The 134,110-nt window shown below is 61.6% G+C and overlaps 9 protein-coding genes across 31 annotated transcripts; 3 read left to right on the top strand and 6 right to left on the bottom strand.

The window, feature by feature from the left end:
* Positions 1-18,963: 18,963 nt before the first annotated feature.
* On the bottom strand, positions 18,964-42,183 carry NPHP4 (nephrocystin 4). Of its 5 annotated transcripts, none has more exons than XM_052792110.1 (29): positions 41,995-42,180; positions 41,099-41,289; positions 40,423-40,554; positions 37,944-38,116; positions 37,560-37,624; positions 37,123-37,278; positions 35,977-36,113; positions 35,248-35,414; positions 35,039-35,165; positions 32,843-33,025; positions 31,981-32,110; positions 29,580-29,626; positions 28,661-28,872; positions 28,365-28,556; positions 27,549-27,727; positions 26,764-26,924; positions 26,227-26,407; positions 24,958-25,086; positions 24,539-24,741; positions 24,240-24,466; positions 23,947-24,136; positions 23,710-23,793; positions 23,453-23,597; positions 23,048-23,133; positions 22,015-22,100; positions 21,491-21,662; positions 20,763-20,942; positions 19,774-19,917; positions 18,964-19,571 (listed from the first exon to the last, which is right to left on the bottom strand). In XM_052792110.1, the coding sequence occupies exons 2-29, from the start codon at positions 41,231-41,233 to the stop codon at positions 19,431-19,433; spliced, it is 4,164 nt and encodes a 1,387-aa protein (XP_052648070.1). In that variant the 5' UTR covers positions 41,234-41,289; positions 41,995-42,180; the 3' UTR covers positions 18,964-19,430. The 5 variants fall into 5 exon arrangements, 4 of the variants coding, with proteins under 4 accessions (XP_052648070.1, XP_052648068.1, XP_052648071.1 ...); XM_052792108.1 differs by having other exon boundaries at positions 23,453-23,609; positions 41,995-42,179; XM_052792111.1 differs by having other exon boundaries at positions 23,453-23,609; positions 28,661-28,857; positions 41,995-42,179.
* Positions 42,184-51,569: 9,386 nt separating this feature from the next.
* KCNAB2 (potassium voltage-gated channel subfamily A regulatory beta subunit 2) lies at positions 51,570-61,069 on the top strand. Its single transcript, XM_052792112.1, is given in 16 exon segments — positions 51,570-52,215; positions 56,428-56,471; positions 56,846-56,883; positions 57,083-57,162; positions 57,608-57,652; positions 57,796-57,840; positions 57,913-57,956; positions 58,063-58,124; positions 58,126-58,150; positions 59,355-59,440; positions 59,650-59,770; positions 59,894-59,952; positions 59,954-59,989; positions 60,158-60,278; positions 60,368-60,456; positions 60,869-61,069. Coding segments are annotated over 16 exon segments (1,206 nt in total). The 5' UTR covers positions 51,570-51,994; the 3' UTR covers positions 60,959-61,069.
* A 2,011-nt stretch (positions 61,070-63,080) lies between these two features.
* Positions 63,081-95,102, bottom strand: CHD5 (chromodomain helicase DNA binding protein 5). Of its 13 annotated transcripts, none has more exons than XM_052791851.1 (42): positions 94,953-95,101; positions 93,609-93,739; positions 89,589-89,768; positions 88,613-88,731; positions 87,813-88,051; positions 86,346-86,470; positions 84,414-84,537; positions 82,304-82,470; positions 82,001-82,219; positions 80,952-81,161; positions 80,641-80,852; positions 79,029-79,160; positions 78,346-78,454; positions 77,836-78,027; positions 77,550-77,750; positions 77,010-77,147; positions 76,321-76,442; positions 75,572-75,745; positions 74,663-74,804; positions 74,317-74,448; positions 73,698-73,815; positions 73,134-73,258; positions 72,082-72,313; positions 71,866-71,991; positions 71,568-71,740; positions 70,662-70,836; positions 70,076-70,168; positions 69,520-69,608; positions 69,187-69,320; positions 68,656-68,800; positions 68,069-68,228; positions 67,842-67,921; positions 67,590-67,719; positions 66,901-66,990; positions 66,361-66,501; positions 66,010-66,118; positions 65,673-65,805; positions 64,948-65,143; positions 64,466-64,629; positions 64,258-64,372; positions 64,086-64,136; positions 63,081-63,883 (listed from the first exon to the last, which is right to left on the bottom strand). In XM_052791851.1, the coding sequence occupies exons 1-41, from the start codon at positions 95,017-95,019 to the stop codon at positions 64,129-64,131; spliced, it is 5,871 nt and encodes a 1,956-aa protein (XP_052647811.1). In that variant the 5' UTR covers positions 95,020-95,101; the 3' UTR covers positions 63,081-63,883; positions 64,086-64,128. The 13 variants fall into 13 exon arrangements, 10 of the variants coding, with proteins under 10 accessions (XP_052647811.1, XP_052647812.1, XP_052647815.1 ...); XM_052791852.1 differs by having other exon boundaries at positions 66,361-66,498; XM_052791855.1 differs by having other exon boundaries at positions 70,082-70,168.
* A 131-nt stretch (positions 95,103-95,233) lies between these two features.
* RPL22 (ribosomal protein L22) lies at positions 95,234-97,962 on the bottom strand. The gene is made up of 4 exons (XM_052791861.1): positions 97,817-97,962; positions 97,331-97,435; positions 96,420-96,544; positions 95,234-95,445 (listed from the first exon to the last, which is right to left on the bottom strand). Exons 1-4 carry the CDS (start codon positions 97,826-97,828, stop codon positions 95,301-95,303), a joined length of 387 nt encoding a protein of 128 aa, XP_052647821.1. The 5' UTR covers positions 97,829-97,962; the 3' UTR covers positions 95,234-95,300.
* A 697-nt stretch (positions 97,963-98,659) lies between these two features.
* RNF207 (ring finger protein 207) lies at positions 98,660-104,041 on the top strand. 6 transcript variants are annotated; one of them, XM_052793392.1, is made up of 17 exons: positions 98,660-98,775; positions 99,258-99,448; positions 99,615-99,970; positions 100,044-100,125; positions 100,196-100,271; positions 100,360-100,485; positions 100,614-100,660; positions 100,787-100,859; positions 100,940-101,008; positions 101,211-101,279; positions 101,395-101,516; positions 102,573-102,762; positions 102,853-103,038; positions 103,121-103,172; positions 103,265-103,382; positions 103,467-103,547; positions 103,617-104,041. In XM_052793392.1, exons 2-17 carry the CDS (start codon positions 99,258-99,260, stop codon positions 103,795-103,797), a joined length of 2,019 nt encoding a protein of 672 aa, XP_052649352.1. In that variant the 5' UTR covers positions 98,660-98,775; the 3' UTR covers positions 103,798-104,041. The 6 variants fall into 6 exon arrangements, with proteins under 6 accessions (XP_052649352.1, XP_052649351.1, XP_052649346.1 ...); XM_052793389.1 differs by lacking the exon at positions 98,660-98,775 and having other exon boundaries at positions 98,842-99,448; positions 99,615-99,747; positions 99,826-99,970; XM_052793390.1 differs by lacking the exon at positions 98,660-98,775 and having other exon boundaries at positions 98,849-99,448; positions 99,615-99,747; positions 99,826-99,970; positions 103,635-104,041.
* A 1,182-nt stretch (positions 104,042-105,223) lies between these two features.
* On the bottom strand, positions 105,224-109,377 carry ICMT (isoprenylcysteine carboxyl methyltransferase). The gene is made up of 5 exons (XM_052793141.1): positions 109,112-109,377; positions 108,812-108,900; positions 108,560-108,729; positions 107,546-107,763; positions 105,224-106,679 (listed from the first exon to the last, which is right to left on the bottom strand). Exons 1-5 carry the CDS (start codon positions 109,349-109,351, stop codon positions 106,497-106,499), a joined length of 900 nt encoding a protein of 299 aa, XP_052649101.1. The 5' UTR covers positions 109,352-109,377; the 3' UTR covers positions 105,224-106,496.
* Positions 109,378-110,094: 717 nt separating this feature from the next.
* Positions 110,095-116,766, bottom strand: ACOT7 (acyl-CoA thioesterase 7). 2 transcript variants are annotated; one of them, XM_052792636.1, is made up of 10 exons: positions 116,638-116,766; positions 115,711-115,828; positions 115,090-115,246; positions 114,461-114,552; positions 114,211-114,325; positions 113,510-113,524; positions 112,762-112,848; positions 111,850-111,966; positions 111,431-111,615; positions 110,095-110,762 (listed from the first exon to the last, which is right to left on the bottom strand). In XM_052792636.1, exons 1-10 carry the CDS (start codon positions 116,688-116,690, stop codon positions 110,658-110,660), a joined length of 1,044 nt encoding a protein of 347 aa, XP_052648596.1. In that variant the 5' UTR covers positions 116,691-116,766; the 3' UTR covers positions 110,095-110,657. The 2 variants fall into 2 exon arrangements, with proteins under 2 accessions (XP_052648596.1, XP_052648597.1); XM_052792637.1 differs by lacking the exon at positions 113,510-113,524.
* Positions 116,767-118,160: 1,394 nt separating this feature from the next.
* ESPN (espin) lies at positions 118,161-129,516 on the top strand. Its single transcript, XM_052792638.1, is given in 18 exon segments — positions 118,161-118,485; positions 119,202-119,395; positions 121,101-121,287; positions 121,387-121,569; positions 121,647-121,778; positions 121,870-122,039; positions 122,117-122,246; positions 122,249-122,285; positions 122,288-122,367; positions 122,369-122,443; positions 124,069-124,230; positions 124,315-124,489; positions 124,777-124,803; positions 126,091-126,236; positions 126,329-126,610; positions 128,656-128,735; positions 128,817-128,828; positions 128,931-129,516. Coding segments are annotated over 18 exon segments (2,514 nt in total). The 5' UTR covers positions 118,161-118,191; the 3' UTR covers positions 129,079-129,516.
* A 557-nt stretch (positions 129,517-130,073) lies between these two features.
* On the bottom strand, positions 130,074-133,689 carry TNFRSF25 (TNF receptor superfamily member 25). Its single transcript, XM_052792635.1, is given in 7 exon segments — positions 130,074-130,713; positions 130,799-130,814; positions 130,816-130,861; positions 130,960-131,041; positions 131,132-131,284; positions 131,360-131,789; positions 133,419-133,689. Coding segments are annotated over 7 exon segments (1,386 nt in total). The 5' UTR covers positions 133,449-133,689; the 3' UTR covers positions 130,074-130,084.
* Positions 133,690-134,110: the final 421 nt, after the last annotated feature.

Genomic DNA, 134,110 nt, shown 5'->3' with positions numbered 1-134,110 from the left:
TGGCAGTACAAAAGGGCACGAGCCCTAAAAGCCTTGTACTTAGAAACAGTGACACGCAGCTAAATTAGAAGAGTATTTGCTCAGTGTGCTCAGCGCCAGCCCCCTAATTACTGGTGGTGAACCAGTGATTTTATGCCAGCAGATTCATTATATTGGGTTTGACCTTTCCCTTATTGGACAATAAAAATGAAAGCGCAGGTGAAAGGAGGAGTGCGTGGGGAGGGCAAAGGTAACGCATCTGGCCAGACTGAGTGCCCTTGTGATGAAGGACAAAGGAGTCTTCAGAGGCGAGATGGGGGTCAGTAATCCAAAATTACATTGTGAAGTTTTATTACAAAATCTGCAAAAATTTCTCCAGTTGTATGAATACATTTGCACATTTTGGAAGTGGCGCTTTTTGAACAGTGAGGGAAGCATGGAGCACAAGGCACCATACCATTAGCTGTGACCACAAACGAATGACTTTTTGATCTAACTAGGGTGCAGAGGGGCCTCCCCAAAGGCAGACCCTGGCGTCCCAAAACCTGGGGTGCAGGTAGGGCTGGCTGCTCCCCCACGGCCACCGCAGCCCTGCCTGCAAGAGCGCTTGTTGGGAGGATCGAGCGCAGGGTGGACATGCTGTGTCAGACCAGTCTTCCTTTCATTTAAAAATACGGCATGAAAGCTGTTGGGATCTTACTGCTCCCAATTAAACTGATCCTGGGGGAGGGACAGCCTGCAGCAAGTCCATGCCGAACAGCGTGTCTGAGCTCCTGAAACAGGAGGTTTCTTGCCGTGACCCAGAGAGACGTAGAAGGGAATCATTTATCTGTCTGCGCAGGTTTTGCGTTTGCAGAATGAGCACCCAGAGGCTCCTTTTCAGGTCACTTTCGCATCCTTGCTGCTGCGAGTTGAGGCCAGAGCTGGTTCGGGGGGGTTTGGTGAGGGCAACCCGCTGACACGGGGCAAGACCGGTGACAGAGGAGGGGACCGGGCTGTTGCAGCTGGCCCCACGGCTGCAAACTTTCTGAAGGGTGCCTGAACTGCTGCCGGCTGAGACTAAATTACCAGCTCCCATTTAATCAACTGCTCTCCTTGTTTCCCATTGAGTGAATTAAAAAGCTTTCAGCGGCACATACAAATTGCAGTCCAAACTCATGACTGATGAATGGTCCTTTTGAACTTTAGCACGGTAGGGGAGCCGATTAAACTTTTAACGTTTTTAATCATATAATTTATTTAAAATGTGTTAGCTGAAAGAAAAGAAAGCGGAAGATTTTTTTCTTTGTTATTTTCTTAAGAGGAGTTGATGTTAGAGATAGATAACGTAGTCCAGTAAATTTGCCAAATTTGACGTTACCATTCAAACCGAGTCCCACCACTCGGGCTGAAATTGCTGATGTCCAGTGAAATCTGGGACTTGGCCAGGGGCAGGAATTTCCCCAGCCCAGTTTGGCAGCGTTCCCACCCGGCAGGTCCCACGGCGGAGTGGGCAGCAGGACCAGAGCCGGTGGCTCTGTGATTGCAGATTTGCATGGCTCCTCTTTAATCCCGGCTCCTCAGATCCTCCATCGGAGTTCAAAGTTAACATCACCCCTGAGCGACAGAGACCTGCGGGGCAGATCTCAGGGCAGGGCCCTGACAGCAAGGCTGCGCCTCGCAAGGCAGAACGAAAGCGACGGCTTCCCTGTCTCTGTCAATTAAGGAATTCAAGTTGTTTCCCTGATAAACCATTCAAAAAGAGAAATAATCAATCTAAAGCAATTTCATAAATACAGACACCATCGTCTTTTTCTTTTCAATAAAACGTAACTTGTCTTCTTGCAATCCAGTTCTGCGTTTTAACTCAGCTCATGCTGGGATGAGTAAGCCACAGTCACCCTTGAAGTCTGACAGCATAACTAATATTTGCAATTTAAATAGGGTAACCGCTTGCGGAGCATGAAACAAACATTACACAGCTAACCACCACCCAGCTCCACTCCCGGCACTGCTGCGGTGCCACCGCTGTGCCGCCGCTCTGCCCGTGACCTGCAAACCCGCCGGCCCGGCACTCACCATCCCCCAGGACTTTCCCAGCCCTCCAGACAGGTCCTGTTAACCACCGCACATCCCAAGCTGAATTTGCATGGAACGGCACAGCACATACACACATTACAGCCCAATGAGCTTTCCCTGGTTATTGTTATTGCCGTAATTACCAAAGGAATTAGCAATGATAAACGGTCGAGAGTCAAAGCACTGGAGGCTAAAGAGCTGTCTGACAAATTGAAATGCTGGCAAGTGTTTTCCTAGTTAAGAGCCATGCAATATTTACCCGGGACGGCGAATGCGAGAGGGCGATGGGTACGTAAGGCGCTTGGCACGGGAAATAGGCACGGGATGCTCTGGGCTGCCAGCATGCCCATGGGCATAAGGGACGTTCTAGTTCACAAGACTGAAAATCAGTGCAAGAGGAAGGAAAAAGGCCAAGTGTTCCCACTTCCAGGCAGAGCTGAATCCGGCTGCCACGGACCGATAGCAGGGCTGTGGCCGTAATTCCCTCCTTAGCTGGCTGCTGCGGAGCAAATCCCCGCTCCGGCTTGGCACCGGCCCTCACCCACGGGACTTGCCAGGCAGCCGTGCTTGGGTTTGCTTTTTTCCAGCCACATTGCTGCCACGCAGCACAGAGCTGTTGGGATTGCTTTTACACTCTGGCTCCGGCCAAACCAGGGGCATGTTTTTCCTCCAGAAGTTCACCCTCTCCATTAAACAGGGTGCCAGCGCGGCCAGCACTCGGTGCTCCGGCGGTTCTCGTCACCGCATGGCTCCTACCTTGGGCAGCAGCCTTAAACCCGGCCTCTCGATCTTTTTGACAACTTAATCTTTATTTGCTACTGACAACAATATATGTAATTGCAGCCCCTGACAGAACAGAGAGAAAGACCATTCCAGACACTGCAAGGAATAAATGGTAACATGTGGTTCAAGCCCAGTCCGTCTTCACCTTTTCTTCAGATAGCCACGAACTCTGCTCCGACGTCAGCAGCAGCGAGAGGGCGATGCTCCTGCCACGATGTGCCACAGGCTGTCCCCGAACCGGCTGAGCTTTCACAGCCACAGGAAATTCGCATTAAATCCAGTGGTCGCACTGGATCCCCACACGTCCCGTTAGTTCCAACAGACACAGATGCTCCCGGGGGTTTTGCACATGTTTTCGGGGATGAGGAGTGGGTATGCAGTGGGATGCCGAGCAATCGCCATCTCCTGCAAGCCTTAGTGCCGCCTCATAATCGATCCCCCTGCCAACGACGATGCCAATAACTTTAACTCTTGATAAATGGCGGGCATAAAACTGAGCTATTGTGTTGCTAAAAGAAATTTAATTAAGGGTGAACAGAAGGGATTCATCACTTGGCAGCGTAGCTGTTAAAGTCGACTGGTCATTCAAACTCCATCAACAGCCTTTTGGCTCCTGCCGCAGCTCGTGCCGGTAATGGAGGGTCCCTGGGCACTCGCTGCGTCGGTCCCCGCTCCCTAAAACCAGCCCATTCCCATCACGCAGCTCAATGCCTCTCTGCTGGTCAGCCAAGCAGGTCTCCAGCCCCCTCAGCCCCCCCTCAGCGTCTCTCCTCGCCCCCCCGCGTCAGGGCACGTCCCGGCACTGGAGACGGGGGTCTGACCCACGGACACTCGTGGCCACCTCCAGTCCCCCCTGCGGCTGCAGGTCCGTCGGCCTCTCCCCTGGACGTGCCCAGAAGGCATGTTTGTCCTTGCTAAGTTTTTAGTTGCGGGCAGCCTTTTCTTTGGGATGGACACTTCTTTAGGTCTGCTTATTTTTCTTAATGCATCTGTGACATAATCAGGGTTTCCTCTGCACACACAGGAAGACTTTCTTCCTTTAGTTATTAGCTTTCAGCCCCCGAAGAGCAAATTAGGGGACATGAATATGCAAATCTAATGCTTCTAGACTGAGAGCACCAGAGCTTCCTCCGGAGGGGATCAAAGCTGCGGTGACATTTGGCTTCCAACTCTTTGCATTTTGGGGGTGGGGTTTTACACTTTCCTTAACTGGTTTTTTGCACTGGAGGGAGCTAATAATAAAGCCGCCGCAAAAGTTGTTCTTCTTGCCTGCTTGGTTGTGTTTGGTTTGCCTTTTTTTAAATAATATTTGCTCCCTGTTGACAAAGCTGCCCAGCTTTCAGCCAGAGGGGGCTGAGGCTTTTCCAGCCCCTGCTCAGGTGCCATCCTAGTGATGCCCTGCCTGGTCCCCGTTTGAGGCCAGAGTGGGCAGAGGGCGGTGACGCCAGCGCGGCTGCCATGGCGAGAGGATTTAGCACGAGGGACAGCTTGGGGATGTGCTGGATGGCAGAAACTGCGCGGCATCACAGATGGCTTCAATTTGGGCTGTAACTTCCCCGACAAGCCATTCTCCCCCTTTAAGCTTTTCCAATCCCACCCCTGGGAATCCCGTGGCAGAGCAAGAGAAGTCAATTAAATCGCTGCCAGCTTCGCTCCCTGGCCGGAGTGTGCTTTGCAAATGAACCCTCTGCAGCCCACGCGGGGTCAGGCTCGCTGTGAGATGCCAGCAGCTAATATGGGAGGGTTAGCTTTAAATCCCAAGTAATTTTGCAGACTCGGGCTCCCAGACCCAGATTTTTTAAAGCAATGTAGGTCAGCGGTGGTTTCTTCCCACCTGCCGGTGCTGGCACAAACACCCGGTGTCGGGGTCCGGGACAGACCCCCAAGCAAGGGGCAGGGTCTCTCCCGCGGCGCTGCCGCATGCCAGTGTGGCACCGGCTGCGGCAATTAACACAAGGACCTCTAGAGGGTAACAAACGAGGGCACAATGTCAGGAGGGGAAGGTGGGAAAAAAGAGGAGGAATGTTAAATTCTGCACTTCAGGAAAGAGGGATGTTTTTAACAAATACTCCACTAACTGCCAGCAGGATTTCATATTTTTTGTCTTAGCGTGCAAAATGCTCAGGGAGCTTCGAATGGTGCTTGGTGGCAGCTTGGCTGCTCCGCTCCCATCTGTGCAATGCTGCGTTCAAATTAACAGCTACGCCAGAGCAGCCCCCACCCCGATTAGCTCCCCCCAGACCTCCCGCATCCTCCCTTCTGCCGGGGCTTTGGGTTCGGTGGCTGGTTTTATAGGTCCAGCTGGGGAGCTGGATCCCTCTGCGGCTGCCTTGCGCGGGAGCACGCAGGGACGGCGAGGAGGCAATCATCCTCGCTGCGACATTATTTCTTTGTAAAAGAAAAACACCCTCTTTGCATCTTTGTAAGAGAAAACCACCCTCTCTGCATCCCGGCCTGGCTAGAAACGAGGTCAGTGCCACCGGGACAGTCATCAGCACAATTACCGTGAGCAATCAGAATTTCTGTCTCCTGACAAGGGGACTCAAAAGGGAGCACAAGAAGTGAAACGAGTCCCACTGCAATTAATGACTATGCCGGGCAGGCAGGGGAGAAGTCAGTGGATGCGGGGGAGCGAAGGTGGGGTGGGCTGCACCGTGTACCTCGCCCTCCGCGCTCGGATGCAGAAAGGGAAACAATGACAGACCAAGACCTGGGTTTGGGGGAATTTCTGAACACCAGAAAAAGAGGCAAAAATTTACCAAACCTCTTTTATCTAAATTATGTGGCACTGCAGAAGATTAAAGATTCCACAGAAGCCGGCAGCCCCCAAGTTATCAGTCTCTAGGAAGAAATAGGAGCTCGCAGGAGCTGCGCCACAGACGTTCGCAGAGTGTCGGTGGTAATGGATTTCATCACTCTTTGCTGCGGATTGGAATAAAACAGCCTTTCCACGCAGAAGGAGAGCCCATATTTCACAGGAAACGGGTATTTGCGAAATCGTCAGGCAAACCAGCCGAAAACCTCCGGACGAGGTGTTGCAAACCTCTGGAGGAGCATTGCAAACCCGCAACGCTGTTGCACATGTTCAGAGTTAACACCCTGGAGACGCCGAAGCGCTCGTAGGATCCAGACCCGCTCCTGGCATTGATGCATCCCGCGCTCCGTCGCACGGTAATTTCTGCCAACAGATGCGTGGGCCCGAGCGTCTTTTCCCTGCCTTGTAGTGATTTTTATCGTGAGACGCATCGCTTCGCATAGAGTTCATCCTGGCTTTCGAGCTACCCACTGCCGACATGCTGTCCCAGCGGATCTTTGGCGACATGCGTGCACACCAGAGGATTCCCTGCGCTTCCCAGGAAGGGCTGCACGCCGTGCACCTCACCTCTGCCGAAGCATCCCTCCCAGCCCCTGGACCACCCCAGCCCCACGCCCGTCCCCAGCATCGCTGTTGCAGGCAGCTGCCTGCGGAAGGTGCCTTCCCCTCCCTCCCCTGCCTGTGCTCATTAATAATGTACTGCAAATGAGAGCTAGCACGGCACACTCTTTTTTATATCTAATGGTGGCAGGGAGAATTATAGCTGCGCCAAAACAAATCTTTATGCTTTCTCTGTGTGGCTTTCGGGGGTCCTCACAGTCAGCGGCTGCGGAGGCGAGGCAGCAAGGCGGGCTGACGCTTATTTGGATAGAAGATGACATGTCGCCGGCCTGAAGGTGACCACGTGCCGATCCATCTTCCTCGCCTGATACAATTAAATGCACGAAGGCCTGTGTATTGCAGGGGGATCAATAAAACCACAGTGCCAAGAAGAGATGTGTTCCCGCTTGCCTCACGTGAGCCAGGCTCCGGCCGACAAAACCCTCAGCCCCTCGGTTTCTGGTAACGCGTGAGCCCGATGGGTTTTCATCCTTGCCGCTGACCACAAAGCCCCCAGAAGTGCATCCCGCCATCACAACCAGCAGCCAAATGTGCCAGGCTCAAGAAAGCACCAGTGCCGGGGTTTGAGAGGGCTCTGCACCGTCGCATCCCCACGGGCACCTCCATCCTGGGCGACTGCCGAGGTAGATATTGGGAATCGGGGGCAGATAATAAGGAACTCCAATAAAGTCCCCACCAGAAGCAGCTGTTAGTTCATGTACGGCCGCCCAGGGCTATGAATGCCCTTGGCTGGCTTTCGCCCTGATCTGTGCCAGCCCAGCCACTGCTAATAAGTAATTAGGAGATAATTAACATTTGTAGCATACAGTGGGAAACATCTGGGCCTGATAACGTATGAGGAGTCTTCGAGGGTGATTAATGGGGTCCAGAGGAAGGAGAGCTGCGGGTGGCTCGGCAGAGCATCATGCTGGAGGGGATGGGCTGGGGACCAGCAGGGATGGGCTGGGGACCAGAGGGGACGGGCTGGGACAGCCCAGGGGGGAACTCTGGGGATGGCGACGCAGTTTCCCACCCTCGTCCCGAGCAAGGGTGGGAAAGCAGCATCATCCCCCCGGGAAGGGGGTTTCTCAGTCGGGAGCCGATCACTCAGCAGCGACCCGGGCTCGGAGGGAAAACAGAGGGCGTTTGGTGGAGCTGGAATTTATTTCGTATGACTCCTACTTAATTAAGTACTTCATTTGCATAACCTTGTGCAGTTACTCACTTCTGTCGTCATGAAATTCAGCCATGTGCAAACAGTTAGCAAAAATAACACACATAACTCAAACTTATGTTTGTGGTAAAAATGGTTTTACACGATGTGGTTAAACGGGCCTGACGTACAGCCCAGAACCATCTTTCCTTCCCCTTTAAAGACAGGAATAAATCTCTGCATTGATTTCCAGGGAAATTATTTTAGATTTTGCTCAGCTCTATCAGCTCCTCTTCAGCAGATTTCCCTTTCCGATTGCTCCGCTGCGAAGCTCTGCAGAGCCATTGGACTCCCCACAACCACTCACCCCTTTATTTCCCTGTAAATTAGCGAAAGGCCAAGCCGAGGGGTCCTTAAGGCCTAATGTGACCTTATTAAACCTTTCCCTTGCTCTTAAAGGTTACCTGTGTTCAGTTCTCTCCAGCCTTTCTTTTAACTAGCAGCATGTGTGTCAAATAATGAAGAAGCCAAAAATACATACACGCGCATACAGGTACATATTTTTAGGGCTGCGCTGACCTTCTGCAGCTTGCCGCTGTCCTCCCCGTGTGACACCAGGAGAAATATCCCCGGTGACACTCGGCGGCCGCTCACAAGTGGCCTGCGAGCAAGCAGCGCCGCGCTGCGCGGGCTCATCGGCTTTCGGGCGGACGGTGCAGCCGGGAGGGTTTAGCACTGCGGGATGCTTGGCAAACCCAGCTGACATTTCCCAGCGTGACATTAATAAAGGTGGGCTTGAGCGACGAAGGGAGCTCCGGAGGCATTCGGGGAGAAGCCAGAGCATCCCTGAGGAGGGGGACTCCGCGATCTGTCGGATCCTGCTCTGCTTTTTTCTTTTCTCGCCCGCGACGGAGCGATGCTTAAAACTGCGGCAGCCTGTCCCGGGGCTGCAGCGTGTGGCTCTGCGCCCTCCCTGCCGGTCCCCGGGCTCCCCGCTGCCCACCAGCGTGTGGGCGAGCAGCTTTGCTCCAGCCTGGCATTTCTAGGGCACCCGTGGCCACGGCAGCTTGAGCAGCGGCTGCCAAAGGACTCAGCATCTCATGGACAGATGCTGCAGCCGAGCCCTCCCGCGGCCTCAGAAGGGCCCGACACAGGGCACAGCATCCTCGCAGGCAGAAGCTTCTTCACCTGCATCTGCAAGTTTCAGAGGTGTTTGCAAAGTTTTAACTTGTTAAGGATGAACGGGTCTGGTTTGCTGGCCTCTCTGCCAGCCCTGGGTGGCTGCAGCATTGCTGCTGAGCCCGGAGGGCGGGGGATTATTTCCAGACAGCCAAATGCCAGCTGCCGGTGGTCCCCGGGACAGCTCACCCTCGGATGTACTCAGCTTGGAAAGCTTGTTTGACTGTGCTCTGAGAGGCTCCAGTAAGCAGCCCAGCCTGGGATACCCCACGGGACACACAGACGGGGCTGCACGCTGCGCAGGGGAGCCGCTGCTCTGAATCCTCTCATTAGCAATATTAGCAAAGAGCAACAAGCCCCCCCGTGCCCTCGTCTCCTCTTCTGCTCGCGGAGCCGCGCAGCTGCACGGTCCTGCCACCGCATTGCCAGGAACACGCATGCTTGTTTCTTACGGCAGAGGAAGAACAATTCCAAGTGCCTACCCGGGAAGGTAAATGCATTAACCTTATCTTGATCCCAGAGTGTAATTACATAAAGCCTGGCTCCCAAGTAAATTAGTACATTAATAACAATTTCGTTCCTGTAATTACTATCATTTCTTAGATCTCACAGCTATTTGCTAATTCAGCTGCACACGCGAGGGCATTCCCACCGCCGCTGCCACCTGCCATGGCCCAGCCTTGGCCAAACAGCTCTGTGCAACACTCAGGAAACCTGTTTTCAGACTACAAAGACTATTCTTAGTTTAAATAAAGATGCTACAAACAAATCAACCTGATTCTCGCCCAGTGAAAGGGCTGGTCCTCACCTGAAGATAAGCGTTTCCGCGGGCCAAGCTCTGCGGGGAGCCGGGCGGCATCAGCTCCAATGCACGAGAGTAACTTAAACCGAAAGCCTGTTCCAGGTGCAGGTGCCCAAAGGAGCTGCACAAGGTGGCACGTACTGGCGTGGTGCGAGGCACTGAGAAAGGGACATCGGCAGTGACAAGGAAACATATAGCTGGGGAAGGAGATGACATTTTTCACAAGGTGCAGACCCTGGTGGCAAGGAGAGGTCCTGGGAACTCCTCCAGGACTGCCCAGGGAGAAACCCGCATTCACCAAGCTATTCCTAACCTCCCTCCCGCTCACATTTGGCTCCCGGTGGCGGTGGGGATGGGTGCCAAGCCCAGCTCGTTACCGGCAAAGCAGAGGAGCCGCGGCAGCGCCGGCACAGTGGGACTGAAGATGCCGGATCCGCCAGCAGCAGCGCATGGCAAATGCAGCTACGGAGCCCCGGGATACTTGGCGACCCACAGGCCCCCCCATGGGCCATTCCCAGGAGGGTGCCTCTCCATTGGCTCCAGAGGAGGAAGGAGCATCCGCTTGGATCTCCATGGAAACCCGTGTTGAGCGGCAGGGAAGGCTTTAATTTGAAGTGTTGATTTGGCTGAGACCCTGGGAGCAATCGGCAGGAGATGAGCTGCATTAAGAAGCAGCAGGGGTGGGATGCTTCTTCGAAAATGGGTGCCAAAAGAGCGTCTGATACCATTAGGCTTGAAAACCTGCTTCCGACAGGCAGGGAGCCGAGCTGGGCGAGCCCATTGCAGCAAAGAATTTATTTAATTCATTTGGCCCCTTTTTTCCATGCACAAATTATCCATGAAAAGACTTTGATTATTTTTTTTCTTTCTGAATTTGTCTATTAATTTGAAGCAAGGGGGCAGATGGTCTGCACAGGCAGAGCTCAGAGCGTCCTTTGGCATGCACTGAGGGCAAAGGCAGACCCTGCTGCTGTCCCCACGCTGCGGGGACCTCAGCCACTGGTCCGCCAGCCCAGTGAAACACCGCAGGTTTGCAAAACCTGTTCTTGAGAAACATGCAGCCCTCTGGTTTTGGGGTAGGTATTCCCAGGGCCAAAATGCCAGTGCTGGCTGCACCGCATTCTTGCACCATCAACAGCTGGTGGGGCTCACCCAGGAAGAGGTGAGACGCCAGATTAATTATTTCCAGTTTGTCAGTGTTGGAGTTAATCACCAATACTTAACTGGGATGGGATGGGATGGGATGGGATGGGATGGGATGGGATGGGATGCCGCACACAGAGCTGGAGCCCAGGGCCATTGGCGATGCTCAAGCACCCACCATCCGACGGGCTCCAGCCGAAAACCCCGAGGCCGAGCAGAGGCTTCCCTGCTGCAGATCTCTGGGGCCGGCACTGGGCCACTGGTGCCGCCGTATCAGCAGAGGCAGGGGGAGCCCGGGGCAGAGACCCCCCGCCGGCAGCTGACGCCTGTGCAGCCGGGCTTGTGCCGGGCGAGGGCTGGCAGCGGGTAATCCTGGAATTATCCCTCAGCAGCAGATGTAATGTTAGCCTCCGTCCCAAGGGGAGTCTAAACCCGTGCCGAAGGCAGAGGACGGCTTTTACGATCAATTCTTTTACAGCTTTTCTCCAGCAAAGTGGGTGTAACGGCAGGGCACAGCTGTTCCCGAAACACTGGGTGACACCCCGTCAGATGCCAAGAGGTGACTCACCAGAAATTTTAAGAGATTTCCAGCCATAAAAGCAAAGCCCGGCCCATCCAGCGCGTGGTGGATAACCATGTGTGCCATAACTCTGGGTCGGAAGGGCAGCCCCTGCCCCTCCGGCTGCTCCGGCAGCCCCGCAGCAGGTTTTCTCCCAGGCTGGCACCGTTGGAGATGCCAGTAACAGCCCCCAGGTGATTTGCACAGGGCTGGTTTTCAGCAAACTTGCAGGTCTGGCCTTTCTCTAGAAAGGACACACCTTTAGGGAGAAAATACAAAGCGCAGAAGTACAAGACGCCCCATGATACCTGGAGCTGCACGGTAAAACTAGCAGAGAGCTGACCTAGCCCTCTGGCATCTCCCATTCCCATCTCCCGTTCCCATCTCCCACTCCGTATGTATTTTGGAGGTGAACAGAAGGCCATAGCCTCCGAGGCTTTTATTCCAGGACTTTTCATTTAATTTGACGATTGAAGTACGTCCCCCCCGAGATAAAATCTGCATGACATTTGGTAAGCCGTACCTCCTGGCAGAGTCCACTCTCCTCACGCAGCAGCTACCAGCTGAACAGATTCACAGAAGCTAATAAACGGGTCTTGTTGCAAGAGGCAAACACAATATCCCTGGGAGGAGTCTTGGGGCAGCTCTGTCAAACGTCTCATGGATGAGCAGGATGGGTGGCAAGCTGAAGGAAAGCAGGGCGCAAATCAAATGTTAATTTGGGCTGGGAAGCGACGAATGGCTGTCAGCGCTCGGCTCGTTGTGTCCCTAAAACCAAGCGCTCTCTAAGTGTGAATTCAGGGGCACACTCTGCTGTACCTGCTCGGGAGGACTCCACACCGGACTCCCGCCGACGAGCCAAGTGATCCAGTCTTGCTCCCACGAACACCGCGTCACCATCCGATGGGAGCTGCTGCAGGAGCAGCCTCGCCAGAGGTGCTTTCGTTGCCTACGGCACCCACACGGTTTATTTAGAAGGCTTAATAGTATTTGGAAATAACAGGTAAACATGCAATGCTGTTGACCTTCACTGAGGTGGACGCTGCTTCCCACCTCTGTACAATAAATTAATTGGTAAATGAAGACAAAGCCTGAATTCTTCATCAAATGTCAAGCCTGGGACAGAAAGAAGGGAAATTATTTAAAAGCAACTGGCAGTTTACAAATGCTACAAATTTCTCATTATGAAACTGCAAATTATTATTAAAAACCAATCTGTATTTCAGCGTCAGCCTACGTGCACAACGCAGCCTGTGGTAGAGAGGCCCCCAACCTTCACCCGATAGCTGCAGAAAGTCCCATCAAAGACCCCAAGAACCCTCGGAGCATTGCAAACTCGGAAGCCCTGCTCGACTTTAAACCCAGGCAGGAGACGAGCTCCACAGGGAAGCAGCCAGCATTCCTCACGCCAGATTTTGATGTGTATTTCTGAGCATCAGCCCCAGCTGAGCAGCCCCTCACCACGGGTCCGGCTGTTGCAGCCCCGGCTGCGGAGGTTGCCGCCCGAGAGCAGCCGCTTCCCTCCCAGCAAAGGCCCCCGTTGTGTTATTTTGCCTCAGAGCCCAAAGGGATGGCTCCCATCACCCTCTTCCCAACAGGACATGATTAGATAGCAAGGACATGTTTTGAAAATGCCCTTCACATCTCATCCATCCCGGCTGAATGGGAGTGCAGCAGCCGCAGCTCAGAGGCTTTTCATCTCTTCTGCCAGCCCTCCTTTCTGCTGGAGATGCTAATAAAATGCATTTCCTACAGCCATTGTTTCACTTACAGAACCTCAGCCTGGTTTTGATTGAGTGCACTTAAAATAGTGGCTCTTGCTGTAGAAAGGATTTTGAGCCTGGTATTTGACAGCCTTGATCATAAAGAAATCCATTAAGAGCAGCTTTATCTGCGGGTTTTGTAACCATTAAATCGTTTTTTTATCAGGTCGGTGGTACACTTTCAGGAAGACGCGTGGGAGAAATGGGGAATAAACCCCCCAAATGCCAGCACTGGGACTGCTGTGCCATATTTGGGCTACATATTACTAACCAAAAGGGGATTTTTTTTCTGCAGAAGATCATCTTACACCTCACTTTGGAGCAGTACAGGGCCTGAACTGCCAGAGGACAAGAGCGAATTGTAATTGGCCTAATAAATACTCCTTAGCGTATTCCCTCTGGAAGGCAAGCACCAGGAATCGTGTCTGGCTTCAGACACCGGACATCCACTGGTCCCAGTACTGGCAGCCACAGGGACTACAGGTTCACGACCTGTTGGAAAAACCATTTCTTCTTTCTCGGATAGGAAAATTAATGACCCTTGCAGATAACGAAAGCTTTTTCTAAAAGACAAGGTGCTGGGACCCTCCCTGGGGCGAGGTGGAGCCGGGCACGGCCCCGGCTGTGCCGTGGGAAAGCTGGGATGCTGTCTCTACACCTCAGCCAACAGATGTCCATTTTTCCAATTTTCCTCTGGAAAACCATCCCAAGGAAAGGGGAGGGCAGAGCCTGGGCTTGGTTTGCCTGACCCTGCCAATAAGCCCAGAGGAATCCGCACCGCCCCAGCAGGAGGCCACTGCCCATCTCCACGACATGCTGTCACCTCTGGAGTAATTTGCTTGTCTTAAAGCTAATATACAATTGCCACCAGCAACTGTTTCTTCGCCGTGAAGCCCAACGGCTCTCTGGAGTAAACTTCTACAGGTTTTCTGAAACACTTTCTCTAATAAGGAACAAAATATTTCAAGTCGTGCGGAAGGAAGGGCTGCAAGCGCTCGCCAGCACCCCCAGCGCGCAGCCGCTCGGCATGGGAGCAGGAGCAGGAGCAGACAGGGGTGAAAAAGTCACTTGTCCCACTAACGGCACGAGAACGTTGAGATGATCTTTGGCAATGCTGGCCAGCGGCTCCCACACATTCTCCTTGCCTTCCAGTAAGTTTTTGCTCTCCCCATGCAGTCAAAGTCACTGTCCCCAATGAGGGCGATGGAGAGAGCCGGCAGCCCCGGGGATGCTCTGCCTTCGCCCAAGCCATGGATTCGGGGAGTTCCTCTGCCTGTATCACCGCCGGGGCATCCGACGAGCTTCTCCTCCGAGGGCAGCTGGGGCCACGGGGCCCAGGGAGGGCATTTAGCTTCCCGCAGGGGAAAGGTACTGTCAAACTAAGAAAGGAAGAGATGCGCAGTGCTTGGAACCTGAGAGAGCAACTACTGAGCCTGCAGCCAGAGATGGTTTGTGCAACCTCCTTAAAGGTGGCCTGAGAAAAAACACAGTCACCGCACCTGCACTTAACATATATATACCTGATGCATCGCATGCGTCAAAGTGAGCATAGCAGCACCCTGAAAAGTAGAAAAGTTACCCGGAGCTGACGACCCACCGCATGGCTCCCGCACAGCAGCCCGGCGGTGGCCACGGCAGCACCCACGGTGTGCCGCAGCCCGTGCCCACTCGAGTCCACTGCCCGAGCGCGGCATGCCACCGGCACGTTGAGTTACCGTGTGCCTGCCAAAGACAAAAACTAATAAATTCATCTCAGGTGAGTTAAAGTCTTTCATTTAGATTTTGACCTTTCAAAAGAAAATGAATAATGCATTTCAAAATAAAAGCTCATTTTAGACTTGAGAATCAAAACACTTCCTGCTGGAAATGCCAGGGCAACGCATTGTAACACTGAAGTTTTCTGATTCCTTAGGCGGAAAGACTGCTGGGAGCAGCCCCTTTCCCTAAGGAGAGCAGATTTGCCCGCCAGCCCCGGCGTCGCGGAGCTGTCAGCAGCTCTCAGTGGGGCCATGGCTCGGAGGGCACCCGGGCTCCAAAGGGCTGCGGCTGCGCAATTGCAGCAACACGCCAAGGGAAAATAAATTTAAAAAAATTTTTAAAAGATTGTTTTGAGGCTTGTTCTCACAGATTTCCATGGCTGTTAAAGTCAGCACGCTGCTCCCTTAAATGTCGGCGCCAGCAGCCGCCCCGTGGGCAGCTGCCCTGGACCGCTGGGTTTTCTCTGCCCTCCTCCTCCAGCCTCACCGGGCTCCTTGGGGCATTCCCGGGAGTTTTGACAGAATGGCAGCTTTCGCCGGTGTCACCGTTGCAAGGCACGGCATCAGCCTGCCAGTCACCCCGGGCTCCGGCAGCACCACCAGCCGCGCTCGGCACCCAGAGCAGAGACCGTACACCAGTAAATGCATAGCGTAACAGTCCCTCGGTGTGTTGTTGGTTAATTGATAATGAAATTATGATCCGGGATATAATTGCCCAGAGGAGTGCCGGGCCATGCGGCAGGCTGGCACGGTTGGCACAGGCTTTTTGCCAGCCTCCCGGCTGCGATCGTCCCCCCCCGTGGGAAGAGAAGGTGCCCCGCCGCTTGGCCAACGCCAGCCAAAAGGCGATGCATGGCTCCATCAGCACGACATCGTGTCTGCCGTAAGAAGGTGCCGTGCCGGGGGGGCCGACACCGGGGCAGCTTCCCGGCCCCCTCCCACCACGCAGGGCGACGGCAGCCGACCTCCACCGCGGCCAAGCCTCAGCGGCAGGTTGCAGAAGTGTTTGCTTGGTGCTGCAGTGCCACTTTCAAATGCATCTATCAGCTTTCAATTTGGCAGAGACTCCAAATACTCATTTCAGCTAATAAAGATACCCGGTAATGTCATATTACAAGGCTGGCAAGCTCCCAGCAAATATTATGGTGAGCCTTTGTTTAATTAGAGGTTTATCAGGCAGGAGCAATTTCCTCCTCATAATGGGAAAAATAAGCTGGGTTTAAAAGTTTGAGCCCGAGGAGTACCCTGCTGAAGCCCAGGCATCTCAGGAGCCCATTTCCCAGCCTGAAAGGGCATTTTGCTGCTGCAGGAGCTTTTGCACCCAACTCCCCCTTTTTTTTTTTTTTAATTTATTTTCTTGTTTTTATTTTCTTGCTTGCCAGTTTTTAGTGGCCCTTCCCTGCCCCAGGCATGGGTAGGGCTGGCCGGGCGTACGGCCAGGAGCTGGGGGCAGATTTACTCACTCTTCTTATTCCTCCGCTGCTCTTCTTGCAGTACCTCCCGCCTGAAGACCTGGCGTAAGCCCCAGTGCCAAGGGCTGGGGACCCGGCGGTGCCAGCACAGCTCCTGCGGGAAGGCAGCGCAGGCAGCTGTGTGCAAGCATCAGGCAGGGCTTTCTGCCCGCTCCTGCCTCCCCTGGGTTCCAAACACAGCCCCCGAAGGGTTGTTTATTCTGAGGATCAGTAAAGTTCATCCGCCGCAGCAGCGCACCAATGACAACTCCTGTCGGGGTAAGCAAATGAATTTTGAGGGGTTTTCCATCCACCCAGCTCAGGATGGGAAATGCCAGAGCTGGTTGGCAAAGCTCACGGAGAGCACGGAGGCAGCGGGAGCCAAGCGGGAGCTGTTCCAGCACAGCCACCCGTCACCTCCCCGCAGCGCATCCGCAGCCGGGGAGAGCAGAGAAGGTGCCGGAGCAGCAGCGCAGCGGCACGTGTGCCAGCATCTCTTGAGGTTCCCAGCATCGCTCCGAGGCGAGGGGAGCCCACATCCCGCAGGGATGGGCAGGCAGTCCCGTTGTGGGATGGCCCCAGGCAATGGCTACAAACTCCCCTGGGACACAGGCACCTGGAGAGGCAAAGCAGAATTAGAATCAACCCAAGCTGTGGAAAGCCTTCAAAGCACCCGGCAGCGATGCAGAGCTTTCCTGCCTTCACCTCCAGTCAATTCAGTGCTGGACCTCCACCAAATGAGCTCAATTAAAGAGCCGCTGCGGAGCATTTGACCTCCCTTCCTTGGGAAATGCCAGAGCCACGCGGCCACGCAGCAGCAGAGAATGGCAGCGCCTCGCCAGGTCCCTCTGAGGGTCCATCGGCATCGGCACCCATCAGCCACCCCGGAGCCTGCAGAGGCAGATTTAAGAGACCTGAAGCTGTCCAGCTGAGAGCATCGGCGAGGCGAAGGCAGCGATGCTCAGGTCCCCAAAGGGTTCCGCCTGCTCTGAGAGGACAGAGCAGTCCCAAGAGTTATTGAAAACCATGGCAAGTGCTTCCCAATCTTTTCTTCCCTGTGCGCTTCAGTGATGAGATGTGAGCCGAGATTTTTTTTAGGGTGAATTAATTCTATCATCGCTGGAATCCAATTTGCTTCCTGACATGAATGAAATGGGAAGAGAACAACAAGCTGCATGCTAGGCACGCGGTGCTACGAGTTTATTGTCATTAGGGGAGACGACTTCATTAACAAGTGTGAACCCAAGAAGCGGCTCCAGCCCAGCAGAGCTGGGCAGCAGATGATGCTCCTGTGTTTGCCCCATGCTTGAGCAGCAGCAGCATTTCCAAGGGCCATGGTTTTAATGCCCAGCAGCGCCATGCACAGCCACAGCCCTGTCTCTGCCGGGCTCTGGAGCACTCCCTGCATGCTTCATGCCTCTGCGGAGGCTCTTTGCTCTCCGGCAGGACGGGGTCTCACCCCCCCAGCCCCCTGCCCGCAGGGCTGCACCTCCGCAGCCCCTGCCGCACTGCACCGACAAAGCCGCTCGGATCAACCGCCATGGATTTGCTTACGTTCAAAGGAAGGAAATGGTTTAATTAAAGCTAATGTAATGAAAACAAACTACCAGGTGCCAGCAGGGCAGATGAATGCCCTGCAAAGATTTCTGGGACTGTCTGTGCCATAGGGAAGGTATTCCGGGCTGGAGCAGGTAGCGTGGCTCCCACCTGCGATCCCTGCCTGGAAACGCAGGGGAGAAGGGAAAACCGCCTCGCCCCAGCCGGCTCCTAGTTTCCTGCACCCCACTTTTAAACTCCGCAGCTAAATATAGGCGTGTGTCTAAATAATCCAGCCACCTCGTTACACCTTCACCATCCGCAACAAAGCCACGAGCATTAATCTAGGCTGGCTGGCCGGCAGCTCAGACCAGCTCCATCACGGGGGGACACAGGGCTCTGCGGAGCATTTTCCCACATAGCCTTGCACCACTAAGAAGTGACAAATTCTCACTCCGGTTTCTTAAACTAGTGCTGCTGGACATTTTATTTACCAGCCCTTCCTCCTGGCCATAGGCAGCGCCACAAAGGAGGAGCAGCCGTGGGTATCCAGGTCCCTCCTGAAGGAGCTGGGACACAAGACACCTTCGTTTCCTAACAGGAAAGTCTTTTTCAACTTTTCGTACTGGCCTCGCCAATTCTGCAGATTTCAGGTCGAGCGCACGGCTGTGCCACAGCTTCCAGGGGAGCAGGCAGCACCCTGTCCGCAAGGCTGCTGCCCACCGTGCTGCTCGCCAGGCATGCTGTACATGCATCTGCGAGAGCCGTGCACTGCAGCGGCCGGTCGCATTTAATGGCAGCGCGGCTGCCGAGCCGCCAGCTCAGCTCAAGTCCCCGCGTCTGCATCCCCTGCCCACCGGCACATCATTTACCGGCGGCTGTGAACGCCTGGCACTCAAGCTGCCTCTTCTGCCACGGCTGAGGATACAGCACCAGCTCATTCATAAGCCTCAAGAAATATCGTTGTATGAAAATGTAATGAAAGTTATTCAGCTAATCTACTTTAATAACCCAACTTCGGGGCCTCTCTGTGCTGCAGACAGCATAATCATTTTTAAAATATTAGCTGTCATTTCCGATCAGTCCTAGAGAGGCAGAGGAACTCGGCACACGACTTCATCAGGGCTACTAATTCACCAGCCTCAGCCCCGTAAAGAGAAGTGACACGGTGCTCACGGGGGCACAAGTCTCCTGCCAGGGCTCTGCCCCGACCCCCACGACGCTCCAGGGAATTGGGGGTGAGACAGGGCACCCCCGGCACTCCCCACCGCAGGATGGATGGCACCGTGGCCGCAGGCAGGGCAAGCTCAGCACTTGCCTCCACAGGATGGGGATCCCCAGGGTTGCCACCTCCCACGGAAGGAAACGCCGCCAGATTCTGCCAGTTCTGTGCAGCAAGTTTAATTGATCAAGAACGAGTAAAAAGTAACGAAAATGCCAGAAAACTGCTTCAGTGTGTACAAAACTCATTGTAGAATATAAAATACTTTAAAAATATTCTGCAGAATCAGATCTGCAAATTTTTCAGTTAAAAAAAGATTCCAATGTGCCTAAAACATAGTAACGCTTAACAAAAATAAAGACATCCTGCGGTCACCACGCACGGCAACAAATACATTCGCTCTCCCCGATTCGTGCAGATGGAGCCGCGTGGCACCACCGACGCTGACGGCAATGCCCGGGCATCCCGGCGGACAGCGAGACCTCCCGGCTTGGTGAGGTGCTGACTGCGAGGGGACGGGGCTCACGACCCCCCGTCGGGGAGACGGGGGCATCCCCGAGGCGGCACTGCCGGGGGAGCGGCGGTGGCCGGCACAGAGACCAGCCGCTTTGCCGCGGCGGGCGCGCAGCCTCACTGGTAGACGACCTTCACGCAGAAGGTTTCCTCGTTCTTGTCCTCGTGGTCGTTGATGTGAATCAGGATCTCCTCCTCGCCCGCACCCTGGCTCGGGGCAAAGCGCAAGCCGATGGTGTACACCTCCCCGCCGGCGACCTGCGGGAGAACGGGTGGGAGGAGAGGCGGCGGGACCCGGCAAGGACCCCTCGACCTGCCCAACCTCCCCAGGCTAGCTCCCGCGGCAGCACAGCCTGCATCCCTACACCCGCCGAGCATCGCTCCGCGCATCATGGTGTCCAGCTGGATGAGGGCAGGGGTCTGGCAAGGGCAGGGGGGGACCGCCGGCAGGAGGACGTACCTCGAAGGAGTCCTCCTTGAACTGCAGGAGGTCGGGCCGGTTGGTGCACAAGAAGTAGAGCCTGGGCGAGGGGTAGGGGTTGGTGTAGGTGATGCGCTTGTTGCAGCCTCTCCCGCCCCCCGCGGGCAGCGAGATCTCGAACGCCTGCGGGTTGAGCACAAGCCGTGGCAGAGGCGGCACGGACCGTGGGACGGGCAGAGGGAACGACGGGCGCTCCCCCAAACCGTCTGCGGAGAAATGCCTCCTGCACCCACACACCGTGGGAGGCATTTCAGGGGCACGTTGCCTTATGTCCCCTCCTCTCCCCTTCTACGCCTTATGCTTGATCTCTGCCAGCAGATATAAAGAAGGCACCTTTGAGCAAAAGCATCCTCCTCGTGCCGCCGCTGGCACCGGCGCGGCAGCAGAAGTAATTATGAGCCCGAACGACCGAGGGCCAGGGGAGCAGCGGGGACCGGCCAGCTCGTCCTCCAGCTAATTAATGGACGTCCACAGGGAGAGCCATGGCGCTCGCTCAGGTAACGCCCCGTGGCACCGAAGGCGGGCTGGCATTTGGCAGGATGCCGAGGCATCGGTTTAAACGCCGATCTGAACTTCCCCCGGCACCGAGGGTTTTGGGAAAACGTTTTTAAAAGGAACACATTAGCCGGAAAATCTAATTTTCTATCTTTCAGGCAAGGCCTCTGCCAGCACAGTGCTAATAGAAAGCAGCATGCTGTAGCTTTAATTTCACAACCGGGGATACTTCAGAGTTGACGCTCCTCAGCATGGGACTGCCTTCGAAACCGCCTGAAAGACGTTTTACCGCAGTCTGCAGCGAGATTATTTGAGCACCCGAGGATGAAACGTGCGCTCAGGGTGGCAAGCACCAAAACCCCCATAGATGTAAAGAGAGGAAGAAGCAGGAGACGGCCCCAGGTTATTGGCCAGACCGCAACCGCCGGTCCGGTGCCGTCACCGCGTTTTTCTGGTTGCAAGAGCCGCCATACCTTGGAGATGAGGGGCTGCCTGCAGGACAGGCAGAGCAGCCAGGAGGACACCAGCTGGTGGGACTCCACGTCCACCAGGTTGAGGTAGATGAACCTGCTGCCGGCGCGCCGGGGCCTCACGCCGAGGTACAGGTCCTGGATGCCGTTGGCGGGGAGAAGGAAGGTGCCGTCCGGATCCACCTGCGGAAACCAACACCGGGAGCTGCGGCCACCTGCGGCAGCCTGTCGCACCTCCGCGACGTCCAGCTTGGAGTACAAACTAGACCCGATTGCTCTTAAAGACCTGTGCACCTACACCACCACTACTGAATCCCACCCACGTGAACACGCCGGGACCGGCTTCGTGTCGGGAAGGATAAGAGCCGCTCGGGGAGAGCCAGCTCCCCCCAGCCCCGGGACTCCTTCCCCTCGCAGGCTTCGCCCGGGGAGACTTTTGCTTTTGTTTACGGGACAGCGATGGAGTTTTTGTGCCTTTCATTATTGACATTCGCAATTACGGCCAAACGAATTCTAAAGAAATTGTTAGTCTTCAGATGGTCTCATTAACGCAGATAATTTGCCCTCTGGGGTTTCGTGCCGATGATCCTACACATGACAGCTCTAATCAAAAGATAATTATCGCAAACACTTTAGGGCTGCCTTTCCCGTTCCGGGGGGGATTTCACCAGGCTGGTCCAGGCCAGCCCCTCGCTTGCCGCAGCCCCGAGCCCACCCGCGGCGGGGGTTACCTCCAGCTCCTGGGGGTGGGAGGTGAACGCCTGCACCCTCCGCGGGGCCGGGGTGCCCCGCAGCAGCAGGGAGAGGCGGGAGAGCTGCCCGGCCGTGCAGCTGACGTCCAGGCGCTGCAGCGAGTGCAGGTAGAACTGCCAGATCTGGACGGGTGCTGCCAGCCAGGCGTCCCTGCAGCACAGACAGACGGACGGGGCTCGCTGACAGCTTCTGCTAAGGAGCCCGTATCAGTCCCACCCGTTCCTAGAGCATCGTCCGACGCAGAGATAGCCCGGCTGGCTCAAAATGCATTAGCTTGCACAGCGGGGATGCTCTGACCAGGGGTTATTTAGAAGAAAAGAAAACGATGTAAAACCCTAAGCTGCAAAAGTTTTGGGAAGCCTCCTGCCCAGCTTTCTGCTGCTCAGCGAAGGCGGCTGGGCTCGGGAAGCCGCAAGCAAGGAAAGGGCAGCGTGAGCTCCCCTCCTGCCCTGCCACGCGCTCGGGGCTAGAGTTTCTCACTTTTTGGGGTCCTGCTACTTACGTATAAATAGCAACAAAGAACTTTTTGATCTGCGGGCTTGGTCCTCCGGCTACTTTTAAGAAGATGTCCTGTGGCTCCCCGGGCCCCTGCGTGCAGAAATCAGAGCATCGTTCCAACGGTTAACCTCGCGATCAAACCAGCTAATGAGGACTCCAGGGTTTCCTTCCCATTAACGGAAAAACCCGCCACCGACCCACTTACGAAAGCAGATGCTTTCAGCATCTAGTTAAACTATGTTATTAAGTTATTATACAGCTTGGCTGAGCTCTTCCAGTATTTTTAATTACAAAAGAGGACACAAATGACTATCGCATTCCAGGTCTGCATCTGTAATCAAATTTTGGCAAATTTTCCCCAAGTTTTCTAACAAGCCGTAATCCAATTACCATACTAACGCGTTTCTGCAACGGCAATTAGCAACGACCCCTCGTCGCCATCTGCACGTATGGGCTCAAGTTTATTTTTCCTTTCTACCTCCCCCAGCTGCAAAGCAAGCCCAGGAAACTCGTGCCGGGCATTGCAAAGCAAGGGCTGCGCTTGGGGAGGGACGCAGAGCGACGGCTAAGCTTAGCCTAAGGAGCACCTCAGTCTGGCACGGTCCTCCCCACCGCCCCAGCATCACCCAGCGGAGAGATGCTCTGCCGCGCATTCAGAGGATGCACCGTCCCCCCGCCGCACGACTCCAGCGGCTGCGGAGACCCCGAGCAGCGGGGAAGGTCTATCCCACGCCCGACAAAAGGCTGCTTTTCCCCAGCATCTTAATCATCCGGTATTTGCTCAAAAGAACAAGCGAGTACAGGCTGCTGCAGGATGTGGTAAGGGGCAATATTCAGCTTCCACCACAAAAGCCACGTGGCTCCTTTTAATTGGAGCAATAATAAAGGGCAATTCCGGCTTCACCACTGCCAGCGTTTCGCTACCGCGGGCTGATACACAGGGATGCTCCGTGGGTGCGAGGCATTTCGCCACCGCCGAAAACAACCCCCAGCAGAAGGACACAAAGGACAGACCGATGCCAAAGCGTAACAGGTACCATGTTTTTGGTTTCGCAGATGATGTCAGGGTCACTGCAGCGAACAAACATCTCGGGCTCCCCCCCCGGCATCCCCACTGGCGCACCTGCAGAGGAGAGAGACCAAGGTGAAACCGTATTCAGCGTTTTCTGCGCTTGTGCTTGCTACCCTGCACCCCACACAGCCGCAGACCAGAATCCCTTATGCAGGGCTACCAGCAAACTCCATGGGCATACTGGTGCAGGGAATTAAACATAAAATTAATGCAGGCAAGCGGATGAAGAGCGAGCAGGGAGCCCAGGGCTGTGAAAGGGCGAGGAAGCAGAGACGAGCTCTCTGGATGCCACCCGCACCTCCAGGGAGGCCCCAACGAACCCTGGACGCTGACTAACGAGGAAGAGCCCGAGCCCCAACCGCGGGCTCACCGGGGAGCGTGTGCCAGGGAGGCAGCCGAATGGTCTTCTTTAGGAAGGTGAGCTCCGGGTGGTAGAATCGGAAGGTCTGGTCCACCACGTGGGGCTGCGGCTCCACCTTCACCCGCAGGAGCGCGATGGGCTTCCCCCCGCTCACCTGGAAGGAGACCTGTCCCGGGCGACCAGCGGGAGAGGGACGGAGTTTTGCAAGAGTGATGCTTCTCCTCCCGCGCAGCCCCTCGAGCGGCGTTTTCGCCCGCTTCCCTCACCTGGATGTGCTTTGTCCGCCCGGCCCCGCTCTTCCCCAGGGAGCGGTTGGCTGCGTCGGCGCCGGCACCCAGCCCTGCCGGCCCCTGTGGGGTCCAAGAGCCGGTTGCCTGGGGATGCAGCACCGCTATGGCTGCGCGGTGCTCCCCGTGGCGGTACCACCCTGCCCTGCATAGGCAAACACAGCCGAGGAAAATGCTTCCTACCGGGAACAGCTCAAAACCGGGGCTCGCACCTACCTGTGCCACAACGACGGCGGGGTCCGCGGAGAAGGTCTGGTATTTGAAGGGGATGCGGACGGTCTCCTTGGGGCGCAGGTAGACCTGAGGCCGGAGGTCGTCACGGAGGTGGAACATCTCCTCCTCCACCGGCGTAACGCTCTTGGTCAGCTCCTTGAAGTGGCGCCACTCCCTCGGGTCCAGTATGACGCTGGGGGAGCGAGCGGCAGAGGTGCTGGTGAGCGCTGGTCGGGAGCCGGTGCCACCCTGGCATCTCCCCAGGCACACAGGGGAGACCCCGCTTCGGCCCCTACCTGAGCTCGGGGTGGTCGACCTCGATGGTCACGGTGTGCTGGACGCCGTAGGGGTTCTTCAGGGCGAACTCGAAGAACTCGGCCGTCCCCAGCACGGCGTGCACGGTGTGGGTGGCAGTGATGGCCTGGCTGAGCATCCGGGAGATGCTCTCGCCCTTGACGCGCTCCCGGTAGGCATCGATGATCTGCAGGTCCCGCAGGTGCCGGGCACGCTGCTCCTGCCAGCCCTGCCGCGAGGGAGGGGACCGTAAGCCCAGAGCCACCGCCGCATCCCTGTCCCCCGTCCCCCCTCTCCTCACCGAGAGCTGGGGCATCCTCCCGCCACCGGCGTCCTCCCGCTGCCGCACCAGCGCCATGCGCCGCAGCTTGCGCCGGCGGGCGGCCGTGGCCTCGCCGGGGACAGCCGGGGGGGCCAGCCTTGCCTCCGGCCGGCGGCCACACAGCGCGGCCGCCAGCTCGCCGTCCACCTCCACCAGCCTCCGCGCCCGCGACACCCGCCCGCCTGTGGGGAGAGAACACCGTGGCGCCGACAAGGGACCCCCCGATTAGCGTGGCCCCGAGGGACCCCCCCATGATGCCGCCGGGCCAGCAAGGGGAGCGCCGGAGGGGGCAGCAACCCCGCGGCCAAGGGCACGGCACCAGCGCCGCAGCGGCAGAGACACCGCCAACCCAAACGCACACCGGGGGACGGGCCGAGCCCCAGCCCGGCAGGACTCACCGACGGCGGCGTTCAGGGAGATCCAGCTGCCGGCTGGGATGCTGCCAGCGCCGTCTGGTGCAGGCAAGACGCGGGAGCGGGACGGCAGTAGGGACGGCGGCTGCCCTGGGGTCTCCTCGCACGGGTGACCTGCCACGAGCAGAGACGAGAGTGAGCGGAAACCATCTGTTTTTCATCGTTAAAAAATCTACTACAAATTTTTATCCTCGCGGCAGCTCTTTATAGACAATTTTTAAAAAAGCAGGAGCAACTATCTGGTTGCTAACAATGCTCTGCGAGCCCTACGGCACTCCCTCCAGAGCCTAGTGCTGCTACCACCATACAGCCGTCTGCCCGGAGACGGAGCAGCATCAAAAGCACAGTGCCATACTGAGTGAGTCACCACCAAGTCCCTCACCAGCTCCGGTTTTCCTTTCCGTGTTCCCCATCCACAGGCTGCAGCGCTGCCGCTGGCACGGCCACGTGCCACCGCGTCTCCCCGCTCCTGCTGCCATCCGCGCTCCCGCAAAGGTTATGCCAAGCGGAGCTGGATGAGGCTTTAAACCCGCTGGGTATTTACCCGGCCTACAAATCCCGTCCCCATCCTTCAGGCAGGCGCACCAAGCTTTTCAATACTGTTTTTAACAACAGTATTTTGAAATTCAAACAAAGAGGACAAGGAAAAAAACAATCAAAGGGCGGCTGTTGTCCTGGTGCAGCATCTCTCCCTCTTTTGCGAGGTGTGAGTTAAACCTCTCCCTGGGTTGTGAATCTCAGATTCTCCTTCCCAGGAGCTTATCGTCCCTTTGCAGGCAAAGTATGGAAATGACGATTTGAGATATCTTATAATGGAGCTAATCTTCCTTCTGAAGATAAGATTTTAAAACCTGGAGTCACTGCACATTTCTGGGACGGGGAATTAAATATATAAAATAAAAGCAGCCAGCGGGTTCTGGGAAGAATAACATTCTTACAAGCGTGGTTTTCGTTGAGGTACAGCCCTGTGCATCTCTCCCACAGCCCCGTGCTGCTTGCTAGCACCTAACTGCACGGCGCTGCCGTCGCCGCACCGCCGGCCTCCCCACTGCCTTCTGCCGGCGTTTGCAGCCAAGGAGGAACCACAAGCACAACCAGGAGCCACGTGCCTCCGCTCGCAGCCCAGCGGCACCCGGAGCCGAGCAGCGCTGGTGCCAGGACAGGGGCTCTGACCGGCACCGAGGGTACCCGGCGAGGCGTGCGTGCCGCAAGGGTGCCGGTGCCGGCACCCAAGGCTGTCGGCCGCGCTCTTACCGATGTTGGCTAGGCAGAGGTGGAGGCGGCCCCTCACCGCCACGCGGACGCCGAGGGGCCGCAGGGCGCCGTGCCGCAGTGCCTCCCGGCCCATCACCGTCACGTCTGGCTCGTACTCGGTCGTGGCCACCTCCAGCTCGTGGTGGGTCCTGACGGCCGCCCGGCCCTGGCGCAGCAGGGGCTGGGGACAAGGCAAGGACCGGTGAGGGGTAAGGATGTCTCTGGATGTCCTAGGTCTGGGGGGTTTAGCCCTAGAATACTGCAGCGTTTCTAGGGCAGTGGAAGAAAGTTAACGCTTTGCCACCACTTTTGAGGAAAAGATGACAAATCCCGCAATTAGGGGCTTATCGGGCTGGCATTGGTCTCGGTTACACAGAGGGGCTGACAGCAACTCGATTACTAAAGATGCAATCTCAACGCGGGACCAAAGGAAAAGTCAGGCTCTTCCTTAACACTCCTGCCCGCTAAGCAGGGGGTCTCCTGCATCGTTAGCAGTCCTGAGGGCTTAAGGGGAAAGACCTTCAATTTAACCGATACCTCCAGTTTAACAGCAGCAGACCCAACAAGGAGCAGGGAGTCTCCGTCCCAGACGTCAATCTGGAGGCTGTGCTCGGCCAGGTACCGCACAAACCAGCGCTGCTCCCCGGGTCGCAGGAAAGTGGGATCCACCATGTACTTCAGCTGCAAGCCCGGCGGTCCTGCGAGACACGCGGCATCGTCATGGAAATGGAGCTTCTGCCGACAGCAGCACATCAGCCAGGACGGGGACACTCTTCTGCTCCGGAGAAGCCTGCCTGCTCGCATGCCTGCTCTCCTCCACTTAATGAACCCATCGGTCAACTAGTAAGGTCCAAGGTCCCCCGGGACTCCACCTGCCCCCCAGAAACACTCAGTCTGTACAGACCCCCCTCCATTTCCATTAACAGCTCCATGTGGAAAAGGAGCTTCCCCAGGCACAAGTGCTTGGTGTCTCTCAGGACCAGAACTTAATAAGGCACAGAAAGAAACAAAGAAGAGCATTCAGCTAGGAGGATCAGAGCCGCTCACTCTGGGCGCTGTGCTCTCACGTGCTGCCTTTCTTTTCAAAGGCGCTTAGGTGCAGCGGCAGCTGGCAGTCTCGACATGCAAATCGTGCCACCAACACTTCCCGGCGTTCTACTTCCAATGTTGGACATTTTGAACGTTTTTCATGATGTGCCACGCAAACTAGTGGAGGCTGGCTATCAAAGCAGACACTGGCCTGTTCCTCAGCCTACAGGCAAGCCCAAAACTGACTGATGGGAGAGGAGCGGCCGCACGAGGATGCTAAAACCGGAGCTCACCGGTGCCAAGGGTCCCGTCCTTGTTCATCCGGACAAGGAGCTGCGCCGGCACAGCCGCCAGCCCCCCATCCGTGCTGACCAGCTGCAGCCGCGGCGTGGTGACCGGTGGAAAACGGTAGAACTGGAAGGTGAGGAAGATGGTCCTCGGCCACGTCCCCTCCACGCCATCCTGGGCATCCCTTCAGGGAGAGAGAGGGGTTTGGGTTAGCTCATGGCGCGGCGCTGCCTCGCCATCACGAGCTCCTCGTGCGTTTGGCACGCACTGAGAGGCAGAAGAACAAGAGAAGATCGGCAGCATCACAAGTATTTGGACTTCTCTGAAGACAGCGGGCATATGGTTTGCCTTGGCTTTCCAAAAAGCTTCACAATTCCAGCTGTCCTCCGCCATATGCTGTGACAGAGGAGCCCAGCAAAGGCAGCGTTTTACCTTCACAGAGCAGACTGCCGTCCACAGAAAAAACAGAAGTGGGGCCTTATCCAGCCAAAGCCACCCCCCACGGGTGCCAACTTTCTCAACTCCATATGCATGTATGGAGAAACCCTGCATTAACTAGCTTTTACATCACATTGTGGCTAATGGATACAATAAAAAAAATTGGAATGTGATTTAAGAGTGCCCGGAAAGGACAAGAGCATCATCGTAAAACCCTCCGGGGCTTTGCCTCCACGGCAGGTGCTGGGGGAAGCAGCGCCTTTGCAAGGACTTCTCCCTCTCAAGCAGGGAAGCGGGCTGGGGGGGATTTTGGTAAGGGACTCTCCCCCAGGAGGCCCCCGGGATCTGCCCGCAGAAGGTACCATGAAGAGCTGCCATCCCACCTGCCGAAAGCCAGGAACTGCAGGATTATTTCATTGCCTTGCAGAGGGTCGGCTTCCTCCAGCCGCGGGCTGAAACTCGCCGGGTCCACCGGCTCCGAGATTTCCACCGGTTCCTGGTTGTGGTCCAGGATCTCCGGGAAGCCGGCGGCGTGCAGGCGCGCCAGGGAGGCACGGGAGAGCAGGGTGCGGGAACTGACGGAGAAACGGGGGTGAACCGCGCAGAATCGGCCACGGGGCACCCCGGCGGGCCTGGCGATGGGGGCACAGGAGCCCGGGGAAGGGCGGCCGAGCATCACCTGCCTGCCTGCAGCCCCATAGCAGCGATGGGCACCTGCAGCGGGGCGAAGGGCAGCGCCCGCAGCTGGTCGCCGGCGCAGGGCTCTGGGTCCGGTGAGCCGAGGTCAGCCTCCAGGTGAGTGATCCCCCCCTCCTGCCAAGAGCCACGGCCGCGCCGCGCCGGGGGCTGGCCCCTGCCCCACGCCGGGGCCGACAGCTGGGATGCCGACAGCTGGTGGGAGAGCGGCGAGCGTCAGCGCCCGCAGCCCCACGCCGGGGGAGCAGCCCCCCGAGGCGGGCTGCCCTGCGGGAACCCCGGCGGCGAGGCGGGCCAGCGGCCCTTCCTTGCTAAAGCGGCTCAGATGCCACGTGCTCCGGCATCGCCGCTCTGCCGAGAAGCGGCGCGGCACCTCTGCTTCTTATTTAGCTGCCGCGCTTTCCCTGGCAAGGGGAGGGATGAGAAAATGCAGCAGGAAGATCAAACCGCTTAATGCGGTCTTATGAAGCATTTTATTTCATCAAAAATATTTGTGTGCCTTGATCCTCGAATCAAGATATAAAAAAAGCATAAAGAGGGATCTCGGTATTCATAGCTCTCCTTAAATCCCAGTAGCTCTGCACGAAGAAACCGTGCGTCACTGTCAGCATGTACCGGGGACAACAGTACTCAGCAAACCTGGGCTGTCAAAAAACAGAACTGCCCTTACAAATACATTTGGGGTGTGAAAAGAGCTGAGGGAATCTCGCCCAGCACGTTATAGGCAGGGTCCCTTTTGCTGCCTCGGAGGAGGTGGGTTTGAGCAGGACGCTCGGCGCCTCTTGGCCGCAGCAGCCAGGAAAACCGGCAGAGGACGCGACCGGGAGCACAACCTCAGCGCGTGGGTCGTCCCCCGGGAACGCCGCTGCCCGCTGCCCGCCACCCGCGTCTGCGGCACTTACCCCCGGTCCCCGCGGGGAGGCCGCCATTCGCAGCGGGGCCTGCGGACCTGCGGAGAGGGACGGGAGAGATGCTGTAGCGGAGCCGTCGCCCCAGGCCCCGCCGCCGCGGCTGTGACCTCCGCCAGCAAGCCCCCTCCAACCTCCCGCCAGCCCTTTTAAATTTGGGGGGTGAAACCAGCTCAGTGAGGTGGCTTACCATCTCTCAACCACTTATTTGACTTATTTTTCCAATACGATTGCTGCCTCGCGGGGGGGAACATAGCACGTCTCCAGATCCAACCGTTATTTTGCTGGAATTAGGCTAACTCTGCTGCAAAAGGCAGCTCCTCCATCCCCAGACAGTGCCGCGGTTCCCTACGGCCATCCGGCGCTGCCTAAGTGGGATGCTTAATGAGACGTGAAAGTTTTAGGATACTTAAGGTTTTCGTCGCTCCTCTGTTATTTCTTGTCACTCCCTTCATCTATTCGTGCATTCGTGCCCTGAAACGGTACGAGCTTTATCATGTTTATATTTGGCTGCTCGGCTCGCGTGCTGGCACAGCTGAGCTCGCTGTGCCGCTGAGCCGCGGGTCCTTCAGAGCGGAGCAGACCAGGGGCACAGATGTTCTATCTCTGCATCCACGTGATGCTGAGACCTTATTTTGCTTTCACTACCACACATATTCTGGCTATTTCATGCTGACTGCTGTGCAAAGGAAACCACCCTGTTTCCCTTACGTCTACAACATTGTTTTCTTTCAGTTAGGATGGCTTTGGCCAGTGTTAAGAAGACGATGGACGGATCCATCAGCACCACCGGCAGCTGAGCCGACAGAAGATGCGCTTGGCCTCCGCTGGCCAAAAGCGCCAGGTGGTGGCATGTTTTCCAACGGAGCTCTACAAGAAGTTAACCAAACACTCTTTTCAGCAGCTCGGAGCGCAGGCTGGCTCTCACGCGTGGCCGCTCACCTCACAGCACGGCTCCAGGACCACCGCTGCACTTCCCAAGCTCTCCCCGGCGCCACCAGGCCCCCGGAGCCACGGACAGGCCACGCAGCTCATCTCCTAAAATCGCCCTGTTGGGGCATCTCCCCTCGCCGGGCACCCTGCCCGCACTCCAGCACGCTCCCTACAAGCCGGAGCGCGCCAGCCCAGTGCCGGGCTGGAAGCTCACTGTCGGCGCGCGCTGGCTTTTCCCTTCACCGCACTGCAACTCCCTCAACGTCCCGGCCGTCGCCAGCTGAAAGGCATCCAGGAGAACCTTTCAAGCAGCGCCAGGAAGGTACCAGCAGTGAGGCGGCCACGTCGCAGAGAGCCTAACCCAGCGCAGCGCCAGCATCGCCAGAGCCCTTCATTTCACCCGTGAAGCTTTCCTGCTCTAAAGCCCCTTACACCAGCAAACCCGGCTCCTCGACGGCAGAAAGCCAGGACTTGCTGCGGCAGAGCCATGGTGCCACTGCCATCTCGTGGAAGGCACAGCAGCTCCAGAGCCAGAGCAGGAACAGGCATCCACCGCGCCAGGCATTGCCCGGTCCGGCAGCTACCGGCTCACCAGAGGAGCTGGATAAGCTCGTAAAATGTATTTAAACGCTGTCAGGTATCTGGAGCATTGCACCGAGACCTGCGTGGGAACCGGAGCGGGAGCAGAAGTGACGCTGCAGAGGAAAGGGAAGTTTTGTTTCCCTTCGATCACGAAAGGGGGGATTAGACAGAAACAAGCCACAGAGGATTTCCAGGAGCCCGGGGCATTGACTCAACTCCGTGCCCAAACCCAAGCCAATGGCAGTTTTCTTTCTGCCTCCAACACACACAGCACTGAAACCCCGACCACCTGGCACCCCTGCACTATAGACACACAGACAGACAGACAGATAAATGCGTATGTGCACACACGCATACACAGCCTGGTTTTTCCTGGCTAGGCACTGGCACAGCCTGTGCAGGACGATCGAACGTGTGCTGCTGTCACGCTCCTTGAGCAGCAGCACAACAAGGTTATTATTTTTTTTCCTCAGCCTATAATTGCCATCTCTCCTGTCCTCACGTATGGAGGGATTCAGAGTCCAGAGAGATGAGCAGCAGCACTGGCAGAGAGCAATGCGCTGCTGGTGCAGCCGCTGTGCCCATCCAGCTGCTCTGGGTGTTGAGCACCGGAGCCCAAACGCCATCAGCGCGACCCGAAACAGGAGCGGGCTGGTGCCATGCTGGAAATCCCTGGGGATTTTGCACGTGGCTGAGCGCTACTGTCACAGGGGAATTTTGCAAGTTCAAAAGTGAGAGCTGAATTCAACTCGATGGAAACTTGGTTCACTCTGGTAATTCATAAACTAGCTCACTCGGTGAAGTCGTGTTTTTTTTCTCCTGAGCAGACACCAGTGCCACACTCTGTACTTTAAATGTCAGCGATCTGGAAAACACTCACTCAGCGATGGCGTAGGAGGCTTCTCCGACTCGTCCTTGTCTTTACGTAGGATCTCCGCAGCCGTTACAAGATGTTCTTCCGAATCAGTGGAAACATAGAATTGGACAGTCCCAGACTCCACGTGCTTCCCCTGAAATTAGAAACGAAATACTTCTAGACAGCATGCTACACGCAGCCTCCCCCGTACCTCCGAGAGACGACTCCCTTGCCCTGCAGTCGGAGAAACGGTGGTGCAAGCCAGAGGCAGAGCTAGCAAGGGGCTGTACTTTAATTTCTGACCAAATACCTCTGTCTTTGCAGAGACACACACACACAGCCCCCTGCTAACTCCACCCACCACCACCCAGTATAAGATTTTTACTGAGCAAGTTCTGCAGACACTCATCCGTCCTGGCCCGCAGCAGAGAGCAACCCGTGCAGCTTAGCACCACAGCCGTATTTTGGCCACCCCGCCATGACTCCTTCGCCCCAGCCCTAAGCTGCTTTTGCTGCTAAACACCTGGGAACGAGGTCTTTCTTTCGTGCATGCGCATCTCGGAATAAACCGGCTCAGGTCACAGTGGCCTCCAAGAAGTATCGCAGTAACTGTGCCGACCAGCTACGTGGCAGCTCAGTCTGCCCGTTTGCAGTCACTGAAGTCAAGCAGCACCAGACACCGAGCGCGCTATCTATCGCCGTAGACGCTCACTGGCAGGGGCTGGGGGGCTGCCGCCCTCCTCTTCATCCACTCACAGATTTGCAGAGAGCTCCTCCGTCGCCGGGGCACTTACAAAAGTTTTGGCAAAGAGCCTCTCTAACGGCAAGCCCGTCCAAGCGCCGGCAGCGTCCCCGTGTATTTTGCAGCGCAGAAGCAAGCCCTTACCTGTCGGGAGCTCCTGCCGCTCGTCGGGGTCCGGTAGACCAACGTTTGGCAGGGGCCGCGGCAGGCGCCGCCGCGCAGGGGCAGGACCACCTCCGCCTCGCCGGCACCCAGGACGGGGCTCCAGATGGCCCAGCGCACCGAGCGTATGTCGGCCGTCTCGCCGTGGGCGCTGCCGGGCAGGGCCTGGGTGGGAGAGAGGGGGGAGCGCGGTGAGTGCCGGGCACCCCGCCTCGCCGTGGGATGGAGGAGCGGGTGCTGCCAGATAGATGCGGGCTCTCATCTCCCACTGCGCCTTCCCGCACCCGGCTCCGGCATCGCAGAAACCGCTCCCCCTCCACCTGTTCTGGAGACATTCCACTTTCCAGCACCTTATTTCTCTTTCTGCACCCATTTTCTGCCCCCCGCCACCAACTGCACCTTTCTGCTCCCATCCCTTTGCAGGCTCTGAGGAGCACCAGGAATGCTTCTCTGATGGAGAGGGACACATCGATCCCGGGGAGGGGACGCAGGATCGCGAGACCTCTCAGTGAAAGAGCACTGAGCTGGCCTGCACGGTTTTGAGGTTTGCTTCTCTTCCCTCTGCCAGCAGTGCCGCAGGCAGAATCAGCACCTTCCTACATGATTTCACCTCCTCAAGGCTGACCACAAACTCACAGCCACAGCTGCCCACAGGCACAAATCCCACTTTCTCCCTGTAAACCCCGTACCACCCTTCCCCACACGGGCACACTGCTTTTTCTTGCATATATCCCATTTACCCAGCCCGTCGCTGACGTTATTCCCCTGTCCGCAGCCTGCAGCTGCAGTACGGCAGGCACCTGCGCTCCAGGTAATTGCACCTCATCCCTTCACCACTTATGCAAGCAACTACACCTCTGTATTATGGATCAGCATAATATAATGCTGATATAATGTAAAAGCATGATATAATGCTTTTCAAACGTAACAGGGTTTTCATCCCTTGTATGTATTTAGCAGATGGGAAAGGCAGCGTAAAGGCTTCCACTTACCCAGGCGCGTCCACAGCCTCCCCTTAAACTGAAGGACAGGTGCAGAAGCAAACCAAGAGGTCTCTATCTGCACCCGCAATCGCCCTCGCAGCCTGCTAATTATGGCACGGAGGACAAGGCGATCAGCTCGGCAAGCGGCTTTGGGATTAACTGCTTTGCCCAAGGGCTGCACCACGGGAACCAGATCCACCGCCACCCCAGCCAGCGTTCCCAGCACCCAACACAGCCAAACAAATAGATCTGCGTCTGGAGCCCCAGATGTCCATGGGTCCTCGGGTTTCAGCTTTTTAAAGGAGTTGAACCCCACATATAATCTCTGACAGCAAGGGTCAGCTTCTCCTCCCCCCCTCAATAGAAATCCCTCTGGCCTGGCACCTGTGTCCCACTTTATAAATACCCATTTTCCCTCCCAAGTTTTGCTCTGGACAGCTCTAACAAGAGAAGACACTTGAGCATTTTCAACGAGCACGATTAGGGCCTCCTAACAAACTGATGGCCATTGATTCAGCCACACTATGAGCTAATGGCTCCAATAGCAAAGGGGCTCTGGAGGGGACCACCGAAGGGCTCGCTAAGCTGGGTTTAACCTGGGGAAAGGTTAAACTGAAATACGTGTAAATGATCGGTAAGTAGGCGTTAGCGAGCGTGGTCTCTGCAGTCAATACAGAGACTTCTGGCTTTAAGATCCGGAGAACATCAGGCTGAAGCTCCCAGAAAAACGCAGCATTCAGAAAAGAAAAAAGAGCGGGAGGGGTTAACTTCTTTTTGGCATAAATGCTAAATTCTAAAGAAAAGCCTTTTTTAAATTAAAAAAGGCTGAAATTTTCCAAATTAGCTTGCCAGAACACTATGGGACTGCTGCAGGCTACACTTTTGCATATACATATACACAGTGGAGAAATGTAACCGCATGTAATTAAAAGGACTCAATAAGCCCATTTACAGGATATTTTGCGCAGCGCCGCGGAAAGCACCTGGACACTTTGTGGGGCCATTCGCTGGAGACTTTGCAGGGCCATTCGTTAGGCGGCAGGGCCCTGAAACGAGGAGCCCTTGCGTCTTGGAGGCACGGGATGGTGAAACGGGAGCAGAGGACAGAGTTACTCAGCCGGGCTCGCTCGCCCAGCGTCAGATCTCCGCTCTTTAATAAGGGACGGAGACGAGGTGCACGCACGCTCAGCCCTACCTTCCCGCCGGCTCTCCCCGAGCTGCAGAAGACATACTCCAGCTGGAAGCAGACCCCAAACGCTGGGTGAGGGACCATTTCGCTCAGGTGGATGCGGCTCCTGAGGACCAGGGCTTGACCTGCACCCCTGCACCGGGATGGAGAAGCGGCTGTCAGCAGCACCCGAGGCAGGACGGAAGCGGCACCGGCAGCGGAGGGTCCCCCCTTACCTGGCTCCGGAGCCGGGCACCCCCGGGCAGCCGCCCCGCACCACCTCCGCCTCCGGCACCAGCACGGCCACCTGCGGCGCCTGGACGAAGCGCAGGCCGTTGTGGACGCCGACGTGCAGCCGCCGCTCCCGAACTGCCACCCCGTCGCCGTCCGGCGCAGCGTTAGCCTGCGACAGGTAAGTTTTTCAGCTCGGGCAGCGAGGTGGCACGGGGTGGCACAGCATCCCTCCCTGCACCGCCCGCGGCCAGGAAAATTCAGGCAATCTGTCGGAAGCTCAAAAAACAGGACCCACCCCCCCAGCGGCTGATGGATATTAACATCGTTCGTCTTTATGGCAGAGTTGGCGCAAATCTGGCAAATAAAGAAGGACTCGGCCAGCAGTCCTTACTGCACACTGAGCACTGCCGTTCCTAAAGAGACATACTCAATGCACTGCACTTTATCTTTGCATTTTCCATAGCAGAGCAAACCCAAATGCTGCTCATTAGCATCTGGATGTTCAAAACAAAGCCTACACGGAGCACCTGCACGCTAATCCAGCCACAAAGCATGCAAGAGGCTTGCACAGCAAAAAAGAAAAAAAAGCCAAAACAAAAAATCGGAGACTCCAAGCAAAACAAATACACAAGTGCCATTTATCTGAACCTTTCCACTCTGCCCGTAAACGAAGCGCCGGCATTACTGCTTGTGCACTGTGCTTTCCCCTGCTGTAACTGCATCGGCAGTACCTGAAGTAAACGATCGCTGTTCAGTAAGTCCAGCAGTTCTTCCTCAAATTCCTCCAAGGAAGGGTACAGCCGGACGGATAGCCTCTCCAGATAGCAGGTGACCGGCTTCATCAGCCGGGGTTTCTGCAAGCAGTCACCTGAAGAGACAAGGTGGTGGCCACAGGTCACGCTGCGGCCGGGGGGGACGATGCTGGGAACGCAGGGGCACCCGCAGCCAGACCCGAGCCGAAAGCAGCACCGGGGAGAGGTCGTGGCCGTGCAGAGGCTCTCTGGCCACGGGGCCACCGCCTTTATGTGGACATGGGGTGTTTGCAGAGACGCACAGTGAAACGTTCCTGCTTCACCCGGCTTCCCTGGCACATACACGCCTTGACGCCCGGGCGAGAGCCAGAAATACCTAATGCCTTCGGTGTCAATGGATGCAATCTGTTTACTTAATAAAGCCACCGCCGCTGCAGTGCTGAGGTGCCCTGCAGTGCAAGACGCTGGCTCTCCCCTCCTTCTCAGCAGCACCGGGGACTCGGCTGCTTTGGAGACCTTGCTCAGCTTTAACGTTAACAGTTACAACCCCCAAAATGGTCAGCAGTGGGGTTTTTCAGGCAGTAAGCTGAAGAATAATTCCGCTCCAGAATTGAGAGTACTTTTTACCCCCTGAATCTTCAGATCACACAATTTTAATCACAGCAGCTCAAACGGCAAGGCTGCTACCCACAGGGGAAGATTAACGAGGGCTGAGCATGCAAGGGCTCGTCCCCCAAGCCTGCCAGACCCCCAGTGATCCTGAGCCCCGCCACCAAGGAGGACGACTTTAAACAAGTTGCAAGGGCTTCTCCTAAGACGCCGCTGAACAACTGTGATTAAACCAACCATCACTTATCCCTAGCAACTTCCCAGGAGCGAAGCAATTAATGGAAGAACAGACCGAAGCCATTTTGACATCTTTCAGGATAAGCTACGAACGCAAGGGCTGCAGCCCTGCCAGCGGAGCGGAGATGCTCTCGCCAAGGGGCAGCGCTGCAGAGAACCCGTCGGTGCTCCCAGAATCCCCATGCCAGCACCCTGCCTGCCCTGCCCGCAGCCTCCCCAGGGACCTGCTGCCTTCAGCAGGAGTGGCACAGGGAGCAGGGAAAGGGAAGGAGCCCTTACTCGCATCTCCATGCGCTGGCAGCAACCCGGGAATGGTCTGCAGCCCAGACACCAGCAGGTTTTCGGGAAGGAGGTGAAATATCATCTCCAGGGGCTGGTGGGTCTTCAGGGCATACTGCAGGTGGCTCTTCTCCATCACCGTCAGGTATTTGTTCTCTGAAGAAGAGAAAACATCCCAAAATGACCAAAACAGGGTGGGGGAGACAGCTTCATGGCGCCACTGTCGAAGAAATCATTATCCACGAACGCACGTGTTGGGAGCAAAGGAAAACCTGGGTTTGCCCAGCCAGGCTTTTCCCGGCTGGCAGTAAGGCGCGTCCGCTTAGCACTACCAGGGCACGGACCACGTATCGCATCGACCGGACACACACGATACTCATTTGGATAAGAGAGGCCGCCAAGAAAGGAGCGAGACGCAACGTCTTGCCGCTGCTTACTTTCCACGGGGTCCTGGAAGCGCGGGTGCAGTAAGGCGCGCGGCGTCCCATGGTACAGCTTCAGTCTGAAAGCAAAGAGCACAGGCGCAGTGGTCAGTAAATCCACCCTGAAGCGCATCTTCATCTTCCGCAATGCCTCTGCTCAACAGTAAGAAACCACCTTCCTGCTCTGCACCCGTGGTAAAAATCCTGTCCTTTATGGAAAGGACAGGCATCACTTACAAACCCACTGCTGCTTCCCCAGCCATGAAGAATTCCAGGTTTCTAAACACTGGCTTTGTTTCTGCAGCCCCAGGACCACCCTTTCTCCCCCCCCGAAGCAGCCGTGCACATTGCCACCCCAATTCCCGGCGTGCCCCATCACACGGCGGTGGGGGGACCTACGCTCTGTCCTCAGCGGCCGGATCTGTCGCCTCCGACCCGCTGCCAAAGAGGGGGATGAGTCCAAAGCCACAGGAGAGATGCCGAGAGCCCCCGTCCCCTTTCCTGGCCGTCGCCACCACTTCCACGACAGCGGCGATGCCGGGGTGGTTCAAGGAGGTGTGGAAGTAAACGGTCTGGGACAGGAAAAGGAGAGAGAAAGGGTATTTCAGAGGTGGTGGCGGCAGCTGCGGGCAGAGCAATAGCCGTTGCATTTGGACAGCCAGCAGCCCAACCAGACCATCCATCAAAACTTCCAGGCAGCAGCTCACAGCAAATGGCCTCCAGCACCGCTCGGAAATCTCAACCTCCTTAAATCTCAAACATCATTAACTTTTTTTTTTTCTTTTTTTTTTTTTTGTTGCTAACACCCATTTTCCAGAGTAACTCGCAGGCTGCGGACCCCATAAGAGCGGGGCTTTGATGCGCCCCTGACCTACAGCATCATAGCAAGGCCCACACTGGGAAAGCCAAAGGAGCTGGAAGCCCTCCTGCCGCAGGGAGGGGAGATGGGGGTGGCCCGGACGTGAGGGCAGGAGGGGACGGGACACAGGTCACCTCCCCGGGACAGGATTTAAAGCTAGGTTAATCTTTCTGTTAAAAACTCATTACCGCAGTGTCCCAGGGAAAACGTTTACTGTAATCACAGGCTGTCAGGAAGGGATAACGGAGAGAGACATTACCGTGTCAACCCAGGGAAATAAATCGTTATTCTATTATCTTTTATTGCAAAACGTTGAAGTAATGACCGCTGGCTGCAGACCGATGCCTTGCCTTGCAAAGACACAGACAGCCCTTAAAGCGGATCCCTTGTAAAACCAGGCTTGCTGTTCCTTTTACAAACGCTAACACCACTTTACGACAGCTCGCTCCTCTCCCCTAAACCCTACGAGGACGATGCAGCGCAGGGGTCACCTTAACCCACCACACGTGCGGACCCCGTCCCCTGCCCACTCCTCCGGTGAAGCTGGCGAGAGTGCAGGCAGCAGCACGTGCAGGCAGAAGCTCAGCACGTGGCCTGCGCAGGCAGAGGATGCAATGCCCCCGCACGCTGCCAGGTCTCGCGAGGCGGCTCTCTAGCAGCCAGCAGCTTCTCCTGCATGAGGAGCAGCGCCTTTCCCCCTTCCCTCACCTTCCACACATCGATTGCCTCTGCACCCGAACTCTTTGCGATGCTAAACTGCTGAGTATCATGAAGTTAAAAGATCCCAGTGCTCAGCTGCAACACAGGCTGCAAGACCCCGAGCGCTGCGGCTGCACCGTGAGTGTGCAGGGAGGGCTGCAGGGGATGGGCAATGCAATTCAGCGACTGCAGAGAGGCTGTGAGATGCAGTCCCCTAACACCCCAATGCTCCTGCCAACTGCTCCCAACCGCACGCCACACACCCAGGAAGCCTGCGGACATAGGGATGGTGCTTGGAAAGGCGTCTGGCGAGGTGGGGAGCGGCACCACATCGCTCTCTCCGCAGCGCGCTCTGCCATAGTTTTTCTGCATCCCCCTTCAAAAAAGCAGGGGTGGCCCGTAATTAAAATACTCGGGGGAGAAATGCACACATCAGCGCCCCTCAGATACCGCTACCTATTTAAATGAATGAAGGAGCGCGGTGCTAATCTGTGCCACACTTCATCTGCAGCACCGGAGGAGGTGGAAATAAAAGGTATGAATTAGAAAACGTGACATCTCGGCTGTCGTCCCCACTACAGGGCAGCAGGATCTCCCCAGTAAGGGGGCACCCTGGTTTGCGGGTATCAGCAGCAGGTGGAAGCATGGCTTTGGGTGAGTTAAGTTCCCAGGTAAGGGAAGAAGGCGAGAAGGTGAGAAAAGTGCTGTCTCCTTCCCTTCCTTCCCACTCGTGAAGAAACACTGCTCTCTGCCGCCGGCTCTGAACACAGCAGGCAGCACACGGTGGCATGCCGCTGCTCCCACGCCATCACCCAGCCCCGGAGGTAACCCAAGAGCCCAATTTCCCCATTCCAATAAACCGTGCATAAAACCTTAAGAAGTGGGCAGCATCTGGGGTGCACCCTGGGCAAAGGATCGGGAAGGGAAAAGGGTTTGCTGCTGCTGTCTGCCTGCGTGCAGGAGAACGAAGCCCCGCAGATGAGGCTCAGCAGCAGACAGACCGACCACGGGCCAGAGCCTGGGCACGCTTTGGACTTGCCGCTTTAAAAGGCTCACGGCTACGGCGTGCTGATCGCAGGCTCCCAGAGCTCTCCGAGCTCCGCTTCCACAGACAGACGGAGCCAAACCAGCACCAAAGGAGGGCGGCTCCGGGCTGAACTCAAGCAAAGACGGCTTTTCCCTTCACGTATTAAAAACCTCCCTCCTCCAACTCGGCTCCTGCAGCTCCAGCCGCCTCCCCGCGGGATCGCCGCCCCTTCCCGGGGGGCTGCCGGCGTTTTCCCAGACCCAGCCGGCACGGCCGCTCCCCCAGCACCCTACCTCATTGAAAGCCGCCCTGGCCGGGCGCAGCGGGGCGGCACGGGCAGCTCGCCGGCTGCTCCTCCACGTCCTCCCGAAGAAGTGGTGGTAGGTGGCATCGAAAAGGGAGAGGCGCAGCTGGTACTCGGCTCCCTGCAAGGCACGACAGGATGGGGACACGCCAGCTCAGCGGCCCCCAACGCTGCAGAAAACACACTTCAGTAAGAGGGGACAAACAATTCCCGTTTTGGAATCAATGCCCAAATCAGGCCAGCGGCCGGGGACAGCTTCGTGCATTGCTGGAGAACCTGTCGGAACAGCAGAGGTTGAACAAGCAAAGCAGAAGTGGGAAAACTGAACGTTAAGCATCTAATAAAGGGGTAGCAGACTTTTAGAGTGCTCCCTGGCGATTTTTTTTTAAAAATGCTCACCTAGATTAAAAACTAACAAAAATGAAAGTGTTTTTAATTAAACACTAACCCAGATTTGCAGGTAAAAACCCCTGGGATTGAGACACGGCTCCGATTTGTGTTTCCGGGAGATTTACAGTTAGTTCCCCCCAAAACAAGTAACCTTGTCTTGAAAACCTCCGCCTTCGTGAGCTCTGGCCAGCAAACACAGCAAATCCTGGCCGGCGGTGGGCAGAAAGCAAGGGCTCAGCGAGAAGACACTGCTGGGCTCTCCAAGTCCCCCCTACCTGGGTGAGGGCAGCCCCTTCCAGGTACTTCAGGATGCAGCGGAAAGCTGTGGAGCCCGGCTGGCGAGTCCGTCTCCGCTGGCAGTGTGGAGGAAGGATGACGTTCCGCAGAAACACCCTTTCCCACTCGCTCATCTTGCTGCCCCAAAGGTCGCCTCTCCCTCCCGGCGTCGGCTAGGGCGAGCGCTCGGCTGGAAAACGGAGCCAGGAAACGCACGCTCCGGCCAACGTGCTCCAAGGCCGTGACGCCACGTGCGCGGACGGCCGCGACGGGACATGCCGTAAAGGGGCTCTGGGGTCCCGCAGGACGCACCGGCCTTCCCCGGGAGCGGGCGGCTCAATGGGGCACAGCCGGAGGGGCCAGCGCAGGTCACCCCAGGGTGCGGCGAGCCACCCGCGCCGGCGGCCGGGCAGCCACCGCTGCTCCCGTACGAGTCGACCCGCAGACGTACGTGCGCGCGTGCCTGCAGAGACCCGTACGGGGACGCGCTTCTGCGCACAGACGCACGGGCACGGGAAGCCCACGGACACGCGGGCACGTGCCCGCAGACACCCACGCACGCGCACCGACACCCAAACACATATGAGCGTGTGCCCGCGCAGCGGCCCCCGTGTGCGAGCGTACGGTGCCGTAGGGGGCCGGCGGCGGAGCGCGAGGCCAGGCGCACCGCGGCGGCCGCCCGTACACCCACCCCTCCCGCGGGTGGGTGCCCACGCAGGCAGGGACGGGGCTGCTGCCCGCGGCAAAACCGCGGACACGCGTGGCGGACGGCACGGCCTCTACGCGCCCGCGCACCCGCACGGATCGCCCGCGCGCGGCTATAGGTGCCCGCGCGCGGCTACAGGCGCCCACGCGCCACCCGCCGGCTCGAACCCGCGTCGCCCCGCGTACTCACCGCGCCCCAACGCCATCTTCACGGGCGCGACCAACCTCGCGCCGGGGGGGGAGGGCGGGGGATACGGAGGCTCCGCCGCAGCTCCCTGCCCCGCCGCCCGCGCTCCCACGCCCCACCCTGCCGGCGGGCAAAGGAGAGAAACGTCGGCGGGACGATCCCGGAGCCGGGCCGGGCGCGGCGGCGGCCGCGGAAGCGGCGGCGGCGGCGGCGGCCGTTTCCCAACCCCCCTCCTCGGGCGGGTGGTCGCGCCCGGCTCGGCATCGGGTTACTAGGGCGATGGTGCCGCACCGCGGGGGGCGGTGCCTCGCCGCCGGGTCCAATCGGCTCTACAGCCAATGGGGGCGGGTGCGGGGCCGCCGTCATTTATATGCGGCGGGAGAGGCGGGCGGCGTGGCCAATCGGCGGCGGGCGGGGCGGGGCTTGCCCCCCACGAGGGCGCCGCGGCGGAGCGGTGGGGAGCGGCGGCCGCAGGCAGGTGCGGGACCGGGACCCACGGTGGGGATGTCGGGGCCGGGCACGGCCGCGGGCAGGGCTACGGTCCGGCCACGCCGCCCGTCCCCGGCGGCGGGCTGGCGCTCCGGCGGCGGCTGGCTCGTAGCCCGAGAGCGGCGGGAGGGGGGCTGCGGAGGGCGGCCGGCGCCCCTTCCCGCGGCGGAGGGACGGTCTGCGCCCCGGGCATCCTCCCGGCGTTGCCGGGCGTTACCGGGGGGGGGGCGGCCGGCGCAGGCGCAGACTCGGTGGGAACGGAGGGAGACGCTCGGGGCGCGGCCCCGGCGGCCGCCGGCCTCTCCCGGGAGGGGGGGTCCGGGCCCGGCTGCTTCCCGAAGAGCCGCCGCTTTGTGCTCCCGGCGGGTGCCCTCCGCCCTGGCTTTTCCCCAGCGAGGCGAGGGAACGCGGCGGCGGAGGTCGACGCTCTGGTGGCCCGTCGACGCCGCGCCGGGAGAGGCAGGTGGCGGAACGCCGACGGGAGAGGTGCGAAGGATTCCCCGTCCTCCCACAGCCCAGCCGCTGCTGGAGCTCCCCGTGGGCTCTCCTGCAGCCGTGCCTGCAACTCGAGGGTTTCTTTGGCTCCCGAGCCCCGCTTCGGCCTCCGCTCTTTCAGGCTGTTTCCTCGCTGGGGGGGAGCCTCGTCGGTCTCGCGCCCGCTCAGCCGGCAGCCGGGACGCCGTGCCGTTGTGGTTAACGCAATCATCCTGGGACTGTTTGCGTGGGTGCCATGGGTGCTCTCATCCCGGTGAGAGGTTCTCAGTAGAAGAGCGGAGCCACGCTCCACACTGGCGGGAGGCAAGGCCGGGTTGCTGCTGGCTTTGCGCGGCTAGGGCTGCCCGCCAGCTGCCCAAAAAGCGCAGGTTTCTCCCTAAAGCGTCGCTGGACCCGCGGTGCAGCGTCGTGGGGGAGCACCGGAGCAGGCAGGCTGGGCAATATATCCAGTATATACTGCATATATATGTATACATATTGCATATAAGCAGTGATTTGCAGGCTGGTTAACAAGAAACGCCTCTGCTCGCAGCTGCTAATGGAAGATATGCAAGAGCCCCCTTTTTTATTATTTATTACTCTTATTTTTATGAGGAGGGCAGCGGGGCCGGCCGTCGCCTCCCCGCTGTCGACACGCGGGTCTGTGGGTCGGATGTGCGTCGGAGCGAAAGCAGAGCGACTTGGTGCGTGGTTTCCACCGTCTGCTGGGGAAGCAAAGCCACTGCTGTGCTGGCGCTGGGGCGCGCTCCCTGAACGGGACGGGCTTTACGGCCTTCCCCGCCTGTCGCACGCTGCCATGGCATGGGAAGTGGGCAACCCACTGGGATCACCCGCCCAGGTGGTGCTGAGCGGGTCCCCATCAGTGCCGGCATGGTTCAGAGTGGGCACTGTTCTTGCTGGCCCCATTGCTGGCAAGACTGTGCCCGGAGGGCAGAGGAAGCAGCAGGATGCAGTGGTGAAACTGACTGGGACTTGGTGGATGGAGAGGGACCAGGTTTTCCTAATTTATAAGTGAAAAAGCACAGCTGTGCGCTTCCAAAACCCTGACCCCTTTTTGCTGGCTTGGCTGCTAGTTTTTATGTTAAATCCAGCCACCGGCCACATCGGTGCCATTACTGCTCCAGGATTACGGTGCTGGGGACCAGTGTGCTCCAGTTACTGGGGCGCCTCTGAACTGCGTATTCTGGGGTGCTTTTTTTGCCCAAGAGGGCCAAAAAGCAAAAGCTGCTGAGAAGGCGTGACCGGGGAGCAGGACGCGTGGCCGGCCGGCGGGACGTGGTGGCTGGGCGAGCCCCGGTGCTGGGAGGCAGCCCCGCAGCATTGCCTGCGGCCGCCCTTATTTCATTCTTTAAGAAAAACACCCAGCACGGTGTGATTTGAAGGTGTCCGATGATGGAAACGTCCGGTTCCATGCTCCCCACGGCCTCTGGATGAGCATCCTCTCGCCTGAGCTGCGCAGGGGTTGCCGGCGCCGGGTGGCAGCCGCTCACTCGCCCACGCATGTTGCCGGTGCTGGGCTGTGGCGCCGACACGGTTAAGGCACTGGTGGAATTGGGGAGCCGGGCTGCACGCCACGCCACCAGCGGAGCCAAACTTGCCGAGTCAGGATGTGAGAGCAGCAGGGCCGGCTCTGCAGCATCCCTGGGTGCTGCCGCATCCCGGGGTACGGGGGGCTCGGCTTCCTCTCTGCTGCCGGATGCCTTTTCCCAGGGACGGAGAGGGAATGGGGTAGGAACTGGCACCTGCTGCCTTCGCCTCCGGCTGTCACGGCTGCGCTGCACCGGCACTGCTTCCCGAAACCTGCAGAGCCTCCAGCTCTGCTGGCAGCTGGGGCTGTTTCTCATTTTTTTTTTTTTTGCCTCCTGACTGCACATCTCTGTTGGAGCACCGGTGCCAGGTAGGTGCAGCGCTGGGGTTGTTGGTGGCTCGGCCGTGCCGGGCTGGCAGCTGCGGCAAGTTGGGGAGCCTGCCAGCCGGCTCCCTGGGGAAGGGGTGCGTGCTGGCGGTGCTGCGCATCGGGGACCCGGGGGTGCTTGGTGGCCTGACGGACCCCGTTACTTTTGTGCTGGTGTATGTCACAGCAAAGGAGCAATAAGCCCCTCTGACGTGTCGCGTGTGGTTTTGGGCTGTGTCATCGACTTGGGGAGCCGAGCAGCGCCGGGTGCCTGCGCTTCGGTGCACACAGCGCGATCACGGGCAACCTCACGTGTCGCAGCTAAATTTCCCAATGCCTGCCTTGTTCATTGTCTTTTATGACCGGCTTGTAAACATGCCCAAGCCCACGGGCCGCGGTCGGAGGGAGCCCGTGCCGCGATGGCGGGCCAGGGGAGCGAACGCTGCTCTGCAGCAGAGGCTTCCCCGGGCAGAGGGAAGGGGCAGGGCTGCTGCTCTGCGGATCCCTGCAGCGCCGGTGCTGCGGGTGGGGGGTGCACGGACCCCGAGCGGGGCACAACCAGAGAGGTGACGGCGGCGGCAGGAGGTGCCGGGTCGAAAGCCATTTGCAAGGCAGAGCAGCGCAGCGTGAGTAATTGTGCTAAAGTCACCTTTCCCGTGGCAGGGGGGGTGTTTGCTGAGGGTGGTGTTTGCAAACCTGGTAAAAAAGGGGTAGAAATACGGGGACGGATGCCCGGAGTGGGGAGATGCTTGGCACCATCTCCCCTGCATCCCCCACCTGAGCAGCTGGGAATGATGCTGGGCTGCCCGAGGTGGGGGTCCCGCAGCTCCCCCCACCCCAAAGGGGGCTCGGGCCCAGCCATAGGTGAGGAGCTTCGCCCCTGTATTCAAATTAGTTCTGTGTGCGGTTTCACCTCCTCTTGCTCTGACAGCGGTGCGTTTGGGAGGCTGTGGTCTGCAAGGCATCCCCCAGGCTGGCCCAGCAGAGCTTTGGCTCCCCAGGGCTTCCCGGCCATAAATTCTTTCAGAATCCCAGCGCCCACAATCTCCTGCCCTGTCGTGCTGGCCAGGGATGGGGACAGGGATGGAGCCTGGCGAGAGCACGAGCTTTCGGGGCACCCTTGCACCCAGGTCCCAGGCACATTCCGCAGAACAAAACATTTTTCTTCCCTTTCCATGCAATCGCCCTGCAGAAACTCCTGCGGTTGCGGACTCGTGGCCGAGTTTTCCCGTGAGGAAGCTGAAGGTGCAGGAGTGGTCTCGGGCAAGCACCAACCTGCCAGCACGGAGGGGACCGGGCTTTCGGCAGCGCCTTTGGCTCGGAGGACCTGCAGGGGCAGGTTGACCCTGGCAGCCGGGATGCTCCAGCTCCTCGGGGTGCGGAGCCCTGCCCCGTGGTCCAGCAGCGCTTCCTGGCAAAGTTTCTCCAACGCCGCCGGAGACTTACCAGCCGCTGTGCTCAGTCCCCCCAGCTTTACCACGGGGTCAGGGATGAGGGGCGTCGGGCTCCGCTGAAAATTGCGGAGAGCTGAGCTCATCGCAGAGCTGAGCTCATGACACCACAGATCCCCAGGACGCGTAAACAGAGCCAGTCCTAAGCCCTGCAATAAGTTTGAGTCTCAGCTTGTGGCAGCGCAGGCAAGAAAGCCACACCGCTGCCCCGCTGCGGCTGGGGCAGGGGGGGTCCGGCCGTACCTCCTGCAGGCATCTCCCCGGCTTGCTTCAGCTTCGTTATGTTGCCGCTAATTAAGTGCCGCTGAGCGGGCACGAAGCGGCTGGAAGGAGCGTGCAAGACGGTGCCCGGGGCCGGTGGCTGCCGCGGACCCTGCGTTGCTGCAGGCAGCTGCCCGCTGCCAGGCGAGGGCCGTGGGGAACTGCGAAGGTGACACCGGGAGCCCCCGGGAGAAGCCGGGGGGGCCGTGCTGGCTTTGGGGGCTCGACAGGGTCCCGCTCGGTGTGCGCGGCGCGATGATGCGGGGCCACGGGGGTGCAGCTCCCTCCTGCCCTCTCAAAAACACACCCGGCTTTATTGAGCTTGCCCGATCTCCAGCCCTGGTGCGGCTGCGGCCAAGGGAGCCGCGTTTCTGCGGCGCTCAGCGGAGGAGGGAGATGGGGCTCTGCACCGGGGGGTTGCACCGGGGCTGCAGCGGGGCCGGGGGCCGCAGCGGGGCTGGGGCTGCGGTGGGCGGGCAGGCGGCACCGCGGGGACGGGCTCGGCTGCCGCAGCCGCTGCCATTGGGCTGCGTGGGCTGCAGGGGCTGCGCCGGGATGCGGGCGCGCCGGGCCGGGATGCAGGAGGGATGCAGGATGCGGGAGAGATGCAGGATGCAGGCATGCCATGCTGGGATGCGGGATGCAGGCAGGATGCGTGCCAGGACATGAGCATGCTGTGCAAGGCCATGTTCCCGCTGTGCCCAGGGCAGCCGGGGAAGGAGCCTGGAGCGCTCTCAGTCCCCATCTGGGGGAAGAAGCGGCTCGTGACTTGCAGCATAACGATGGGGTTTCATGGGCCTAGAGGAAGATGGGTTAAATTTAAAAATTAGCCCCAGATTTGTAGGGAAGTGTTGTGGTTTTCTGTGATACTGGAAACTGCTGACAGTGTTGCGGGACAGAGAGCGGAACCGCAGCTCCCTAGGGAGTCATGTCGGATGCCCCCAGCGTGGGGATGGGGACAGGGAGGGTCAGGGGTGCCAGGGGGTGAGCACCCCTTTCCCTCAGAGCTCCCACAGCCCCGCTCACACGGTCACGTGCGGGCTGCGGGAAGAGCCAAGCTATTGTCCTTTCCTTGGCTTGTCCCTTGCAGAGGGACCCTCTGGGGGCTGCTTTAGTGTTAAACACCAGCAAAACGTTTCATTTTTCAGGCCCGTGTTTCTTCACCATTTCCTGAGATGTCGTAAGACCTCTGTGGCACGGGTCGCTGCCTCCCTGCCGCAGCTGGCTTGCCCCATGGCGTGCCCTGCTTGCCTCCCGTGGGCAGCAGGGAGCCCTGATCTACCCTTCCCAGGAGCCCCAGGAATTTGGGGAGAGCAACCAAGTTGGGGAGTTGGCGGCACAGGGCAGGGACGGGATGGGTTTGGGATCGGCGGTGGGCCAGGGTGGGAGCCCTGGGGTCTGGGGCTGGCAGGGCTGCTGTGCCCTGCCTGCCGCTGCCTGCACCGCTGCCCACGCCGCTGCCCGCGCCGCACGCCCATCCGGCTCGCCGCCTTCTGCAACAGGAAGCACCGTCATGTGCGCGCCCCAAAAAACCCCGTTTCTTCCTCTTTTTTTTTTTCTCTTCCCCTGTGGCAGGGGTGAGGCGGCAAGCGGCTCCGGGGAGCCCAGGCTGGCTCCATGTATCCCGAATCCACCACTGACTCCCCGGCGCGACTCTCGCTGCGGCAGACGGGCTCCCCAGGGATGATTTACAGGTAAGGGTGCGGGGCGGCACCGGGGGGGGCTCTGCAGGGCTTCAAACCCGGGGCCACGGCCCCCCAAAACCACCCCAGCACGCTTTGTGCAAAACCTTCCAGGACTGCAAAAAAAGAGGCAGTGGCAGCAGCATTTTCTGGTGCTGATGCCTGTTTCAGGAAGAATGGGTACTTTTGGGGAGTGTGCCGGTGCCTGCGATGCGGGCGGGCACCACCGACCCTTCCTGCGGCCGCCGGCTCTGCCGCTTAGTCCCGCTCCACCTTTCTAACGGGGTTTGTGGCATCTTTCTTCTTTCTCCCCTTTGCTGTCGGAAGCGCGAGGTACGGGAGCCCCAAGCGCCAGCTCCAGTTCTACAGGTAACCCAGCCCTTCCCCCTCCCCAAAATCCCCCCCGGCAAGCAGACGTGACCGAAGCCCCGGCCCATGCCCGGGGCGATGCTGGCACATCGTGCAGGGGCCCCTCCGTGCAGGCTGGGCATCGCCGGCGCGGCACCGCGTCTTCGCCTGCTCGTGGGTTTGGCAGTGCGACGTGGGGACCGTCCTTGCCGGGGTCCCCAAGTGGCAGAGCGTGGCCGGAGCACGGCCGGAGGGCTACTGGGGGGGCAGCCACCATGGGCATGCAGGGCTTGGCTTGGCTCGGGGGGAGCATCCCGCACCGATGCTGCGCCGGGAAGAGCCCACTGGCTTCTCCCAAGGGCAGCTCCAGGAAGCCGGCCAGCCGCTCCGCTGCTCCTTCCATTAAGAGAAGCATCATTAAGTGGTACAGAAGGCAACAGTTCCCCCCCCACACACCCTTTTACCGTCTGAAGTGAAGCCGGCACTTTTCCCCGGCACGCTGTACCAGCAACCGCTTCGGTGTTCCCGGGGCCGCAGCAGCTTGGCGGTGCCGGACCGGGTCCGGCCAGGCTGTGATGCGGCGGGGTCGGGGGGATGCCCCCCAAGGGACCCGTGGCCTCCCTGCTCCGTCCCCATGGGTGGCGGGAGGAGGAGGGGCTGGCCGGCACCGGGGTGGCTTGGCGGCACTGCGAGCGTACCTGTCCCGGCGATGTGCCGCTGCCGGCACTGCCGAGCCCAAGCCACGGGTGGGTTTTGGCTGCCAAACCGGCCAGGCACAGTCGCACACCTGAACCACTGGACACATCTGGTGCGAAAGGCTCCCGAGGCCGACAGGCAGGAACCAGCTTGCCTGCAGGCAGCTGCCGCCGGTGTCCGTCACCCAGCCCCGTTTTGGGGCTCCGGCCCGGAGAAGTCCGAGTTTTGGTTCTGCCCCAGCCCAGCTCCAACCCCGCCGCGATGGGGACTGCGGGAGGGCTGCATCCACCGCGGGGGACCGGCTCCGCTCCCCGACAGCTCCCAGTGTGCCGGTGGTGCGGGATCTGTCGCCGCAGGGCGAGGGTCAGCTGCAGGCGGAGGCAGCGATGCCAGCGTTGATAAAGCAGCGGCGCATCCTCGGGCTTTTAGCAAAGCGGCCATGAATAATTTAGCTCCCCTTCGCAAGGAAGAAAATCCCCTAATAGGGCTAATGGAGCACGGCGAGAAAGCTGGGCTCTGGGGGGGCCCGTCGCAGCCGCCAATTGCTTTGGATGCCAAGCGCCGACACTCCCCTAATGCAAAAAAACGCGGCGGCCGCGCATCTCTTATAGCTGCCCCGGGGCAGCCTGGTTGCCCAGAGCTTTGCTGTCCATGAGCGGCATCCCTGGGCGCGGGTGAGTCGGGGACGGGGGCAGCAGGGAGGATTTGCTGTGTGGGGTGACTCGGGATTTGGTGGCTTGGGGAGGTTTTGGTTTGGGGTCTTTTTGGTTTTAGGCAGGCTGTTGGTTGCCAGCAAGTTCCCAGCTTGGCAAGCCGGGCTGGAGAGATGCCTTTCTGAGCAGCTACCCCGCACACCCGACTGTCACCCACTTGTTGTGTCCCTGACGCGCGCTAACGATCTCCCCCGTCACCCTGCAGAGCCTGCATGCCGTCCCCATCCCTGCTCCTTCCTTGCCTCTCCCGCTTGGGCACAGCGCTGCTTGGGCTTCGGCAGCTCCTGCAGCCCCCACTGCTTCTCGTCCCTCAGGCAGCATCAGGATTTCTGCTAACGAACGGCCCGTGGACGAACCCGCTGCCCCCGCACTCTCTCTGCTGCCTCGTAACATTGCTTAGCTGAAAATCAGGGAGGTGTCGAAATGGGGGGGCCGGTGGATTCCTACCCCATTCCTCAAAGCAGCCCAGCCCAAAGCCCCCGGCTTCGCTTGCTGCAGCCATTCCATTGCAGTGCGGTGAAGCTGTAGAGCAGCAGTGCAGCCGTTTCGGACTTTTCCTGGCCACTAGCAGGCAAGGGGATCCCACCAGGGGCGAGAGGGTCCTGCCGGGTGCTGTGCCCGTGCCCAGCAGGAGCCACCGGCGCTGCCCTAATTAAAACAGCCAGCCGTGGAGATGGGCTGGTGCCGGTGGTGCCGGCTCTGGACTCCAGCTTCGAGGCGCAGCAGGAGGAGGAGGCTGGTGGCCGGGGTTCAGTTTGGTTTTGCTGCAGGAGGGGGGTCTGCCAGCACTCCCGAGGCCTTGCTGCAGAGCAGGAGGGTCTCCAGCGGCGCTGGGTATCGCAGGAGCTCCCCGGGGTTTTGGTCACCCCTCGCCAGCTGCTGCTCTGTATCTTCTGGGTTTTCTTCCTCTTTTTTTTTTCTTGAGGTCATACCTCAATGGGAGTGCGCTTTGCTTTTGGCTCCTGCTACCATAAATTTGAGCTTCACAGGGAAAGAAAAAACCACCAGCGGGAGCCCGGCCGGAGCCTGATGCTGGCACAGCCACAGCACGGTGCGCTCCCAGCAGCCACTTTGGCACCAGTGCCGCAGTTCTGGCCCCAGTCCCCGCTCCTTCTTTCAGACACTAAGTGCGAGGGTCACTGCAGAGAGCAGCAGGGAAATCGATGCCGGTGCCACCTCCGACGAGATCCCAGCCATAGAGGCGGCAAGCACCTCCAGCGGGTGAGAAGCCCGCTCTGCGGCAGGCTATTTTCGGCAGCCCGCACCGGCTGGGAGGTCGCTGCCATGGCTGCAGGGAAGGTGTCGGCTGGCGGCGCAAGTCGCGGCAGCCTGCCGCGGGCACGGCAGCCACCGGCGAGCACCCGGTGCCCACAGCCCCTCTGCGGATGCTCACCCTCCCCGGGGAGCCACACAGGGACACCTTTGCCATCCTGACCTCTCCCGCCCGCCGGCACGTGGTGCTGGCTTCTCACCGGTGGCACTTGTGCCGCTGCTCAGCCGGCTCCCGGGGCCCGCCGTGTCCCTCGCAGGGATGCAAACCAGTGCCAGCCCAGCTGGTGCGAGCTGGGAGACAGCGCAGCCGGGGCAGGTGCCAGGCTGCAGCAGCTTGCCGGGCTGGAGGTGGCTGTGGCAGGCACCCGCTGCAGCCCCAGCTGCCCATCGCCGCCCAGCCGTGGGCAGCGCCGCATCCCTTCCCTGCTGCGCTGCCGCCCTCGGCCTTCCTTTGCTCTTTGGCTCCCCTGCCAAGGCTTTACTCCGCTGAAGCGACTGGCTTTGCCGGGGTCCCCGCTCTACCTTCCCCGCGTCGCAGACCCGCCGCAGGTCTTCGCGAGGGTGGGTGCCACCGCTCCGGCATCGTGGCGCGGGCAGGGCTCTCCCGTGAGCGGCGGCGGGGCGCTTTCCCAGCTCTTTCCGTAGCATCGCTGAGCGGTCAACGGCAAGGCCAGGCTGCAGAGCCCACGCTCGGGCAGCGCGATGCTCTCCATGACGTACAGCGAGAGCCTGCGCAGCGTGGCCAGCCGGCACCCCCCCGAGTGGGGGCTGCCGCCGGCCCCCCGGCCGGCGGATGGGCTGGAGCTGCGGCGGCTGCGGGACGTGCGGGCGGCAGCGCGGGCGAAGACGCTGGAGGAGTTCCTGCGGATGCACGGGCTCTCCCTGGCCGACAGCACTGCCCGCACCACTGGCATGAGGTACAGGTAAGGCAGCGTGCCAGCACCTGCTGGGGCGGCGAGGGCCGAGCGCGCCCAGCCCAAGATGTGGGGACAGAGCAGGGGATGGTGCTTAGTGCTGGTTTTACACCCTGTCGGGGAAAAGCCCAGCTTTCACCCGTTTCCCTGTGGCGCGCTGAGGTGGGGAAGAGCCGGAGTCCTCGGCAGGAAAGGCGATCTTGCGCAGCGCGTGCGGGAGAGGCTGCGGCAGGGCAGCGCCGTTGCCTCTTGCTTGCTCGGTGAGCTTTGATTTTCTGACTTGATTTTCCCTTTTGCGGTTGGGAAGCTGCAAGTGCAAACACACTCTGCGCTTTTAAAGATCAGGCGGTTGGAGCAAAGAGCTACAGAAACGCTTTATCTGTCTGACGAGCGGTCATTGCAGAGCGGGCGCTCCATTAATTTTGCATGCGGGTCCCAGGCAGGGTGTGAGGCATCTCAGGACTTCAGCCGACTTTTGTCCTTCTTGTTACCTGCCCGTGCCGGGCAGCCGGAGCCATCAGCCGCGGCTCCTCTGAGGGCACGTGGCTGGTTTTCCCAGCGCATCCTTTCCCGCTCTCCCCCAGTGGCACAGGTGGGGCGATGGGCCGTGGAGCTGGGCACCCCCAATAACCCAGTTCAGGCTTGGGCCAGGGGCACTGGGGCTGGGGACGGCGGCTGTTCCCCGCTATGAAAATGCAGGGGTGCCCCTTGCCCCCACCCTCCAGGTGCCGGCAGCTCTGCCGGCTCCTGCCACGCTGTGCCGTGCCGCGCTGTGGGTCAGGTTCCCCTCTGCTCACAATGAGAGAGGTAACATTTACTCGGTGGCAAGAGCTCATTTAATATTCATGGGGTGGTTATTTATTGATGGGGAGAGGCTTCTATTGATGGGGAGAGGGGGGCATGTGCCCGCTGCCCCTAAAATCTCTGGGGTTTCTCCTTCTCCAGGAGCTGCTGATTGCTGCCGGGTCCCCCCCCCCGCTGCCTGGGGACTAGAGCCAGCGGGCATGCCTGGCTAAGGAGCTTTGCAGTAGAGGGAAGCGGAGGAGATTACAAGATTTCTCATTAGGTCGGGGCCGAACGCGCGTAATTTCTGCCGCAAGCAAAGCCCCGGCCCCGCTCCTTGCTCCTTACGTGGGGGGGCACAGCCGGTGAGGGCAGCCGGCATGTGGCCCTGGCCGCAAAACGGTACCGTAGCGTGGCCGGCTTGCGTCCCTCCTTCGGCAGGAGGTGTGGGGCTGGGTTTCGCCCCGATCCGCTTAGCTCATGCTGGGTGAAATCTGGAGACCGCGGCCCCGAGGGGGGCAATCCGGCTTCGGCAAACCGCCGGCCTCTGCCCCCGGGAGAGCCGGACAGACGGCGGCATCGCCGCCGCCTGCGTTCTCACCCCAGAACCGTGTATTCGGCAACGTGCGAGCCCTCCTGGCTGGAGATTTTTTGTTTCGGAGGGATGCTGTGCCGACCCCTTCGCCCCCAGCGTCTCAGCCCCCCGCTGCACCCCAAACCGGGCCTGGGCTGGAAGCGTTGCCCACGGCGGGGGGTGCCTTTGGGGGGGCACCCGCAGCGGCGTTCCCCTTCTTGCCCCCCCCACCTGCCCGGGCGCCGCTTGCTCGCCGCTTGCTCGCTTCCTGAGCTCATCAAATATTGAGGGCAGGAGGGCTGACGGGAGCCAACTCCGCGCCCGCCGCCTGGCAGCCCCCCACCGTCACGTTGGCGGAGCGGCGGCGCGCGGGAGGAGCTCCCCGCCTCACCCGGGGCGCCGGCTAAATTTAGGCAGCTGGCGCGGCTGCCCGCCGGAGCAGCATGCAGGTCTCCTTTGTGTGCTCCGAGCACAGCATCAAGAGCCGGAGCGCGGAGGACCGGTTGAACCGACAGAATGCCGGCAGCCCCAGCCTTGGCACCCGCGGCAAGTTCCGGGCGGTGGCCATGGTGGCCCGCAGCCTGGGGCAGCTCTCGGTGCAGAACGCTCCCTCCTCCAGCGAGTCCAGCGTCAAGCAGCCGGGGATGAAATACCGGTAGGAGATGGACGGGCAGGTTTGCTCGGCTGCTTTCTCTGTTCCTCACTGAGGTCTGGGCGGCGGGGGGTCCTGGGGGGGGGACCGGCTGTGCTGCACTCCCCTAATCCCCGGCTTGAGTCCTGCTCCGTTGGTTTCTCGGTGCTAAAAGTGCTGACCGTGCGCCTCCGGCGTCTTCCTCGCTGTTTGCTCCTGTCCCCTCTCGGGGCGGCTTTCGTCTAGCCTCGCGTAAAACCAGCGGGATGGGGTGGGGGGGGGGGTAGGATTAGCAGCATCCTCGGAGCCTGCTGAGCCAGGGGGGTCTGGGAGTCGTGGCGCGCGTTAATCCCCGGGCTGCCGTGGCATGGTTACGGCGCTGCCGGAGCCTCGCCGCCCTGCGAAGCGTGGCAGAGCTGTAAGCCGGGATTCGGCCCTTGGCTGGCCACAGTGGGTTTGGAAACGAAGGGCGGCGTGTGCATGTTGTGCCCCCCCCCCCCGGCCAGCACCCACTGGGTTAACACGCTCCACGTCCCTGGCGCTGGAGCAGAGTGCCGGGGGCTTCCCCCCCCCCCCCAAGATGAGCGTGCACCCAAGCGTGGGGCTGGGGGCTCCCCCCGGGATGAGCATGCACGCCACGGTCCAGCTGACAGCCGCTGCGTGCCCTCACTGCAGCCCAGATGTGACCGGCATTGGGCTGCAAAGCGTATCAGGCTGGCAGAGCATGAGGATGAGTCCAGCCGTCACCCACCATCATCGTCCAAATCGGCCGAATCCCCTCGCCCGGGCACTGGGGAGGGATTTGGGGCGGCCCCCTCCGGCTCCCGAACACCGAATGCTTGTGGCGGTGGCAGCACTGGGGCCACACGCGGTGGCATCCTTCGGGCTTGGCGGTCGCATCCCCATCTGGAGGAGGAGCGTGCCGGGGGCCACCCTCTCCCAGGCAGTGGGTGACCGGCTCGGGGGTCCCCGCCAGTGGTTGTGGGGGGGACAGCGGTGCAGGGGGACGCTCCACGCAAACGGAGCGGGAAGGCCACGGTGCAGCGGGGGGATGCTTGGCCTCCCCCAGTACCCGGCAGCGTCTCCGTTGGGCGGCCGGTCAAGATGCTTTCAGGCAGGAGAGCCAGAAGCGGCGATGTACTGCTGGTGCCCACCCGCCCAGGAGGAGCCCGGTGATGCCCTTGCAGCCTGGGATAGCCAGGACAGGACTGGTGCCATCCCCATGCCGCCGTGACCTCCCATCGCAGGGGCTTGAGCCGTCGCCACCCCATGGCCAGGCCACGGCCGCTCCCCACCACGAAGTGCTCTAAAAATAACGCAGGGCTGGGGGGAGCGCCCGCGCCTCCAGATGTTGGCCAATAATGCGCTGGCGCGGAAGGAGAGATGCCCCGATTTGACTTGGCCCGCCATTCCCCGCTGCCGTCGGACCACGGGTGCTCCCTGCCCGGCTCCCCGTGCCCATGCCGGCGGTGGCGGTGCCTCCCGGTTGCTACGCGACACCCGCGCGGGCGAGCTGCCACGGCTCACCTACACTTTATTTATTTTAACGCTCGTTTCTCGAGCCTTTGTCATTTTTAACAAGAAACTGGCTCTCCATCACCGAGGCGAAGGCGTCTGCCAGCCCGGCCCCCTTCCCGAAAGCTGTTCTCCAGCTCCTTGTGCCGGCCAAATTTTCAGGGGTGCTCCATTTCTCCAGAAGACCACTTTGCTCCTGAGCACCCTCTCCCCGTGCGAGCCCTGTGCTTCCCCATGCCGCACCGCAGAGAACGAGCGCAGCTCATGCCACATGTGGGATGCTCCAGGCCTGACCACTGGCATGCCGTCTCCCCCTGCTCCTGCCCCGTCACCCCATGCCAGCGGCGCTGCCGGGGGAGCCGGACACCCCAGCCTCGTCATGGGGAGCCACTTTAACGAGGTCACTGCCCGCTGCCACTCTTGATTACCCTGCTAGGCACGGTAATTATTTTGCGTGCGGGAAACAGCATCACTGCGCCGGTGCCGGCCGTGCCGCCAGCGAGCCACGGCATGCCCAGCCTGGGATGGCTTTTTAATCAGTTGCGGGGGGACCCTCGCTGTGTGACAGTCCCAGGCGGGGATGGGGATGGAGACAGGGACCGGGGATCGCCACCACACCTACCAGCCCACGCGGACGGCATGCTCGGTGGCACGCGGATGCATGAGATGGCATTTTGGGGCTTTCCGGCAGCTTTCCTAACAGATCTATGTCTTCCAGGAACCTCGGGAAGTCGGGGCTGCGTGTGTCCTGCCTGGGCCTGGGTAAGTGCCGGGGTTTGCCGTGGCCCCTCGGCAGCTCCTCTGTCCTGCGCCCACTGCCGGCATTCCTTGGCGAGGGCAGCGCTTGCCTGCTCCGGCGATGCTTTGCGAAGGGAAGGAAAGGGTTTTCCATTGGCCCAGCGGCGGTTTTGAGAAGCGGCCCAGAAGTTGTCAAATTATTTTCTCTTTTTCTTCTCCAACGTGATAGGAAGTGACCGGGCTATGCTGGGAGCGCCGTGCCGCACGCGGCGGGGCCAACTGTGGCCGCTGCGTGCCGGGGCTGTGCCAGGGCAGTCGGGGCGGGTGGCCGGGGGCTCGAGGCGGCAGCGTTCGGTGCTCACCGTGTTCACTGTGCGTGCACCCTCTCTCCTCCGCAGGGACGTGGGTGACTTTTGGAGGGCAAATCACAGATGAGGTAAGGATCGCACCCCCTTGCCCCGTCCCTCCCCAGCCCTTCCCGAGCGAAGTGGGGAACGGATGGGGCCGGCACAGCCACGGCCGCTGGTTTCGGTGCGTGTGGCGTGCCAGAGCTCATCAGCGCTCACGAGCGTGTGCCTCTGCGCTCCGGCTCTCGGCCACCCCCTTTGCCGACCCTCCCTGCTCTCCCCTCGCAGATGGCAGAGCAGCTGATGACTTTAGCCTACGACAACGGCATTAATCTCTTTGACACGGCAGAAGTCTACGCTGCTGGCAAGTAAGTACCCTACTTCAGCAGCGGCACAAGGGGCCTCTCACCAGGCACCCTGGACTCCGGCACCTCCAAACTGCGGCGGTGCTGGGAGTCTCCGGGTTTGCTGGCTGCAAAGCGGGATGGGGCAGCGAGCGCTTGCTCGCAGAGGGGTCACAGCTCGTGCGGTTCTGGGCTGCCTGTGCCACACAGGCGCAGCCGTGCACCCTCCCCGGCACGGCGAGCCACGGCTGTGCCCGGGTCACGGTGCCCCAGAGGCATCGCAGCGTGCCCACGCGCCCACTTAAAAACAGCGAGCTCATGCATCAGGGAGGGGGGAAATGGTGTCCCTATGGCCACTACATTTGCCTCTTAGTCTGCTGGGGACCCAGGGCCATCCCTGCCGGCTGCCACTGCTCCCCATGGCCGCAGCAGCCAGGGTGCCAGCAGCTGACCTCCCATTCTCTTGTAGGGCCGAGGTGGTGCTGGGGAACATCATCAAGAAGAAAGGGTGGAGGTAAGCCAGACTTCATTCCTGTGCGGCAAAGCCGTCGCGGCGGTGCTGATGGGCTGGGTAAAGCCAGCGGAGCAGCCCTGGGCATGAATGCGCACGGGGCTTTGCGGGCGCTGCTGCCGATGACCCTCTCTTTCTCCCTGCAGACGGTCCAGCCTGGTCATCACCACCAAAATCTTCTGGGGAGGAAAGTAGGTAGTGCACCTGCCCCGCGGCAGAGCGGCCGGAGCGTGCCAGGCTCTCACCCACCTTTCCTTTTCCAGGGCTGAGACGGAGAGGGGCCTGTCCCGAAAGCACATCATAGAAGGTAGGGATGCTTGCCAGGTGCTACCGGCCTCGGCGCCAGGCTGTGCCTCCGCCGGCTGCCTCGCCAGCTGGTGCTGCCACGCCTGACGGTCCCCTCGGTGCGGCAGGTCTGAAGGCGTCACTGGAGCGGCTGCAGCTGGAGTACGTGGATGTGGTGTTCGCCAACCGGGCCCGATCCCAACACGCCGATGGAAGGTGGGTGCCACGCCACGGTGCCGCGCTCCTCCCTGCCGCCTTTTGTTGCCGTCGCAGTTGGTTTGCGCCAGGCTTTTGTCTAAAGGGCATTTCCCCTTCCCGAGCAGAAACCACTCCTCCACCGCCATGGTCAGCCCACGCCGCGGTTAAGCCTCTGCCGCCCCCAGCCCGGCACCGGGACCCTCCTTGGGCTGCGGCAGGGGTGGGTTGGTGGCACGGCAGGGGGTCGCTGACCCCATCCCGGCAAGCCACTCGCTCTGCTCCGCTGGCAGCGGCCGACTGCGCACTCTCTAAATCTCTCTTTTATCACCAGGGGACCCATTTAGTTCCTCCAAGTCCAGGATTTTCATCGTAGAAGGTACTCTCTGCCCGCACTCTGCCCGTGGGCCGCTGCCTGTGTCCCAGTGGCATTTCCTGGGGCAGAACCCCCACTCCTCTGTGATTTCCATCCCGTTCCCTCCCACCCCGAGCAAACCCTGCCATAAAATGCACAGGCAGCAGCAGCAGCACAACAAAAACACCCCCCTGGCCCCTTCAGACAATCTGGCAGTTAAAGGGGACAAGAGCAAAGAGGCTCTCCAGCCTCCTCGCCACAGGGCACCCTTTGCAGCCGTGCTGGGGACCGCAGCAGGGTCTCTCCTCACTGCGGCAGCTGTGAGCATGCTGGGGCGTGCGTTCCGGTGCCGGCCAGGCAAGCCTCGTGCCCCTCGCTCTCCCCGCTTGCCCGCCTTTGGCTGCAGGAGCGCGCCTTGGCTTGGCCCTGGCCCGCATGGCTCAGGGCCAGCTCCCCTGAGACCCCTGCGCCCTGCACATGGGGTCCGGGCTTCCCTCCCTCTCCTGGGTCTCGGCACACGGGCGACGCTTCAGGTCCCCCTCCCGCCCTGATGCCAAGCGTGGCGCCGGTGCTGGTGCCCTGCGGGGTGTGGGGCTGGTGCCAGGAGCCTCGGGCTGCTCTCTGTGCCGGGAGAGCCCCGGCATCGCCGGCAGCATGTCAGGGTCAGCCGTGGTCCCTGGCACGTCCCGAGTGGCTGCTTCCTCCATCCCTATCCTGCTCCTCTGAAAGCATCCTCTGGACCCAACCCAGCTCCCGCCTTGGCGCTGGGGAGCGGGATGCTCGCCAGCCGTCGGCACGGCGCGAGCCCCCTTCTGCTGGCGCGGCGCCCCGCTAACCCCTGCCTGCCGTTCTCCCCTTCCCTCCCGGCAGAGACGGTGCGAGCCATGACCCACGTCATCAACCAGGGGATGGCCATGTACTGGGGGACCTCGCGCTGGAGCTCCATGGAGATCATGGTAGGGGCCCGGGGCGGCCGCGGTGGAGCAGCCCTGGTGCTGTTGGTGATGCTGATTTAATTAGACAGCAGCTGTCGGGAGCTGAGTGCTTGCAGATGCGCTTAAGCCTTAATTATTTTTCGGGGTGGCTGCTTGGGGCTTGGCTGGGGGGGCTCAAGGCAGGGGGTGGGGGGGGTGGCAGGGCACTGAGGGTCCTGGCTCTTTGGCAGGAGGCGTACTCGGTGGCCCGGCAGTTCAACCTGATCCCGCCGATCTGCGAGCAGGCTGAGTACCACATGTTCCAGCGGGAGAAGGTGGAGGTGCAGCTCCCCGAGCTCTTCCACAAGATAGGTACAGCGGTGGGGGTCCTCCCCACAAAGCACGGTGCTCCCCAAAGCCCAGCGGGGCACAGCACGTGTCCCTGGGGCAGCTGGGGGGCAGCAGCATCACCCCCCCGCTCTGCTCTGCCCTCAGGTGTCGGAGCCATGACCTGGTCCCCGCTGGCCTGCGGCATCGTCTCGGGGAAGTACGACGGGGGGGATCCCCCCCTACTCCCGTGCCTCGCTGAAGGTGAGGCTGGCTGTGGGGGGGGGTCACAATGGGACAGGCAGAGCCGGGGGAGGAGGAGGTCCAGGAGCCACGACCCAGGGCTTTGGGGCTACCCTGCCTGCACAAGGTCCCCATACAGCTGGGTCCCAGCACAACCCCCCCCCTCTGAGCCCCCTCTCTCCCTCCCAGGGATACCAGTGGCTGAAGGACAAGATCCTGAGCGAGGAGGGCCGGCGACAGCAGGCGAAGCTGAAGGAGCTGCAGGCCATCGCTGAGCGCCTGGGCTGCACCCTGCCCCAGCTCGCCATCGGTAAGGGGCTGGGGGGGTGGCCGGGGGCACTGGGGAGCTGTCGGGGGCAGCCGAGCCACGCTCAAGCTCTACTTTTCCTCCTGCCCCAGCCTGGTGCCTGCGCAACGAGGGCGTCAGCTCCGTCTTGCTGGGTGCCTCCAACGCCGACCAGCTGATGGAGAACATCGGAGCAATACAGGTCAGCGCGCGCCGGGGGCGGCTTCGCAGTGGGAAGCGAACAGACCCCGCTCACGGGGCTTGAACGGGGCAGCGCCTGCCTGCACATGCTTTGCTGCTGCAGTGCTGCAATGCATGCTGCTCTAACGCGCTGCGGAGGGAAAGGAGGTTGCAAACCTGGCTCCAAACAAAAAAATTAGGGGTTTTTGCTTGATCTGAACGTGAGCGGCAGACATGAGGCTTTGCCGGGCTGAGAAGGCAGGGGAGGAGCCCGACCTAAGCTTTCTGTAACTGGGTTGCTCAGCCGGCAAGCCGGGGCTTGTAGCATCGAGGTAGCGAGCGCGGCATGGCTGCGTGCTGCCGGCGGCTGCATCCCCCCACGTGCACCAGCAGCGTGATCCTGACTCCTCAACGGCGTTCCCCGTCCCCCGCAGGTCCTTCCGAAGCTGTCGTCTTCCATCGTCCACGAGATCGATAGCATCCTGGGCAACAAACCCTACAGCAAGAAGGACTACAGATCCTAAGCGCGCCACCCGCCGCGCAGCCCTCGCCGCCCGTTCGCTTGCTTACGCTTTGTTGGAGCAAAGTGGAGAGTGTGGTTTGCACCGCGAGCCCGACGCGCCGAGAGCCAGCGCTCCCGCCCGCCGCGCTGCTTCCACCTGACGTGGCTCTGGAGCGCAGGGACGGCCGCTGGCGGGGAGCGCGTGAGGGCGAGCCTCGAGCTGCCCTGCCCGCAGCCGAAGCGGTTGCTGCCCGCGCGGCGCGGGGACCCGTTGCATGCGTCGCTCCCGCCCCCCCGCTGCGTTGCTGGAGGCGGTGGGCGCGGGGGTGCGAGCGGGTGCTGTACGCCCGCGAGGCCGACAACACGAAGCTGTTCCCCAGCCTGCGCCCCGGCCCCTCGCCTCTGCCCTGCCTGCGTTGCGGCGGCGCCGGCACCGTGGGGGCTGCAGGCCCACGGGAGTACCTGCTCCCGGGGCTGGGGGGCGGGATGGGGCGATGACGGGGGGGTGACAGGGCTGGGCTCTGCTGCAGGGAGGGGACGGCGGGGCACGTGTGTGAGCACCTGTGTACAGCCCCACTCATATAGACGCAGGGATATACGGACATCTTGCACACCTGGGTGCATGCATCTATAAGCAGGTGGGGAGATATAGTGCTCGATCCACAAGTACCTTAGCTCTATTTACATGTAGATGCACCTATATATGCACACACCTAAGTGACAAGTGTGTATCTGCATACACACGTACATCTACAGCTGTATATATAAATGTAGATCTACCTCTATCCCTATAGTTATACCAGTCTTTATGCAGATACCCATACCTATTTATATATATAGCTATATGTATGTAGATATATATGCATACCTATGAAAACTACATATATAATATGTATACAAACACACACTGTAGACATGTATTTATGTATCTACAGCCATATATAGCTATATGTGTATACCCATATATGTAGATATATAGATGTGTACATATCCATGTAAATATATTGATATAGCTACATATATATCAGTATGTATATATATGCACACATATATGAAAATTACAAATAGATATATACTCATATCTATACCTATATATAAAAATATATGCCTATATATATATACATGGACATATACGTATTTGGAATTTAGCTATAGCTATCTCTACACATATCTCTCTATGTGTATTCTCTCTCTCTCTGTGCAGAAACACGCATACCTTTGCCAATACCTACATGTATCTGTATGCATTTATCCACTATAGATGTAGACACACTTCTATCCCTGCCATAAATGTGTGTATGTATATAAATAGGGGGAGGGGGATATGTGTACATATGTACACATACACACACCCTCCTTCAGATATGTCAATTTATCCGTATCTATACCTACTTACCTTTATAGAACTACACAGATCTTTGTATACACACATGTATACTATATGTGTAGCTATATCTATACACCTTTATCTGTATCTATTTATATCTACTTACGTATAAATATATCAGAATTAAATACATATGTATGTGTGTGTAGATATAAACACACAGATACAGCTATGTGTATATGCACCTGTGTAGATCTATACATCCATACCTACATATCTATGCCTATCTACCCATACCTATGCCTATATATATACCCACACCCCTATATATTCACTTGTATATGTACGTAAGCATATATATACACATGAACACACACGTATTAAAATTACAAATACATTCTATGCACATGTCTATAAAAATATGCAGCTGTGTGTATATATATATACACCCCTGCATAGATACAGCTGTACCTAAATACCTATACCTTTAGCTATATATATCTATCTATACCTATTGCTATCTATATATACTTATACAAAGATATACATGCACGCACAGGTATCTCAAAATTACAGTTCTATGTACACATCTCTATATATCTGTAGAGATATACACATACATATGTAGATGTATGTACATATATGTGTGTATATGCACCGATACAAAAATTACACTATATATCTACATATATATAGGCACATATTGACATCTAACCATGTGCGTGGGAGAGCCGGAATCCCCGCGCAGCCACCTGCACCCCCTGCAGCAGGACCCTCGCCCCCCCCAGCCGCTCGCCCCCACCAGGCTGCCGCTGCATCCTTCCGAAAGGATTTATTAAAACACAGAGAACAGAAACGGGGACACACGGAGTACGAAGGGAACGCGGGGGCATCGCTTACAGCTGCCGTCAGCCTCCGGCGAGAGGCCACCACCGCGGCGCAGTCGGTGTCGCCACGCTCGCAGGTGTCCCCGTCCCGGCTCCGGCCGTCCCCTCCTTCCACCTGTGTGCCCGGAGCCCTGCACGCCCGGACCCCCCAGGCCTCGCCCCGGCCCCGCTGCTGGGACAGCACCGGGCTCCGCGCTGGCGCACGCCGATGCTCCCGCCGGGGCCGGGCAGGCGGGCTGCGGCAGCGGGGCTGGCAGCAGGCATGCACGTGTTCAAACACCACGAGGACGTAGAAATGGACCGTACGGGGAAGCTCGGCAGCGGGAGCCCGCTCGGCAGCGGGAGCCCACTCGGCCCCGGCACAGCCGGCCGGGAAGCAGGGCGCCCGCCAGCCTCCCCTCACACCCCACAGGCGGCAATAAAACCAGACATAAACACCGTGACTCTCCCTCCCTTCTCAGCTCAGCCCACCTCGCCCAAACCAACCCTTCAAGTCTTCAATAAGAAAGTGCAAAAAATGTACACGGAAATGAAACCCCCGTCCCAGCCGCTCCGGCGACGGTGGGGGGAATTGCGTCGGTTGAAGCACACTTGAAGCGGGAGCAGGAGAGCTTGGCAGCGCCGGCGGCAGCTCGTCTTCCACGCAGGCAATGCCGTCGCGCTTCCCCTGCCCTTCCTCCAGCGACAGGGCGGCTTTCGGCTGGGGGGGCCAGGGAGCGGCCCCCGGGGGCTGCTGCGGGGAGAGGGGAGAGCTGCCCGTCAGCCGGGCTCCAGCCCCGCAGGATCCTGCTCCCTGCTCCCACTTCTGCTGCCGGTACCCGCTGCGGTTCCTCAAGCCAGAGGCCGCAGCCGGACACCGGCACATATGGCCCCAACACCCCCTCGCGTGTCTGCCCTGGCGAACGGAACACCGAGAGGAGCGAGCGCAGCCTTACCTCAGCTGGAAACGGGAGCTGCGGAGGAACATGGCAGGAACAGCTAAATATCTGCGATGAGAGAGAGGCAACGCCTGGCTTGCCCACCGTCCTTTGGCCACGCTCCTGGCCCGCTCAGATCCGCCCCCTGAATTTCTCTGCCCTGGAGCGTCTGCTCGAAACCCCGACCTACCGGTCACGTACGGTCCCAGAGGCATCTGGCTGTAGTTGACAATCCCACCCGGCCCAGGACCTCGGAAATTTGGCCCAAAGTTGTTGTTGTAGATCTGGGAGGAGCCGAAGGAGCCCTGGGGAGGTAAGGAGGGAGAAGAGCCACTGACCTGCACCTCGGTCCCACCGCCAACCCCCCGGCCAGGGGCTCTGTCCCCATCCCCGCTGACCTGCTGGACGGCGGGGTCCCCGCCACGGGTGGCCAGGCGGCTGAGGATGCTCCGCTCGGACATCTGCAGCCGGGCGGCCACGGGCGGGATGCGGGACAGCATGGACGGCAGGCGCGTCACGTCAGCCTTCATGTCACTCAGCAGCTCCTCGAGCTGGTTCAGCACTGCGAGCAGAGCAAGGCAGCACTCAGACCGGGGGGAGACCCCCGGCATCCCAGCCATGGGGACTGGCGAGCTCCAGCAGCAGGGAGCTGATGGCAAAGAGCACTGCAGACCCCCATCACCGCAGGCTGCGGCAGCAGTGTGCCGCTGCCCGGTGCCCTTGCCGGCAAAGCGAGCTGGGGAGGAGCAGGCAGCTCCTGGCTGAGGGAATGCAAGATGGGGATGACGTCCCGGCTGGATTTCCCCACGGTCAGGGTGGCAAACCCTTCCCACCCCCCTAGGGCAGGTTCCCGGCCCCCCCCCCCTCTGCCAGCACGCACCCTTGTGCAGGACGGCATTTGCGGGCTTGTTCCCAGCCAGGGACTCTTTGGAGAGATGCTGGTGGCTCTCGGCAAGGCACTCCACTTCAGCCAGACGGGCGTTCAATGCCATGGCCGGGTGACTGGGGTCTTGGGTCATGTTGAGGTACGCAGCCCTCCGCAGCTGCTCCTCGATCACCAGGGCCTGCTCCAGCAACTGGGAGGTACAGGAGGGGAAGGATTCAGGACCAGCCCCTGCTCCAGTGTAAACCGGTACCGCTCCACAGGCTCCAGCTGCCCAGGCGGTTCACGCCAGCAGAGCCTCTGTCCTGCCCTGCTCCCCACCAGCCTCGCTCCCAGAAACTCCTGGGGGAACAGGCTTAGCCCTTGTGTTTTCTTATCTCGTTCAGACACAGAGCATCCAGAAGGGGATTTGGGCAGCATTTCCACAGCATCGCACGTGTCGGGAGCGGGCAGAGCACCCAGCCTGGCCTGCTCACAGAGAGGAGCCCAGGGCAGCCAGCCCCATCCCATGCACCGTGCTGCAGAGCCCGTGAGCTCCCCGGGACCAAGCCCCGGCTGCCGGGTGCCTGCTCTCCTCGGGCAAGCACAAGCCCCTCACAAAGCCCACGACCGCTCCCTGCTCCGCTCCCAGAAGGCGCTGGTGGGCTCCCCGGCGGCTTTGGGGAGCCGCTCTGGTCCCCCCCACACGGTAAGGACTCACCAGCCCTGGACCTGCAACTCACCTTGAACCGCCGGGCAAGGAACTTGTTCTTCATCTCGAGGTAGTTCCCCTTATGTATCTCCGACTTGAACGGCTCGTTCAGGATCACGTAGCGTGGGTCGTTCTGGATGTCCTGCCAGCGGGCATAGCCGTGACTGGTGCGGAGGGAGCGTCAAGGGAAGAACCAGCCAGCCAACAGCACGCCCGCTGCCCCGCGGCGACACCGCGTTGCCAAACCCCCTCCCTGCTCGTCACCGCACCGTCACCCCAGCTCCCGCACCCCGCCGAGGCCTCCCCTGCCTCGCCGCCTTCCTGCCAGCCGACAACGGGAGGCACGCTCCCGCCAAGTCAAAGGGTACGTGACAATTCCTGCCAACAGCCAGTAGTCGTGTCGGCGGTGCCAGATGTCGTAGATCTTGCCAGAGGAGATGGCAGCCCTCTCCTCGTTCTGCCACAGCGTGTGCAGCTCTGCGGAAGCAGAAGCGAGACAGCCGGGTCAGCCAGCGGGGCTGCCGAGGACATCATGCAGCGCATCAGGCAGGGCGAGCAATGAAATCTCCCAGGGGACAGCGCAAAACCGAGACAGCCTGCTGCCAGGCGAAGCACCATCCCGTCCAGCCTTTCCACGTGGTTCACATTTCTTGCGCAGGCTCAGAGCTTCCGTGTAGAAGCTCTGCAGAAGCAGCCAATGCCTCGGCTCTTACTCTTACCTGTAAAGCCGCCGTCAGCAATGTTGAACATGAATCGGAAGTTCATGTTTCTGTCATCCTTCTTTCCATCCTCCTCTTCCTCTCTGTCACCGTTTTGCTGAGCCTCGCTTTGCTCCTTCTCCTCCGCCTTGGCGTCCTCTGCTTGGGAAACACAAAAAATCGCGCCCGTCTAATCGTACTCTGCCAAAACACCGACTGGGGTCTTCCTCGCCCCATCAGCTGCCAGAGGAACTCCCTGCTAAAGTCACCACTGGAAAAGCCACCAGCCTGCTCTCTGCTCCACAGCAGCTGACCACCTGCCTCTTTCAGCAGGTCCTACTGTTTGCACAGCCAAGTACAGGCAGCACCCACCATAACGGCGTCTTATGTCCGCTGGTGGCTCCCGAGCATCACCAGACGGCAGCACCCGCTGCTGCGGGTGCCAACGGTTGTCCTCGCCATCACCCCGCAGACACGCTCCCTCGCCTCCGTGCCAGGCACCTGCCTTGCTTTGGAGGCCCTTCACACCGCTGCCCATCCCAAAGCCTCCTCACGCCTCACCTGGTTTGACTTCTTTGTCCTCCCCTTTCCCCAGGCTGCTGTTCAACTCCGGCTTCTCCAAAGGCTTCTCCTTCTCTTGAATGCCCTCATCTGCAGAAGGGAAGGGGACCATGAGAAAAGCCTGGACTGCAAAATGCTCTTCAGGGAACAACAACTTACTGTCTGGATAGACTTTCCCTTTCGGGGTAAAGCTATTACATTGTTTGTATGTTCAAGGCATTTGAAAAAACCTTCTAACAGAATATTCTGCTGCATTTTATCAGGAAAACGTATTTAGTTTTCCCTGTTCCTTGAGACAGCTGAAGAAGCATATTATTAGGAACAGAAAACACTCCCCAGAACGAGCACTTCTCATAATTTACAACCTGGAACTGTTGTTTTTTCAGGAATCGCTACAGGACCTTGCAATATTCAGGCTTCCCACTGCAATGCAGAGAAGCAAAAGACCCAAGCAAGGTGCGAGCACCGGAGCCTCCCACCAGAGGGGAAGCCCACCCGTCAGGAGTGCCAGTGCGTCCCAGACTTCTAGGGTGCATGCCCTGGGCTCCACACGACTTGAGCTGTAGAACTTCTCCAGCACAAATCAATGCCACTGCTGGGTGCCACAGCCCCACAGAAGTCCCAGCCACAACTGAGAGTGGAGCCCGCGCATGGGCATCGTGCTCGTCCAAGCCAAAGAGACTCCTCACCTTTCACCAGGGGCTCAGGAGAAGGCTCAGCCTTTTCACTCTCCTCTTGCTTCTCCACCCTCGGCTTCTCCTTGCTGTCGCAGCTTTCTGTGCACTCTTCGCTTTCCGCCTTCTCGGCGCTCACAGGCACCTGAACGTAAAGCGCCCGCACCAGATCAGCCCAGCCTTGCCAGTTCCTCAGAGAGCACTCCAAGTTTCCAGGCAGACCATGAGAAGGCCTCCTGGCAGAACTGCTGGAAGAAGCCACCCTACCTGGCTGTCAGACACCTTCCTGGACTTCTGCTCCACTTGCTCCTTTTCCTCCTGGAACCCGAGTTGGGTTTCTATTTTGTCTGTAGCAACAGCAAAGCAAGGAAGCCATTGAACGGGGCCCCAGAGGGGTAGGCAGACACCTGCAAGCCCTTCTGGCCCCTTGGCCCACCTCCCTTCCCAAGGCAGACCAAAGCCACGATCCCCTGGAAGCCTGTAGGCACACCTACCCACAAGGGCCACAGATCCCGCGTGCATATGTGCTGGGCTGGCTGGGATGGGGGTGTTGGGACCCGAGGACACAATCTCGCTGGACTTCTTGCTCTCCGGGCCCTCGAGGATCAGATCTGGAGTGCTGTACTTCCCATTGACATGCTCAAACTCCTGGACCTGGGGCAGATGCACACCATCGAGTCAAACACAGCGGAAACGTTTCCAGCCCGGTGCCGCAGAGCCGGCAAGTGCAGGCTGCTCCACCCGCAGAGGCACAAAGTGGCAGGATCGCTACGCCCACCCTGCCAGGGACGTCTGACACTACGGCTCAGAGATCCAGCAAGCCTCCAGCGTGATTTCTCTTTTTTGCCAGCCAGGCTATTGAATACCTGCTCATCCCTATGTCCCTCCCAGGGAAAGAAGCGGCAGGGTTTGAAAGGCAGTTTGCATTACCGTCCCCTATTTGTTTATCACAAAAACGGATGCGCCCTGAGCCTGGGAGATTCAGTAGGGGATCCCTGGTGAAAGGCATTTGGCAGCCAATGAAACCCACAAGTCTCCAGAACATACCTGAAACGGCACGTTGAACATTTTGCTCACCCACCTTCTTCCTTACTAGTGACATGACTCCTATCCGAGTCAGCACATGCTGGCGCGACAGCCCTTCCCGGGGAACGCCATCCGCAAAGGTTTCGGCACCGTCTGCCCCAGGTTCGCACAAATGTCTCATGAAGAGAGAGACGTACGCCCTGCGGAAGGAAAGCCAGACCTCAGTCCAGCTTGGCCCATGGACCCCCTGCTGACCCACACCGTCTGCTTTCACCCACGGGTAAGGGCAGAGTCTCGCACCCAGGCTAAGATTTAGCCTATCACACACAGAACGATAGCAGCCCTCTCAAATGAAACAGGCATTGCCTCCCCAAAAATAAACCATGCTGGGGGTACGCAGGCACTTGGGCTACCGCTGCCCAGTGGGCTTCGTCACAGCACAGCCTCTGCCTTGCCCTGGGGAGTGTGGCAGAGATGGTGACAACAGGGCGATTGGGGTTCATCCCAAATGCGCGAGCTAAGCACTCACTGCGATCAAGCAGAGCCCAGGACAGACCTCGCCCTGCCTGCCTGGGAGCCCCCGTACCTGAACTCCTTCTCGCTCTTCCCTCGCAGATCCCGGACCAGCCAGTGAGAGTTGAAGGCATCCTGGGGCGGCATGCCCCAGCGCATGATGGCATTCAGGAAAGCCTTGCGCTGGCGGGCGTTGAAGCCGAGAACCTGCAGGGAGCGGAGGCGTTGCCGGGACCACAATGTGGCTTCGGAAGCGCGTGGCATCTCGGAGCCTCGCGGCTGTTACAGCCGTGCTGGACCAGGACCGACGTGCAGGCAACTCGGCACAGAGTAGTCCAGCCCGCGAGCCTAGGGCAGACTAGGCATCAGTCGCATCAGTCGTGCTCTGGCTGAGGCCGACACTCACCTCGATATTTCCCCCAACTCTTGCCAGCAAAGGAGGGAGAGGCTTATCCCGGTCACTCTTCAGCTGCCTCCGGGATTGTCTTCTGCCACCTAGAGTCAAGCAGCCTCAGTGATGGATGGGCCCAGGCAGCGAGGAAGGACGGCCAAAGCACTCAGGTGTCCCAAGCTTCCTGCACTGCCTCCCGACGGGAGCAGAAGCCGGGCAGAGCGGCAGCCCAGGCTGCGGAGCCCCTTCCACCCATCCCGCCAGCCTCCCCGAGCCGGGGTGCTCTTCTGCCCTTACCGGCAAGGGAGTACCATGCTCGCTTCTCCTGCTGTCCCCCATCCTTCCACTGCCAGGACCAGACCAAGGTCCTGCAGCGACCGGTGAAGGAAACAGGCGGTTGACTTCCCTGCCCTGGGAATCTCCTCGCCTGGCAGGCAAGTGGGGATACCTCCCCCTGCATGGAGGCCCAGAAGCACACCGCTCCCTCCAGCCCAGATGTTTCTGCTGCACCTGAGTGCCGGGGGCTTCCCACAGAGCAAAATCCCCTGGAGTAGCAAACGCATTAACTCACTCTGACCTTCTGGCCTCTCTTCAAAGTCTTCATCCTCATCCTCAGAGCCAATGGAGTACTCCGACTGGTTGTCGGAGAGCTCATCCTGCCACTCTGCAGACCGCAAGGGAGGCCAGGTTAGAAGAGTGCCTGAGTAGCGGGACCCTGCCCGGCAGAGACACGCAGGACAGGTGAGAGCCCACCCATGGGTGCAACTGGCATCCACTGCCAGGCAGCAAGAGAGGAGGGCACAACAAGCAGGAAATTGCCTTCTCAGGTTTTCCAAAATTAGTATTCTCCTCTACAGAAAAAACCCAGTTTGAAATATTTTGCCCACAAACATGTTCTTCCAGAATTCTTCTGGCAGAACCAGAGTTTACGGACCAAAAAAGAAAAAGAAAAAATCTTTGAAGAATTTCTATCCCTGAAAGTTTAGGAATAGGGGAGGCACAGAGCCACGCAGTCTACCAAATGGCAGAGAAATGCCAAGCAACAACTCAGCCAGTGGGTCTGTGAGGGAACCTCCTTGCGCAGCTTTTCAGAGCCAGCCCGCAGGGCCTGCTGCCCGCCCCGAGCCCAGCCAAGAGCCAAGCAGCTGCAGCCATACCTTGGTCCTCCTGCGAGGCGTCATTGTAGTTGACCTGCTTGCGGATTCTCTTCCCTTTCCCCAAGTTCCTGGCCAGATCTTCCTGCTGCTGCTCATAGTGGTGCCGCAGCAGCTTCTCCCAGTAGTCAGGGTCCACATTCTCCTCTTGCTTGATGATCTCACGTTCCACCTCCTCCTGCAAAGCAAGAGACAAGAGGCTTGAGATCAGGCAGCCGCAGACCTGCCTGCATCGCCCCGCTGCCGGTCCTCTAACGGCACTCCAGGGGAAGAGGGAGGGCACCGAGCCACTGGCTGGAATTTGCCTCCCGGGTTGTTGCCCAGGCGTACCAGCCTCAGTGCAAGGCTGCCAAAGGGCTGGGCCAACCTCCCACCCAGAAAGAGCTCCTCCGAACACTGCCATCCATCCCACCTGGCAGTGCCCACACTCACACCGAGGGAGAAACTACAGATCTGCAGAGACCTCCCAGAACAGCAGCCTACTGTCAGCTTTGTCAACAGATGAAGGAACTAAGTCAGTCAGCTACTGGGAAAACCAATGCCAGCAGCACGGTACATAAGCAGGACCGTGCGTGCTGCCAGTCTGCAGGGGAAGAGCCTCCAGAAGGACAGAAGGGGGTGCCTATGGATGGGTGCTTTGTTCGAAATGAGGTCCCACGCCAACCAGGACAGAGCCCGCCTTGCGCCGTGGGCTGCACGGGACAACGACAACTCTGTTTCCTCTGCCTGTGGCCGGGCCCATCAGCCCTGGGACCCCTGGGTCTGGAACCATCTACAGCTGTCAGAGAGCAAGCAGGGAGGAGTCCTGCCCCACGCCGAAATGCTCGCAAGAACGGGAAAGGGAGCAGAAGAAACACAGAGGGACGTACAAAGAGGTGCGATTGTAAGACATGATACTAATCACATTACCACACCATCCTCTTCTCTCACAACATACTGGGCCACTTTAAAGGAGCTGAGATACTCGTTCATGTTCTGGAGCTCCGTGTCATCAGTCGCATCCTGGTTTCGGTCCAGAAGCTTAGAGATGGCAGCGTCATCGTAGTGGATCACACTGCTGTCATCCACATCCTTATTGTCACCTGGAGAGCAAAGTGCGGGGAATGGAAGCGCAAATCACTGTGCCCGTTCCCAGAGCCAGGTGAGCTCAGGTTGGATGCTGGGCCAGGGAGGGGGAGAGGTCACCCCACCAAGGGGGGCTACACACCTGGTGGGGTGCCACTGTGCTTTTTTTTCATGCCGGGAGTCACTGCACCCCCTTTGGTTGACAGCGCGTCAGAGAAAGGGGTGACAGCATCCGGCATGGTGATCCGCTGTCCCTGAGACACCATGCCTGCGGGCATAAGAAGAGGAGAACAAGCCCCAGCAACTCAGACAGGGCCCCACCTCATGCAGAGCACCCCCAGCGCCTTCCCGACCTCACCTTCCACATCATCCTTGAAGAGCTCTTCTGTCCCAAACTTGAGGATGTCGTCCAGCTCTTGCTTGGTCATGGAGCCCGACTTGGAGCCGAGCCCCGGGCGGACCACGAGGTGGGTAAGCATCATCTTCCTTTTGGCCACCTGGGTGATGCGCTCTTCAACAGAGGCTCTGGTCACAAAGCGATAGATCATCACCTTCTTGTTCTGGCCGATGCGGTGAGCTCTGCTGAAAGCCTGCGGGCAGAGAACGAAGCTGTCAAGGGCAGCACCGTGCCGTGCCGGCCAAGGGGTCCTGGTTTCTCACCCCTCCAGGCTGCGCAACGGCAATGCCAGGGCAAGGCTGAATTCAGCATTCAAGGCGGCTACGGGGCAGTGGAGCGAGAGGGGCTCCTCAGAGCCAACCTGAATATGCTGGCCCCCTCCACTGACTGCAGGTGAGCCAGCTTCCCCATCCAGGCCCCTAACTGAAGGGCCTGAAGGCAGGCAGTAAGGACACGCTGCCGCTAGGAACCCTCCAGCTGCACATTCACCGGGCCCGCACTGCTCCTTCACCACCCTGCACCAGCACATCCTCCCGCCTAGGACCCAGGCAAAGGAAATGCTGGCCCAAATGGACGGCAACAGCAGACGTAGCTTTGGAGAGGACCTTCTCCCGGCCGGGGAGCACGGGAGGGTTACGCATTTCTCTTCACTTTTCCATTACTTTCCGAGGCATTGGCTGCTCGCCTGCTCTGTTGGTGGTCAGTCCTTAGCTAGGGTCCACCCTGGGCTTTTGGAAACACAAGTGGAAGCTCCCCAAAAGAGGAGGGGGCACCCGGTTGCGAACAAGCAGCAGGAGAGAGCGAGAAGCCTGCGGAAGAGAGCTGGTTTTACGTGCCCGGTCTCTCCCATGCCATGGACAGGCCAGGGCGAGGCTGGCAGGTGCAGGAAGAGGGCTCCTGAGCAGAACCAGCTCTCGAGAGAAGAGACCGGCTTCCCTGTGCAGGGTATGCAAACAGAGGGCAGAGCCAGAGAGGTACTTACTATATGGGAAGGAAAAGGAAAAGTCAGAAACCTGGATGTCATTGTGGGGATTCCAGTCAGAATCATAAATAATGACTGTGTCGGCCGTAGCAAGGTTTATGCCCAGACCGCCAGCGCGGGTAGAGAGGAGAAAGCAGAACTGCTGAGCACCAGGAGCTGAGAAAGACAAACCCACAGGTGGCAAACGGTGAGACAGAAAGGAAGCGTGGAAAGGTGCAGTACCATGCTTTAGGGATAAAACAGCGGGAACTGTCGGTCTAAGCCAACAAGCAACGGGCAGGGAAGGCAAAGAGTGAGAACACATCATTCCTTGGTGTCGTGGTTTAACCCTCAAACAAGGCAGCCTGCCGCTGGCACGCTCCAGGGTTCATTGTGGGACCCAACTCAAGGGCTTAACGCCATGGTATGAGCAGCCCCCGCCGTGCCTCGGGAAGCCGGACCTGCCGAGTGCGGCACAACCGACGCGCAGGCAACCCCCTGCCACCTCTCCTGCGCGCGAGCGGGGCTCTCGGGCGCAGCCAGCCCACCCCGCTGCTGGCTGCGTGCTGCGCATCCACCCCGTGCCCTCTCCTCGGCGAGGCAGAAACGCGAGTACCGTTAAACCTGTCTATGGCCTCCTGGCGCAGGCCGCCGGTGATGCCCCCGTCTATCCGCTCGTACTTGTAGCCTTCGTACTCCAGGAAGTCCTCCAGCAAGTCCAGCATCTTCGTCATCTGCAGGACAAAGCGACCCTGGCACGAATGGCTCTGCGTGGTCCGGCTCCCTGCCTCCCCCCACGTCCCCCGGGGGCCTGCCCTGCCCAGCCGGGCCCCTGCCCGCAGCCCAGAGGCCAAGGTGGTGGCGGAACCGCCAACAGCGGAGTACGGCCAACAGGCAACTGCCAGAGGAGTGACATTCGCATCTCGTCTTCTACAGGCAGCTTTGTCAGCACAAGGGAATCGTGTCTGAACGGCCCTCCCCAAAGGGGAGCACTATTGCTGTTATCTCCTCTTTATCCATAGATAAAAGAGGTTTTAAACATGACAGGCACTCCCTCAGGAGAGAGCTGGGACACAGTCCATCCGCCGTGATGGCCACAGCTGCCACACTATCTGGGGGAGAAGCTGTCACCAGCTCTTCCACCTATCGCTATCTGTTCCTAGCACAAAATTCTCATACAGAACAAAAAAAATCCTTTAAAGATGTATTTATTATTAATCCTTCCCTATGCTCACCTGGGAGAAGATGAGAACTCTGTGACCCCCATCCCGTAACTTCTTCAGCATCTTTTGGAGCAGCATCAGTTTCCCAGAAGATTTGACCAAAGAATTCCCATCGTAGGATCCATTGGGCAGAACCGGGGCCTCCTGTCAAGGCATCCTGGTTAGCCTCCTCGAGGACAACACTCGTTAACTTCATGCAGAAATTCACATGCATTTCCAAGGCAAAATCCTTGTATGAAACCACTCGCATGAAAACCCACACCATTAACCAAAGCAAGATCACAGAAACAACCCCCACTGACAGCTTACACACAATATTCTGAGAAATGCCTCCACAGTGCAAATACAGTTGACGTACCACTGCCGCCACAGGGAAGAGGTACGGGTGATTACAGCACTTCTTCAGGTCCATCATGATGTTGAGCAGCGAGACCTGGTTCCCACCACCTTTCGAATTCAGGGCTTCGAAATTCCTCGTCAGTATGAACTTGTAGTACTTCCTGTGGGAACGGGGACAGGACAGGCACCCTTGTTAATTCGGCCAGATGCGGGACTGGCGTAAACAGGACAGCACCAAATTAAACCCCACTCACATCACTTCGAAAGGGACATCTAGAAATTTTTAAAAGCAATGGTTCAGCACCCTCAGCCCAGAGCCGGGTTTATTTGATTGCTCTGTGGACATCGCAGCCCCTGTAAGTGGGACGAACTCGGGGGCACAGTGGCTAGGAACACTCCCTGCTGCTGGGTGTAAACCAAGCCTTGGCCCACCGTGCCGGGAAGAAGTGACATGACCTTCCCGAAAAGTCCCCCATCTCGGCAGAAGATACCACTGAAGCTGAGCAAGTCAGCCCAAAAGAAACAGAGTTGAGCAAGCATGCCCTGGGGCAGCAGCAATGCTGCAGACTGACGCCAGGCGAGCTGGCAGCACAGGCTGATGCCCCGGTGCCGAGAACAGGAGAGGGAGATGAGGGTTCAACCTCAGGGTTTTCTCTGTGTCCCCCAGAAGCAGCAGAGCCACACCGAGAGCCTGACAGCATCAAATGCTTCCTGCTGAGCAGCCAGGACTGCACAGAGCCCAATTTAACCAGAGTGAACACGCTCCCCGGTGAGACAGAAAGCGCTCCAGCTCTTCCTGCAGCAGTCCGAAGGACAGCAGGGTGTCTCTGACCTGGCAAACCCCACTGACACCCCACCGTGCCGCAGATGAGGCAGGGTGAGGGAAGCCAGCCAGCCAACCCAGGGAAGCTGCTCTGGAATTACTCACTTCTGCATCTGGCTCAGCTCCACTCTCACGATCAGCTCTGTCTTGGCCGGCATGTTCTTGAACACATCTGCCTTGAGCCGCCGCAGCATGTGGGGACCCAGCAGATCATGGAGCTTTTTGATCTGGTCCTCCTTGGAGATGTCTGCAAACTCCTCCAGGAACCCCTCCAGGTTACTGTGAAAGCAGCCAGAACCAGAGAGTGCTGAGTGATAACGGGATGCGCGAGAGCAAAGATATCTGTTTCTTTGTGACTTAAAAACAAGGGCAGAGGGTATGCGATGAGGTAATGCTCCCATGCCTGTAACTGAGCAGAGCAAAAGCCAGGCCAAGGAGCTGCACTGATGGCTGAGGGGAAATTCACACTAAATGCACTAATACGAGGTCTGAACAAGTTCCCCAAAGTACCTCTCTCTCCTCAGAGAGGGAAGAGAAGGCAGGTTTCAGTTCCTCACTCACAAATCTCCTGACCGATAGCAAGGCAATAGCTACACACAGGACCCAAGAAGTTCTAGTCCACGGGAATAAATTTGGGGTTACATTAAATGTGCATGCAGCTGCTACAACAAGCCACGGGGACGATGCACTTTGCCACCCGCCTGCCGGCGCAGATCACTGACACTGGCACAGCAGTAACTGGATCCAGACACCCCCACACAGACAGGAGCCCCGGGAAACCTCTGCTGAGCCACCCTGCCAGCCAGGTCCCGGCTGCTCTCCCTTTTTGGAGAGGGGGAACTAGCGCAACTTACTTAAACCTCTCAGGAGTCAGGAAATTGAGCAGGTGGAAGAGCTCTTCCAAGTTGTTCTGGAGCGGAGTGCCGGTGAGCAGCAGCTTGTAATCGATCTTGTAGCTATTTAGTACTCTAAAGAACTGGGAAAAGAAATGAGGTTAGGTGAAAAAAGCTCAGAGGAGCCAGTTAGTCATCCGGGGACTCTGCAGGCTGCACACACGGAGACTCAGCAGTGACCTCTCCCTCCCGCCAGGCTCGCAGAGCAGACCGCAGCTTGCCTGTTCTGCTCTGAACCATCCCCATCGAGCACAGGCAGCAATCCTGAATGTCCTTGGGTCACACCACCTGCCTCCCCCTGCGCTGGGAATTGTGTGAAGGTCCCAGGGGCCAGAGACCACTTTTAGCTTCAGGTAAAGGGGAGAGTAAGGAGAGGGATCGATTCCTTTCCACGACAGCCCGTCCAAGGACTGTCAGGCAGGCAGCTAGGCTGCTGCCTCTTCCACTGCTGAAGGATTTTTAATGCCAGAGGGTGTTAAAGAGAGCAAATCCACTGAAACGCAGGTCCCAGGCAGAGCCTGTGCGAGGTGAGGACACCGTTCAGCTCCCAGGGAGGAAAGCACGGAGCGGCAGACCGCCAGTGCTTGGGTGTCATATCTTTGTGGCACCGGCCGCACCACAAAAATCACTGACAAACGTCTACTACCTACCTTGGACTGGTTGTTCTTCAGCCTGTGCGCTTCATCCACCACCAGACAGGCCCACTCAATGGAGCCCAGCACCGCCTGGTCAATAGTGATCAGCTCGTAGGAGGTGAGCAGGACATGGAACTTGATCTGCGCTTCCTTCTGGAGGAGCAGAGGGAGAGAAAAGCTACGATAAGAGAGCAAGGAACAGGACGGCCTCCACCTTCGCTGCTGCTGTACATGACCCAAGGAGAAAAGGAGGGGCTGCCTGCACTGCACTGCACAGCGCCGGCAGCAGGGCCGAGGCATGAGTCATGCCAGCAGAAAATCTATACGCATCTGAACATTAGAACCACGTAGGGTACTACAGAAACAGAAAAGGCTCTGGCACAAATCTTTAAAGCTCATCACAAATCTCCTGCATCTGTCAACTGTGCCAGCTTCCCTCTTTGGAAAACAGCTGATTAGGGACCTAACCAACCTCCTGCTCCGGGTCAAATTCTGCTCTCTCCCCTTCTAGCTGATGGTTAAAGCTACCGGGTAGGGCACAGACTTAGCTCCCACCTTCATCCGGAAGACCTTCTTTCCACTCCGGATGGCGTTGTCTTCAAAAGAAAATTCATTTTCCCGGATGACCGACCGGCTTTCTTTGTCGCCCGTGTAGGTCACGACGTAGAAGTCGGGTGCCCACATCTCAAACTCACGCTCCCAGTTGATGATGGTGGAGAGAGGGGCGCTGACCAGATACGGCCCTTTCGAGTGGCCCTGCTTGGGGAGACAAAGTCCAAGCTGTTCTCCCCGTACTGAGCAGCTCTCGGCCACCTTGGGGACCGCTGGATGCTCCACTCACCTCCTTGTACAGAGAATACAAGAACACAATAGTCTGCACAGTCTTCCCCAGCCCCATCTCATCAGCCAGGATAGTATCCGTTCCTTGGGCCCAGGAAAATCTCAGCCAGTTTAGCCCTTCGAGCTGGTAAGGATGGAGCGTGCCTCCCGTGGCATCGATGTACCACGGCTGCTTGTCAAACTTCACCGTAGGCTGAAAAGAGACACGACGCAAAGCAGTGAGAACCAACTCCCCCTCCTTTCTCTGCGGCCAAGCACATCCCTCTTTAGCCTTGTGACACCGAACAGCCCGAAAAGAGATGCAGACACAGTCCCCAGCCCAGCCCTCAGGCTCCTCACAGCAAAACCACTGCGGAGCTTTCAATGAAAAAAAAAAAAAAAAAAAAAAAAAAAAAACACAACAGGGTCCCCAAGGGAACTAGAGGAGAAAAGGGCAACAGGATGGGGGGCCAGACAGACCTCCCTCTCTGGGCTCACGCACCATTGCGCTGCCCCCACCGTTCTTACTCACATCCACGAGAGGCGTTTCTGGAGGCTTTTCCAGCTTCTCCTCTTTCAGCTTTTTCCCTTTCTTGTTCAGCTTCTTCAGAGGGCGCGTGTCCTCCCCCAGCATCAGCTCCCTGCAACAGCCAGCACGCATCAGGAAAAGGCAGGCGGGCATTCCTCTCCCAGTCCCCAAGCCAAGGGACAGAACCGCCTCTCAAACTCCACTGCCTTTTCCCCATGGGAGCTTTTCTGGCCCAGTTAGCATGGGCACTCCTGGAGTGTTAACTTTCCCCTCCCAGCAGTCCATGCCACATCATTCCAGAATGCAGAATAGCAATCTCTTCAGAGTACTGTGGTTTTCCCCCAAAACAGACAGGCAGCAGCGCCACGGAGCTGCCCTGAAGTGCAGTGAGACCACAAATATTACGGCAGTATAAACGTAGGGGAAGGGGAGCACAGGCTGGAAAACAACAGGTAGGCAGGATTTCCCAGCAGCCCTGAAATGGGATTTCAGGAGAGCCAGCTTTCCGAAAGCACTTGGCCACTGCTCTCTGAAGAGAGGTCCCTGGGAGCGGTGCCAGTATGTTCCAAAGGGGTCACCTACAAGTTCCCAGTAGTCCCAAGGCCTGCGCAGGCTGCCCCAGCCCTGCCAGGCTCTCCCAGGCTGTGGCAGCCCGGCTGCGGTCCCACCGCCCGGCTGGCTCCTACCTGTGGTTCCAGTAGAGGTGTTTGAGGTTTTCATAGTATGGGATGTCTATCTCATCGATCTCCCAGGTGCACTGGTCGTAGGGCAGGTCTTTCCACTTGATCAGGTAATGGATGTCTCCCTTTTTATCAAAGCTGTAACGCAGGGCATGAAAAGCCTGTCAGTGAAATGACACTTGACCCCCGGGAAGCAGCTAGCCATAGCCTGCTTCCCCGAACCTGGATGCTTCATCCTCTGCTTTTACCTACAGACCGTGACATCCAAGCAGAGGTAGAAACACAGAAAGAAAGTATCTACGCTTTCCGGCAGAAATGCCTATTAATCTGCTGCATGTGTTAAATCATTGAGCTTTAAAGTCTCCTCTTCCATTCCACTGGGCAACCTCGTTTTCCAGTTTTACCAGGACTGGATGAGTACCAGTGTTCACCCTTCTTTCTCCTGCAGCATTCACTGCTCTATGAAGTTTTGCTTACACTGAAAAATGAATAAACACACTACCGAGTCTGATTATATGCCTACGAGGAAAAAACCCTTGCCTTATTAGCAGACAACGTAAAGCTCACGTGAAAATTAGCCAGGCAGCTTGCTTTAATTTCTGCCAAGCATCCTTCAAGCAGAGTCACTGCTTGAAACTTCAAGTTGCCACTTGAAACGTAGAAATTCAACAAAAAGGTGTCTCTAGCCACTTGATGTAAAAAAAACATCTGCACAGCGCATTTCAAATGCAGGAAATTTCTTCCACAGAAAAGAAATGCAAATGTCAAGGCTTCGTGAGGAAGTCAGGCACCTGCTCAAACTCCTCTCCTTGGGCACCGTCCCTAGCAGCATCAGGGGAGGTAAGCGGGAACAACGCGTAGCACACAAATCCCTGCTGGTGCCTCACCTTTGCCAAGAGTGCAGAGGTGCCACATGGCTTCCAAGAGGAACAAATGACCTACATGGAAAAGGGCTGCTGTTCCAAAGCAGTTTAGGAGAGCAGCAGCAGCCGCAGGGCACCACTGATGGAAGCAAGACTCATCACCAGGTTGCAGCAGAAATTTACGGAATGATTAGGCCATAACAGGGACACAAACAATATGTCTGGGAAGAGTGGAACAACACTGTGCATCCACCTTTGGGAAAATTTACTATCTCTATTTTTAACACGCAACGTAGTGGAAACAAAAATAAGACAGGCATCTATTCACTCCAGGCCTTAGCTTCACCTTGGGAGCAAACCTCCAAGGCAACAGAGACCTTGAAACAAGCCAGCAGCTGAAATTCCAGCAGCCCGAGATTTTGGCTTTGCAGAAGGACGGCCAGAACTTCCTGTCCTGGGGGGGAGAACTCAGCCAAGCACAGAAATCCCGCAGCAGGCAGTCCCAGCGGCTCAGCTAACCGCATAAACCGTCCGTGTGAGAGCTGCGCACGAAGGGAAAACCCGCAGAGTGCGCAGACCTGCTGCTCAAACCTTCATCTGCAGAACTTGTGGGGGTCCCAGGGAGCACGGCATGGCTCACCCTTGCCATTTCCCTCCCTGGCTTGCGACGGCATCGCCCAGCGCCAGCACTACCAGGGGCTCAGGCACCCTGGCACGTGCCCATTCAAGCACCCCCCCGGCACGCAGCTCCTCACCTGTGGTTCAGGATGCGGTGGATCATCATCCACTCAGGCTTGATGCCGTAGCGGTAGAACCGCTCCTCCATCTTGGCGTACTGCGGGTCTTTGTTCTTCCGCTTCTCCCTCTGGCTGTCCTCGTCCCCAGAGCCGTAGTCGAAGGCCGGTGGCTCATCCATGTCGTTCTTCCGTTGGTAGTTGCGGTACATCACAGTGTGGTAGAGCTCCAGCTGCGGCAGGAGGGAGTCACGGTCAGTCCGCGGGTGGTGGGGCAGCGGGCCCAGCAGGAGCCCCACAATGACAACAACGACGACAACACGCTGGCTCACCTGCAGCTCCTTGACCCAGGAGCAGTGCCAGTAGGAGAGGCCTGCCCACTTCACAAAAAACTCGCGCTCTGGGATCCCCTCCAGCACCTTTGGCGCGGGGAGGGCCAGCTCCGCGTCCGGGGTGGGCAGCACAGGTGGGAGCGGGGTGGCCGGCGGCTCCTTCCAGGCCCAGTGCAGGATGCGTTGGACTTTGCCCTTCAAGGGAGGGCACTGGGGATGAAAAAAGCAAACAGGCAAGAGCACAGAGTTTAAGGTGAGCCCCTGTCAGGGGCCATGGGGAGAAGGGCAGACCTGGAAGGGCAGAAGGGGTCTCGCAATGCCGAGCAGACGGCAGCCGTCCAGGCACGGCAGGGAGAGCACGGCCGGAGCTCCGGCAGCGTGCTGGCACAGCCTGTACCGCAAGCTGCTGCCAGAGGGAAAGCCCAGGGCGGGGAGCGACCGTGGATTCACCCCCAGCCGCGGGAAGCCAAGCATAGCAAACCGGGTGACCTGAGCAGTCCCAGCCCCTGCCTCCATCTATGTCAGCCTGCAGACAGCACCACCGCCCCCAGGGGAAAGCAAAGCGCTGCCCAGGTCCCGGGCAGAGCTACGCCTTTGCTATTTCTAATGGGGTGGACAGAAAGGAGGCGGTGAGGCTGCGTGGGGCGGGCAGAGGCTGGCTGGCGCAGGTGCGCCCGAGAAATGTCCGTGACACCGCAGCATCCCCCGCGGGGACAGGCCTTGCCACCAGGCAAGAAAGGCCCCTCCACACAGGCCATGCATCAAATAGGGCTTGACATCCCATCTGAAAACCAGCAGGGAAGCCGCCAGCCAGCAGTCCCCGCGGGGAGACTGCGCAGGTGGCAGAACCGTCCAGGGCCCTCAGATGCATGCGACTGGCAGCGATGCTGCTCCAGGGAGGGGGGTTGCGGCAGAGGGCAGGACGCCGGCCCTGCGGCAAGGCACGGGGAGAGGGTGCGAGGGGCAGTGGTGGCTGGGAGACCCGCTCCTGGGCTGGGCCAGGTGGGTGCGGGAGCAGGGACGGGGCGAGGAATGCTGGTAACACTCACTGTACAGCGAGGGCAGAGCCATTCACCGTTTGGTATTTCTGGCAGTGGCGGGTTCAGGCAGTGGAGGTGGTAGGAGGACGGGCAGGTGTCGCAGCACAGCAGCTCCCCTCCATCCTTACAGACCCGGCAGAACTCCATGTGGTCGTCCTCCTCCTCCTCACCACCTTCCTCTTCCTCCTCCTCCTCCTCCTTCGGCTCCCACTGGATGCCCTCCTTCTCCTGGGGAAGCACAGCCAGCGTAACGCCGAGGGTTTCCGCCACCCACCCGCCCGCCCCCCCCCACGGGGCCCCAACCCCACTCACGCAGTGGGGGCAGCTCCACTTGCCCTCGGGGGCCTTCTCCAGCTCGGGGTCCAGGCAGACGAGGTGGTAGGCGCGAGGACAGGTGTCGCACAGGATGATCTCTCCTCCCTGCTGGCACACCTCGCAGTAGTCCTGGTGGTCCGTCTCGTACCCGTCCCCTTCTTCGACTGCAAGCAAGGGACAGGTGGACAGTCAGAGGGACGGCAGAGCTGCCTGCTCTCCCGGGAGGGAACGGGACACTTGCTCCTCTATGATACAGTTAAGGAAATAAGGAAAGCATTTCGCCTCGGACCCCTCCTGTTACGTCCCCCTACCTCTCTGTCCCTCAGCACCACAGTTCATCTTTGCACACAGCATCATCTCACCTCTGTCTCTCTTTCTCTCTCCACACTGTATCATCCTTTGGTTCCTTCAGGCTCTCAATGGAGAATGCCAGAACCTGGAGAGGTTGCAAGGGAGGCCGGTCAGAGAAACCTCCCCAGGTACCAGCGCCACCAACTGCAAACGCACCATGCAAGGGTGACACGGCCGAGGAGGAGGACCCCTCCTCCTGGGACTACTCTGCTCTTCCTGGGTGCTCACTGGCGCAGAGGCAGGAGCTCTCTCAACTCGGCACGGACGGGAAGAGGAAGGGAGGGACAAGGCCTTGCAAGCGCCAGAACGGCTCGTCTCAATGCCCAGCTCTCCTACAAACTCCCAGCGCGGACCTCCGACCTTCTGCTCCTCCAGCACGCGGCAGGAGCTGCCTAGCTCTGGCACGAGGGCCCTTGTACAGCAATAAGCCAGGAGGAGAAACAATGCCCTTCACACGCAAGACACGGAGCCAGCCGGCCAGCCCTGCCTCGCTGACTGACGGGGAGGCTGGCCAGCATCATGCCTTAACTGTCCCCCATCCCAGAAGCCGCCCTTCCATTTCTCGGAAGCAAAAACCCATCAGCAAAGCTAAGAAGCCAAAGGATGCGCCTACATCTGAAGCATCTCATCCCAAATGAGGATGCAAGGTGGAAAGGCAGCACGCATCCTGCAGCTGCACAGGAGGCAGAGATGGCGTGGGAAGCCAGGCAGGGTAGCACCGAGCCCTGGCAGTCCCATCGGCACTTGGAGCCAGAGCAGGGCTTGGGGCAGCTCCACGCAGGGGGGCTGCTCTCAACGGCAGCACAGGGATGCAGGTGCCATCGCGCAGAATCCACCCACAGCCCTCCACGAGGGAAGGGATGAAGTAATACGCACACAAACGTGGCCACGCAGCCACTGGGAGACCCCGACAGATGCTTTCCACCGCTGCTCGCGTGCCTCCCTCTTCCTACATCACTACCACAGATCTACTGCCTGCCCGCTGCCTGACTGCACAACTCACGCAGACAAAAAGTCCCTTGTCTTAATGCTTTCTTGCCTGCAGGCTGCCCCGCTCCGCTGGGAGCTTGCCACAAGCCGTGTTTCTCCAGGGGCTGCTCCTCAGAAAATCCCGTCCCTAGACGCCCCACAAATTCTGGAATTTTGCTGCTAGAGGACAAATCCTGGCAGGATCACATGCGCAGGCAGGGTGCCAGCTGCCCACACTGCCCGTGACGCACGCCGGTGCCCAAAGCACAGGCAGGGTCCTGGGGCGGGCAGGGGGCTCAGCTGCCCTGGGTGGCTGGGGCTGTGAGCAGGCAGCAAGAGGGGGCAGGTGGGCTTTGTGAGCCACGGCACGGCACAGCACTGCAACCATGGCTCTCCCAAAGCAACTCTGAGTGGCAACAGAGCTGGCTGGGGGGCAGAGGAGGCCCAGGTGGTGGCTGATGGCTGGAGATATGCCCAGAGGGGTATGTGACAGTGGCTCGATAGAAAAGCCCTGCTGCTGGGCTGCCCCGCCGCCACCGGCGCTGTGAGGGTGAGCCAGCGCCCTGCGACGGGATCCGCTTGCTGCCTTCTTGCAGGCACAAGCCCACCAGCAGCAGGGCCTGGACACCAAGAAAGCTCCTCACACTCCACACACACAGGCAAGCACAAGCACATCCTCTCCCCCGAGCCAGCGCCAGACACAGCCTGGAGCTGCCAAGGCCAGGAAAGCACCATCTGAAGAGGGCAATCCAAACAGAACAGGAACAGAGTACAAAGGATGGCCTACTCCTCTTTTTCTTTCTCCTCCTCTTCCCTCTCTTCCCCAGGCCAGCCGAGCACTCGGAGCGCACTGAGGAGCTGTTGATGCTGGCACTGTCAAAGTCGGATTCCTCCCGTTCCTCCTCTTCGCTCTGCAGAGGGGAAAACCAAAGCACACACAGTCCAAGCGCTGGCATCCCAGCGGTCGCTCCCAAAGAACACTGCTCTGCAGCGGAACAAACCCCTAAAGACCCACATAAACCCATGTGGGATCATCGCCCAGCGGCTGAGCTCCTCAGGGCACCCTCCTTTCCACATGAATAGACTAGCCAGAGCAGCAGGGATGGCGCAGGGCGAGCGCGCTCCTGGCACCGACAGACAGGCTTCATAGGTGTCACAAGGGGTTAGAAAGCAGAAATCTCCTCTATCAGATCAATGTCCCAGCCAGGCAATCGATAAGCGTAGATCCGGACTATCACTAGAGCCTGAAGGCAAATACCTTGCACTGCTCAGCACAGCACAGGGACAGCTTGTCCAGTTCACAGCACCATCAATGTGCAGTCACCACGTGAATCTCAGAGCGTGTTTAAAATACACAAATTGATGGGTCAAGTCCCTGCTCGGCCTCCCTGACAAGAGGTGGGCTCTGGGTTTCCCCTGCAGCCTGCGATCTCCGCTAGCACAGAGTGCAGAGATGTTGCATGGTGCGGCCAGCCCGGCACGCTGGGAAGGGCTCAGCATCTCGCAGGTGTCAGCCAGCTGCAAGAGCCCGCTGCTGTGACAACGTCATCCTGGGTGCAGACACCCAAAACAGAGACACGTGGGGGGATGACCCCCTGCTCCCAGTCCTGTGCAGTCAGGGGCCCCCTTCTCCACTGCTTGGCAGAACTTGGCTCCCTCTCTCTCTCGACACCCATTTCAGCTTGCGTCAGCCCGTTTGCGTGCACGCACGTAGGCATTCACGCTTGACCTGCCTTACCATGTGAAAGGAGTTAAACAGGCCCGGCATTCAATGGCATCAAAACATCAGAACACATCTGAATTCTTATTCTGAAGACTGATGCATGCAAATACCCGATTTGCACATTATTAATCAGGTGCTTAGCACTCCAGCTGCAGGAGCAAGCCCAAGCTCTCGGTAACTCTCAGAAAGGCACAGATCTAGGTGCACCCGGAGACGGGATAAATTTTTCGTGATGTGTGATTGAAAAACAGCAGCAGTGAGTGGCTGCCTCGCACTGCTCCTTTTGCTTCAGCCTCTGACGCACAAAGCTATTTACAAACAGGTCGTGTTATGTGAACTAGAGCTAGAGAGTAGGTGAGCTCCAATAAGGGTGAACTAATGGGATTTTGATCAATACTATTATCAAGACCTACAAGAGTTCCACCCCTATTCAATACTTATTTAAGAGACTTAAGCTTCAGAATGCTCTGCTAGTCTTTAAAACATGGTATTTGTGTGCTGACAAGAGCACAGCACGCAAACTGCAGTGGTGCCCTGTTGCCACGCTCTTACTGGTAATCTCTGGTACTCCTGGGCTACACTGCGGGATCACAGATGCCCGGTGGCAGGCTGTGCTAACATAATTAAAGCATTTGGTAATTGTCTTAGAGGTATGGTTCAGCTGGAGTGCAAGCCCCAAAGAACTCCTTTGCAAATGAAATCTGAAATGATGGCATTACCAACCTCGCCACTGGAATTAAAGGTGGTTATACGATTTTAGCAGAAATTGTGCCCACACACGATGCCTTTACAAATCTAAGCCTGAACACAGTGCGCTCTATCAAAGGGATGAACGAACATGCTGATCAGGGACTGGTGCCTCGCGGGGGGGGCATGAACAAGGCTGTGACACCCCCTACACGAGGGAGGCTTCTAGGGGAGGGCTTGTCCCGTCTTTTCTCTGCCACACCCCCCCGTACCCGAGGCCCCATGCAGAAAATGGAGGCACACACTTACAGAGGAGCCCTTTTTCCTTTTGCTGGGGATTCCTCCAAACCGGAATTTCAAGCCTGCCATCTTTTTCCCCTTCCCTTTTTTCTTCCCGTCTTTGGAGCCCTTGATTTTCTTCCGCACTCCCGGACCTGGAGAAACAGAAGATTTGTTTGGTACTCTACAAAGAGCTGTCCCCCAAATCACTGCCCCCCGTCAACCCCAGGATTTACAGGGAAGATGAGAGAGCACTGGGGACCACGGGGAGCAGGGCAGTGGCTAACACTGTCCACAGAGCACGTGCTTCGGGGCAAAAGGCTGCAAGCCCAGACCCAGCCCTTGCAAAGAATCGGGGGAGGAAAGCACCTGCCCTAGGATCCAGGAGAGGGACCGCAGCCCACAGACCACAGGGCTGCAAATACCAAACCAGGACTCAGGGGTCTGCAAGGCGGGGAGAAGAGGCAGCCACGGAGAGGCAGGAATGCTGCGCTGAGCCTGCCGCGCGGGAAGGCTGCTGCAAGCTGCACTCTTGGTCAGCTGCCAGCTCTGAGCTGCTTGTTCAAAACCCCTTGAGGCATCAGGAATTGACAACTGCACAAGTGGAACAGCAACCTTCCCGAGGAGGAACATGGCGCAAACAAAGGGAGATCCCTCCCTTTCCCACTACTGCCCAGCTTCTGCAGCAATTCACGCAGCCCCTTCCAAGGGGCTGTCACCCCTTGGTGACAATCTGCTGTCAGAAATTGGAAAACGATTACAGCAGGAGAGCCCTTTCAATACAAGTCAGACTATTTCCAGAGAAGCTACTGCAGATTTATACAGTTGGCTCACTCCTTGCAAGTGGGCTTTGAAGACAGTCACCGTCCACCCACCTGCCAGGAGAACAAATCCTTTATTCTGAAAAAGAGCTGCAGCCTTACTGCCAGTGCCATTCCATCACTGAACTCCTTGCTAGCTCAGAGACAAAGCACCCGGCTCGACTGCCCAAGGGCGCATGTTCATCCGGCCAGACCATACCTGCTCTGCCAACGCACCTCTGCCCTAGCCTTGCTAACCTACAAATCCCCTTCAGCTTGGACACTGGACTCTGAGGATACTGCTGGTTTCCAGAGGGCTTTACAGCCCCGCTGAATCCCCCAGGAGAGAAGACGGCACAGAAATACATGGCCCAAACACTTATTGAAGATATAAGAATGAAGTTGAGCATTAATTGCCACAAACTGCTGGAAATCCAGAAGGTCCAGAGGCTGCCACGGTGCACTGCCATGGTTCACAAACCACAGCCCCCTCTAGGACTTCTGCAAGGGAAACAGGAGCTGCAGACACAACTCTGGCACTACGTTCGCCTCCCCAGTTTGCTGAAGCATGCCTCCTGCCTGGAGATGCTTCGCCACCTTTGCCAGCCTGAAGATGCGGCTGGCTAGCTCCACAGGCAGGCCATATGCCACTGGTGAGAGCAGCCCCTCCGGTCAGCCCACCGCGGTTGGCACCTACCCTTGCCCTCCTTGGTCTTAGCCTTCCTGATGATGGTGGGCAAGGCAGACTGCTGGGGGCTGGCGGCAAGCGGTGGAGCGACAGTGACCGTCTCCACAGCTGCAGCAACAGCCGCTGCTGCTGCTGCTGCTGAGCTGCCCTTGAACGGGTTGTTGGCACTGAACTCTCGCCACTTGGCACCAAGCACGGTCATCATCTTGGACATGGGGATCTTGGGGTTCTTCTTGGCGATCAGAGGCCTGCAGGGCGGGTGAAAGGGAAAACCACGCATTAACAGAAAAGCTTTGCTGCGTGTCCGCTCCTGCTCGTCGCCTGCTGGTACTTCAGCCCAAGAAATGCACCAGTGGTGCATGCCTCACAGCAGCAGCTTGCTGCGGCCCACTGGTAGCAGCTCCAATGGAAAGGCAGCAGAAGCCAGAGCTTTCTTAAAAAAGAACATGTAAAAAGGGGGCATGCCAAAACTTCCTCTGAGACCACCTTTCCCTGAAATACCTGTTGTGTTTCGAATGGCTCGCAGTACAAGCAAAAATTCATTATTGTTACTCAATTTTTCTCACAAAACTTCGAATAAGCACACACCACAAATGGGGGTCTGGAGAGAGGGAGAGGAGGGACAAACACTTCAGCTGTTTTCCAGCCAATCCTGCAATTAAAATGGAGTCCTGAGGACTGGGTCAGGCCAGGAGAAGCAACCAGGAGCTCATGATACAGAATTTACTTCACAGCTTCACCCACTTGATGGAGCAAAGCCCAAACCTCAACCACCACCAAAGGCCCCCTCCAGACCTACAGTTTCCTACCTGAGGAACTGGCTGAAAGCCTTGTAATTGGTCAGAGTATGATAATCTTCTTCTGAGAAGATGTAATCTACGTCATCAAGGCCCCATTCTTCCATCAGCTGGGCTGAGCTCTTGGGCTCCTGTAGATTTAGAGAGACATCATTAACGTAAACGACCGCGGCTCTGCAGATGAGCAGTGCAAGGCTGGGTCTGTCACGTGCTCTGTATCAAACGCTCTCCCTAGTCAGCGACCCGCAGCGATTTGCTTCTGTGGTTTACAAAACAGAGCATGCACAAGTGCTTAATAAACTAATGCTTCCCACAACTCCAAGAGGCAAATTAACGTGGCACTGTCCAAATGCTCCCTGTACCACGCAGTACAACACAAAGCTTTGGCAGGTTTCGCATCTCCAAGAAACTCAGTTTCCCTCTGCATGCCAAGATAAACAACAGGGAAATATAGCCTCTCCTCTCCCCGTTGTTCACCTGCAACCTCTTCCTTGCCAAACTCAGGGCAAACCTCTCACGAAACCTCCAGGCCACCTTCTCTAAGCACGAGCTGCTCTGCCACTCCCTGCCCCCGTGTTCAGAGAACAGACGCAATGAATCTAACCTATTAGTGGTGGGATGCGGGCAGATGATCCAAGAAGGCAAGCTGCCTCAGACTGAGAAGCTGCCGTCTGTCAGAAGGTCCAAGCTACCCGGCTAGGCCTCCAACCTCAGAGTAAAACACGCTGGCTTCATCACCACAAAAGGCACCAGGAGGAGTTGTGACACACATTGCCGCGTAGCTAAATTGGTCAGCCCGCCAGAGAGCACCTTGGTTACACTGCCTCGCTTTACACAAAGGGAACTTATCCACCAGCACAAGGTGACTGGCCAGAACACACAGCTCACCCCTCACACTGAACGAGGTAACTCGAGCCCTGGCAAGGTCTGGCCACGTCCTGCGGTCTCATGCTCTAGCACCAGCTCAGGATAAAGGAATCTTTGGTACCTTTAGACCTCCATCCTCGTTGTCATCCTCCTCTTCATCCTTCTTCTTCCGTTTTGGCTTTTTCTCCTTCTTGTCCTTCAGTTTTTTCTTCTTCTTTTTGTTGGGGGAATAGTCACTCCCTTCACTCTCAGACTTCTCCTCAATCTCCTCATCATTGTCTGACATTTCGTCATTGCTCCCCTAAAACAGAAAGTGACAGTGGAGAAAGAGCAGGGCCTGCCCCGCCTCCGCTCTCCTCCCACAAACCCTCCCAGGCAGCATGAAGCAGCTGCTGTCACCAGCCAAAGTCACCCCTCCCTCGAATAATCCTGCCATTACACTGCAGGGCTGGGGGAAAACACCACAAAAATCAGATTTGGGAATGGCGAGAAGCACCTGACTGCAGGAAACACAGACAGAAAGAAATCTTTGGTTTATCTGGAGGTGTTTCTTCAGGGCAGTTCTGTGATCCCTAACCAACCTTCTGCCCCAAGTCCCCACCTGTAAATGGAGCCAGTCCCTCTCTCCACTCCAGGCGCACTATAAACACACCTGCTCATGCAAGGCAACCCACGCTCTGTGGAAGCACCGGAAACAAGAGAAGGTCGTGCAATACAGATAAAACTGTGTTTGGAAAAGCTTGTCTAGGCCGAAGTATATGAAATGGAACCTTCACACTTTTGCCTTAAGACTCGTTCACTGAGGGGCGCAAGAGAAGCAATGCTGAGCCACAGCCACGCAGACGGATGCCTGCTCTACCTCCATATTGTAACGTGCTCCTCTGAAAGTGCCCAGATGCTGCAATACCACAGTGTCCAGGAACCATTCTTGTGAGCAGCGGTATAAACAGAAAACCAGGAGACAGGAAGCCAAGTAAGCAAATGTGCGCATTAAAAATAGCTGTGTAGTAAACCAAAGAGCAACACCTCTAAGAGGCAGCTAACTGCTCTGCTAAAAGATCCTAAATTTTCAGACGGGCAACATTTAGGCAATGTTTTTAATTCCTATAACACAGGTAACATATGATGTTCCTTTCACCTTGTGTTTGCTTATGGCTTTACACAAATAAAGTCACATTCTTCTATCACAGTGTGAACAGCTAAGAAACTAAAGGAAATGAAGAGAAGATCTCTTTAGTCACATGCAATCTTTTAGCTCACCAGACAGGTATCACGCTAGGGTTTTGCTTTGTTGCTGTTTTCTTTTTCTGCCCAGCTGGGCACTATATGCTGCAGCCAAACTGCGTGACTACAGGAGGATTTCAGCTGTCACATGAGCAAAACAGTCCTGGTGGATGCACAGAGAGTCTTGAAAGGGGCAGGAGAGCAGAGCAAGTGAGGTGAGCCTGGCTGAATTCCCTCGCTTTCAGAGACAGGCAGCCACGTGAAACCTCCCATCTCCAGTGGAGACTTGGTCACACACAGTTTCAGCACCAAGCTGAGCCAACTGCTGGATGGCTGAAGGATGCATTCTGCTTCCCCCCAGAAGGGACCAGGCTCAGATGGCTACACCGAGCTGGGGATAGCTAGAGTGGAGCATGGTCAGGGGGAATTTAGGTTTCTTTCCGGGAGAGAGACCGTAACCCGCTGCGCAACTCCGACAGCAACCACATCGCCATCCTAAGGAACGCCGGGTGGAGCACTCGGGTCCCGAGAGAGCCTGAGAGGGTTTGTGTGCGTTAGGGCATCCCTCTGTCCCACCCGGACGGCTGAGCCCTCACGCCGGCGTGCGGAGCAGCACAAGGGCTCAGCGGGATGCTGCCCCGCGAACAGCGCCCGGCGCCGGGCTCAGCACCACGGACAGCGCCCGGCGCCGGGCTCAGCACCACGGACAGCGCCCGGCGCCACCGCCCCGGCAACGGGAGTTTATCGTTAACGGCCAAAGGCAGCGGCTGCCGAGGTGCGCGGGCGGCCATGGCGGAGTTCTGGTGCTTGTGGGCTCAGAACAAACCGAGCCTTTCCTTCAGCGGGGCTATAAACAGTTGTAATTTGGCACGGAATAATTGGTTGCCATGGTAACCGCTGCAGCACAGGTTGAAATTCCCCCTCTCCGCTCCCTTCTCTGACAAGGACCTTCATCTCCATACGTGGAGGTTCAAACTGCAGCCTGGTTATTTTATGCAGATTTTTCCGGGGGTTTGCAGCACCGGCTCCTGCGCCAGGGCTTCCGTCAGCGTCACTGCAAACCGAGCGAGTTCCACTGCGGCTGGTGCAGGCAAATTCCCGCACGAGCACAGCGTGGCAGCCCTCCCGCCCCACGCTCCAATGACAAAACCGGGGGGCTACAGGGTGTCGGCCAGTCACGGCGTAGGCACTGGCCCCACATCCCAGGCTTGCACCTCCCTCCCACCTTCCTCTAGCAGGGAGAAAGCCCACTCACCCTACAAAACTCTGGAGGAGGAGTTCAGGAAAAGGAAGCCTCACTCAGGCCCCCCTGCCTTTTATCTCCTCATCCCAAAATGCAGCCTGGGTGCTGCTCAGTGCCTACCAACAGCTACAGCACCAGCTTCTCCCTGGCTTTGATGGACGAAGGAACAGTCTCCCACAGGCAGAACCGAGGCTGGTTAAGACTGCCCACACAAGACCTTAATTCAAAAACAAGTGCAGTCCACGTTCAGCCTGTTATTTTCTCCCCACCCCCAGCAAGGCAGCATAGGAAAAAAACGTGCCCAACGATGGAAGAGGCACAGGGAGGCAGAGGGCCTGAGCCAGCTTTGTCTGGTATCTGCAGAAAGACAAGAGCATCACCATGGCCACGAAGGGAAAAAAGCTTCCTCGGGGCCGCGGCTTCTGCAAAAGGCTGGCAGGCAACGCAGCGGAGGACGGCATCAGCTTTCTTTAAATCCGCAGTGCATCATGCTCCCATCAGTAGCAAAAGCACTTTAACGCGCTACCTCATCCAGCCAATCTGTTTTTACAAATCCCACGAGGAGCAGCTGGAGGAGGGGATGACCGGAGGGGATCGGCATCCTTCAGCCCCGGGTTGGCAAGGGACGGGGTGGGGATGCACCTAGTTGTGCTAGATGAGCGACTTCTCCCCAGCCACAGCGTCACTGCGGAAGGAAGGGGAATGAAGAACCTCCGCTGTTGGCCCTTTCTTCCCAGCACCCTATTTGCATTCAGTCAGCAAAAGGGCCAGCACACAAGATGTCTGCTCCTGTCCTTACGTCCAGCGCTGCCTGGGGCTGGGAGAGCGAGAGGCAGAGCCTGCGTGGCACAACGCAGCAGCCAGCCCGGCTCTGGGACCATGCTGTATCCAAGCCAGGCACCCCGGCAGGGCACAGGCAGCGCCAGTCAGCCTTCCTGACCGGACAGCAGACCCCCAACACAGCCTCGGGAAGGCCTGATCCTCGAGGACACGACACCTCATCTTCATTTTCCTACAGAAGGCCCAACGGCCCTTCCACGTGCCAAATCCTAGAAGCCCCTACGCTGTCTCGCTTGCAAAATGCCCTGGACGAGCGTGGCCGACACCGATGTCCACAGAAACCTCCAAGCCCTGCCCCGGTCACACCCCCAATGCGGCGCTTTGCATCTCCCTCCTCAGAAACATGAGCCCCAGACACGGCATCGGTACAGGACAGGCCAGAAAGATTGCCTGCCCCTGGACACAACGGTAAGGAGGTGCTGCACTGCACCACAGACAGGAGGGCTTCAGTGAACAGGGACGGACGGTACCATCACGCTCACCAACATATACACCACAGCCAAGCCCCTCCAGAGGGGCCAGGCAGCCACGTGGCTGCCACAAGGCTCAGTGGCCATTTCCTCCCCCAGCTGCTCTCCAGAGACCACTCACGGGGCAGATTTCCACCCCAGAGCCTCAGAGCGGGACAAGAACTGCTCACACCCTAGCTCTGGGTCACCTCCCAGGGCCAGGAGAGCGCCTGCTTGGCAGAGGAACACCCCGGTAATGCCCCCCCTTTCCGCCCAGCGACACCCGAGAGGTGCTTGCCAGCAGCCAGCTGCACCCTGAGCAGTCTGCCTCTGCGCCACAGCCAAGAGGAGCCCCCCAGGCCGGAGTGAGAGCATGCAGCATTACCTCCTTCTTCCTCCTCTTGATTTTGGCAGCCTTGCCATCTTTCAGCTTCTTGGATTTCTTTTTTTTCTGCACAGCGACTTGCTCTTCTGTGAAAAACTCATCGAGTCCTTCCAGCACCCCATCATCTTCTTCTGGGGACAAAAGGGACAGCTCACGCAGACGGATTGCACAGGCACGCAGGACCCCACGTTCGCATTTATCCTCGTAGAAGAGCACACCCGAGCGGCAGCATCAGGCCGTGAGACGTGGAGCTCTGTGGCCTCTCGTGGAGGCCCTCGTGCCAGCAGCTGATCCGCTGCTGCCCCTCGAGGGACCCCTGGCAGAGTCCAGCCTGGTAGCACGTGCCCCGGCACTTCTCGGGCCCAGCTCCTGGCCACTGCTCGCACACGAACACCCACGGTTTTGGCAGTCTGCGGTCCGCCCTCAGGAGACGGGGGCACAGGGAGGCCCTCGCACGCTGCCTGCTCTTACTGATCTGGGTCTGCAGGTAACTGGGGAGCGCTAGGCTCTTACCTTTCAGATCCCCAAGCAGAGCCCATTAAAACAGATTCAACGGAAGGTCAACGAGGAAGAGGAAGGCCTTGCGTGGCAGATGTCTGCCACAGCTCCAAACCCGGGGAGCGCCACGGGCACCCGGCTGGGCAGCAGATGCCACCCCAGGGACCCCAGCCCCAGGCAGAGACACCAACCCCAAGAGGTGCTCTCACCTCACCACCACCGTCATCTCCCCAGACTCAGTGAGTCCCAGCATCCTGGCCAGCCTTTGCATTTCTTCACGGCCTACGTCGCTATTTTTATTTTTAATTTCTGAGTTTATACAGTAAGAACAGCCCGGAGTCGTTGGGACGGACCTCCGGCTCGACTTCAGGCCGTGCCGGTTTAGGCTCTGGTAGGGCAGGCGCCTGACCTGCACCCACTTCACGGGGAATGGCCGGGCAGTGCCAGGAGCCCACCGCCGGCGGGACCGGCCCCGCCACCTGCCCACGCACGGCGGGGAACCCCCGGCCCGTCGTGCCGCCGAAGGGGCTGCGGAGCCTGCCCTCCCCTGCGCTCACGGCCAGGAGGGGAAGGGGAACGGGGAGGGGAAGGAAGGACCCGGGGCCGCCCCCGAGCGAGGGAACGGCGGCAGCCCCGAGGCTGGGGGGACCGGCCCGGCCCTGGGGGTCAAGCCCGGGCCTGGCGGAGCTGCCGGTCCCGGCCGCGAGGGTAACGGGGCCGAGCTAGAGGTGCCGCGGCCCGCCGGGGACCGCCCCGGGGCCGGGCCGGGCCGGGCCGGGCCGGGCCGCGCCTCAGGGGAGGCCCCACCGCCCCCCCCCCCCCCGCCGCCGCCTTCCCGCCGCCTACCCGAGACGTCCTCCTCGTTCTCCGCGTCGTCCGGCAGCTCCCGGCCGGCCCCCGCCGGCCCCCGCATGCCGGGGCGGCGGCAGCGGCCCGCGCCGGGGCCGAGCGGCGGGGCCGAGCGGCGGGCGCGGCCGCTCCGCGCCAAGATGGCGGCCGCCGCGCCCCGCCCCCCTCCCCTTGACGCGGCCCCGCCCCGCGCGCCCGGCCCCGCCCCCCGCCCCGCCCCTCCCCGAAAAGCCCCAAATCCCCCCCAAATCGGCCCCCGCCGCCAGCGGAGCGCGGGGTAGCAACAACTCTCCCCGCCGTTTATTCCAGGAAAGCAAAACTGTACAAAATGGCCGGCGGGCCGGCTCAATCCTCCTCCTCCTCCTCCTCCTCGTCCTGGTTGATCTGGAAGTAGCGCAGCTCGTAGCTCTCCTTGCTGTTGGCCACCACGCGCAGCCAGTCGCGCAGGTTGTTCTTCTTCAGGTACTTCTTGGTCAGGTACTTCAGGTACCTGCGGGGAGAAGTCCGGCTCGAAAGCGGTTCTGCACTCCCAGATGGGCGGCGTTTCGGCAGCGGCACCTCTCTGTCCCCCCTCCCAGGACAACACAAACCCCCGCGCCCGCCAGCTTCCCCCTCCGCCGGCAGCAAGGCACGTACCAGCAAAGCTTCTGCCAGGAACTGCTGCCGCCGGGGGAATCGTGCCCGCAACACCGAGCCCGGGAAATCTTTTCCCCCCACCTCGCCCTCCGAGCACAACAACGTATTTCCACGCCGCCGGTTTGACACACCACAGCAAATCTCTGCTCGGACGGTGGCTAACCGCTGCGTCCAGCTGCTGGGAAGTGCCGGGTGCGGCACCGACCCGGACAAAACAGGTCAGGTGAAAGGCAGGTGCCTACAGAGCAGGGCACTGCCCCAATTCCACACAGTTTTCCTCTTCCCACCGTTTCAGCCTCACCATGCCTCCACCTCCCTCCAGCCGCCTCACCATGCCACCTCTGCCACGGCAAAACCCATGTTTATCAAAGTCAGAGAACGGGCAGGCAGCCGTAAGAAGCAGGCAGAGGGCAGGAGCCCAGCAGGATGGGGGTCACAATACAGGAGCGGAAGAGCTCAGCTGCCAATCAACCCCCAAAACTCCGCACTTGGCATCCTTTCGGCTGCGCACCGTCCCCCACTGCCCAGCCCACCAGCCTTCCCGGCCGGAATATCGACCACGTACTGCTTGCAAAGATCATTCGGGAATGGCAGCTGCCACACTGAGCATCATGCAGCATTTAATCAAGAGTCTTGGCACGACTCCTGCACCGAGACATCTCTTCACTACCAGGCCCTCCTGCCAGCCAGGCTCCCATCTGAATGCCAGCGATCCCCTACCGAGGGCTGACTGCTGCCAGCAGCGACCGACCGTGGCTCCGGGCGCCGGCAGCAGCCTCATGAGGGCACCCAGCACCGCCAGGACACAGGGCTGCCCCACCGCCTTACCTCTTTGAGAACGGGACCTCTGACGTGACCGTGATCTTGCTCTTGCTCCTCTCGATGGTCACCACGCCCCCGCCCAGGTTTCCGGCCTTGCCATTCACCTTGATCCTTTCCTGCAGGAACTGCTCCTGCAAGAGAGGAATGCCGCTGCTTAGCCAGGGCCGCCACCTCCCGCCAGACAAGGCCTCCCCAGCTTGCTCGTGCTCAGCGTTTCAGCTTTTTACTAGAGCTGGGGAAGAGAGAGAAGTGCTGTTATGTCTGGGGAAAAGCAGAGGAAAGGTGCCTTCCGGCAGGCCGGGAGCCTGCTAGTGCCTTCCACAACTAATCCCACCGGCCCATTCCAACCTGCACCTAAGCAAGGTTCTCAACTCCAAATGCACCAGAAGAGTGAGGTAGGGACACGTTTCCTGCCCTCCCAGGGGACAGCCAGTGAAGTGACGGCTGGCTTAGCATCCTCCGAGGACGCCTCAGCCACAACCCCACGCTTCAAACCTGTACCCGAGCACAGCTTGAATGAAAACAGGTTCAGCAGAATTGCAGCGCTCCCGGCCCTCGCCTTTCCTCACTATGCAACGGAAAACTCACCCCGTGAGGGATGAAGGGTAGCACTGTTTAACAGGTAGGGAAATGCTCGCGCTTCAACTACAAAGTGTTTCAAACCGAGCCACATCCCGTGGCCTCCAGCACCACCCAGGCTGCCTTTGTCTGCGGGGCATTTCCCAGTGGTGCAGGCTTTTACGCTGCGCCGCGGCGAGGGGCAGAAAAGGAGCGCCGGGGCAACAGGGGCAGCCGGGGCTGTGCTCGCCCACATGCTGTTGGAAGCAGAGCCAGCAGCTCCCCCCACCCGAGAAGGGCCGGGGGGCAGCGGGACCGTCCCGCCTGTCCCCGGGGCGGCAGGGAAGCCCCCCACTCACAAAGTTGGCGGCGTCCATGATGCCATCCTCCACGGGGTGGGTGCAGTCCAGGGTGAACTTCAACACCTGCTTCTTTTTTTTGCCACCTTTCGCTGCGGGCTTCTTCTGCAAGCGAGGGGAAAGAGAGAACCGTGAGGGATCGGCCCCGGGGCGGCGGGAGGGGGCCAGGCCGAGCTCCAGGCTGGAGGCAAGGGGACCGGGCCGAGCTGCGGGTAGGGTGAGAGGGAAGGGGGGAGCAGGCCGGGGGCAGCGGGGAGAGGGAAGGGCTCCCCCCCTCCCCCGGCGGCCCGTCCCCCCGAGCCGCACGCCCGGCGCTTGGCGGGCTGGGCCCGGAGGAAGCCCAGGCCCGGGCCCAGCCCCAGGCGCAGGCCTGGGCCGGGCCGGGCCGGAGGAGAACGGGCGGAGGCAGACGGGGCCGGGGGAGGACGGAGGCCCGGGCGGGAAGGGGGGGGATAAAGGCCAGCCCTGCCGCCGGCGGAGACTCACCACGGGCGCCATGGCGGCTCCAGCGAAGGGGCAAAAAGGGAGCGCCGCGCCGCGCGCATGCGCGGAAACAGCCTCGGGCGGCCACGGCGCATGCGCCGTCCGCCGAGCCGCCTGCGCCCACGCCGCCGCCGGGCCGCGCACAGGCCGCCGCCGGGCCGCGCGCCGCGCGCAGGCCACCCTAGCCGACCGCTGAGAGCGTCGATGGCTTCCGGCCCCTCCCACGCACGCCTCTGACTGCTCCGCCAGCGCATAGTGCTGCCTTGGCCGGGCGGCGCAGGCGCGCGGCGGGCAGAGCCGAGGGCGGGGCCCCGGGCGGTGGGCGGGGAGTTGGGGCGGGGCCGGAGAGAAGAGGGCGGGGCCGGAGAGAAGGGGCGGGGGCGGGGAGAAGGGGGCAGGACCGGGGAGTAAGGGGCGGGGCTGGGGAGAAGGGGCGTGGCCGTGTGGAATTGGGCGGGGCCTGGGCGAGGGGGGGCGGGGCCTGGGCGAAGGGGGCGGGGCCGCGGAGAAGGGTCCGGCGGGGACCGAGGGTCTGGGGTCTCGCTGGAGCACAGGGCGCAGCCCGGGCCCCCCCCTGCACCCCGGGGTGGGTGCCCCGCTGCCCGCGGGGTGCACGCGTCCCCGCACCCCGGTTGCTGCCCACCGGTGCCCCCCCCCGCCCCCCGGCCTGCCCTCTCACCTCGTGGGGACCACCGGCCAGCCACACGGGCACCCGTGTTCCCCCCAACCCACCTGCGCCCCAGGGGTGCCCGGTCCCCTGTCCCCACCGTCCCCGCACCCCGAGGGCCGGCCCTGCCACAGGGCTATTTTTGGGCCGTGGCGTGGCAGCCGTCCGGCAGTGCCAGGGGGCCCCACGTCTTGCCGCCTCGGCATCGCTCTCATTCCAGCCGGCGCCCGGGGAGCAGCGGCACGGCTCGACTCGGCACGGCACGGCCGATCCCCCGGCTTACGGACGGGGAGAGGTAAAGCCTTCGCCCGGCCACCGTGCCTCCGGGGCCAGGGGCTCCCCAGCGCGCGGGGCAGCTGGCTGCCTTCACTGCCGGACCACCATTGCGGGGGACATCCCAGGGCAGGGGAGACCCCGTTGCAGGGGACGCTCCCTCCTGGGGGCCACCCAGCCCTGGGGTCCCCCCCACCCCTGTGCTGGGGGACGCTCTGCTGCAGGGGATGCTCTGTTGCAAGGGACACCCCATCCCAAGAGACCCCCCGCTGCAGGGCACATCCCAGCCGGCCCCGCTGCCCCTGCCCCGCGATGGCAGGGGGAAGGGGCGCATTCGGGGCAGCCTCGTGCCGCGCCGCTCATAACCTAAAAATAGGCAGCGGCTCACAGGCCCCTGGGGGGGGGCAGGATTCGTCCTTTCCGCGGCAGCCATGGTGCCGCACGGGGGTCCCTCCGGGTGCAGGGGGTGACGCGGGGCGTGGGGGGCCGCTCTCTGCCCCGCAGATGGCCGGTGGCATTTTCTCCCCGCTGGGGAGCTGCTCGGAGCTGGAGAAGGCCAACTGCCACCCGCTGGTCTGCCTGCTCTGCCACGAACCCTACCAGCACCCCTGCCTGCTCGACTGCTACCACAACTTCTGCGCCAGCTGCCTGCGGGGCCGCGCCAGCGACGGCCGCCTGCGCTGCCCACTCTGCGGGTAAGGGACGGACCCTGCCCAGGGGGGACGCCGGGACCGGGGCAGGCAGCACGTCCCGGCAGCCTGGCCTGGCACTGCTCCCGCTGCTCCCCAAAGGTGCCCCCGCCTGCCCTGGGCGGGTGTCCCCACCTCGTCCCCATCCCCGTCCCTGTCCCCATCCTCGCAGACACCCCTCGGTGGTGAGGGGGGGCACGGGGCTGCCCCCCGTGGACCGGCTCCTGCAGTTCCTGGTGGACAGCTCGGCCGACGGCGAGGAGGACGTGCAGTGCGCCAACTGCGACCGGCGCTGCGCCAAGGCGGTGAGGGCAGCGGGGCGGGCGGGCAGGGGACCCCCGCCGGGGCTGTGCCCGCCGCCAGCCACCCCCCCCGCCACGCAGGAGCTGGACACCATGTACTTCTGCAACACCTGCGGGCAGCCCCTCTGCGCCCCGTGCCGCGAGGAGACCCACCGCGCCAAGATGTTCGCCCGCCACGAGATTGTCTCCCTCTCCAAGCGCACCAAAGACATCCACAAGAAGTGCCGTGAGTAACGTGCCGCACCACGCCGTGCCGCACCACGCCGCGCCAGGCTGCCCGACACCCCCGTCCTTTGCAGCACTGCACGAGGAGCCCTACATCATGTTCTCCACCGAGAAGAAGTCCATGCTCTGCATCAACTGCTTCAGGGACATGCAGGGGTGAGCAGCCCCGGCCCCGCGCCCGCCCCGCGCCCCATCCCATCCCGTGCCCTGACCCCCGTGCCCGCAGGGAGAGCCGGGCGCACTGCATCGACATCGAGACGGCATACATGCAGGGCTGCCAGCGGCTGGACCAGGCGGTGATGGTGAGCAGGGCCGGCGCGTCTCAGGGCGGGGGGAATAGGGGTGCGGTGCTGCCCGCAGCGCCGCAGCCGCCCCGCTGCCCCCGGGCAGGCCGTGAAGGAGCTGCAGACCTCCACGCGCGAGGCCATCGTCCTCCTCAAGGCCATGATCGAGGAGGTGCGCAACAGTGCCAGCGAGGAGGAGGCGGCCATCAACTCCCTCTTCGGCCGCATGCAGGTGCGGGGCAACTGCCGGCGCGTGGTGCCCTGCGCCCACGGGTGCGCAATGCATGGGCACGGCAGAGCCGGGGCAGCGGGAGGGGACTGGGGCAGCTACGGGGCACAGGGCGGCCGTGTCGTTTGCAGGAACAGCTCTCCGAGAGGAAGAAGGCGCTCCTGAAAGCCGTGCAGAGGTGAGGGGCCGTGGGCTGAGCCCCCTCCCAGGGGCGTCCGCCCTCCTGGGGCATGTTGGCGTGCCCTGGAGCCGGATGGCTCCCCGGCACCCCATAAAGGTTGTGCCAAGTCCCGCTCTGCTGCAGCCAACACGAGGAGAAGGAGAAGGCGTTCAAGGAGCAGCTTGCCCACCTCGCCTCCCTGCTGCCCACCCTGCAGGTAGGACCCTGGGCCGGGCAGGGCCAGGCTGGCATGGCCCGGATGGGTGCTGGTGGTGACACCCCCCCCCCCGCACACAGGTCCACCTGGTGACCTGCTCAGCATTCCTGAGCTCTGCCAACAAAGCTGAGTTCCTGGACCTGGGCTATGTGAGTAGCGCCAGCGCTGCAGGGCAGCCGGAGCATCCTGCCGCGGTGCCGTGAGGCATCTGGTGCACCCTGCCAATGTGCCGTGAGGCGGCCGGAGCATCCCACCGTGGTGCTGCGGGGCGGCTGGTGCACCCTGCGGCGGTGCCAGGCTCACGGGCAGGGTGCCAGGCACCCCTCACCGCGCCTCACCGCTGCCTTTCAGCAATTGATGGAGAGGCTGCAGAGGATCGTCAAGCTGCCGCACCGCCTGCGGCCGGCCCAGACCAGCAAGGTAGAGCCCTGCCGCCCGCCTGGAGCTGAGCCCCTGCCGGCAGTGCCCTGCGGGCAGCCCTGGCTGCCAGCTCTACGCTGGCCCCAACCGCGCTCACCCCCATCTTGCCCCCCAGATTAACAGCGAGTACCGGGCAGAGTTTGCCCGCTGCCTGGAGCCCCTGCTGATGCTCAGCCCCCGCCGCTCCGTGGTGGGCAGCGCCGGCGGCATCGGTCCTGGCATCGCTGGCACGAACATGTGAGGTGCTAGGATCGCACCCGGCGCCGGGGCGCATCCTGCCACGCGTGCCGCTGTGTCACCTGCCGCGCACAGTGCCACGCGTCCCCCTTGGCATCCCGGCGTGCCAAGCTTGCCCCCGCTGCTGCCCTTGAGCCCGTCACCTCGGCGGTGGCGCGGGAACAGTGCGGAGCACAGCTGCGCTGACGAACGACAGGCACAGGGGCTTCAAGTGACAGTTCTGGGAAGCGGGACGGGCGGGTGGGTGGGCAGCAGGCCTGGCAACAGGGTGCCTGGGTGACCCTGCGTCCCAGCCCGGCCCCCCGCCACAGTCCCTGGAGGGCTGTGCCGGGGCCAGCTCCTGCTCGCCCACACGCCCGCGGCGCCGCAGCCTCTTTGCCCGCCACTATTTTTATCAGAATTTCAGGGAAGTGCCCGGCCGTTCCTCGCCTGGGATATATTTAGGCCCATTGATGTCACGGCAGCACCGGCCCTGCCAGGCACTCCCAGCCGGAGAGGACAAACGGGCACTGCCGCCCCATGGGGACCGCTCCTCGCCCCCGGCCAGGCTCAGTGCCACAGGGCGGCTGAGCTCCTGGGGGCTGCTGGCCCTGGCGCAGGCAGGGGGAGCGCGGCGCTGCACGGTAGGACCGATGGCAGTGGGGCAGCAGAGCCGGGGCGGTGGGCAGCGCCGAGAGGCTGCGGGATGGGGGGAGACGCATGGGGCAGTGGCGCCTGCCAAGGGGCCAGGAGGTATCGGCGGTGAGGGAGCGAGCTGCATCCTTCCCTTCAGAAGCCGGCACATGCCGAGCTCGGCTCCTGCCTTCTCCGTGCCGCAGCTGGTCGCAGAGCCATGGGCATCAGGAGAGCTGCCCACGGAAACCTGACTTTCAGGGCAGCATAAGGCGCCTGTGACTGTCCCTGTGTGCTCGGGTGAGGGAAGGGACGTGCGGGGCTGGTGCGTCCCCAGGCACCCCGGGGGCGAGGGGTGGCAGGGCTGAGCCGGCAGCGTGGCCCCTGGCAGCTCGCCCCACCACTGCTCGCCTGCAGTACGCCGTCGTCACCCTCTCCACGCAGGCTCCCCGGCGGCCAATGCTCCAAGACCCTCATGGTGCCCAGCTGCCCCCCCACTGGTGATAAAATGTCCACTGGCCCCATCGTGCGGAAGCCGACGATGCACCGATACATCAGCACCAAGGTCCTGCTGGCCGAGGGGCGCGAAACCCCCTTTGCCGAGCACTGCCGCAACTATGAGAACACCTACCGGGTAGGGAGCGCGGGTCGGGACGGGTCTGGGACGGGTCGGGATGGGACAGGAGGGTGCTGCTCACATGGCGGTGCCCCCCGGCCCCTGCAGATGCTGCAGACGGAGATCCAAGGCCTGAAGGACCAGGTGCAGGAGCTGCACCGTGACCTCACCAAGCACCACTCGCTCATCAAGACGGAGATCATGAGCGAGATCCTGCAGAAGTCCCTGCAGATGGACGTGCAGATCGCGGCTCACTACTCCGCCGTGGAGATGATGCGCAGCGTCTTCGAGGAGGTACGGTCGGCGCGCCCCGGCGGAGCAGGGTCCCTCCGTGCCGTGCCGCGGCACGCTGCCCGGCTCCCTCTCCCCCTTCCAGGTCTGGGAGGAGACGTACCAGCGGGTGGCAAACGAGCAGGAGATCTACGAAGGTACAAGCGACCCCACTCCCCCGGCCCCAAACTCCCTATGCCTGCGCCGGGGGGACAGCCGTGGCCACAGCCCGCTCCTCTCGCCCCTCCAGCCCAGCTCCACGACCTGCTGCAGCTGCGGCAGGAGAACAGCTGCCTGACCACCATCACCAAGCAGATCGCACCCTACGTCCGCTCCATCGCCAAGGTGAAGGAGCGGCTGGAGCCCAGGTGAGGGGCACGGGGAGGCTTTTGGGGCTGGGGAGGACACGGCCATGGCGGACACGACCGTGGCTCACGCCCATTCTGCCGCAGGCTGCAGGAACCCCGGGAGCCCAAGGAGGAACAGGCACAGATGCTGCTCAAGATCTGTGACGACAGCGAAGCGGATCCAAGGTAGGCAACAGCAAGCACCAGGGTGCCGAATTCCCCCTGCGCCCTTTCCCAGCCGCTGACCCTGCCAAGGTACCTTCCCTTCCCCAGGGACGCCTCGGCCGGTGGCAAGGAGGGGGCTCCAGCCAGCCCTGGGGAGGGCTACGCGCCCAGCAGCGACCCCAGGGAGCCCTCCCCGAAAAGCAAACACTGCTGCAGGGGCCAGCAGAAAAGCGGGACTGAGAGCACTGCCCAGAAAGAGCTTGCACCATAGAGCCCGACGCCGAGCGAGTGCACGGAGCCGCTTGGCGCTCGCTGCACAAGCGCTGTGCCCCGGTCGTCGACCGGCTCCTCTTGCCTTGTGCCACGAGCGAAGGCAGGAAAACACAGCCTGGGGAACACAGTGTCTGCAGCATATCAAAAGCCTGCCTTAGGGCGGCTTTGTTCATCTGAAAAAATAATTGTCTTTATACTCTCCCTCTTGTGTGTTAGAGGTGAAATAAAAGGGCGCAACTGTACATGTCCACTTGGTTCTGCGGCTCTGGGCAAAATGGGCCTGCCGGCTTGGGGCGTCCAGCCGCTCTCAAAACCACAAAGTTTGCAAATGTGGCGGGGGGGGCAGAAAAAAAACCCCAACAACTAACCCTGGTGTAGGGTAGAGCCAGGAGCTCCATGAGCTCACCACAGGGTCTCGGAGTGTCCTGTGAACTGCCGACAGGCAGCAGAGCAAAAACACAGGCAGGGCGCTAGAAAGAGGCACTGTGCTCATTGTGCACCTGCGCTATTTAAAAACTTACCAAGTCCTGCAGCACAGGAGGACAGGGTTTGGCAGCTTACTCTGGCTTTTCGCTCAAGATTCCAACACCCTCCCCACACCTGGTGAGCTCCTGTCTCCTCACCAAGCTTCCAGTCACAGGATTCAGGAAAATAAAAGGTTTAGAGAGGCTGCTGGTCTCAAAAGCACCGAGAGGGCTCTGAAGGTTTTGCTCAAGGTGAAGTTTATCCCTTTCTTTTGGTGCCAATGTATCCTGCCTTGGGCAGACCTTGCTGCCACACAGCTGGAACCAGGGTCAGAGGTAGCGCTGGCACACTCCCATAAATTAGGATCGAAGTGCATTTACTACAAAGGACTTGAGAATAAAGCTTAGTTTCTGTCGTCAGCTCACGTCAAAGTTTTTTTTCAAAGTACATTTGTGCAAGTTCACGGCAGAAACAAAAAAAATAGTTAAAAATTAACTTGCCTGAGACATGTTGGCTACAACATCAGGTCACAGCTTCCATGAGGATGTGCGTTGGAGGCAGAGAAAAGCCTGAGCAGGGGCCTATGAGTGACTACACAGAGAAATCAGTGCTATCACGTTGGTGTATTTTCACGTTTGCTCTCTTCTCCTGAGCTAAAACCACGCTCAGTAAAAGACAATTTACCAGCAAAGGCGTAAAGCCAATGCTCTGTGCAGAACACGCTCTGCAATACAAAGCAAACTCGGCAGAGGAAAGACTCTGCATCGGTTAAGCAAGGAGAGATGGAGAATTCGCCCTGTCCCTGAGGCTGCGCAGCCCCACAACTCACTGCGAGTTGCGGTCCTGCTTCAGCCCAACACTGGAGCGTTCTGAAAACCCACTGGGAATTGTAAAAGTAAGGATTCCAGTTTCAATGTTGTCACCATCACCTCAAGAGGTCTCCAAATAACCACCAGGCAGAAGTTGGCAATATTTTTACTTGTTTTTTTATAAAAAAACCAAAACCACAAAACAACAAACCAAAACTAAAGCAATTTCCATCAGTGCCCCCTTTCCTGAGCCATACCACAGCACCTTCACCAAGGAACACCGCAAGCCCAAAGCGTGAACTGACAAGCAACTCGTTTCCATTCCAGCTAGGAAGAATAATGTAAAACTCAGTAAAACAGTGAACCTCTTTGGTATATAACGACAGAATAAGTTATACCACAAAGCTCGAGTAGGAACCATTTCCAAAATGGTAACGTTTAAAATAGCGTTAGCTAGCCAAACTTTTTTCCCCGTTTGGAGAATTTCCCTAGAAGCATCTCCTAGTCGCACCGACATCCCAGCTTTCGCCTAAAAAAGCAGGCAAGAATCTTGAGCGCTAAAGCCCTCGGCAAGCCCAGCAGCTGCGGTTCTTTCCCAACCCAAAATCCTGGGATCTCTGCAGGACGGAGGCAGCCTGGCAGGCTAGGAAGCAGCATGATTTGGAAGCGGGAAGAGGGAACAGAGGTGGCAGCAGGGAGGCTCGGGAAAGCGGCGGCTGAAACGGTGACTCCCGGATTCACGGCGGCAGCCGAGGGAGGAAGTAGCGGGCTTGCTCCCCTGCCGCGTTTCACGGAGGCACTCGTGATCCAGCGGCATGAGGCGAGCAGAAGAATCCTCCCTGTGAGTGTTAACACCTGGGAGAGAACCGATTGGTGCCGCGCCGCCGGCTCTCCGGCAAGCAGAGGGTAGGTGGCCCCTGCACCTGAAGAGCAGAGAGCTGGAGGCCCACTCCTGTGAGCCGCCTGGGCGCCAGCTTGCAGAATCAGGCCTAAAGAGATTAAAGCCACACTGCCTGGCTCGCAAGGTCAAAAAGCTTTAAAATCGAATTATGCCATAGGAACAATCCGCTGACTGGCGCCCTTCCTGCACGGGGGTGGGAGGGCAGACCTGTTCTCTGGAAGAACTGGTTCGGAGGCATTTACTGCAGCTGCTGCAGGCAGGAGGGTTCAATTCTCTTTAGGGTCGCTACAGGCTAAGTGATCTGGAAGATCCCTGAATGTGCAACGAAGGACTTATCTCGAGGAGGACGAGCGAGCTTCTGATCTGTTAGCGACGCGGCAGGCTGCCGAGCTCCACAGCCCTTCCAGCTCCTCCTGGGCGGCCGGGAAATACCACCGGGCTACTCCCAGTGCCATGCAACATCCCTTGCCGTGCAGCGCCTGGAGCCGGGCATTCGCTCAGCCAGTTCGGTTTTTGCCCGCATTACAGTTCTACTCTGACTCCTCTAATAAAAGGGAGACCCGAGGGCACCTTCCTTTTGTACTCCAGGTACTCTTCTCCAAAGAAGTGAATGAGTGTGATCTCCTCCTCCTCGATCCGCTCCCTGAAGAAGCGCCAGGACACCAGCGCGTAGCCCACCATACAGATGGGATTGCAGAGTAACACCTGCGAACAGACACCGGCGGTTAGCATCCCCTCGCCTCCCAAAGAGACGGAGGCTGCTCCCCGCCCCCACATGCTAATCACCCTCATTAAGTTTGCCATGAGGTCTGTCTAAATGGTCTCCAAAGAAAAGAAAAGATCCCAGCACCTTTTGTGGAACTTCATTCCGGGGAGAAATTAGTGCTTATGAAGAAAGCGGCCCGCGGGCAGCTGCCGGCTCCTGTCGCCCCGGCTAAGAGCAGCGCATTGGCTCTAGAGAGCCCGTGCATGGCCGCACTACTCCACGTGCAGTCTTTATCATCTCTCTCCAGAGAAATGAAACCAAGTGCCAACCACCAGCCAACCACAAGAAGAGCGCGACTGAGGCAGCGCTGAGTTACAGCTCGACCACAGCTGGCTTCCAGTTTACCTTCTGGCCGGGGCCCTAGGCACTCTTAGAGGGAGTTTTCTTTGCCAGCCTGGCACAGGACTGGTATTTGGCAGGAGCGAGGTTGAGTCCAACCACTTATGGAAGGTGTTTTGCCCACAGGGATGCAAGGAAACTCTGGACACCAGCTTTAGGCTAGCAGCAGATCGCACCCCGAGCCTTCGAGGGCGTTCTGGCTCAAACCCCGGCCCCGCCACCCCTGCTTATTCCACACAGAAAATTAAGGCGATGGGGTCTTCCCCAAGACAGCGTGGGGCTGAGCGCTCAGGGTTCCCTGGCCCCCGGTGTGCCGGTGGGAGGCAGGAGGCATCAAAACCCACGCCCGGGCCACCCGGTACCGCTGACCGCCGGCAGTTTGAGTCCCGTTACAGGTGCAGGGCAGCATTAAGAAGAAAGACCCGGGTTATAACACGGAAGTATCTGAGCGCGTTGTATACGGTACCTGTGTTCCAATACTCCAGTAAAACCATCCCACGTAAGATGGGTGCCGGAACCACCCATACACCCCACTTGTCACCAAAGTATGAGTATCCGATTTCTCATTCTGAACAATATGGTTGAAGTTGGAGCCAGCTGTGAGCATGGCCGCTTTCCTCAGACAATCCCCAAAGATCACCATCAACAACCCTACAGTACTCAGCCAGGTGATCTGCTTCAGCTCTGCAAGTGAATAAGGACGGGTCACAACAGGTACGCACAGGTCACGCTCGCGGTGCGGGGGGGTCACAGGGGGTTTGGTCGGCAGGTGGGCTTTTCCCCCCGTCTCAAAGCGCGACAACATGTAAAACACAGCCAGCGTTCCATGTGCTGCCGTCCCGCCACCAAAACAAATGAAAATAGCGTCCCCTGCCACAGAGTCACCCCTGACGTGGAGTCTGGACATCCTCGCAGTGGATCACCCTAAGGGGAACACGGCGCTGAGGCAGAGCCTGGCTTTTCGGTGTAGAGTAAAGCCAATGTAAAGCACAGCCAAGCAGATGCGCTCAGGCCAGACACGGGGAGCTTCATAGCCTGCGCTGCCATTAAGAAGCAGGGAAGAACACCTCCCCTCTCCCAAAGAAAAGGAAGCACCCCAGGTTGGGCAAACAGCAACAGGTTTTGCCGATTTGATTTTATTCCAGGTCAAAAGAAGACGCCCAGATGTAAGTGAAGCGTCCTTCTTTGTACCACCAAAGCGGCTTGAAAGATGCAGGCAGAAAAGGGCTGAAGACCTGCTACGCGGCAAAGACGGCCTGGCATCCCCCCGCCCCCCAAGACCAAAACCGGGAGGCTTTGAGCACAGAGAGATTAAGGCCACATCAAAGCCCTCCTTTGCTGCCGCCACGGGTCAGCTAAGCGGGGGTCACCAGCGCTCTGCTGCCGGGCAGGTGGGCCCCGGGCAAGGGCCCTGCAGCTGGGCAGAGCCAGGGGACGGCGGGCGGGAGGGTGAGCAGCAGGGAGGGACAGGGCAGCCGACCTGGGAAGAGGAGCTTCTCCAGCGTGAATTCCACCCAGGAGGAGAGGGCGGCCAGGTTGTACTCGAAGCTGTGGTTGAGCAGGAAGGAGTCCAGCGAGAGGCTGCGTGGGTTGTTGATGGCTGTCACCAGGTACTCCGAGTAGTGGAAGAGGGAGAGGGAGCACATGTACCTGCGGCGGGAGAGAGGGAGGGAAAGCTTGCCAGGGCCGGGGGCCGCCGCGCCCGCCCGGCCCCCCCGGGCCCTTCCCTTACCATCCGAAGTGGCGCCAGGCGGAGCGGCCGGTGCTGAGCAGCAGCCCGCAGCCGAAGGCGAAGCCCAGGAAGCAGGCCCGGACGGCGATCTGCAAGCAGAGGGAGGGCCCGAGGGCGCTGCCGCCACCACCACCACCACCACCACCGGGCCCCGCCGCGGCCTTCCCCCCAGGCCCGGGCCCCGCCGCGGCCTTCCCCCGGGCCCGCGGTCCCCCGATCAGGGTCGCCCCCGCCCCCCGAGGCCTCGTTCCTCCCCGCCGCCGCCCCCCGGGGCCTCCCCCCGCCGCACCGGCCCCGCACCTTGTAGAGCGGCCGCGGGTAGAGCAGCAGCAGCGCCGCGTTGACGCCCGCCACGTGTAGGGCGAGCGCCAGGCGGCCGCGCAGGCCGGGGGCGGCCAGCAGGGCGGAGGGGGAGCCCAGAGCCACCGGCAGCGCCGCTACCGAGGCGCCCAGCAAGAAGGCGGCCAGGCTGGCGCGGGCCTCCCGGCCCAGCCGCCCCCGCCGCGGACCCGCCGCCGCCGCCGCCGCCGCCGCCATCATGGCGGCGCCCGCCCCGCCCGCGTCGCCCGGGCAACGGCCGCGCCGCTCTCGCGAGAGTTGCGCCCCGCGCAGGCGCAGTACACCCCCTCGGGCAGCAGCGGCGCCGCGCAGGCGCACTGGCCGCCGCCGGGGCCGGCGGGGCGCTCTCGGAGGTCGGAGCCGGTTTTTCTTTCGGTTGGTGTTTAATGTCGCAAACCGGAGCACCGAGGGGCGAAGGCGCCGCTCCCGGCCCGGGCTGTAACCTTCGGGCCACCGTCCCCTCACCACCCGCCGGGCCGCGGCCTGCCTGCCCGCCCGCCCGCCCGCTCTCTCCCGCTGTGGGCCCGGCCAGGGCGTCGGGCCTCGGCCCCGGGGCCCTCTCTCTCTGGCCCCTGCCCCACGCCTGAGAGGCCCACAGGAACGCGGTGTACCCCGCGGGGGAGTGGAGGAAACCGGCCTGCGGGCCCCAGGGTGAAGAGCTGCCTGGGGCCCTCGGGGGCCAGTCCCGGGACGGCGAGGGTGGCTGTGGGGCTGCAAGCTGCACTGGGTGGCTGCCCAACTGTGGGAGCCGGTCGGGGGTTCCCGTTAGAAGAGGCAGATTTTCTGCAAAACAGGGACGGGAGGCTGCTGTGCCGCTCCGGGGACCCCGGGAGGGGCTGGGGGAAAGGCAAGGGGCAGGGGAAGTGGCGTGAGTTTTTGGAATAAATAAAGCTCCTCAGCCAGAATTGCTGCTGCTTGAGACAAAAAAATAAAAGACACCCCCATTTTATTTCAGTCAACGACAACAGACTTTATTTATGCCACAGGATTCCTTAAATAACTTAGATGTGCACAGAGAAACTACCTAGAGATGTCAACAAAATGGTCCGAGACATTCAGTACGATACTGGGGCACGTTTCCCGTCGCGAGTATCGCACGTAAGCTTTGGTGTGCAGTTTTAGGACATAACTGGCAAGTTTAACACAGCATCACAAAGACTCGCGGCCTCGCGCATCCCTCGTGCCGCCACGCGCCTCTGCCCCACTCCGGCACGGGCGTTCCACTTACAGGATTCAATGGTGAAAACAGGGCTCCAGAGGCGAATGGCGAGCGACCGGGAAGGCTCCCGGCAGCTTTCGGGGGCGCTTAGGCCACCTAAAGCACAAGGTCTACGGGCGCTAAACCGGTCAGCAGTGAAGCAACCGCACTGCCACGGCAGCTCCGGCAGCAGGCTGGGGCGGGCGAAGGTGCGAGGCCCGGCACGGACCAGACACGACACTAACGGGAACCCGGACGTTCGGCGGGCGAAGGCTGCGAGAGCGCGGGGCGGCGTGGCGCGGGACGGGATCACTGCTGGGCAGCCTGCTGCATCTGCGCCTGCCGCTTGGCTTTTGTCTGGAGGTACCTGCCCTTCCCTTCCTCGAAGCGCCGCTTCTCATCCTCCGTCTCCGTCTGCCGGCGACAGAAAGAAAGCGAAGCCACCGGCGTTAGCTGCCTCGGAGCAGCACGGCTCTCCCATGCCGCACCTTGCAAGCATGTGCGGGGGGGAAACGTGCCTCCCCTTACAGGAAAAGTAAAGGAAAACCTGTGCTCCGTGACATACATCTTTTGACAGCTAAGGTACTCCTGCACAGAGCAGGAGGAGACCTGCAGGGGCTAAAATATTAATCAAGAAACAGCCCCTAGTCAGCAGCGCCATGTCAGCAAAGCCCTGCTGGCATCGAGAGCTAAAAATAGGCAGGAGGGCTGGAGCGGGGACGCCACGGAGAGTGGGGATGGGGGACGCGGGGGCCTCCATCACCGCTCAGGGTCCCCTCCCACACGTCTCCGGCGCAGGCAGGAGAGGAAGCTGCAGAGCCTGCATGCAGCCTGTCCTCAACCACGAGAAAGGAAACCCCCCACCCCCAATGTCTCCACATTGGCGATTTTCAACCAGAAGAAATTTCAAAAAACAACCCTGAAGCCTGCTCTGGAAAGGCTCGTTCAGGCTCGTACTTTGCTGCTGAAAAATTCAAGGGAAGAGGATTTGTTGGACAAAAAAGCCAGCTGGGGTCTGCCCCTGGAGGAGCAGGAGAGGGGCTGGCCCGGCTGGCTTGCAGCCCGGCGGGGAGAGCTCTTACCAGCAGCTGCGGGACGGGCAGGGGCTTCCCCTCCTTGCTCAGGGAGACGTAGGTGAAGAAGGCGCTGACGGCACGGTACCGCTCCCGAGGCTCATCCACAAACGGGTCGGCATCCACAAAGACTTCGATTTCCATGGATTTATTGCTCGTGAAGGTCATGCGCCCCGAAATGGTGATGACGCTGCCTGCGAAGCGGAGAGGGGCCGGTTAAGCAGGCGGCCCCCACTTCTGCTCAGAGGAAGGGAGCAAGGGGTCCCCCACATGTTTAATGCTTAAGCCACATCTTAAGGGGAGCTTCTCAGCACAGGACAAGTCTAATGGGGACTAAATTTCTCTGCCACTGTGTCCCCAGCGCATACCCAGGGGAACCAGGACGTGGCACCGCGGGACAGCGAAGTGCCCACCCCCACCCCCGGTACCTTTTTTGATCTTCTCGTGGAAGTTGATGGCGTCCACCGAGGCGGTGACGATGTTGGTCTTGCAGTGGCGGGCAGCCACAATCCCGGCGACCTCGTCCATGAGCTTCATGGTGACACCTGGGCGGGGGGAGGCAGAGGGTCCTGTCTCAGGGAGGCCAGTGGGATTTGGGAAAAACCACGCCTAAGTCGGCAAGGCCTTTGCGTGACCAAAGCTACGCCGAGGAGTTGGACCAGAGATTCAATCCTGACTGCAGGAAAGCCCCGGTACCAGCACAAAGATTCCTGTCAAGAGTACCACCAGGGCGACATCCTCACAGACCTGGGCTTAAGATTTAGGCCAGCTCTGGCTCTCCCAAACATCTTTGAGCAAACCTCAGCCTTGCAAGGCAGGATCACTCCCACAAACCTCCTGCTTGCAAAAAGCTCTGAGCCGCATTGTTGTGGTTTGGGGTTTTTTTAAGGATGCAATTAGATAAAGAGCAGCATCCAGCGTCGTCCCGGCCCTCAGCAAACACGCCTCTCCCCGAGCTCACACCGCACCCATGCGTCCGCCCTGCCCTGCCCGCCTGGCAGGAAACAGGCACTGCCAGCCAAGAGGAAATCACTCCAGCAAATTGCAGTCATTGTACACTGGGTGTTTAGATTTGCAATTTAAGAGACAATGACAAAATTGTAGTATTTACAGCTTGAGTATGTCAGTTTTCAGGGCCTTTTTTTAAGCATAGAAAAAGACAAAGCTTTTATCTCAGCTGGAGCAACACCAAACCTTACAGAGAGCGGGAATAGGCCTGCGTGCCTTCAGAGGCAGAGCCCGCCTCCCGAAAACACCGAGATGCACAAGTCGCTCTCAAACCGTGCTTCTGCTCTGGAGAAAAAACAGCCCAGCCATTGAATGGGGCAGCGCTCGCTCACCTCCGTGCACGAAGCCCAGCAGCGTGCAGTCCGACGGTCCCACCAGGTGGATCAGGCTGGACTGGCTGTAGCTGACGGTGTGCGGCTCTGGTTAGAGAAAGAGAGCAAAGCGGAGGTCAGAGCTGCTCGGCCAGCACCCGTACGCCACCGTACACCCCTGTCTTAAGCCATCTGAAGGAAGAAAACGTAGGGCTGGCTTGTGCAAAGCTGAAGTATGTTCCAACCAGCATTTAAATTGGCCCCGAGAAGCCCTGAGAGCAGAGGCTATTCACAACCTGACAGGCTGCCACCTCCTTCTAATGCCTCCCCATTGATTTTATTCCAGCTCAGCTCGTTTCTTCTTTTAAAGCTTTCAAAGAGCCCAAAAGCAAACGGGAGTAAACTGGACGGATGTGTGGCTGTATGCTTTCCCTCCTCAGGCCACCAGCCGCAGCTGAATCTCCCCAAACCTGCCACTCAGCAGCGTCTCCAAAGAGCCACACTTTGCCCTCGGCATGAAGACCTCGGCCCCCACACCCCCCAGCCCCGGCACAGGCCGGTGACCTCTGACTCGCCACTAAATCCAGGCGACAGAAATCACATCCTCTGACTGCCAGCAGAGGAAACCCGTTCTCGGGGTTGGCTGTGTATTCCGTCTAACGAGAGACGCTAAGGGTGCTTAGCGCAGGAAAAACCAGCCGAGCCCCTGACTGCTCGGCATCGCCTCCCTGGGGAGGACACCCACGCGGCAGCGCCCGTGAAGCCTTACCTTTTGTCTGCCTATCTGTGAGCAGGAAGAACAGAGGGGAAAAAAGCATTTGAGCAACATTCATCCCGCATCACCCCCCCGATGATGCCCACATGCCACCTCTCCACCTCTGCCCAAGGACCATGGCCAGTCCTGGAGGCTACCAGCCGCTCACCCCTTTGGCTCGCTGTCAGCACCGCCATCGTGTTACCAGAAGCTGGGGCAATGCTTTCGGTAGGAAAGGCATCCCCAGCACTCCCCCAGGGAGAGTGTGACCCCCAGCTCCTCCCCATAGCTCATCCTCCCCTTCAAACACCGGCCGATGAACTTCTTGCTAAAACCTGGCTTCCAGGGAGGGGCTGCGGCTGCAGCTGCAAAGTGTGCAAAACCCTCGCCCAATGCTTGCATTTACCCTACGCTAAGCAAAACTAGCTCCCGCTGCCCAGAAGCACGCAAGGGATGCAGGGAGCAGTGGCAGGAACCGTGTTTTGGCAGAGGGCATCCCACCCACCAGCCCCAGCAGGGGATCACAGGTGCCCACCCGGCTCTCCCTCCACTCCCACATCACAGCTCCAAAATCCCAGCCCCCTCCCCGATGCAGTGTTTTAGAGCACACGCTTGCAGCCATGGGTGCCTGGGGATGGCTGGAGCTGCCTCGGGGACCAGTTTGGCCTCCCAGCATCACCAGGATGCTTCCACAGGCCACGCACCGCCCGCATTACCTGGGTTGATGACGGGGAAGATCACATCGCCGTTTCTCTGCTTAGTTTCCAGCCTATCCAGCTTTTGCTCCTCATAGCGCTTCTTCCCCTCGTCCTCCTGCTCCTTTCTGGCATACTGGAAGGAAAGGCTGGTAAAAACTGGGTTGGCAAAGCCACTGGCACAGCCAGGGGTGCCAACGGGGCTAGGTTAGCGCCATTCTCCTGGAAAGGGCGAGCTCCGCTTTTTGGGGAGCAAAGCGAGCCATCCTACCTGGATGGGGGGAACCTCAAGGACCTTGTTCACATTCTTCAGGGACAGCGGCACATACCACAGCGTCGCCTTGTTCGTCACCTTCTTCGCCCCTGGAGGGGAGGGGGACAGAGGGTGACCGTGCCGATGCCAGCAGTGCTTCACCTGCCACCGGCACTGCCACGGTCCGGGGCCGGCCACACACCGGCGATGCCGCCGGCAGCAGGCAGCCCCCTGCCCTGCCGGCTCCTGCCGGGCTTTGGCTTGGAGCAGATGTGATGATGCGCTTTTGGGAAGGTGACCCGGCAAGCACAGCTGGTTGCCACGGTGACGGCAGGAAAAGGGCCTTTCTCAGGCCAAAGGCAGCCATGGGCAGCAAACCAGGCAGGCGGAGCTACCGGCGGGTTTTGCCATTCTTCGCTAAAAGTGATCAATGGAGCCGTAGTCCCCAGGGAGCCTGCTTGGCTTCCCTTCCCAGTGCCGCCACCCCTCCCCGCCGCCCCCAGCACTGTCAATAAAAAGGCAAGATCTCCCCTCTGCCCAATGCTGCTGGCGACGGTGGGCGGAGGATGGGGTCACCGCTGCGAGCTCTCGGCTTACACCACAGTTATTCCCGGAGTTTTGGGAGAGAGCCGCTGGCAGCCACCCACCTGTTAAGATGTTTTCGGACATGACGTTGACCTGGACCTCCACAGAGTGCCGGGAGGTGTAGGTTATCTCGGCGCTGACGTTGGCCACCTCGCCGATGCACACCGGGGAGAGGAAGTCCGTCCGCTCCACCCGCGCCAGCGCGGCCACACAAGGCTCCTGGGGATGGCGGGACAGCGAGGGTAGCGGCCGCAGCCACACCGCGCAAGACCGCAGCCAGCGGCTCCCCGGGGCCAGCCTGTGCCATGCGCGGCTCCAGCACTTCCACCTCCGCCTTATCAGCCGGTGCTTCCTTCCCGGCCTCTAACCGGCACCGGGGCCGCCTCTGACTCGCCCTTCGCGGGAGTTAAACCATGAGTGGCAGCATAATAATGGTTCTGCTTGTAAAACACAGTTTCAGCAGGATGCTTCCGGCTACCGGGCCCATGCCCCGGCAGCAGCAGAGCCACCAGCGGTTTGCGTGCAGGAGTGAGCGCTTCCGGTGTGGGGGGACAACCGGGAGGCCCCCAGGGATGCCCGGCCGTCCCGGGGAACCCCCACCTCCCAGCAGACCCCTGTGGCACAGCAGGGGGGTCAGAGAGTCACCGAACTGGAGCCCTGCAGGTGCTCCAGTGCCTACTCACCCCAGCTTGGGAGTTGCAGTGGCGGGTGCTGATGATGGCTCCCGCCTCCTCGATCATCTTCAGGATGGTTCCCCCGTGGACATTCCCTGCGACATTGGCATCATCCGGGCGCATGATCCTGCCAGGAGAGGGACACAGGAGCTCGCACCCCCCTGCCGTGCCCCCAGCCCGGGTCCCGGTGCAGCCACCCAGAGGCACTGCCATCGCCCTACCAGATGAGCTGCTGGGCCATCTCACCACGCTGAAGCCGGCAACGTCACTGGCGCTGCCTGCGTGCGGCTTCCTGTGAGCGGCGGTGGAAACCGCCCTATATTACCGCTGGGAGTGGAAGGAGGCATTGCCCCTCTACCAGGGGCAGCCGGCTGCTCGGTTTGGACTGCATCTCACCACCACCCCACTGCAGCAAACCGAGACCGAGCCGGGCACATGCCACCGCTCGACCTGGCTTCCTGGCAGCAGCAGCGGCGGCTTTTGCCGGAGCGGCAAATAATCAACCAGAGGAGGGAAGGCGAGGCACGGTGGCGATGGGGCAATGGCTGTGTGCCGGCCCGGAGATGAGCTGTGCTTCGGCAAGGCGGCCATGCCAAGGAGCCGCAGCGGGCAAAGGCAGGAAAACCGGGGAGCGCCCTGCCAGCTCACACCCACCGGGGAAGGGCACCGGTTACGGGGTGCCGCCACCCCGGTGCAGGCTGCGTCACCGGCGCGGGCAGCGCTGCCGGTGCAGGCGGCGTGACCGGTGCAGGCGGCGTGCCTGAGTGCAGGCGGCGTGGCCGGTGCCGGCAGCGGTGCGGGTAGCACCGCCGGTAGCATCCCGGTTGCAGGCCGGCCCCGGCCCCGGAGCCCGCCCGCGGTCCCCCGGCCCGCCTGCCCTTCCCTACCCAGCCCTCCCCTGGATCCCCGGCAGCGGGCGGCGCGGCGGGGCCGTACCTGGACACCTGGATGGCGGCCGGCCCCGGGCCCGCGGCCCCCCGCTCCGACATGGCGGCACCGGCGCCCCGCCCGTCAACGGCGCTGCGGCACCACCACGCCTCGCCACGCCACGCCCCCTCCGGGGGACCCGCCCACCCCCCGCGCACTGCCCCATTGGCGGGCAGCGCCTCGCCACGCCCCCGCGCCGGCACTGGGGGGCGGGGCCGGCGCTCTGCCGTCTGGCGCCGCGCGGGGGCGCAGCGGGGAGTTGGGGGGGGGCGGGGGAGCGGAGCTCCGGGCCCCGGGGGGCGGAGCTCCGGTCCCGCCCGGGGAGCTGTGTGCGCCCCACCGGGACGGGGGGGTCCCTCCGCCTCCCCGCGCTCGCCCGCCTGCCCCGGGGTGCGCCCTGCCTGCGCGGCGGCTGACGGAGGCCACGGCCTTCGGGCCGGCACGGGCAGCTGCCGGCACCTGCCGGCGGGCAGCCTCCCTGCCTCCCTCCTTCCACGGCGCTGGAGGCTCTCCCCGGTTGGGAAAGAGCTCGGCGGGGCGCCCAGGGGTCCCAGGGCGGGGGGAGGCGGCGGGCCCGAGCAGGCAGTGGCGGATCGCTGCCGAGCGCAGGATGGGGCAGGGACGGAGGGGGCGCGGGCCAGGGCCGGGGGCGGGGGGGGGGCCGCGGCACTCGCGTCCTTGCCCGGGGGTCCCGGGGCTGCGGGGCGGCCCGGGGGTGCCGGAGCTCTCACCTTGCGCAGCTCGGCGGCGGCAGGAGGGGGCCGGGGGGGGCTGCGGCGCGGCGCCCGCCGGGGACATGGTGCTCCGGTACCGGTACCGCCGCCGCCTTTACCGGCCGCCGGCGGGGCAGGGCGGGCGGGGCGGCCGCGCCGCTGTCCGCGGTGCTGAAGGCGCGGCGCCGGCGCTGTCCGCGGTGCTGACGGCGGGGGTGTCCCAGCCTGACCGCGCCCGGGGTAACCGCCGCCGCCGCCGCCCGCGCTGCCCACGGGTCCCGCCGTCGGTTCCCGCGGTGCCGCCCGACGCCCTCACTGCCGGTCCCGCCGCACCCCCCCCCCCGCCCCGCGGCGGGAGGAGACAGGGCAGCCCGGCCGGACTCCCCCCCCGCTCCTGCCTGCGCTGCCGGGACCGGCAGGTGCACGTCGGGGCTGCCGGAGGAGCCCATTACCGCCGCGCCTCCCGCGTTGGCGGGCGGCGGGCGGGGGGAGGACGGGACACCCGTGGGGCGGGGGGGCCGGGGGGGGGGGGGCCAGCGGCTCCCCAGGCCCGCGGACGGCAGCGCCGGCCGCCGGGCACGGTCCGCTCCTGGGGTCCCCCGGTGCCGGCCGCAGGGAGCGGCAAAGGCGGGCTGCCCCGGCAGGGGCCGGGGGGGGGGAGCGGCGCCGGCGGCCCGGGCAGCGGGCAGCGGGCAGCCGCCGCGCCGTCGGGCGGGGCGGGCGGAGGGGCGGCCCCGGGGGAGGAGGAGGAGGAGCCGGCGGGGCCGGGGGGCGGCGGGGCGGGAGCGCCGCGCAGTGCCAAGCGGCGGCCGGGGCCGCCGCCGGGGCCGGGGCCGCCGCCGGGGCCGGGATGGCGCTGGAGCGGGCGCTGCTGGCGGCGCGGCAGGGCGACGTGGAGGCGCTGCGGGGGCTGCGGGCGGCTGGGCTGCTGCGGCCGGGGCTGCGGGACGCCCTGGGCGCCTCCCCCGCGCACCACGCCGCCCGCGCCGGCCGCCTCGCCTGCCTGCGGTACCTGGCGGCCGAGGCCGCGCTCCGCGGCGACGCGCGGGCTCGCAACGGGGCCACGCCGGCCCACGACGCCGCCGCCACCGGCAACCTCGCCTGTCTCCAGTGGCTGCTCACGCAGGGGGGCTGCGGCGTGCAGGTGCGAGCGGGGGCGCGGGGGGGTCGAGGCGGGGGGGGGGGCGGCGGGCAACCGGGGAGGCCTTTCCCGGGGAGACGGTCGCGCGTGGGCTTTCCAGCTCCGCCGGCGCGGACACCGCCGTGCGGGGCGGGTGGCGGCCGGGGCGGGGGGGGGCCGGCGTCGTCGCGGCGGGGCTCAGCCCCGAAGGGGTCACGGACCCTCCAGGGCCGCCGGCCCCTCCCGGCGTTACACAACGGCAGGGCCGGGGCGGTAAGCGGCTTGCCCCGGGGCCGGCCGGGAGCTGACGACATGTGACGGGCCGGAGGGAGAGGAGGCGGCGGCGGGGCTGGCGGCGGGGATTAGGAGGCAAGGACGGGGCCGACCCGCTTCGGCGGCGTCCTGGCCGGGGGCCAGCTCCGCCCGCGCCCCGCCGGGGCTCCGCGGGCAGGGGCTGCCCCGCCGCCGGCGGGACAAGGGGGGGGGGGGGCTTTGCGGGGCGCTGGCCGGGCGCGGCTGCAGGCCCCGCCGGAGGGCAGAGGCGCTCCTCGCACGGCCCCTCCGACGGCCCCCCTCCCTGCAGGCGGGATCTCCGCCCCGGGCAACCCCCCCCCCAACAGGGCCGGGGCCGGCTCTCGGCCGGTGGCTGCCCCGCGGCCCACCCCCCCCCGCAGGTCGCCTTGCCGTGGGAGGGGGGCTGGCGTCCCCGGTGCCGACGGCCGCCCCGCTTCCTCCCGCAGGACACAGACAACTCCGGTGCCACCATCCTGCACCTGGCAGCCCGCTTCGGTCACCACGAGGTGATCGAATGGCTCCTGCGCTTCGGGGGCAGCGACCCCACGGCGGCCACCGCCACGGGAGCGCTGCCCGTCCACTACGCCGCGGCCAAAGGGGATTTCCCTTCCCTGCGACTCCTCCTGGGACACTGCCCCAGGTAACGGCCCCGCTGCCGGCCGGCGGGACCGGCTCCGCGCCCCCTCCCTACCCCACACACACACAACACACACCCCCCCCCCGCCCCGGCAGGAGCGCGGCTGGCGGGGTCCCCGCAGCCGCCCTCGTCCCCGGTTCCGAGGGCAAGGCGGCCGCGTTGCCCGGCCGGGCCCCGCCGGCCGCGGCTGCCTGACGGCCCGGGGAGCGAGGGCGAGCGCCGGCAGAACTCCCGCCGCCGGGCCGGTTGGCGGGGCGCCTGGAGCGGGCCGATAACACAGCCGCCTTTGTCCGCCCGCACTTACGTAAAAAGACTCGGCCCGCCCGCCCCGGAGAGCCCGCCGCCCTTCCCGGGGCCGCCGCGGCAGCCACCGCACTCCGCGCCCCCCCGCCCCCACCAGCGGCACCGTTCCCGGTCTCCGGTCCCCGGCAGCCGCGGGGCTGCACGGACGATTCTGCAGCCCCTGCTCCGGTTGCCCGCGGTGGGCAGCGGCTGGAAACCGGCCCCGGCTCCTTATGCCCCTGCCCCTGGTGTGCCGGTTCAGCCCCCCGTTAACCCCCCCCGGCGGCCCGGCCCCGCCACGGCTCCCATTCGGTGCCCGCGGTGGCGGCCCCGGTGCGGCGCTGGCGGCGGCCATCCCGCGTTGGCTTTCACGCTTCTTGCCGGGGTTGCTCCGCTGCCGTCGCCGCCTTCCCCCTGAATTATTTAGGGCTGGCCCCGCTCCCGGCCCCGCGCCCAGCCGGAGGCTCCGTTACAGCCGCGAAATCCAATCCCCGGGTGCCGCCGCGGGGTGCTGGCGCTCCCGGCCCACCTTCGCCCCGGCAGCCAGCGGCTTGGCGTGGGGTCACGGCCATCTGGCAAAGCAGTTTACCGGCACTCGCCCAAGTGGCCTAACCCCTTCACGATTACTGGGAAACGGCAATCAGAGGCTGAATGCCTGTCCATCCCCCCATGCCCCAGGCCGGCCTCCCACCGCCCAAGCCCCTGCTCGAGAAGTGTCCAGCAGCATGCCGACCTGGTGCTGCGGCACGGCACGGTGGGAAGGCCGCTCAGGCCGCGGCCCGTCTCACGGTTACAGGGATCAATTATTAAGGGCCCGCGATCGTTGCGATAACAGAGCGGAGTATTTATTGCTCTTCCTTTTTGAAATATTCAACAGGGATTTTTATGGAGCGCTTCATAAAGCAGCTTCCCGCGCAGCGGGGATGCGGGAGGCGGGATGCACAATTCAGGACGAGGGATGCGGTGGTGCCAAGGCCCACCGGAGGCAGCGGGGGGATGCCCGTGCCCAGCAGCGGGGCTGGCAGGGGCAGCGGGGCCGGGCAGCGCCTTGGTGCAGGTCGGCCTTTCCCTGCCGGCTCCCCTGCAGCTGGTGCTGCCTAAGCCGCTTATTTAAAAATACTGCTAAATTGCAGTGTCCAAAAACAGCCGGAGGAAGGAGCTTAGCCTAAGCAGGCTGATTAACTTAGCGACCTCCCGCCTCAGCGGCTGCCGCTGCACAGGGACCCAGTGGGGAGCCGTGGGGTGGATGGCTCCCTGCCCACGCTGCCTGGCCCTGGCGCTGCCTTGCCTGCCCCCCACCAGCGTGTCCCCTGTGCCTCCATGTGTCCCCATGTCCCTGCAACCTATGTGTCCCCTGTGCCCACCCATCCCGGCGCACTGCTGGCAGTGGTGGCCGCAGGTGACGGGCGCTGTGCCCCGCTTGCAGCACTCTGAGTGCCCAGACCAAGACGGGGGCCACCCCGCTGTACCTCGCCTGCCAGGAGGGCCACCTGGAGATCATCCAGTACCTGGTGCAGGACTGCGGGGCCGACCCCCACGCGCGTGCCCACGATGGCATGACCCCGCTGCACGCTGCCGCCCAGATGGGCCACAACACCGTCATCGTCTGGCTGGTAAGCGCTGGCCAGGCACGGCGTGGCGGTGTGGCGGCACGGCGTGGCGGCACGGCGTGGGGCTGGTGGCGCTGGCACTCAGCCCGCCTACCTGCGCAGATGAGCTTCACGACGGTGAGCCTGTCGGAGCGGGATGCCGAGGGGGCCACGGCCATGCACTTCGCCGCCAGCCGCGGCCACGCCAAGGTGCTGAGCTGGCTGCTGCTGCACGGTGGGGAGATCACTGCCGACGGCTGGGGCGGCACGCCGCTGCACGATGCCGCTGAGAATGGCGAGCTGGAGGTGGGGGCCGGTGGCCAGTGGGGGACTGGGGGGGGGGGCCACCCTCCAGCCCTGCCACGCGCCCCCCTTCTCCCCAGTGCTGCCAGATCCTGGTGGTGAATGGCGCCGACCTCAGCGTCCGTGACCAGGACGGCTACACGGCGGCTGACCTCGCCGACTACAACGGCCACGGCCACTGCGCCCAGTACCTGCGCACCGTGGAGAACATGGTACGGCGGCGTCCCATGGCCGAGCGCGCGGGGAGCACGCGGGGCCCTGTCGCTCCTGCCCGGCCGCCTGACCGCCCGGCTGTGCCAGCAGAGCGTGGAGCACCGCGTGCTGTCGCGAGACCCCTCGGCGGACGGGGAGTGCCGGCAGCCCGACTCGGGCATGTCGTCGCCCAACACCACAGTGTCGGCACCCCAGGCGCGCTTCGAGGTGGGCTCCCCCGCCAGCACCCTCTCCAACTATGACTCCTGCCACTCCAGCCAGTCCAGCACCGGGGAGAAGAGGGGCGGCCCCCCGGGGGCCCCCGCCACCCGTGAGTGCAGGGCCGGGGGGCGTGGGGTGGGGGGGCGCGGGGCCAGCCCCCCCCTGACCCCCTACCCTGCACAGGGGTGCCCGAGCCGGCGCTCATGGACATGCAGGCGTACATGGACATGCTGGACCCCGAGATGCGGCCGCGGGGCCGGGGGCCAGCAGGCGAGGGCCCCCCCCCCCGCCACCACCCCCGCCTTCCCCCCGCCGCCGCCCCCGCCCCCCACCACCCGGCCGCCCCCGCCGCCCCCCGGCTACCCCGCACCCGCGCCCCCCGCCGCCCCCGCACACCGCCGACATCTACGTGCGGGCCAAGAACAACCTGCGGCACGTGGAGAGCCAGGCGCTGCGCCGAGAGGTACGGCCCCATGCGCCATGTCCCGCGCCCTGTGCACAGCTGCTCCTGGCCACACAGCTCAGGGGACGTGCCACCGGGGGGGACGTGCCACCGGGGGGGACATGCCACCGAGCACTGATCCCCCATGGGGAACTGTTAGCTCTTGACGGCCCTGGGAGGGGACACCCCCGGTTTGAGGCCACGTGCCCATGACGCTGACATGCACCGGGGGGCTGGGGTGCAACTGGCAGCGAGGCTGCAGCGAGCCAGGGGCCGGCGAGGCTCTGGTGCCTCCGCGGCACTGGGCAGCCCTGCTCCACCGCTGCGCCGGCTGGGGCACCTGGTGGCACCGTGCAGGCTGGCGCGTGGCCAGCCGGTGCAGCCGTGCCCACGTGGCCCCGGCGATGCCACCGGCACCACACCGAGCTGTGCGTGGGCGACTGCGCAGGCTGTAACCCGAGCGGGCCGGCTCCGGTGTCGCCCGCGCCGCAGGTGTCGGGTGCACAGCCGGCGCTGCCAGGAGCGGAGAGGGCTCAGCCGGGTGTGCACAGGTAAGAGGGGTGCAGCCCCCTGGGGGGGCACAGGGACGCGGTGGGCTCGGAGCCATCCCAACCCCCTACCCTGGTTCTCGCCACCCCCACTGGGGACGGGAGCCCGGTGCACAGCCATGGCCAGGGCGCTGGCAGAGGCCAGCACCACCGGGGACAGAGGCACATGGGATGGGGGGTCTTGGCGGCAAGTGTTCCAGGCCCGCGTGGGCCTCAGGACCCCGTTGGGCTCATTGTGCACGGCCCTGGCTTGTTAGCACTTACCAGGGCAACGAGCAGCCCTGCCCGGGGCTACAGAGCCAGGCAGCCCTGGGGAGGTGCGGGCACGTGCAGCCCGGTGCCAGAGCGGCGCGGGCGCCCCATGCAGCGGGGCTGAGTGGCACGGACCCTCATGCCGGACGGGGCTGGGGCTGCTGGAGCGGGGAGCCAGGCTTGGCACGGCGCGCATGGCATCCAGAGCAGGAAGCACCGAGTTGGCGCTTGTTGACTTAGCTGGGGCTGGCGGCGGCGGCGAGCGCCCAGGCTTGCCATGCAAATGCCACCGGCAGCAGTGGTGCACGGGGAAATGCAAATAGCGGGGCCCCTGGCACAGGGAGCAGGGCCGTGCTGCTGCGGCCCTCCCGGACCCAGGGAGCAGGCACGGCCCCCTGCAGCGCCGGCGCTCGGCAGCACGACCCGCAAAGCTGCTGCGGTATGCCGGGGTGAGCCGAGGCTGCGCTGCCTGAGAGCCCCCTTCAGAGGGAGGTTTGGAACTGGGCCCTGGCCCCATGGGGGATAAGCTCCCGGTAATCCGCGGGGGCCGGGGCTCGGCACTCCTGTTCCCAGGGGGTTATCCCGGGGGAGGCTCGGCCGGGATCCTGGGCACAGGCTATGGGGTCACAGTGCCAGGCGCTGACGGCGCATGCTGCCACCCCAGCATGCAGCCCCTGGCGCAGCCTCGTGCCGAGCGGACCCCTGGGCCACGCGCCTGCCGTCCCCCCAGCCGGGCGTCTGCCCCATGGCCACCGCTGGCACGGCCCCGCTCCGCCACAGCTCTGCCCCACAGCCACCCAGGTCACAGCCGGGCACGGCTGCACTGAGCCGCGCTCCCCGTTGCAGCTGGCGTCGCGCGAGAGCAGCCCCGAGGGCCTGCGCAGGGCCGACTCCACCAGGCGGTCGAGGAATTTCGGCAAGCAGCCGAGCACCGGTGACTACTACAAGCACCTGGGCCACGGCGCGGCCGAGCAGCCCGGCCCCCGGCGAATGGCGCACAGCGAGGAGGTGAGCCCTCCGCCCCACGCCGTGAGCCCGCACGTGGCTCGGTGGCAGTGGCACCGGGCGACGCCTGCCCGCGCTCTCTTTCAGGCATCGCCCATCTCGGCGGACACCATGCGCAACGGGGAGAGCAAGCCCGGTGCCGAGCTGCCGCCCCCGCCGCCACCCCCGCCACTGCCCGATGCCGCCTGCCCGCCGCCTCCGCCGCCGCCCCCGCTGGCCGAGACCCCCGCCGGCCCCCGCCGCTCCTCGTCCTCCACGGGAAGTAAGTGGCAGGGTGCCGGGCGGGCACGGGGCGCGATCCCGGGCACCGTCCTGTCGGCTGCACCGCGGCACCGGCTGCCCCGGCGCGTCTCCTCCTGCGGCGCTCCGGTCGCGCGGCTCCTGACGGCCTCTCTGTCCTTCTCTCCTCCGGTGTCGGCGCGGGGGCCCCCACGCCCGCCCGCCCCCGCCTGCTCTCACTGCTGGCCGCTTCTCTTCTCTCTTGTCTCGCGGTGGCCAAATCCTTCCTCTGCCGCGCGCCCCGCGCCGCCTCTCTGCTTCTCTCCCTAGGAGGAAAGGCGCTCAGGCAGATGAAGAGTAAGTACCGCGGCCCCGCGCTCCTCCCTGCTCGGGGGGTGCCCCGGCGCCGGGCACGGCCGGAGGGGCCCGACCTGGCACCGTCCCGCGCCGGAGCCACGGGGCGTCGACGGCCACTGGGGCTGGCAACAGCTCGCAGCCCTCCCACCCGCCAAGCCCTCGCTGCAGCGTCGCCAGGCCGGCGTGCCACGCGGGCGCCTCAAGCGCCGGCGCGGAGCTGCCGAAGCCGCCGGGCAGGGCTGGCCGGGCTGGGCAGGCGGCCGGGGGCCCCACGCCCCCCGTGGCCCCGCAGCCGGCCCCGCTCACAGAGGGCCTTTGTTCGCGCTCAGCCGGCCGGCGTGACCCCGCCACGTGAGCGCACCGGCCGCTCCCCCGCCGCTGATTGCAGCCGGCGGGCTTGGCCGCCGCTCGGCGCCCGCTTTATTAGCGCCGGCTCCCGGGGCTGGGGGGTCTCAGCCGGCGCTGGATGGCAGTGCGTGCGCCCCGCTGGGCCCTCAGCACCCGCAGCCGTCCAGCCCCGGCACGGCGCGGCCGAGCGGGGCGAGCTGCGGGTGCCGGCGGCGGGGAGGGGGCTTTGCCTTGTCACGGCACCATGGGCCGTTAGGGACCCGCGCATGGCTGGCACGGACGGTGGGTGCTCGCGGGGTGGGCGGCGTGAGCAGCGGCGCGGGCATCCCCGGGGGCACTGCCGTGCTCCGGTGCCGGTGCTGTGCAGCTCTTGGGGCTCAGGGCTGGCAGCAGGGCTGGCGCAGGCTGTCAGTGCGTCGCTGCCGGGGCTGCGGGGGAGTGTAGGGGTTCCCAGGCCCCCGGCGAGGCGGCACGGGGCCGTCCTGCTGTGCCGGGGCTGCCGCCAGCCGCGGACCCATCCCTCCACAGTCAGATCGCTGCTGCCGCAGCACAGTGCCGCAGGGTGGAGGACACTCAGGGCTGGGGCCCCAGGAGCTGGGTGCTGGGGTGCTGCTCCAGCAGGTCCCATGGACCTTGGGGGCTGGGTGCCAGGCTGCTGAGTGCTGGGGTTTTGCTCCAGTGGGGTCCCAGGCACCCAGGGAGTTGAGTGCTGTTCCTGTGGATCTGGTGAGCTGGGTGCTGGGGCGCTGGTCCTGCAGGGTCCCGTGGACCTGGGGGGGGCTGGATGCTGGGATGCTGCTCCGATGAGCGTCCCAGGGGCTCCCGGGTGCGGGGGGCAGTCAGCCGGCCACCTCCATGCCCCACAAGCTGGCGGGGGAGCCAGAGGGGCAGGGGGCTGCCAGCAGTGGGGTCCTTACTGCCCACCCTGCCTCCCCCCAGGCACCAAGTCCTTCAACATGATGTCCCCCACCGGTGACAACTCGGAGCTGCTGGCTGAGATCAAGGCTGGGAAGAGCCTCAAGCCAACGCCGCAGAGCAAAGGCTTCACCACCATCTTCTCCGGCAGCGGCCAGGCAGGGGCCAACGTAGGTGGCTGGGGGGGGGCACGGGAGCCGGTGGCACGGCGTGGCGTGGAACGGCAGGTGCCCACTGCCCTCCCTCCCTCCTTTTTCTGCAGGCAGAGTCGCCGGCATCCTCCCCGTCACCCACCAGGACGCCCACCCCGCCGGCCACCCCTGAGGCTGCCGGGCCGCCACGCTGCCTGGCAGGGGGCTCGCCAGAGCTGGTGCTGAACGGGAGCTCGCCGGTGCTGGCGGCGGGTGCTGGGGTGCCGGTGGAGGCGGAGGTGCTGGTGCCGAGCCACGACGAGCAGGGCCGGCCCATCCCCGAGTGGAAGCGGCAGGTGATGGTGCGCAAGCTGCAGCTCCGCATGCAGGAGGAAGAGGAGCAGCGGCGCAAGGTAGGGGGGTCCCGCGGGCCACGGTGGCGAGCGCGGCGCGGGCACGGCCCGGCGGCCCAGGACCTGGCAAGACGGCGTGTGTGGCATCGCCTCCAGCTCCCGGCCGTGCCGGGGGACCACCCCACCAGCATGCAGGGGCGTCGCACCCCGGGGGTGCTGTGCGCGGCGGCGGCACGTGGCGCGCGCAGCGTGGCCTCAAGAGCCCCTCTGCCCTCTTTCCCGCCGCAGCCCGGGAGCCACTCGCAGCCCCTGTGCCGGCACGGGCCACCCGCCCGTGGGGGCACGCCGGGACCCACCGGGCAGCCGATGCGGGAGGAGGACGTGCGGCACCTGGAGAGGCAGCTGGGGAGCCTGCGGGTGATGCACGAGGTGCGGCTGCTGCCGGGGCGGCCGGAGGAGGAGCTGCTGCTGCTCCCACTGCTGCCCGCCGCCCCGCCGCCCCGGCGCTTCGCCCTCGCCCGCGAGGACCAGCCTGCCTGTGGCAGCCGGTCCCCCACACTGCCGAGGAGCGCGGCTGTGCCGCCGGCCACCCTGGGGGGCCGGGAGGACCCCGGGGCAGGGGGGGCGGTGGGCGGCCCCAGCACCCAGCATGATGCTCGGCGCGAGATCCTGGGCTGCGGCGTCTCCGTCCGCAGCCTCAAGGCCAACTATGAGGGGCCGGGAGGGGCCCCCGTGCCCCTCTCCAGGGTCACCAAGCGCAAGCGGGCGCAGCCCCCCGGCAGCACCCGCCAGCCCGTCCTGGAAGAGGAGTATGGGGATGGGGCACCGCAGCGGAGCCGGACGGCACCACCAGAGCCAAGCGGCCCGCGGGAGCACGCCGAGGCACACAAGGAGCGTGCCGCCTTCCTTTTCCTGGAGCACTGGAAGAAGCGGGCGCTGGCAGCGGTGCCCGGGGAGGAGCGGCCGCGGCGGCCAGAGAGGCGGCGGCCAGCGGCGGGGCGGCTGCTGGCCCGCTGGAGGAGCGTTGCCCGCCGGGTGCCGGGGCGGCAGATCCGGCGGCTGAGCCGTACCGCGGCGCTGTACTGGCCCCAGCACTTCCTGCCCCACGTCGGCGGCTCACCCGTGCCCCACGACAGCCTCCCACTCGACCTCTTCATGCTGGGCTACTTCCAGCTGCTGGAGATGCCGCTCAGCCCCGAGGAGCGGCGCTTCCGCCACCCTCCTCTGCTACGAGATGTTCGACCGCCTGGGCGGCCACAGCTGGCGCCGTGTCCGCCGCTTCCACCGTGCCGTGCTGGAGCGGGTCGAGGCGGGCCACCGCCACTGGCTCGATGGCTTTGAGGACCTTGTGCAGGAGTTTTTTGGGGACGGCCCCACCGCGGTGGCCGAGAGCCCGCCGGAGCCCCCCCCTCCAGCCCCGGGAGGGGAGGGGGCGGCAGTGCTGGTGCCAGAGCTAGGCGAGTTCAGCGAGGAGGACATCTGCCGCTTCATCGACCGCAGCTTCTCCTTCTGGAAGGAGAAGGAGGCGGAGATGTCTGACACCTGAGCCCGGCAGGGTGTTGCGGGCTGTGCCGGCGGTGTGGCGCGGGGCTGGCCGGGAGCAGGCACCGGGGGCTAGCTAGACCCGGCACCCAGGTGTGCTCAGCTGCCTCAGGGGCGCCGGCAGTGCCGCGGCTCGGCTCGGCGGAGGGCTCGGTGTCGGTTCGCGCGGCCCCGGGGCCGAGGTTGCGGTGTGCTGCTTGCTGTGGCTGTGTGTTGTGCGGGGTGTGCGGCACCGGGGCTGCGCTCCCCTCTGGCGTGGCGTTTGCGGTGCCGGGGCGGCGTGGGCCCCCGCGTGTCAGTGCAATAAAGCTGTGGTGTGCTGCGAAGGGCTGGCCACGCCGCGCACTCCTTCCTCCTCCCCGCGCCAGCAGAAGGCGGGCGGCGAGGGGCGACGCCGGTGAGCCACGTGCTGGCGAGCCCCCACCGGTGCCATGCCGGGAGCGTGGCTCGGCCCGGCCGCCAGCGGGATGCGGTGCCGTGCGCCAGGGCCACGCCGCTGCCCCGCGGTGCCGGCAGCGAGGGTGGGCTCCCGGCAGTGCCGGTAACGCGGCTGTCTGTTGCAGGAGAAGGAGGAGGAAGCGCGCCTGGCCAGTATGCCGGCCTGGAGGAGGGACATTCTGCGCAAAAAGCTGGAGGAGGAGAGGTGAGCCGGGGCCGGGGGATGCCACGCCAGCCGGCCGTCCCCACGGCTTTGCTAACCCCGCTTTTCCCTTTGCCTTCGCAGGGAGCAGAAACGGTGAGTGCCGCGAGCCCCTTCCCTGGGCGGGCGGGCGGGTGGGCACGGCGGCTCCGGCGGCTCTGGTGACCGTGGCGCCCCGTGCCCTCCGCTGCCGAGCAGGAAAGAGCAGGAGAAGCTGAAGCGGGAGGAGGAAGAGAAGGAGAAGGAGCAGTCGGAAAAGCTAAGGACTCTCGGGTACGATGAGACAAAGCTGGCACCCTGGCAGCGGCAGATCATCCTCAAGAAGGGGGACATAGCCAAGCACTAGCCGCGCCGCGCCCTGGCTCTTCGCGGCAGGAGGAGGCCGGCAGGTCCCACCACGGACTGGGACGCGCCTCGGCACCCTCCTCCCGCCGCGGACGGCCGCGTAGCCTGTCCCGGAGGAGCCCCCACTGCTGCCCCAGGCACCCGTAGCCCCCATCCCACTGCCGCCAGCCCGCCGCCACCCCGTGCCGCCCTTCGCAAAGCGAGCTGCCACGGTGTGGGGCACCCGGCTCCTTGCGTGCCACCCGGCTCGACCGCTGCGGCTGGGCTCGCCGTGCCAGCTGGCTCCCCGTGCTCCCCGCTGGCACCGCTCGCCGTTGTGGCTGCAGCGCGCTCGCCTCCACTCCCGCCCCTCCCATGTCCGGAGCCACTCGAGGCCGGCTCCCGGCTCCCCCGCGCCCCGGACCGCCTGCCTTTCCAGCGATTAAAACAATAAACCCCGCCAGCAGTGCCCCGCGCCTTCCTGGGGCTGCCCACACCACCCCCCCTGCCCGGCACCGCACCCACCGCGGTGCCCCCATCATCCGTATCACCACCGTCACCCGCATCAGCCACGTCACCGGCATCGCCGCCGTCACCTGCAGTGGCCGCATCGCCTGTGGCGGCCCTTACGCCAGCAGTGTACCGGTTCCCGGCCAGGCCGGCACAGCCCCAGGAAGAAGGGCCAGGGACCGGCGGATGGAGAACGTGCCATTTTATTGGGGCGGGGGCAGGCGCACCCGGCAGCGGGCGGCCTCGAGAACTATCCCATGGGTTCATGGCGGGCTCGGCGCCCGCTCGTCCCGCGAGCGGCCGGGCAGCCAGCGTGCTGGGGCACAGGGCCCCCCCCAGCCCTGGGAGCAGGGGGGCATAAATAGGGGGGGCGGGTGGGCGGGGAGGGAACATAAAACTGACATAAAATGTCTACACGGCATAAGTAACAATACTTAGGGGTACGGCTCGCCCGAGGTGCCCGGCGAGCTGGGGAGATGCCGGGACCTCCCTCTGCCAGGGTGCCTTCGCCGGGCAGGTCAGGGGCCTGCCAGCAGGCTCCGGCGCAGCGCCTCGGCGCAGCCGGCCAGCTCCATGCGCTCCAGGGCGGCGAAGACACGGTCGAGCGTGGCACTGGTCTGCTGGCACCAGCGCTTCAGCATCTCATACTGCTGGTCGCGGATGTGGGCCACCTCCAGCTCCACCAGCTCGATCTCTGCCTCCCGCAGCTCCAGCACCCGCATGAACTCCTTCCAGCGCCTCACCGGCACCGCGTTGATGACAGCATAGAGCTGGCTGCCTTGCAGCAGGGCGCCGCGGGGCTCTGGGGCGGCGGGCGGCTCCACCTCGCCGCCCGGCTGTGCCGCACCGCCGGGCTGCTCCCGCAGTAAGGCCCGGTGCTCGGGGCTCTGCTTCGCCGCGCCGCTGGCAAGCACCGTCACCTGGGGGGAGCACGGCCGGGTCCGGTGCAGGCTGTCCCACCCCCGGGCACTGACCTGGTACCACGGCGCGGCCACAGCCCCGGCCGCGGGAGTGGCCGCCTGCGGCGTGGGGAGGGGGCTGTCTGCCAGGCCATCGTGCCGGAGCTGCTTCCTCTTGTGGTAGATGGCGAGGGCGCCCAGGAAGAGGGGCCCGGTGAGCGCCAGCAGGATGTACTCCAGCCCCGAGCCTGGAAAAAGGAACGGGAGCGTCCCCGTCAGCCGGCCGCCGCGGCGTCCCCCGTGCCACCGCACCCAGCCCCGCCACCCCCGCACCTCGGCCGCCGCTGCCCGCCGCACACCCGCTGGCACTCCTTGCCGCACATCTCCGGGGCACTCCTGCGAGGAGAGAGGAAGCCGTGGGCACCGCGCCGCGCCGTGCCGCGCGCCCCGCACGTGTTCCGCGGCTGGGGTACGGGGAGGGGGTCGGCGCTTACGCGCTGCATGGCCGACACTCGCCGCCCTCAGCGTAGAAGTCAGGCTTGCAGCTGCCGCAGAGCATGTCCTGCGCCTCCGAGCCTGGGGAGAGGGCAGGCGTCAGGCAGGGCGGCACGGCCAGAAGCAGCACAGCCGGTGGGGGGATGCCACAGGCCGGCCGGCAGCACTCACAGGGCCGCTGGATGAGCCGCCCGGTGCAGGGCTGGCACTGCCGGCAGGAGAACTCGCTGCAGCGCTTGTCAAGGCAGTCGCGGAAGCGGCCGGGCTCGCAGCCGCAGGCGACGTTGCTGGTGGCCGAGCAGTTGCTCAACACGCTCTGGAAAGCTGCGGAAGACAGGCACGGTACTGTGCAGCGCTGCGCGGTGCGGCGTGGCGCGGTGCGGCACGCCACCGGCTCACCTTGGCGGTCGCACTCATAGCAAGCCTGGCACTCGAGGAAGGTGTTGGGCTGGGCGCTGAAGGTGCCGGCGGGACAGGCGGCACAGACGCTGTCGTTGAAGTGGCTCGAGCAGGGGCTGTGCAGGAATGTCCCTGTGGGGACAGCGGGGTGACAGGGAGCACGGCCATCTGGGCCGACGTGCCCGGCGTGCCCCGGCATGCTGTGCCATGCCGTGCCGGCCAGGTGGCCCTCACCTGCGGGACACAGGGCACAGCACCGGTGAGCCCCCTCGATCCAGTTCGTCCCGGCCGGGCACAGACGTCTGGTGGCGTGCCTCCGCGGGCGGCTGGGTGGCCGCACCAGGACCCACTGCCCCTGCGGCATGGTGCGGTCCCGGTACCCTGGGGGCTGCAATTCACTCGCTGCCAGACTCAGGGCTGCCAGGATCACCTGTGGGCAGGGAGAGGGCAGGGATGCAGGCAGCCGTGGTGCCCCAGGAGCCGTGCACCCGTGGAGGGCAGCCCTCCCACCGTGCTCCCCACCCTCCCAGCCACGCACGCTGGGCTTACCGTGAGACGCGTGGACACCGGTGCCTGTGCCGAGTGGGATGGCTGGAGCTGCAGCCCCCGTGCCCTAGAGCTGTCCAGGTGTGGCCTCGGGGGTGGGAAATGCCCCACGGCGGCCGCTGTGCCGTGCTTTCCCCGCATACCCAAGCAAGTGGCTTCCTGCTGGCACCGCAGGACGTGCGTGCCGTGGGGCCCACCCTGCCGGCCCCTGAGCCTGGGGGGGCTGCCGTCGGGCACCCTTTGGGTGCTCTGCCGATGGTGCCGCCAGGCTGGCTGGGGAGGGGGCCCGGGATGCTCGGCCACCTACCCACCGCCATGTCAACGGGACGAAGGAGTCAGGCGCGCGGGCCGCCGGCGGTGCCGGTCGCCCTGCCCACGCGATGGCCAGCCCGGGGAGGTGCCGGCAGCCAGGCACGGGAGGGTTAAGGCTGCCGACGTTGACTTTCCTGGGGTTTATCTCCCTCGCAGAGAAGGCGATTTCCTCCCCAAGAGGAAGCTGTGCCCGGCTCACGCTCCCCCCGATGCTATCGCGCCTCGTACGTGCGTCCCAAACTAGGTCACCGCTCCTCCGCGCCGGGGCGCCGGGTGCTGTACTCGGGGGAGCCCAGCTCCCTGGACAGCCCCAGTGGGGGTGGCGAGGGGGTGCCCGTGCTGGCACCCCCCGCCCTGGGGAGGGCCGCGGCACCGGCAGTGCGGGCAGGGAGCCAGGGGATTCCTCGCCGGGGGCTGGATTTCCCAGCCGTGATGGCCCCGATTACGGCAGCTGAATCATTTTCTATTAAACCCGCCACCACCGGCAGACTGGAAACCGCGCATGAGCCACCCCACTTGCAGAGCGTCGCTGGCAGATCGGGGCGGCCGCCTCAGCCCTGGCTGCCAGCGGCACGTCTGAGTCACCGCCGAAGCATGACCTTCCCATGGTGGGGCCCTGCCTGCACGCCCTGCCTGCACGCCCTGCCTGCAGGCGGGCGGCTGCCCCCTTCCCTGGCACGGGGAGCAGGTGCCCTGCGGGCAGGGGAGCCATCGGCGCAGGTGCTATCCCACCGCCGGCTGCGTGGCGGGGCAAGCCACCGCTTCCCGTGCCGCACAACCACCACCCCTGCTCGTAACGCGGCCCTGGTGCCGTGCGCCGCGGCGGCCGCCTGCCCGGCCCCAGCAGCCGCCACCGCCGGCAGCCCTGACGCGTGCCTGCAGGCTGTCGGCACAGCCGATCCCCGTGGCAGCGCCCTGCCTGCAGCCCCGTGGCGGAGCCCACGGTTCTGCAGGCATCGTGGCTGCACCTGCAGTCTTCGTGGCTGTGCCACGGCTGTGGTCCCCGTGGCCGTGCCGTGCTGCAGGAACTTTGGCAAGGCAGACCCCGGTCCCAGGTGTTTAGCCAGGGGGGAGCGAGCGTTTTCGGCACACTTGGCGCTAGGCTAACCCCCTCCGCCTCCAGACCCCCTGTGGCCACGGCCACGGCGCACCCCACCATCGGTGCCAGGGGTCCGCAGGACACCGGCACCGCTGCACTCACCCAAGCTGCCCCCGGACAGCAGCGCTTCATCCTTGCGGCCGATGCAGCTGGGTCATGCCGGGGCGGCGAGAGGACTGGGGCAGGGGACGCAGTGGGGTGTCAGGGCAGCTCAGCGCCCAGGCAGGGTGCCCCAGCACCCCATCGCCGCCGCTGCCGCCACCCGCAGCGCGCGACGCGTGGTAAGTGAGCACCAGCCCTCCCCACACAGGCTTTTACACCCGACCGCAGCAGGAGGAAATGCTTTTTTGGAAGTAAGTCCAGGGGGTGTGAAACCACATGACGGGAGCGCCGGGCGCGGGAGGGACCTGCGCCGCCTCGCCGCGGGCCGCCCTCCCTCTCCCACTGGCACAGACCCACCATGGCTGGGACGGGGTGCGGGGTGCAGTGCTGACCTGCCCCCCCCCCACCCTGGGCTCCATCCCCACCCCAAATCCTGGGGCACCGAGGCTGGAGCCACCCCCAGACTCACCGCAGTGCCTGCCCTGGCAGGGCTCCCTCAGCCACGCCACGCGCCCACCCCGGTGCTGCCCAGCCGTAGGGTGCCGCCGCGGCCGAAGGAGAGGCGAGGCGGGCACGAGAGCGCACCAGCTGGGTTTATTGCTCGGCCGAGACGCGGAGCGCAGCCTGGCACGGGACGACAGCTGGCGCTCCGGCTGCCGCCACGTCCCCCCGTGGCTCCCACACGCCAGCCC

This window comes from Harpia harpyja, chromosome 7 (assembly GCF_026419915.1).
Source record: "Harpia harpyja isolate bHarHar1 chromosome 7, bHarHar1 primary haplotype, whole genome shotgun sequence".
NCBI lineage: Eukaryota > Metazoa > Chordata > Aves > Accipitriformes > Accipitridae > Harpia > Harpia harpyja.
Note: the sequence above shows the minus strand (reverse complement) of the source record. Positions and strands in the feature narration are given on the sequence as shown.

Bases quoted from the DNA above. Each gene is read 5' to 3' on its own strand.
- NPHP4 (XM_052792108.1), bottom strand. From the start codon at position 41,233: ATGAGCGAGTGGGAAAGGGTGTTTCTGCGGAACGTCATCCTTCCTCCA. The intron at 36,114-37,122 runs GTAAGGGCTCCT...TTGTCTCTTCAG, and splicing joins GCCAGCGCATGGAGATGCGA to GTGACTGCTTGCAGAAACCC. The intron at 32,111-32,842 runs GTAAGGGCTTGC...TTCTAATTTCAG, and splicing joins GCGGCAGGAGCTCCCGACAG to GGGAAGCACGTGGAGTCTGG.
- CHD5 (XM_052791851.1), bottom strand. From the start codon at position 95,019: ATGCGGGGGCCGGCGGGGGCCGGCCGGGAGCTGCCGGACGACGCGGAG. The intron at 88,052-88,612 runs GTAGGAAACTGT...CCCGCCCTGCAG, and splicing joins GCTTTCAGCCAGTTCCTCAG to GCCTCTGATCGCCAAGAAGA. The intron at 71,992-72,081 runs GTGAGGTCGGGA...TTATGCCCGCAG, and splicing joins CTTCAAGGATGATGTGGAAG to GCATGGTGTCTCAGGGACAG.
- RPL22 (XM_052791861.1), bottom strand. The intron at 96,545-97,330 runs GTGAGTGGGGGG...CCTCTCTTGCAG, and splicing joins TCATGGACGCCGCCAACTTT to GAGCAGTTCCTGCAGGAAAG. The intron at 95,446-96,419 runs GTAAGGCGGTGG...TTCTCCCCGCAG, and splicing joins GAGGTCCCGTTCTCAAAGAG to GTACCTGAAGTACCTGACCA.
- RNF207 (XM_052793386.1), top strand. From the start codon at position 99,066: ATGGCAGGGGGAAGGGGCGCATTCGGGGCAGCCTCGTGCCGCGCCGCT. The intron at 101,517-102,572 runs GTGAGGTGCTAG...CTCTCCACGCAG, and splicing joins GGCATCGCTGGCACGAACAT to GCTCCCCGGCGGCCAATGCT. The intron at 103,173-103,264 runs GTACAAGCGACC...TCGCCCCTCCAG, and splicing joins CGAGCAGGAGATCTACGAAG to CCCAGCTCCACGACCTGCTG.
- ICMT (XM_052793141.1), bottom strand. From the start codon at position 109,351: ATGATGGCGGCGGCGGCGGCGGCGGCGGCGGGTCCGCGGCGGGGGCGG. The intron at 108,901-109,111 runs GTGCGGGGCCGG...CTCTGCTTGCAG, and splicing joins ACCCGCGGCCGCTCTACAAG to ATCGCCGTCCGGGCCTGCTT. The intron at 107,764-108,559 runs GTCGGCTGCCCT...ATTCACTTGCAG, and splicing joins GGAGAAGCTCCTCTTCCCAG to AGCTGAAGCAGATCACCTGG.
- ACOT7 (XM_052792636.1), bottom strand. From the start codon at position 116,690: ATGTCGGAGCGGGGGGCCGCGGGCCCGGGGCCGGCCGCCATCCAGGTG. The intron at 115,829-116,637 runs GTACGGCCCCGC...CTCTCCTGGCAG, and splicing joins GCCGCCATCCAGGTGTCCAG to GATCATGCGCCCGGATGATG. The intron at 111,967-112,761 runs GTGAGCGAGCGC...CCCCCCGCCCAG, and splicing joins GCTGGGCTTCGTGCACGGAG to GTGTCACCATGAAGCTCATG.